Here is a 144,179-nt window from a genome sequence, read left to right on the forward strand (position 1 = left end):
GTGTAATAATAAAGTACAATCATGACAACATGTACGTACGTACAAGTTCCTTTATCGAAAAGGGAACGCACCTCAGCTGATTCAAATGAATTAGATTCTGAACGTACTTCTGCTGCCACGTCAAAGTGAATTTGGTTTTGGCTATAGGTATTGAAATACAGCATACAGAAGAATTGTTAGTAAACTAGAAACAACAATGTACTGTACGTGTAAGACACAAGTCATCAGCAACAAACCTCTCGTTAAAATCAGATTTTCCTCATCTTTCATCCACTTCTTAATTACTTCTCCATCATATGGAACTACGATTGAAACTTAATTGTTACAATTATTTTTGCGGATGTGTCATATGTACAGTATATACACCTTGTACCAAACAAATCAAATTTTTAGCTACTACACCGGATAACGCAGAGAACAGTTCTTCCAATTGCAACAATGCGTTTTGAAGAAGTACTGGACATTTCTTTAGCTTGTTCGCAAGTTGAAATCCTATTAGAGAGGTTAATAGTTTAAGCATAACGTATACTGTACATAATAAGCATAATGTAATATATAAACAGCAGATACTGCAGTACCACATGTACGAAGCTGGCGTGAGGAATAATGCAGCAAAGCATCGGTCAACATATCTGTACGTCGCCCGGGGCTCATTTCCTTGGTCATTGAAGAGAAACCTCTTAAATATGACCACAACCTTTCGATTCCTTCACCATCAGTTAAACCATAGCCTTGTAGTCGCCTTGGGCTGAACTGTATCTAGCATGGGTATGGAGTTTGTCAGAAAGAATAAATATTGTATACCAAACTAATTAGAAGTCTGAATTCATAGCATTATCATAATAAAACCATTCAGTATTTTACAGGGGATATCAGACATAGAAGCTTTATTTTTCTCAAAGTAATTACATGGTTCATAATAATGGAATGTCTATACATTACCTGGCAAGATGACTTGTGTCCATAGCAGTGGAAAATTGGTATGGCTAAATCAACTTTGTCAAGAATGTCTTCCCTCTCATTTTTCTACAACACAGTACAGCGTGCATTAGCTATTACCATATACCTGGTGTTAAACTAGTGATGTGGCTGGAGAAATCAATTTTTTACTGTTAACAGTACAGTACCTTCAAATGGGCTTCCAATGTACATGCAATATCATATGTAATCTTTACATCAACACTTGTCCCATCATAATTGTCTAATAGACGCTGTAGTTCGTACACGGAATAAGCTATCCTATAAAGAATAAAAATAGTTTTTTTACAATAGTTTTTTATTTTTAAGACATTTGTCCTGCGTGATTCATGGTTAAAGTGTTGTACCACGATCAGTATATGAAAATGACATATGGGAAGACAAGTTGGAGAAAATAAATGAATATACTGCAGTACACTATTGGTTTTTTGTAAAGTGTTGTTCTGACAGCCATTCATTATCAGTGCAAACTTACTCAAATACCAACTTAATCATATACCTTTCTCCATGTTTAATGTTGAGGAAGCCTTTTGGGAAATCGTGTCTGCAAACACGTCCAAAAACACCCTTTTCATCATAGAGTTTGTTTCTCCCTTTTGACCTGAGCATGTCAGTTACTTCTCCAGCTTTAAATTCATTGCATTCCTGATAAGGTTTATACAGTTTACAATTAACCTGTCCAATAATTAATACACACATCTGTGCATATTATATGCCCCATGTATTGTGTAAAAGCTTGGAGTGACCTACAGTATAGTATAGAAATTTATAAGAGTGATGTAATAGCACCTGAAGAGCTTTATATAGCGAAAATGTTCGTGCAATAAATGTTACAAAATATACAGAGTATCCTTCTATTATTTACATGAGCTTCAACTTGTCAAATGAATCGTTCTTTATAACTATTACTTGCGTATTATTATTATTATATATATTATGTATATACATCAGACCTGAAGAGCTTTCACAAGCGAAAACGTTTGTCTGTAAATAAAAATGTTTTATACCTACAAGTGGTTACAATTCCTCCTGTTGTCAAACTTTTTATATATTATATATATATATATATATATATATATATATATATATATATATATATATATATATATATATGTATATATATTAATTATATTATCATAGCATAGACTGTATACCCTTGTACTCACAACATTTGATTCTTTGGCATTTGCTGTGTAACTTTGAACAAAATTGTCAACATCATTTTGATCAGCAAACATGGTTGTTTTGTGTCTGGATGGGTAAATATCAGTGCCTGCAGATTTCTTCCGCACAAGCCCAAAACAGCCATCCATACACTCCACAATGCTTCCTGATTTACCATCCTAAAAAAGATATCACAACATCTACATGCATATTAAGGAAATTAATATGGCTTAGATAGTACATGCAAGTACAGTTCAAGAGAAAAAATAGGCCCATGATAGTATACAATGGGCATTTGAGGATGAAGTTGCACATGCACATATTAGGTGAAACACAGTAATAATGTAAACCGAAACTTACCTTAGGACAAAGAGGGCAGATACTTCTAGAAATTTCTGGGGTTTTTTGCCAATATGGTGAACCATCTCTCATCATATACTGGTGATATCTACACAAATACAGTGACAGTATGACTTAGTATGAAAATGTTTAAGGAATATATACATGCATTCTGTAGTTATATTATTCTATTAGGGTATTACCCAATCTAACAGTACACAAAATGCAGTTACCAGTACCTAAATTCATCAAAGGAATCGCTGTTGAGACCAGAGTAAACATTTTTCACCTACAGTATTGAATACAGAAAATATGAGATGAATTTCCCTTTCATGTATCCTATCTGCAGTGGTAAGTTTAGTCATTGTGGTATATCATCACAGTAATGACAACTGTATAAGTTGTCATCACTGTTGTCACAGGAACATCAAACACAAATTGACAATTGTAATCTTACAGTCCATAGTAAGTAGTAAGAACATTTATAGTAAATTAACAAAATTTACCCATTTTGGGAAAAGAGTTGATTTATTGAGGACAGTCAACATGTCACAGAACTTTTGCAGAGAAACTTGACATTCCAAAACAAGTGCTTCTGCCAACTCCATCAGCTTTATGTGATAAGCTACAATAGGGCGTTTTGCAGAGTTAGGCCATAAATGCATCTTCCATAGGGTCACGACATCACTTTCACATTCACAAAAAAGGATTTGCTTCTGATGCTGTCGCCCTGGGTAAAATTAACATACAGAATTGCTCACTTGAGAATCATTCTGTAACTGATAAAGTAGGTCAGCTCACTAGCTGTTGATGTATGCAAACTTGGCAAAAATGCCAAATGGTTTGAATTTAAGTATTGTCCTTCATTCCCCACATGGTCTTTCATATTCAAATTATTTCACAAGTTTCCATATGTCAATAGGCTGGCTGAAAGTGTACCATGTCATTGTCAATATCATACACTCTATGTACATAAATCTATGACACTCAGAGTTTCTCTGTTGGTGAATCAAATATGTAAGGCATTATTATACCTGGTCCAACTGTAGATCTACTGTACAGTATGCTTTTGGGCATCTTAATGTATATCTTTAGTGGCCTAGGGTTGATATTTTACTATTTACTAAAATATCAATAGACATGTTATATTACCATTTTGGTACTTGGTGGCTTACCGTGTTGATCAATGCATGCAACAATTCTGGCACAAGATGTAGGACAATTCCTTTGATGCCATAAGCTCAATGGTTTCTGGTCAACAAAGAATGGTAGAAAACAGCCATCCTACAGATTGAAAGATACAAATTATTATTAAAACCTCAGTGATCATACACATCTGTTCAGAATACCTAGCAGAAGCTATTATGCAAGCTATCTACCTACAAAATTACCAACAAGGTAATTACACTTTCTATCTACAAGTTAATTTATCTGAGCATGGCATCCCACCACTAACTTGCTTTGTAAATTTTTAGGTAATGGTAACCACTCCACCAAAGCAAAAACAGTGTGTGGTGTGGAATGACACAATTTAACAAAACACACAAAATCCAGATCAGCCATTAAAAAATTGAAGTGACATTACTGCTACCATGTTGGTGGACAACATCAAAATTTCAATGGTTAGACAGTAAAATAATGAAATGCATATTGATTCATGCAAGCAAGCAAGCAATTGAATGGAACTAGAAGGAGACTTTGGGAGACTCTGACTCAGCTTGCAATTTGCAAACGTATTAATAAATTCATGTACCTTAAATATTTCTAAAACATGGAAGTGATTCCTTGTGTTGTGACTGTTAATTGCACAGTTTCTGCAATAATAAATATCGTGACCACAGTCGAGGCAACGAGTTTCGGCGAATGCTGTGCAATCACAGCACTGTACATCGTTGGCTGTGAAAGCATTTCGTTCGTAGCGAGATTTAACAAGCTTCTCCCTGACTTCTTCCCATTGTCTGTATTGCCGTAATCGTCTTGACTGATGTTGTGATAAGTCAGAAGTACTACGGTCACCAAGAATATCGCCATTATCATCACGATCATCGCCATGATCATCATGATCGGTATCCATCGAGAGCGAGGGCAAATTGCTGGTAGATATCTCATCACCATGAGCACTTGAAACATTGTCTGATGATGTTTTCAGAAAGATGCTACCGGCACGTTTGCTTCCACTTGTGGAAACTGAAAGCACGCGCAGTTTAACGGGTTTAAAACGTTTTGGTTTATTCACACTACCACTTCGAGTTCGCTTGGGCGCCATGTTGATGTTGTCTTCGCGGGCAAATGCCCGTTGTGGGTTGCTCAGGTTGCAACTCAGTGACGCTATCGAGCGCTGTTCTAAATTTTAGAATATACGCTCTATAGCGTTTTAGAATAGGTGAAACGGGTGGATTATAACATGAAGGTCAACGTTCGGCATGATAATCCCTGCATAATGTTTCTTCATAAGGGGGTGGCCATCGAAAAGCGTAAATAAGGTAATCAAGCCCCTTCAAGTATGTCAGCTCGTAACTTTTGATATTTTACAGTCCATGCAGACAATTAGTTTCCCCTTTCAATAGATTCTATCCAGATCTGCCAACCAACCAGAGGGATAAGGGAGCACTGGGCCTGGTGCCCCACCATTCAGTTTCGAAATCAAATCAAGATAAAGATATGCTGTCAAGAAAGGCTTGTTTCGCTGAGAAGGGCGCATTTAATGATCCAAAGAAGGGCACATCTGCTGAGTTTCCGAAAGGGCATATCTTGATTTGATTTGAAAAAATGGCGGGGCATCAGGCCAGTGCTCCCTCATCCCTCTGGATGGTTGGCAGATCTGCATGGACTGGAAAGGGGAGACTATTTGAAATCTTGTAAACAGGTTGAACTTGCCTATATGTTTATATGAAAGCATTTCATCCCGCTTCATATCACATTATCACGGTGGTTTATGTGCGATTTTCTTCCTTTGAATAATATGAACGCGTTAATTAGTTACGCATGTTTAAATAGGAGCAATTACACATCTGAGAATTCGTAACTAATCACTAGTTCACATCACACAAAAGAAGAAATCGCACATAAAATCGAAATGATAATCGCCAGTGTCAATTGGCGTTTACATGCCTTCAATTTTATACTTTATCCCTGGTCATCTGATACAGCATCGAAAACGGCAACGGCATTTGTAGTTATATATAATACACGTATATTGTTGTAGCTACGTTCGCGCACTTTACCACACAACACAAAATAACCAATAGCAAATTAAACTAAAATATTAACCATTTAATACACAACACTGTTGTGATAAAAATACATGATATCGTTAGAATTAATTGCCATTGATTTTGCCAAATGGAATGTTAACTAGCACTTCTAGGTGATATTTAGCTAATCTACTTTTGTCATAGATTTAAACATTCCTTGTCCACGCTGTCACGCAGCAATTATATTCCTATATTACAATTATATTATACACTATTATATGTACATAACATGAGCAGCAACGCAAAATGTATACTTGCTCATAATATTGATAATAATACTCTTGTGGGGTTATACATGCACCGTACTGTAAGCAGCGACGGCGGAAGAAACTATAGTTTACAAAACAAATATATGAATGTTTCATTTTATAACGCTCTAATTTTCAGTTAGTTTAAAATGTTAATATGCCCATGCCTGAGCTGTTTTAATTAATTTCGACCAACGAAAAATCTGTCACTATATTTTTTACCAACCCAGACAATACGCGCTTGCATTGCTAATGGCCAATCAACAAAATCCGCAAATTCCACATCCATCCACAACAGACGGTTTAAAACAAATTAAGCCAATTGAGAATTCATATGGAAAAGGAAATTCGAAACATAAAAGCCTTCGGATTCTTTTGCTATATATAATGTAAAAATGGTTTTATGTACAAATTAATTTCCCTTCATACAACTAAATTATTATTGTTGGTTAAGTGTTGTTCATCCTATTACAACGAGTGCTTATATGGCACAATCCAACTAAACGCACAGCGGAAACCAGTTCAACTGAGGAAAAATCATTTTTAATAATGGTAAAGCAACTTAGTATTATGTCGTCGATGTCGTTTCCTATACGTATTCGGAAAATGCGCGTGATTCGATGAAAATAGTTATGCATGAAAGTTATAGAAACAGCGAAGAGAATCAAAGGAATTTTGGAAATCTGCTTTGCTTTGCTTTGCTTTGCTTTGTTTTGTTTTGTTTTGCTTTGCTTTGCTTTGCTTTGCTTTGCTTTGCTTTGCTTTGCTTTGCCTTGCTTTGCTTTGCTTTGCTTTGCTTTGCTTTGCTTTTGCTTTGCTTTGCTTTGCTTTGCTTTGCTTTGCTTTGCTTTGCTTTGCTTTGCTTTGCTTTGCTTTGTTTCGTGTGTTAATAATAATAATAATATCATCATGCTGATTGTTTATTTTCGAAAGGCATGCACCGTCATTTTTTATCATTATTCAATAATCCGATTACTATTACTATTACTGAGGCTATTCAGGTATTATCAAAAGTTTGACTTTCAATCTGGGCAAAATATTTCTACGCCAGCCATATGTCACTTCCCGAATATGCTCAAGGTTAATTACGTTATTTTGACATTATTTTGCTCAAGGAGAATAAGATAATAAGCGTCACGTTTCTTGCGGAGTCAAGAGGGGCAGGTTTCCCATAAAGCGAATAAAATATTTTATAATTTATACAAGGCTATTTATACTATACATTCGTTTGTTATATCATAGCGCTGCGAAAGAAAAGCAGCGCGTCTTTCCAAGGCAGCACACGACGTCCTTTCGACGTCGAAATATAGTTGAAATGTGGTCGCGACGTTGATCAACCTAATATGTTTGACGTCATTTAGCCGACCTTAAATCGACGTCGATATCCGACGTCAATATGACGTTGTTTCGACGTTGAATAGATAAAGCGCATATCAAATTTTAAAAATTTCTCACAGAAATATATTATCGACGCGATTTCAACCTAATTTCGAATAACGTTTAGTGTGCGGGCATATGGAGGTGCGTTATTGAGCGTGATTTTCTGTATTATTCACGGAATTTCATGACCAATATGTTTTTGGCAAATAATTTCCGTTTTTTGCTTACTTTCCTTGTTCGAATAAAACCATAATATGCATCATTGTGTATCAAACTGTGCGGCGGGTGTCAAGGCGTAGCGTTGTATAATTTGACGAATAATTTTGCGTTTAACATTATATATGCTATCGAGCCAGCGTGAGGAGGCGGGATAGAAAACCGGGGGAACATCTGGCAAAAACTTAAGAAATAAGAATCGTCGGAATTGATATTTTATATGCCATACGGCATACCTATAGTAACGCCAAAGCCATTGTTGCCAGGTGTTACTAAGGAGATCAGTTTCTGGCCAATCAGATGCCACAACGCTTGGCTAGACGTAGGCATCATGCAAATATTTTTGACAGCGCCAAATGCAAAATTCAAATACAAGCTTACAGAATAGCGGAACTCAAATTTTTCCTCAGTTGAACTAACAAATACAACATATTCGTCTCACGCGATCCATACACTTAGCAACAATAATAATTTAGTTTAATAAAGGAGAATTAATTTGTAAATAAAACCCGGTTTACATTATCGATACCGAAAGATTCCGAAGGCTTTTTATGTTTCCTTTTCCATACGAATTCGCAATTGGCTCAATCCGAAGTAAAACATATTTTGAGAGGATCGATATCGATTTTACGGATTTTGTACATTTTGTAGATTTTGTTGATTGGCCATTAGCATGCATGCGAGTATTATTGGGTTGGTAATTAACATAGTGGTAATTAACATTTCGTTGGTCAAAATTAATTATAACAGTTCAAACATGGGCATGTTAACATTTTAATCAAACTGAAAATTCAAGCCTTTGTTGTGGAATGTTTAAATCTAAGACAAAAAAAGAGTAGCTAAATATAATCTAGATGGGCTAGCCAACATACCATTATTCAAAATCAATATAGCACTTCTAACGATGTCATTTTATTTTGAACATGTTGAATTTTTTATTACAACCTGCGATTCAGTTGAATAACACAGAGTTTAATTTGCAATTTGTTATTTTGTGTTGTTTTGTCTAACTTAAGGGGAACATTCTCATATAATTTATCGAAATTTACCAAATATACTAATTCCCATGCATGCACACGAGAAGACAGTGAGAGTAAAGTTTCATTTACTATTTATTTTACACCACTCGCAAATCTGCTTTGCTAGATTACTGTCTCATATATTTTCGGTTTAAAGAGAATATAAGGTACAGGAGGGCCCGAGATCTCGCCATGAATAAAACTCCTAAAAACTTTTGTGGGTTTATATGGGCAAGCGGGCTGACTCAAAAGAGGCGAGATGAAATTGTTAGGATATAAACACTATAAGCGGGCTGGCCAAAATTTTTGGATTTTTTTATGTTTATCAGCGTTTCTTATATAGTTTTAAACACTTCATGGCTAAAAACGAACAAATGTTGGCAACGTACTTTAGTGTATGTTGAAACTAATGTGATATGAACTCTTAGCGCAAAGCCAGCTATAATTAAAGGCGTCGTAATAATCCCTATCACGGCAAGCGGGTTGAAATGCTCTCATTATAAACATGTCCAAGTTTAACCCGTTTCACCGGGCTGTTTCGCTGACCTAGCCGAAGGGAACATTTATTGACTCAAAGGCGTTGTTTCATGGAGCGAATTATCCCAGCTAGGCGAGGTAAAAACCGCATCACATCAAAGGTGTAACCTGACTACTCTTTCATTATATGCAGTTTTCACCTCGCCTAGCCGGGATAATTCGCCCTAAATAAACAGGCCCAAAGAAAAGCATTTCTGCCGAAGATTGAAAGGGAAATTTCTTGATTTGATTTTGAGTATAATGGCCGGGCATCAGACCCAGTGGTCTGTCTGTAGTAACTGCATGGACTGCAAAATATCAAAACTAACGAACTGACATCTTCGAGGTGGCTTGATTACCTTAATTACGCTTTTCGAGTACCACTCACGTATGAAAAAACATTATGCAGGGATTATTATGCCAATAGTTGACCTTCATGTTATAATCTGTCAAAACGCATGAAGTGTTGAGAAAGATTCATTAATGCGACCCAAGTGAGCCTTATTAATAAAACATTCCAATGCTTTAATTGAAGCTATAAAAGGGCCGTGTAATAGCTGGCAAGTTCAAAAATACAAGGATTCGCTGGATCAAGATAGTTGAAATATTATCCATACAGGTACATTTACATGTTTTTATGTTCCATAAAAGTTCATTTAAGTTCCATACAGGTATATTTCGATGCTAAAGTCGTTGTCTCTGATCATATATTTACACATCACATGCGGGCCTATACATAAAAGTAGTATAAACCTATCTCCCGTTTGGTTGGAATATCTGTGTCAGAGAAGTGATTATTGTTTTTAAATGACCAAACATTCATTTATAGGCATTACTTTTGGGCGCCAGAAACAATGTTAGAAATGTGATTATACCAAATTTGTCGTGTTTGCTTTGCAATTTATGTGCATTTAATTTATTCGTTTTAGAGAGAAAATTAGTATTTACAGAAATAGGGCTATATCTTAGTGAGATTAGATGTTATTGAGACAAAATACCACCATTTGAACCCTCGGTATCAAGTAAAATCTACGTATTTAAGTAATTCATATTCTCACCGGTTGAAGTGAGCTGGTTGGCTACTATACTTAGGCTTAGATAAATAAACTGGAGGCTACTTTATAGGCTCTAAATTTTTCATTTTTTCATTGATTCATTTCATGTTTATTTTAAAATCCGCATTGCAATCCAACTGATTTTTAAACTTTTAGAGGAAACGTCTAAGAATTCTTTTGTGTGCCAGAAATTGTTGGAATATTTTTATGGAGATAAATTGAACTTTTCTAAACTCTAATGCATTTATCAACAATTTATGTGCAGAAATTGCAATTTTAGCTAAGTCATATTTGATCTATAGCATTGCTCATTTGGCATTCCTGACTATAGATGCACCTTGATACAGTGTAATACCTGTGATTTGTCCATTATGACAAAGTTTGGAACATATTGAGAATTGTATTTCAGAAATTATAGCTGATATGTTACCAACTGTTGCAGGTTTATAGTGAAAAAACTTTAAAACTACACAGCAAAGAACACAAAAAAAATTAATAGAGGTAAGCTAACATACCTTTACTAAACTACTAGCCATTTTTTTGTTTAAAAGGACACTGTAAGTATTGAAAAATCTGCATATTTTTTACATATTTGTCGTTGAATTTTTCGCTGTGACTATGCCGGATGCAAGTTGCCTGATACCGGCTTTTGGTTTGAGTCACAATTGCATCATTTCATTGCATTTCAGTGGCTAGTAGTTTAGTAAAGGTATCTTAGTTAATTACCTCTATGCATTTTTTTGTGTTCTTCGCTGTGTAGTTTCAAAGTTTTTCCATATTTCTCTCAAGGTACGTGTTGGCTTGGAAATTAAGTTGCCAACCTTATCAATATATAATCAGTGATTAGTACAGACAGTAGAAACTGACCGCGCTAGTAAACAATGCAGTCGGAGACTGAGTATGAACAGATTTCTGGGCTACCTATGCTTGTACCATTTAATTCAATCCTGTATCCTTCAGTATGTGTATCAAGCTGAAATTTTTAGCTGAGCTTTAATAATTTTGGTTAAGGCCATAACAAAGTGATATGAACTAGTATTCTGCATATATAGGATTTCTTTTTATTTTTTAAATAGCTCTGTTTTTGGCTAAGATCAGGAATTTTTATTTTCATTCTTCATTCTTCAATGGAAGAATGGCTGCATGGTTTATAATTATAATGTCAATTGTGGGAAAATAGAAACCAGACATGGCAGAGTTTGCCAACTTTTCCCACTTGTGGTAAAACTATACACTATACAAAGTATTACAAACTGACTTTAAAAACAGAATCATTTCAAAAACAGTAGCTGTTGGTCCCAAGAATACTCCACAACCAGACAATATAATGGAGCAGAAAGAAAATCTTAGTGACTAAATAATCTTGCAAACTCAGGATTCAAGCTATTAAAACACACAAGATTCTAGTGATCCTTGTCCTTGGGTAGGCAAGTGTCGAACATTGACTCTGGTCAGTTTTAATGCAAAAATAATGTCATAACATGTCAATTAATTCGGCTCTCAGTTTATCTAATGGGTAACCTAGCTTGTAAGGGTAATTGTGCAAGTAAAAACTCAGCAATTTTCCTAAAAAGTAGTACAATGAGATTATAAAATTTGGTTCTTCAACGTGCTTTTGAGTTTTTGTAAATATATAGTTCATACTTCATAATTTATGTTTTCATATTTTCAAAGATTTGGCTGGTCTCACTTATTTATTAATGAAATGTGGGTTTCATGGTTGCCAGACTGACAAGTGAAGAACTGGCAAAGGCTAAAATAAATAAAACAGACAATAGGGTACATACTGCTGTTTTTCAATCAGGCAATCTTGAGTTCACATTTGAGCTAAATCTTCAAGTGAGAACAGATGATTCAGGATCAGCTAGCTGCCTTGGCAGCATGGCACTCATGCTGATATTTCTGTACAGATATACAGATTGTACTCATGTCATAAAGAGTGACTATATATTACTATTCAAACGAACAATTAAAGCATACCCGATCCTAAATAATTCTCCGTTTTCATGAAAATTCTTTTAAACTTCATGTTCAAATTCTTTCAGCTTCGCGATTTTCATTTCGACCATGATTTCAAATGTTATCCTAATTAATTAATACCGAAATTTTTGCGGTTTTAGTAATCGTGTTTAATATTTAAAGCACGCGAATTACGTGTAAATCTAACAACTTTTGGAATTTTGCGTCATTAGCAAATGAGATAATTATAGGTCTTTACATTTGGAGTGATTGAGGACCATACCATTTTCTGTGCACCACTCATCGATTTCGTCGATATTGACTGCATTTTACTTTGACCACATTGCTCAGTTGATTCAGAGAGACTAGTATCGTCAAAAGTTCTTAACCATGGTGAGGAAGAGGAGGGGTCCTAGGACTGTACCTTGTGGGACTCTTCCATTGACTGAGGACCAATCGGATAGTTTAGTGCCCAGTTTCACCCTTTGCCTTCTTTGTGTTATGATATCGATGACCCAGTTTAATAATTAAAGGATTATCGACATTAAACAGCTGGGTCTTTTCAATTAGGATTTTATGGTTGATTCTATCGAAGGCTTTACTGTAGTCCAGGAGAAAGACACGAACGGCCTTGCCATTACCATCTGTTTTTGAGTACTAGGAGTGGAGCATGCTAATCAGAGCGTCAGTTGTCGAACTACCTTTCAACGAACCAAATTGCCTTGGGTTCAATTTAGAATAAATGTAATTTATAATCCATTGATATATAAAGGATTCAGAAATCTTGAACAGAGTTGCTGTCAATGATATAGGTCGAAGGTGGGCGTTTAGGTCAGTGACCGGAGATTACGTCGGAACGGGGATCACATTTGCATCCTTCAACTGTTTAGGGACTTGTGCTTGTCTAATGGAAGCGTTAAAGATTGTTGTAACTGGCTCCGCCAACTCAATTGAAAACTATTGAGGATCAAATTTGGAAGTGAGTCATGGCCTGAGGCTTTGTTGGTTTTAACTGCTTTTAAACGAGTTTCAAATTCAACACTGGAGACACAGTATGGAACAGTAGGATCTTCGCTAGGTAATTTATCACTCGATGAAAGTGGTGGTAACGATTTGATAGCCTCAGTATTGATAGCAACTGCTAAATCCTTTCCCTCCAAAAATTTCCCTGCAACCCCAACAGAATAGAAAGAAGGCTTTCGAGAATAACCAGCGAAGTTTTTAATAGCGTTCCACCATATCTTAGGTCTTGAATTGATCAATTGGTTTAGCTGGGATTCAAAAAAATTTGTTTGGCTTGCTTCACAGTGTAAATACTTTGTTTCGTAATATATTGTATTCAGCTTTATTTCCCAAGGCAAAAGCCTTTTCTCTTTGGGAAATGAGGGATTTAATCTCTGGGGTAAGCCACGCTTTGTTTCTACAGTGCTTCTTCACAGCTTCTCTGGGAAATATAGTGTCTAAACCCTTAAGGATGATGTCGTAAAATGATCACACATCTCCTGGCATGAAGGTAAATGGGAAAGAACGTTCCAATTAAGGTCCAGGAGAAATAAGCCGAACACTTGCATATTGGATGGTTTCCGCTTTCTGTTCCAAGATTTCGTAATAGTATTATGTTATAATTAGACGGACTTAAAAAAATTGACATACGGTCCGACTGACCAATAGCAGGGATTATTTCAGTATGCTGGTACCAAGTTTTCATGTGCGTAAATATCAAATCTAGGGTTGCATATGCACGTGTAGGTTCCTTCACAATTTGTTTAAGTGATGTGGTCCTGCAAAAACGGCTAGAGTCGAGCTGGTTAAGGTCACCCATAAGAAATACACCTGCTGTAGGCTAGGTCGTTAAAATATTATCTAATGAGGATATAAGATAGTCATTTAGGCTATCATTATCAGCTTGAGGTGGGTGATATATGACACCGACAATGATGCAGGTAAATTCACGTTGTAGTCAATACTGCCTAAGTTTTAGTCACAGGCATTAATGCTGTGGGCATTCTAAGTCTGGAAGAATAACAAACGGGATTGCAGACTTTACGAAGGCGCAAATTCTTCCTCCTCTTCGGCCTTGACGATCTTTTCTAAACAGGTTGAATCCAGCAATATTTATAAAACTATCTGGCACGTTCGGGGTCAGCCAGGTCTCGGTTATTCCCACAAATTCTATCCCGTTCATTTGAACAACCAAAGTAAGGTCATCAACCTTATTGGATGTCGATCTCACATTGAAAAGGAAAAATTTTAAAATGTTAGACCGAGAACTTCTTACTAAATTTTAACCCTTGTATAGTTCCCTTCACCAAGCGTTTTAATTGTAATATGTAGCGGGATTAAGTTATTAAAAGTCATGACGGTTTTTCTGATCTCAGATTATTGCGGCGAGTAATTCTAACAGGAATCTCCTGTAACGCACAGGACGAGCACCTAAACCAAAGTCTCTAAAGATTGATAATCGGATGATCTATTCTATTCGTTCTGGTTCATATAGCTAGTTCTAACTGAGCTTCGGCATGTTGAAACTCATCAAAAGTAGTAATGTTTGCTGGGGCTTAAATTTTAGATTTTGTGTTACTTAATTGAAGATTCTTAAATTCTGGTGTAAGAAACGACCCGTTATAACATAGGTTATAACATATACCAACTTACAATTATTACAAACTGGACAGGAAAATTTGTAGACTAAATAGCTTGAATGTATTTTAGGAGTTTTATCTTTGCATGAAATAAAAACATTGCTATAAAATTCTCCAGTTAATAATAAATTGGCGTCTTAGGAGCTGTTTACATGAGTCCTAAAAAAAGTGCTGGGCTGTTTTTCTCCTGTCGTTTAAATGAGAAATACCCCCCCTGCGGGTAGGGGTGCATGGCTAGCTTTCGAAAACATAATTGAATGGCTTCATGCATGCGAGTCGCTCATTCATTATCTGTCCGAAATCATATTTAGTCATATTGTCGAATACCAATCAACAAGTGACTGGTTCACAATTGTGCATTTCTGTGTCGCTATCAAAGAGAAAACTTCTATTGAATAACTTTAAAAAGTTCAAAAAGTTCAAAAGTTTTCGAAAACGGCATTGAATTGCTTCTTGCATGTTAACGCTAATTCAATATCGGTCCGAAATCATATTTAGTCAGATAAATTGTAGAGCACGAACCAACAGACGATTGGATGCACAGGGTATTCGGATATATGTGTACAGTATATTTGTAAAGCTGAATTTGAATAACTGTTTGATACCGAGACGACTGTTTTCACTTAGTCCTGCTATGAGGGCCAGCCGTCTTACTGAAAAGCGCTGGATGAATGATAAAATATAGGGAGTATGCATGTATTAGGTGACCTATGAATATATACTGTGAATCTCGGTGTCCTGATTTATCGTTCTTTTCTTTGAAACGCGTTATTAAATGTGTGGTAAAAGCTTTACGATTCATTTTTAAAGGTATAACTGATTACTACTTGCTGCTTCTAAATCAAAATAAACGCCAATCATGCAAACATGTGCGTATATTTGTCCGCTTTCTATTTGAACGCTTTTTGTTATATCACATGCAGTGTTGCAAGTTTAGGCCCCGTAGAAGTCCGAATAAAAATCTTCATTCACGTCTTCAGTTTGAATAGTTTCATTAAATGTTATAAATGTGATATCTCATGAGGCCCCGTCCACACTAATGCGTTTTGGCCTTCCATCCACACTAAAACGACCAAAAAGGAGGAGCGTTTTAATCAAAAACGCATCATTGATTTGAAAACGCTGTTGAAATTGGAGCCAAATGAAAACGCATACGCATCGTTTTAGTGTGGACGGTCAAAAACGCTACGAAAACGGAGTCATAAAAACGATACGTAATATTTCCCCAAAAATCAAACATGGCGGATCTAAACATGCCATTGCTTGGCAACTTAGTTGCATGTTTGGAGCTAAATCTCTTATTAATTAACCATCTCATGTGAACCCATTCACGACGAATGAGTTTATAAGGCATTTCTCCACTTTTCTCCAACAAGTGTTGGGTTTCGGCGCCGTACACCAAAAAGGAGAAGGCCGCGAAGATTTTGGGTTCGGCCAGGACGAACCAGCGCCTGGTAGGATAACTTTGAGTCCAACTCAATGCTACAAGAAGAATGGAAAGAGAATTTCCGGATGTCTCGGTCTTCCTTAGTAAAGCTCAGTGAGGAACTCAGACCGTATATTCAAGGCAAATCCACGCGAATGAGACAGTCTGTAGGCGTGATGAAGAAAGTAGCATGTACCTTGTACTATTTGAGCGACGAAGGTCGAATGAGAAAAACTGCCAATGCATTCGGTCTCTCAAGACAAGTTGTGTCGGAGATTGTTAGAGAGGTTTCTACTGTAATTACTAAGTATTTGGGATCCGTCTATATAAAGCCTTCTTTCACTGAAGCAGAAGTGACTGAGTTAGTCACAGAATTTCAGAAGGCCCACGTTATTCCACAGTACCTTTGGGCAATTCATGGCACCCATATTGACATCAAACAACCGTCAATAAACTCAACTGAATTCATAAACAGAAAACAAAGGTACAGTTTAAATGTTCAAGCCGTCTGCAACTACAAATACGATTTTTTTTATGTCAACATCAAATGGCCAGGCAGCGTACACGATGCCAGGGTTTTTGCAAATTCGTCTATAAACTCACACTTGAAAAATAGAACAATTCCTGCAATGCCAAGAGAAATTGGAAGGGGAAGAATCTATTCCAGTTTTTCTTATTGGTGATCCTGCCTACCCATTGCTACCTTATGTAATGAAGGAATATTCTTCAGGTAGGACAACTGCACAGGAACAATACACTGGGCTGTCATTATGCAGAGCAAGGATGGTGATTGAATGCTCATTTGGTCACCTGAAAGCAAGATTTGGTATATTGCGAAGACCTATGGACATAAACTTAGAAGAGGTCCCCAATGTTATCTATGCCTGTTTTGTTTTGCACAACTACTGTGAATGTAACAATGGAATGATTCTGTATCTTTCTTTTTTTAATAAATTGAATCTTGAATTTGTATAAGATTATATTATTATGAGTTTGTTTTACACTATACCTCATGAAATTGTCCGCTAGTAAAGGATGCATGTAGGCAAGTAGATAAATATTAAGTAATATAGCTAGACAGTATGGTATGTACATCACATAAAAATCTGGTAAACAAGTATATAATAAAAGCTTTTATGTGAAGTCTCTAAAAAGAATATAACTAACAATGAAACCACAGTGCTTATTCAACAATCAAAATAATATCAAGAAACAGTAGAAAAAACATCATCAATATCAAGAAATAACATTAACCTTCCTTTGACTCATAAAGTTACTCAAAGGTAATCTAACAAGTTCAACGTTGCCAATGGCCATTATCTATGAACTCAAACTGTGTATAGTTTGTATTGCTTTGACTTCATGTGTTCATCAGGTGGGGGGTGTTAGAGTATCCAATTGGAATTTGTTGATGGTGATGGTACTGTGGGTTTATGGGAGACATGTATGGCTGTTGGTCTCCAGAAAAACCATGGCCACTCTTGTACCCAGAAGAAAAATCAGAAATAGAATTAGTGAGTTTCTCAACATTAGAAAAGAGTGACTTTATGTTTTCAGAGTAACCCTTCTCCATATGGTCCATCTTGTCTAATACTTGCTTTTTGAATTGCAAGTCTTCTTGAGCACATTTTAGAAACTTGCTATCAAGTGAAAGTTTCCTTTTTAATTTTTCTTGCTTGTCATTTTTGCAATTTCTCATTAAGCAATGCTCTTCTTTCTAGTAGTATTCTATTTGTGTTGCTACTTTTTTTTTGGTTGGTGTGGTAGTTTCACTTTCATTGCTATCATCTCCTGCTTGGCTGTCTGTGTTGAATAATTCACCATCCATAGGGTCATCAGTGTTGTTAGTTTCTGAATCTGCATCAACTGATGTAGACGAACTGTCTAAAGACGAAACAACTGATGATTCAATTCCTGAAGGCATAGATGTTGTCGCTGGTGATCCGCCCCACATAGATGCGCACATGTCGAAATAAAGCCACACCACACGGCCATGCCTACTCCTTTTCTCGCTATCTACTGACTGACGATACTTGGCTCTGATTGCCTTATGTTTTGTCGATAAGATAATCTTTGTAATGTCACTAGGCTTGTGAGGAAAGTCCTTATATATATATATATATTGTCTTCAGGTAACTCTATGGTAAATTTAATAGCATCACTAAGACTATTAGATATTTCTAATAGTTTATCCACATTCATTTTGTCCGATGTTAAAACTACGAAAATATCATCGATGTACCGTTTAAGTGATACAGCTCCTCCTGATTTCTGAATGATCTGTTCATCTATTTCATTCATATAAATAATGGCTAAGGTAGGTGCCAAGTTATTCCCCATGGCAAGACCACATTTTTGATTATAACCTTTACCATGAATGAGTATAGTATCAGTAAGCAGACATAACCTTACGAGACTCTCAAAATCATCACTATTCAACCCAGATAATCGGCAGTCCGACTTATATTTATCAAAGAAACGTTTGGTAACTGTAAATACTCCTGGGGTTTTGTCGTTAATGTCTTCTAGTGGAATGGAACCATATAAATTCTTAACATCTAAGCTACAGAAGCCATAGGTGTCCTGGCCAAAATTACATAAAAAATTAATAAAATCCTCGGTATTAATCAGATGTGCTTTGACATGGTTAAGGAGTGGTTTTAAAACTTCGACTAAATATTTCGATAACTCGGTCGATGGAGTGTCAGTAGCTGAATGGATAGGTCTTCCTTTCAGATCACCATCTTTATGATCTTTGGGTAAACAATGTACAGGAGTGGGGAGTGGTTCAGTGCAAATATGTGCTTTTAAATCTTTATATAGCGCAGGATCCCTATTTCGATATTTTTTGGCTATATCGTTCAATTGGCCATTAAATCGGATTTGTTCTGTTCTAGGTAAGTTAATACGTTTCTTCTCTTCATAATTGCCACTCTCAATTGTACTATTCCAAACCATATCTTTATACTGGGTGGTGTTTAAGGCAATTAAGCGTTTAGTTTTATCCGTACGTGTGATAATAACTTCCTGAGGTGGGCATTTATAATGTAACCTTTTTGATCTAAGTATACTAGGTCCTAATTGTTCGCATTCATTTATAACTCGTGCTATTCCTCCTTTGAATTCATTAAGTGTACATTCAGATACCTGCCGATCTTGCAATTTATCTGCCACTCTTTGTAGACTCGCTCTTGCTTCAAGGCATTGTCTAGGTAATTGTCTTGGTTCAGCATTTACAAAAGATGGAAAGACAAGGAAGACCTATCCATTCAGCTACTGACACTCCATCGACCGAGTTATCGAAATATTTAGTCGAAGTTTTAAAACCACTCCTTAACCATGTCAAAGCACATCTGATTAATACCGAGGATTTTATTAATTTTTTATGTAATTTTGACCAGGACACCTATGGCTTCTGTAGCTTAGATGTTAAGAATTTATATGGTTCCATTCCACTAGAAGACATTAACGACAAAACCCCAGGAGTATTTACAGTTACCAAACGTTTCTTTGATAAATATAAGTCGGACTGCCGATTATCTGGGTTGAATAGTGATGATTTTGAGAGTCTCGTAAGGTTATGTCTGCTTACTGATACTATACTCATTCATGGTAAAGGTTATAATCAAAAATGTGGTCTTGCCATGGGGAATAACTTGGCACCTACCTTAGCCATTATTTATATGAATGAAATAGATGAACAGATCATTCAGAAATCAGGAGGAGCTGTATCACTTAAACGGTACATCGATGATATTTTCGTAGTTTTAACATCGGACAAAATGAATGTGGATAAACTATTAGAAATATCTAATAGTCTTAGTGATGCTATTAAATTTACCATAGAGTTACCTGAAGACAGTAAATTACCTTTCCTAGATACATTAGTATCGCTTGATCATAACAACAAGTTTTCAACCGAGTTATATGTTAAACCCATACATAGTAAGTCCATAACACCGTGGGATAGTCATGGATCTGTCTCGTCTAAAAGAGGCATAGTCGTAGGAGAAATTAAAAGAGCTATGATATGCTCTACTGATAAAAATCGGAAAGACGTTCGATACGAAAGATCATGAAGTTTTTAGAAGTAATGGCTATCCTAAACGATTTTTAACATCGGTTGTAAGACGTATTACAAGAGAGGAACATAATAGCAAGGAAAAGAATACGGATACCATTTATCTGAAATTACCATTTGTTAATGAGCAACTTAAGCGCAGGGCGCTATCAGGGATTCGCAATACCGGAATTAGCAACATCAAAGTCTCGTTTGTTGGTGGTTTGCCATTGGCCAGGGTTTTTGCACCGCCCAGGGAAAGTCTAAATTGTAAGCAGAATTGCGAGACATGTAGGATGGCATTGAAAGAAAATCAGTGTCTTAGGAAAAATGTTGTATATCGGATTTTCTGTGGCCATTGTGATCTTAAGTACATAGGAGAAACGGGTCGTACAGTGGGATCTAGAATAAAGGAACATTTAAAGATGAACAAACAAACAGTATATTTACATTTAAAATCACATGATGTTAACCCTCAGGAGGGCGTTCATATTACATGGGAAATTATGCATAATAACGTTAGGCATTATAATGAACGTAAGATAATATAATTGAAATTCAAAAATGCTCCCAGCATCTGATGAACGGTTGTATAGGTAGGATTATCAGTATTTAGTTATCAATGGATTTTGTAATTGGCTTCACTTGTATAAATAGAGGACGATAGTGATAAAATCTTTTAATCCACTGATGAAGCTGTAAATAGCGAAACGTCTGGTAGCTAGTTTTTAACAACCTTTCAATAAATGGTTTTAAAAGTATGTCCGTTGAAGTTTTATCTCTTAATCCTTATATTATTACCGGACATGGAATTTTCATCAAATAGATCATATATATATATATATATTTATATATATATATTTATTATATTATATATATATTAATATATATATATATTATATATATATATATTATTAATATATTTATTTATATATATATATATATATTATATATATATATTAGAAGAATCGCCCAACGTATATATATATATATATATATATTTATATATATATATATATATATATATATATTTATATATACTGTCGTTGTCAAAAAGGTTGTCCTGAGCAAGTATATGTATATATCGATCACGTGACATTATTATGCATCAACACGCGTGGGATTGTACAAGCGTGTTAATTGCGAGTTCGAGTATAGCAAGGTGAACGATTAGAAAATGCCAAGACCATATTCGGATGATTTAAGGTAGACAGTGGTTTATCAACGACTGTTCTACGAAAGAATCATCGACGAAATTGCAGTACATCTATTTGTTTGTTCAAAAACCGTCTATCGTACTCTCAGCACCTTTTGGAACACGGGTGATGTGAAGCCTTGCCGTATGGGTCGCCCAACAGCGAGCGTATCTTTATTCCCACACGAAGAATATATTATCATGGACTGCTTACGCCGCAAATACAGTTGAATGAGATAGCAAGCTATATGTAAACCTTTTCAATAGGATTCATATCAGGTCTGTCGTACACTCGTTCTACAACTTCTTGTACATGATGTGTTGGGTGGTTATCTGTTAAAAAATATGCATATTACTAGTTTTAACAGTTGCATCTTTGTGCATCAACAAGTTTTGTTTAAACAGATATTAATAGATCAAAACATGATCACAAATTCAGTCATCCCTTGAGACATATGTTGGAACAGCGAATTTGCATTAATTATATTCAAATCTCACCCATAACGAGAACGGATCGCGGGTTTTCCCCATCAAATCGATTCATAGCTGGCAAAAGCTGTTCATCAAGAAAATTGATAAAGGAGCGTGTTTCAAATCTTTCTTCGGGATTCTTCAACAAACAGTTCGCAAGAAGTCCATCACACGATATTGTCGAAATAATGGAAAAGCGCGGTGTCCACCGTGCATAGCTATAGTCGCTCTTAACAGGCGGTATCCCACAAGCACTATATCCATATTGCCGAGCAATTCGTTTATCCTTAAAGCGTAGAACCAAATAAATAAGAGATCTACTAGTTTGTGCAATCCAGTTACAGTAAGGTATTATTTTAATTAGTACATACAATGCCTGTTTCATCGAGGAAAACGAGCAGGTTTGGGTCAAAAAGGCGGATTTCGGCCATGAATTGTAGCCTAATATCGTTTCTTCGCTGAAGGGCAATTCCCTGCATCTGAAAAAGAAAATCTGGCTTGAAGAGTTGATAAAGAACAACTAGAATCTTGTAATAAATTGGAAAAAGGTGGAATGGCGTGCGTCTTATAAATATAGTTATATGATTTCCAGCGTGCGGTATATTAAGTATATATTCCAACTTAAATAATGTCATAATGTTCGTACCTTTTTGCGTGTTATTCCAAGCCTATAGAGAGCTCGGCACAGTGTCTCCTGGCCAAATGCAGAGCCAGTAGCATTAATGATATAGCTTGCTATCTGACTATCTCATTCAACTGTATTTGCGGCGTTCGCAGTAAACAGTTCATGATAATATATTCTTCGTGTGGGAATAAAGATACGTTCGCTGTTGGGCGACCCATACGGCAAGGCTTCACATCACCCGTGTTCCAAAAGGTGCTGAGAGTACGATAGATAGGTTTTTGAACAAACAAATAGATGTACTGCAATTTCGTCGATGATTCTTTCGTACAACAGTCGTTGATAAACCATTCTCCACCTTAAATCATCCGAATATGGTCTTGGCATTTTCTAATCGTTCACCTTGCTATACTCGAACTCGCAATTAACACGCTTGTACAATCCCACGCGTGTTGATGCATAATAATGTCACGTGATCGATATATACATATACTTGCTCAGGACAACCTTTTTGACAACGACAGTATATAACGTATATATATATATATATATATATATATATTATATTATATATATAATATATTAATATATATATATATATATAATATAGAAGATATGAATATAGGTATAATAAAGCAGACAACTTCTCACTGCTCCATTTATTAATTTAAGACGTTTCGGACTTCGTCCTTCTTCAGTAAAATTATAGGAGTGACAACTATATCTACAAGAGAGGCCACTATTTATAAATAGGAATCCTAATAAATTTAAATTATAACAATCATGCATAATTACTTATTATATCTAATCCGCCGTTTAGAGCGGTATTCACACCTTTTATTAAGTCCATTAGGTATCAAAGTGCAAAGCTGAGCGGCCCAATAGGCCTCCCTAATTAAAAGCGTATGCTCATTACTGTTCCTAACTTGTTCAATAATAATAAATTCGAAATCACTTAAGTTATGAGGTGCATTGTTAAAATGTATGGCAACCTCGCACGTGTTTTTGCCGGTTTTCATGGCTGACTTGTGATTCCGAAATCTAACTTTAAATTCCGTTGAAGTGGAACCTACGTACTGAAGTTGGCATTTCTTGCAAGAAGCTAGATAGATAACATTAGTAGAGGTACAACTCAGGGCTTGCTTAATTTTATAGAATCGCCCTGCGGCAAAGCTGCGAAATCTATCTCCTTCTGCAAGAAAATTAGCACAAAGATCACACCTCCTGTTACATTTATAGCAGCCTACGTTATTATGCAAGGCCTCAGCAGCATTAGAACCACCTTTAAGTCTTAGATGGAGCTAGCATATCCTTCAAATTCTTCGTTCTCTTAAATGCTGGAAGAATTGAGCCCTCAGGAAATAGATCTTTAACTTTATCAGACGAGTAAATAAGATGTGAATGAGTCCGAATAATATTGCCAACGTTGGGCAACCTGGGGTTATTTCCAGCACCAAAGGGAACGTTTTCTTCCTAACTTTACATTTGGTCGGCTTAAGAACTTCCAATCTATCTCTCTTCATGGCTTTATCAAATTGCTCGTCAACCAGCTTAGGATTATATTTTTGTTGTTTAAGGTAAGTTTTATATTGCGAGCATGCCTTCTCTGTGAATTCCTTAGTGGAACAATTACGTTTCACCCTCAACGCAACCCCATAAGGTATAGCTTTTTTGCAATGATATGGGTGCGAGCTGTTAAAAGGTAAATATCTATGACTATCGGTAGGTTTGGAATAAATGTCAGTGACAATATACCCATTTTGGAGGTGTAGCGTAAGATCCAAAACATTAAGAAATTCCTTAGAATAAACTAATTCAAATTTAATGGTAGGATATAGAGAATTTATATATTCCGTAAATTCAAGAAGCCTGGCCTCTCCCTGAGTCCATAAATCAAAAACATCATCACGGTAACGCCACCACAACTTAGGTTTAATAGCACCCCCAAATTTGGCCTTCTCGTCAATAACACCCATTGCTAAATCCGCATAACTACAAGCGTTTTTTGGGCCCGTTTTGTTTGGTGCCTATATACTTTTCCTATATATATATATATATATATATATATATATTAATATATATATGTAAGGTGTATTTGTTCTTCTACACAAGCATGACCAACTGCGCAAGCAGAAAACTCTACTTGACCGCGGTGGGAATCGAACCCGCGACCTTCGCATTTCTAGAACGATGCTCTACCGTCTGAGCTACATGGCTCAATTAAGAGCAAAAAAGCACAAATATATATATATATATATATATATATATATATATATATATATATATATATATATATATTAGAAGAATCGCCCAACGTGTCACCTGTTTTGGGCTAGTCTTGCTGGAATCGTTGTAGTATGTCGACGTATTTATTTTGATTAGACTCGCAATCAACCCTTTCAAACGATTTTGCGACATTATAGACATTCGTAACTCTGATTAACAATTCAACCTCGGTGTCTGTCAAGATGACGGGTTCCTGTTGCTTGGCAGTTGAAGACTTTTTCCTGCTTTTTGACGAAGAAGACTTAGACGTGCTTTTTGTCGAAGAGGTAGATGCAGCCTGTGAGGCAGCCATGTTCTACCATCTTAATTGCGGGAGGGCGGGAAAATAAAACATCACTGGCGCGTTTTGTCAAACAGAAGACTTCATGTAACCCTCATCGCAAGATGAGCGAAACAGTGCGTGTTATATCGTTTTCATACGTTTTAGTGTGGACGGGTAACGACGCTACGAAAACGCTAGTGCGGACGCAAAGCAATCGATGCGTTTTTGAACAAGCGAAAAACGAGACATATCAAAACGCATTAGTGTGGACAAGATGCAGTCAGCACTTATACAGGAAACGTCACTAACTTTTAGCTTTGTCGTTGGTAATCATGATTATTTTTTATTCCTAGGTCTGTGTTTTCTTGCAGCACTAACCACAGTTTATTTTCTGTCGAGTTCTGTGGGCGCGTATCACGGTAAGCTTTTTCTGCACTACATATTTTTGAACTAAGATTTGTACCTTATTCAAAGCCTTTATAATTAGCTATTATGCAAGGACCAACCGACTAAGAACTCAACCATGCAGCCAGTCTCTTCTAATAACTTCGCATCAAATGTGGGACACTAAGAAGTAAGAACACAGCTGAAATTGTTGTTTATGATGTCTCAACCCGAAAATCTAATCAGTGGTTCACAATTATGAATTTCTGCATCGCAGTCAAAGAGAAAACTAATGAATAACTTTAAAAAATTCATTTTTTTGGAAAATTCGTTTACAGACGACTCGTTTTTGTCCCAGTACGAGCAAGCTTTAAATCTTTTGTGCAGCACATATTTTGCTATTTTGTATTTAAAAAGCTTTTCTATCACCCAGTTTGAAGCCTGGGTATTGAAAATTAAGTCCTACTATAACTTCCGCCGTCACGATTTTCACTGCTTATAATGCGTCACCAGTTATTATATCGACCATATATTGACTCTCTTACCTAATGTCGAAATGACGAGAAGTGCCCTTGCTATATTGTTAGGCATTTGTTAAACCACATTAAATTATAGCTACAAACTGTATTAACTTGCATTATTTTATAAAATCGATATGCATTATATCCCAAACTTCGCTTGACCGCTTAATCTCCCTCCTTAGAAAGTAAGCCAAAGACGTGTGTCGTTCCTTGTCCCAAAATACTGCTTCCTGCAGTATGTGGATCAGATAGCAATACATATCCCAATTATTGCATATTGGAAGAGACTGCTTGTCAATTCAAACAGACTATCACGGTTGCAGGCAAAGGACCTTGCAGTAAGTCAAATATATCACCAATAAAGTTTTTTTTACTGTAGTTTTTACCGCTAAAAAAGATTTGGTAAACTTTTTTCACTTTCTTCAGTATTTAATTATCACTTAAATGGCAAGTACGTCAAAAAAAATAGGAATTAAGATAATTTGAATCAAACAAGTGGTACATTAGCTGGAAAATAATCCTTCGAGAACTTCCTATCGCTAAGTTTGTTGAATTGTAAATCTATTTCCCGTAGAACCAAAGTGCCAAACTGCATGCACAAAAGAATACAATCCTCAATGTGGTACGGATGGTAAAACATGTGGTAACCCGTGTGAACTGAAAGCCGCCTTGTGTGAGAGTGATGGAGAAGTGAGACTGGATCATCATGGAGTGTGTGGTATGTATATTACCCCTCAAATTCTAATTTCTCCTATATATTCAGTTATCCCAAGGGGTATTCCAAACAATCCTCTGGACTGTGTTATGTTATGTAATATGCATTATATCCCAAGATTCGTTTCATCGCTTAATCTTCCTCCTTAGAAACTAAGCCAAAGACGTGTGTCGTTGCTTGCCCCAAAATACTGCTTCCTTCAGTATGTGGATCGGATGGCAATACATATCCCAATTACTGCATATTGGAAGAGACTGCTTGTGAATTCAAACAGACTATCACCGTTGCAGGCGAAGGACCTTGCAGTAAGTCAAATGTATCACCGATAAAGTTTTTTTACTAAAGTTTTTACGGCTACAAAGGACTTGGTGAAATTATTTCACTTTTCTCAGTATGTAACTATCACCCAAATGGCAAGTACGCCAAAGAAATAGGAATTAAGATAATTTGAATCAAACATTGCTTTCTTCGTATGTACTGTCTACGGGTGGTTCATTGGCTGGAAAAAAATCCTTCGAGAACTTCCTATCGCAAAGTTTGTTGAATTGTAAATGTATTTACTCTAGAACCAAAGTGCCAAACTGCATGCACAAAAGAATACAATCCTCAATGTGGTACGGATGGTAAAACATATGGTAACCCGTGTCTACTGAAAGCCGCCTTGTGTGAGAGTGATGGAGAAGTGAGACTGAATCATCATGGAGTGTGTGGTATGTACACTACCCCTCATATTCTAATTTCTCCTATATATTAAGTTATCCCAAGCGGTATTCCAAACAATCCTCTGGACTGTATTATGTTATGTAATATGCATTATATCCCAAGATTCGTTTCATCGCTTAATCTTCCACCTTAGAAACTAAGCCAAAGACGTGTGTCGTTGCTTGTCCCAAAATACTGCTTCCTTCAGTATGTGGATCAGATGGCAATACATATCCCAATTACTGCATCTTGGAAGAAATTGCTTGTGAATTCAAACAGACTATCACGGTTGCAGGCGAAGGACCTTGCAGTAAGTCAAATGTATCACCAATAAAGTTTTTTTACTATAGTTTTTACGGCTACAAAGGACTTGGTGAAATTATTTCACTTTTTTCAGTATGTAATTATCACCTAAATGGCAAGTACGCCAAAGAAATAGGAATTAAGATAATTTGAATCAAACATTGATTCTCTTCGTATACTGACTACGGGTGGTTCATTGGCTGGAAAAAAATCCTTCGAGAACTTCCTATCGCAAAGTTTTTTGAACTGTAGATCTATTTCCCGTAGAACCAAAGTGTCAAACTGCATGCACAAAAGAATACAATCCTCAATGTGGTACAGATGGTAAAACATATGGTAACCCTTGTGAACTGAAAGCCGCCTTGTGTGAGAGTGATGGAGAAGTGAGACTGGATCATCATGGATGTGTGGTATGTATATCACCCCTCAAATTCTAATTTCTCCTATACATTCAGTTATCCCAAGGGTATTCCAAACAATCCTCTGGACTGTATTATGTTATGTAATATGCATTATATTCCAAGATTCGTTTCATCGCTTAATTTCCCACCTTAGAAACTAAGCTAAAGTCAATATTTGCCAATAGCAGTTATGCAGCCATGTACTCTCGCTTTCAGTTTTGGTACAATAAAATATTTATCACTTTTATCTTATTCACTATTTCACATAGGGCTATAAAGGTATAAAGAACGAAGGAATGCTGATGAGTTTTTATTAATGTCTAGTTTCGTACAGTGTGTCTTATTTTAATTATCATTGTTCCGAGATTTTTCATGATGCTTTAAATGCTTTTTATTGTGTTAGCTGTTCAACTGTAGCCCGTATTAAAAACAGTTTTATGTCTTAATTTTTGCAAATAAATGTTCCTGTCTTTAGCATTTGCCGTTCATCATTTAGATCTTTCGCAGGGTATTCAAATAAATACAAACTTAGTCAATTATAAACAATATTCTAACATCATTTATCAGAATTTAAGAATCGTGGATCCGTTGTATTATTTTCTTCGTATGACAAATGTGATCCAATATATGAGTCAAATCTCTTTGACGTGGTATCCTCTGATAGAATAGAAAGCTGACGATTCTTAGGCAAGAATTCAGTGGCGAATAAAAAAAAAGCTATAAGCTTTTAAACTTTTAAAATTTTAAATTCAAAGTACGTTATTAACAACATTATTGGAATAATATGGATGTCCAAAGAATATTTTTATAATAAAAATCGACCAACAAACAAGGAAAATCGTCTGCGCACGCGCTCAACTATGAAACTATACATATGACGCAAAATCTGAATATGAGATTTGAAACAAAACTTACCCATTAATTGAAGAAATATAAGTTAAAAAGCAAACGCGAAAATATATAGGCAGTATGAAATAAACCAAACAATCATTAAAAAGCGTCCTAGCACTAAAGTATCCAACGAATTTAAATACGTGTAAATTTCTTTTATTTTAAGGTGGTCCACTGCAAAAAATCAAGATTTATTCTGTTTTAAAAATTTCAAGGATGCAAACTTAAAATTGATACCTGAACGACCCTGAATGTTTTTTCTCCCAAAATTGATATCCAAACAACGCGAGAATTAAACAAATTCAATCATCGAAGGTTTTTAATGAATCTATTGTTGTTCACGCGATCGACACCCGTAAGAAGCATGACGTTTAAAACAGGCAAGACCACAACGCGATATTTTTTTATGCAACAAAATTTTTCTCTCGATTTTCTTTTAATCGTGAGAATTCGACCGTAGCGGAATCCCTTCACCGGTCACAATTGGAGAGATTGCCTTAACCTAAGGCCTTTAGGTAGTTTTCTTTTAGACAAAAGCAGCCTCGTACCCAGACGCTTTAATAGTAAAAAAATGTTGCATTCAGTTATTGTATAGAGGTCAGTTGAAAAAAACGCGAGCGCGCGGGGGTGCTTGGGGTGGTTTTGGCAAAGGAAACGCCTGACAGAACAATTTCTTTCAACATGTAAACAATCAAATGAATTATACAATATAATACAATACAATATAATTATATAGTAAAATTATTTGAATTAGATTCGGGTTTTTAAATACACACAGGTTTTTAAAAATGTTATAGGTTGATTAATATTGAACATTTCATGTTACAAATCATATCCGATAAGTATCAAGTAGGGAATCAATGTACTTTAAAGTTAAAGTTGTTGCCATATCGCGTTGAATTCAACATCGGATTATTAAACCCGTAAACAAAAGAATATGAATTTATGTTTTATGCCATCAACCTCTTATATGGTGTACATGCGCTCGCTTTCCCGAATAGTAAATTAATATGTAAATACGGTAGGCGATTATTCGAGCACTCTACGATGACCGTCACTCCGACGGAAAATATTTAGATAAAATTACTTTCAGATGATTTTTCGCCAAAGGAAACGTTCATCATACTTGGCTAGCCAATCGACAGTCGATTCAAGTAAAAAATTATAAATAATGAAAAAAAAATGCAAAATACAAACCTTTTTCAGAAATCGGTCACGATTTGTCAGAAATCGGTCATTTTCTGCCAGGCACTTCCTTGCTAAACAAAACCACTCCAAGCACCCTTGCGCGCTTGCTTTTTTCAGCTGACCTCTATACAATACCTGAATGCAACGTTATAATAATTATATTTTACCATTAAAGCGGTCTGTGTACGAGGCTGAGGCAAAATGACTTATTACATATTCATAGCTAGGCGATGAGAACAGGGATTAAGTTGTTTAATGAAATGAATGCGCAACGAAGTAAGGATTTGCTGTTTAGAGTTCCAACTAAAATAATATTTGCACGGCTCAGAAGGAAGCATGGGTTCTAGTAGCAACTAGGGATCCAAGGATAGTGAAAAGTTTTCATGCCCTGTAATACCTAAGCAACCAGACGTTTTCCCAACATAAACATTTTGACTTATGCCAGTAAAAATATAATGAACTAGGTTAAACATTAATCAAAGGGAAATTACTCAAAGTACTCAAGTTACGTTAGCCGCGGATACTGTCACTAATAAATTATAATTTTAGTTGCTCATGTAAACCGGGCCTGATTTTCTCAGTTTAGTCTCTTTTCTTCGTCAAACATGCAACTGTGACTACATTTACTACATTTGTATGATGGCAACAATTTATCCGTCATGTAAATAATGTAAATAAACCGCGGTGCATATGTCTATGATGTGGATACTTCGACGCGTAAATCGATACAAAACAATATACTTATAATCAATGCTGTATACCACCAAAATTATTTGATTACTGCACAAAATGTCCGTTTTGCATAGTATCATTTATGTACTGTATGCAGAATATCAGGTATCGACTTGCCATCGACATAATATATATTCGTGTAAGAGATCTATCAATAAGTAAACAACACAGCGTCGTTTCTTCCTAACCTGAACCTCTTAGGTCTATTTATGGAATAAACCTTCTAAATGATATTTGTGTTGAATTGAATGCTCGTAATTCATAACATAAGTTGATAAATTGCCTAGATTCTCAAAGAATTGCTCGATTTTTACGCCCGGAATGTTTTTAAGCAATGCTCGTCGCTCCTCGTTCTTTACATCGTGAATAATTTCCAAGTCTCGACCGGCACATGCGCAATTGCGACGTATAAGAAAAAATCGGGTGTTCCGGGGGGCTAATCTGCGCAAATCCCTTTGAAACAAAACCCAAACCGCGGAAAAGCAATGCTTCAAAATTTACAGTAACGGTCAAAATTCCTCAATATTTTGTTGAACTTAGCAAAAGGGATGTAGAGCATTAATAAATAAAGCAAGTTAAACTGATTTAAAAATATTAAATTACTGATCATATACAAAAAGATACTATACGCATATATCAACCTACCCCCCGTAAAGTTTACACTATGACTGACTGGCTGAATGTATGACTCGTTTGAATTTTCGCCACTCATCACAATACTGAAGGAATTTCGAGCTCGAGATCCTCAAAGCGTGGAAAGGTAGGATTGAGGCTAGGATTATGGCTAGGATTACGGCGTTAACTCCGGCGTGCCGTGCACGTGCCAGTCTTCAATATAAAGCTTCGGAACATAAACTGACAATACAGCTAATACTCATTTAGATGCCTTGCAAACCTAAATGTTGTTCGATCGCGAAATTCAGAAGCACATCCTACTTTAAAAAGTATAGAAGTTGATATGGTTAAAAAATGTAAATAAACCGCATGATACATTCACTTTGTCTTACACTTGCCTTTGGAATTCGCGCTTATATAGTTCTTCAATTTGTAAATCTTCAATCCTGTGCAAACTGCGACGTGTCAACGCGCCCATACACGGCCACATCTTGTCGAACGGTGAAATAGCAGCGATATTTTTAAAATAGAACCAGAATCTACATGTATTGAGTCTATTCTTACACTAATTAAATCTAAACTTAATCGAACACCATCAAAAGAACGGTTTATTTGTTCCTCTTGGATGAATTTCCGTATCATGCATCATCGGAAAATTAGCCAAAGCTGCGCACCACAACTCTTGGGAGATAAAACTTTGACGTAGATAAATACGGTCACATACACATTTCAAATACTGGTATACAGGGTGTCTCAAAAAAACGAAAACTATTGAAATCACTCATTGTTAAAATTTGAATGCAATGTTCACGAATTTTAGCCCGCGGGGATTTAATGCAACAAATAAAATGCTAAATACGAAAAATTTGAAATTGTGAATTTAAATTAGCCTTGTTATTGCTTCGAAAGAAAATGGTACAGCTAACCGCGGAACAACAGTGTTTATTGTGATAACTACTTCTATCCAGTACTAATTCCGCCGACGACGCCAGAGTGGACATAGCTGCAGGGGCGCCGGAATATCAATAATAACGGGGGCAGATATTCATATATTCGTGTTCTGCATTATTAACTCCTCTTGAAATCGATTGTTTTTACGATCTGCGAACACGAATATATGTATATCTGCCCCCGTTATTATCGATATTCCGGCGCCCCTACATAGCTGCGAGAGGTTTCTGGCAGAGATGTGAAAAAACATTTTTTGATGTCAGGGTGTTTAATCCTTACGCTTCGACACATCGACGCCAGACTCTTACCAGCTCGTTTAACACCAACGAAGGTGAGAAGAAACGTCATTATAATCAAAGAATTGTTGAAGTTGAACATGTCTCCTTCACCCCAGTCGTTTTTAGTGCCTATGGTTGATGTGGGAGGGAGACTTCTCACTTCCTTTCGTTCCTAGCTGGCAAACTGGCTGAGAAAAAGAACTTTAGTACCTCCATCGTTCTCAACTGGTTACGTAAGAAGATAGCTTTCGCTCTTCTTCGCGCTAGGGTTGTGTGTGTTCGTGGTAGTCGTTCCTGGAGAACTTTAAACATTCCTTCAACTACAGATATCTCGTTGTCGGAATGGAACTCTAATATTAGATAAAGCAGTTTACTCTAGTTTATATTTAAACTTTAAATTTTAAATTTTATAGTTTATATTTAAACCAAGACGAACATATTTGGTCACTTACAGTAGAGCGGATTTGAAGAAATTTCCTTCAAGGGAATCTTTTGCTAAAGTTGTAGTCGCGGCCTTTACATCGAACCGCAGCAAAGTCGTTCCACAACATTGGGCATGTTGCTTAGAAAAGCACTTAGATGGTGGTCTTCATTACCACGTAGCCTTGAAGCTTAGTGGTCCCAAAAGATGGCTGGAAGCCAAAAAAAGTCTTGAAGCGCAACACGGTATAATTGTCAATTTCTCTGACCACGATGGATACTACAGCGCGTATCAGTATGTAAACAAATGCGATGATACGGTTTATCACAGCACAGGCTTTGTACTATATACACTTTATAAGAAGTCTAAAATATACATGTTACGCCATGTTACACTACATGTTACACTAAAATTACTATATTTTACTATAGTTTTTAACATGTTACAACATGTTACACCTAGTCTTTAAATAACTATAGTTTCTTTAAAAAGTAGGTGTAACATGTTGTAACATGTCAAAAACTATAGTAAAATATAGTAATTTTGGTCTAACACGTTGTGTAACACATAGTGTAACATGATATAACATGCGATAATTTTAGTCTAAGCCTTGTATGCTTAGAGTGTTGCTAGAACTAATATTAGTTTTTACATAGAAAAGTTTATAAAAAGCAAATGTTTCTGCATAATAGTTATACATGAGTTAAAATTAGCATTAAAGCATGTATAATGTGCAATTTGCTGAGTTATTTACACTGGTAAAAGTTCGACACTCTTGTCAAAGACTACAAAGGATAAATGACATTTTAAACTATCCACTCAGTACCTGGTTCTTTGACCCTTTTCTCTTATAACCGCCGTAATCCTTCTATCCATGCTGTCAATGATTTTATCAATTTCCTCAGACTGAAATTCAGCATGGTTGTTTTGACCCGATTAGACAGTTCTTTAATGTTTTCGTTTACGATTTGTTTTTCAACAGCATCATGATTTAAACGAACAGTAAGCGAATGAAAAAAATTTTCAATTGGATTAAGATCAGGGCTTCTGGGAGGAATTTTAAACACTAAACCACCGACTTTTTTGATAGCTTGCTTTGCCATCTTGGAATTTTGCCTTGGGCATCCATCAATGAGGAACCGTTTTCCTTTTGGGTTTGAAGATTTTTTAAATGTTTCGGGAAAAGATGACTTAACAATTTCGGCAAACTTATTCCCAGTAATCGTTCCATCATATTGCTCACACAAGACAACGCCTTTGCCGTAAGATATAGCAACCATGAAATTGACATTAATACGTACCACCTTCCTTTTTTCCCTTGGCTGTGCAATTGAATTTTAAACCTTCTCCCCGTTTCGTCCATTCTCGAGCACCTGGTGCACGTGCTTGGTCGTAAGGATTACGTTTGTACTGAAATCCTTTCCCATCTAAATAGAAGGATATACCAGTTCCCAAAATTCGACACCCAAGTGTTGCCTTCTTATCTTTCTGCAAAAACTGGCTCTAGATTTCAGATCCTTGGCATGAAGACGACCTTTTTTTCTTGTTTGTAAATACCAGTAGCCTTCTGCATTTAAACGATTCCGTACCGTACGGCTGGTTACATGCTTTAAACCACTGTCCAACTGAATACGCTTGGACGTAAACGAACCTTCATTCTTTCGGAGATTTTTTAACGAGCGTACTACACTCCTTTTGTCTTGATGGGATAACTTTGTTGGTCTTTCTTTATTTTGTCTTCTTTTATCAAAAACAGGCTCACCATTTAAAGATTTCTTGGCATGTTTATATATAGCAGCTTTAGAGTACTGAGGAAACATTTTTAAAAGCCTCGACCCGCGGACTTTTGAAAGCTGACATGCCGCCCTAATTTGAGCAGAATGCCCCAAAGACACTTTTTTGGCAGTTTTTTTAACCATCTAAAGTACAAAATACATAAAAATAATAAATTGCAATAATTTTTTTTTTAAATATTGCCAATTCGCGACCTTTTATGCTATTAAAATCAAAACGTATGCAAAATGCTCATTTTAGAAAATATCATTTATGTACAAAATTGAACGCAAATTAACCGTCAGCCCCCCCCCCCCCGATTTTCCTCCATCATCCCCAAAATGCCTACTGCAACGGAGAAGTAGTTGCCACGATTATATGACTGCAAAATGGTGGAATTATAGTTTAAAATTTTTTCTAATTAACATTACAAACTTTTAGCTATTTCCCATTTTTCAGACAATCCTGGAAAAAAATTCGTAGACTTTCCTAATTTTGACATTCCCCCCCCCCCCCCCGCATTACAATGTTGAACTAGTGTTGTATCTCTTCCAAATTGTCATTAAACTGAACAACATTGTAATTGGGGGAGGGGGGGGGGATTTATGGCAACTTGCCTTTTGGTTGAGAGAATTGGTACATTTGCTGTACATAACTGGAAATCCGGTTAGACTTCGAAAAAAGTCTCCCAATATTTTTTCCAAGATTGTGGATTACCATCAGGTGAAATTTTGAAGCTAATGAATGACAGCGGTGTTTTTTAATGTCTGAACCCTGAATAAATATACCAAATCTATGAAATTAATAAGCATTTACTAATAATCGTTGCTTCATAACGGCAAACGAAAATGTCGTGATGAGTGGATCCGGTACCGTGTGACGCAGCTTAAGTGGAAGACAGCCTTAAGAAGCCAGGCAAAAAAAAAATTATTGGAAGCGAACCACATTTTTTCCAATTGTTTCGACATTGTTGGAATTGCTGCATGGGAGAAATTACCACAATAGGAAAATTCAAATCTGTCGGAGCCACTGTTGAAGTTTTAAAACATTTCTTGCAATTCGTTGCGGAACAGAAAAACTGAGGAAAACTTTCAAAACAAAACTATCCACTCTCTCCCTCTATCTCCCTCTTTCTAGCCGCTTCTCCAAAAACAATGTTCTTGATGATAGTTTTTCATGTTATTGTTCACTAAATCCATTATGAAATATCCTGACTGAAAAATCAATTCCAAAACATCTGTCGTTCATAACAAAGTCTTTATCAACTAAGTCTTCTCCTATTGTTTTTCGTCCTCGTGTGAACGAGTTCACTTCAGTTTTTTTTAAAAACAAAGATATTCGCATTTAATTGGTATAAACCACTTGTGGGGAAACCAAACATCTAAGAAAATATACAGTTTTGTGTAGATTTTCTTAAAAGCAGTCTAAACCTTTTTCCGCAAGACGACTTTGTTCCGGTTAAAGAAAGGATTGACTACTGCACCTCGCTTACGATCGTCCAACGAAGGAACTGCACTTCGCTTGATATCGTCCAACAAAGGATTTGGTGGAATAGACAGTCGAAGAAACACCATATCACCTTTGTTGTCAGGAAAAGCAAGCACGTCCTCTTTTAGGGAAAGTTGAATTCTTTGGCTTGGCAAAAAAGTCTCAAAGTATGGTTGATAGAAAGTGTTGAGAATAGCGCCAGAGTCCATGTCAAAAAATGCTATCAGGTGATTAGATACAGTTAGTACAATTCTACACTTGTGAAAACAAAATGACCTCGAATAAAGAACGGACTGGAATGCATGAGTTATATTTTGAGAATCACCAGTGCCCAGATCAATTATCTGACTCCCATCAGTGTTGTCCTTGTGGTGAAGGACTACTGCGACTTTGGAATCATTGCTGAAAATTACGACATCAGGCAATCTGTCAGACCCTCCAGCGTCACGGCGATAAAAGACTTCATACGAAGTTGGGTTTTCGGTATTTCTTTTCCAAATATAACATTTATTCTTATTACAACCAGAGATAAAGGCACCACCAGGCGAGATTTCCACTTTCATCTTACGCTCAATTCCAGGCAAATTGATCATTACAGGACCATCAACATCTCTGACATCGAGAACTTTCACGGGTTCATTCCTTTCGAGAGCCAAACTGAAAAAGCCTTCAGAAAAACCAATCAGCTCAGAATGACTGAAATAAGACAAGACGTCTAGCGCTACGTCCTGACTGTCAGTAAACAAGATATTTAGATTGTTATCTACCGGGTATCGCGTTAATTTGGCATTCCTGTTAAATTCACTAATCACAAACAAGAAATTTTCCGACCACCAGCATGAAAACATTGACCCACATTGACTGCTTTTGAAACGTTGTTCAACTTGGCTGGTATAGACATTCCATACGTTGATATATCCATCTGAGTTGCAGGATGCAAGTCGAGAGCCGTCAGGAGAAAACGAACTGGAATAAACGACCGTTGGCTGTGACAGACAGGATTGCTCTTGTTTAGGAGCCAATGTCTTAAAGACAATTAGTTTTTCTTCATCTGAATAGAGCCACAGATTATCTCTTAAAAGTGTCATTTTGCGTCGATGAAAAAAATATTTTCGAGGAGCTATAGCAAGATAGTTCCAAGCAACAATCACAGTCAAAGGAATACTTTCTGTGACATTCGAATAACAATGTTCATTCGGAGAAATAATACACTCCACACATTCGCAGATCCACGAACACGATATCCTATTATATAGAGTCCTTATTTCTAAGTGTTTAAAATTTGGTAGCTCAAATCCCCGCTGAAAACATCGTTCACATTTCCTACTCTTTAACACATCTGGTTTCTCCCTTTCCCCGTGAGATAAATTTCGCTTATCACTTCTTTGCAATGTGATGGCGTTTCAAACACAAAACGAATAACGCGGATAAGATGAAAATTCTGAATTTCCAATAATAAATGACCCTGTGGCGCTAAAATAACAAAAATAAACACGAAATCCAGCACAAAGAGACGACAGCATTTTTTGTTTAGCAACGTCCCATAGTTTAATGGTGTTTGAACGGTTGCTAGTCACCAGTCTTTTTCCGTTAGGAGAAAATCCACAGGTCTCGAATGTCTCTGCATTTCCAAGGAAAAATGGAACTTCCTTTCTTTCAGCAATGTTAAACGCCGTTTCCAGTTTACCAAATAATATGAGCGAATCGTCTGGAGAAAATGTACAGCATGAAATGTTTACCAATTTTGTTGAATAACTCATAATTTCAACTAAAGTTGGTAGGGATATCACACGGATAATATTCTCTGTTACAACTGCTACACTTTTCTCATCGTTAGATAAAGCAACAGCTTTAATATTACCCAAGTCACTGTGAATCCAGACTGCTCGCGGTAAAACCGAAACTTCGTAAGAATTCGACTCGACAAAAGGTGTAACGTTTGAGAGTAGCGTCTCCGCGATTTTCTTCTCATCATCGCTAAAATAACCTTCTGGAGGATATGTAAGAACCGCTTGTAAATAACATTGTGAATATACTGTCGAAAAAACTTGTTTTGAATGTCTGTGATGCAGCCCCGCGGGAATCAGGGCAAGATCAAAAGAGCCAAATTCAATGACATGGTACGAAATACGGGCACGTAAATCTTCGTTTTTAATCCAAGAACTTTGGAGTAATTTGCGCCAGAAACGCCGCAATTCATATGAATGGATTACAGTTAACATATAACATACGATAATAACATCAACTGACCAAAACACACCTTCCTCCATTTCACACTTTTCTAGATGATTTAAACCATGTTTCAGAGCGTATTCCACGTCATTAGTAAGCTTCAGCTCAAGTCCCGAGCGAACACCTTTATCTTTAATTTCTTTAAAAACCTTCTTGCATAAAAGCCAAAGCGATCTATGTCCATCATCGACCTTGACAGTATACTGGTGATCTTTGTAGCCCTTTGCTAAAAGCCAATCAATAAAGGATTTATGAAAAACGGTTAACCTGTCATCTGAAACGTACAACAAGCACGATACGGTTTCATTAATTTTTTTGATGATGTCTTTCGTTTCGCGACAATCTGGAGCTAAACCAAAAGCCTGAGCGACGAAAGTGAGGGGAAGATCTTCTTCGGAAGCAACCAGCATTGCCAAAATATTCAAGACATCGAACTTTTCGTGTTTTATGGCGTTAAGCTCGTCTTCAAGGCGTTTAAAATATCGTTCGTAAACAGAATGCAGACCTTCTGGGAGAAACTCTATGACATCATTATTTGTTATCTTCTCAAGATCATAGCGAGCCCTTAGCCCAGATTGAAAGTGATATGCATAGAGAAATGAGCCTTGGCATTTGGCAACAAAAATGGAAAGTAAACTAATAGTTTTATTTTGCCAAAAGCGGTGATGAGATGATAGATATGGATGATCCTTATAGAAATCTTGGCTCATCTCCCTTTTATCCACTTCCCTGCCAACTAAACTTGGAAAACATTTTTCAAAATAAAGTTCCAGATCTGAGTTATTGTTGTCATGAACATTGGCAATGTCCGTCTTTTGATCATCTCTTAGTCTTAGATCAGCAACGGAAATCTCTGGCCTGCTCGTCACCAAGATTTTTATGTACTCGGGAAGATCAGGAAAATATTCAGCAATCAAATGCGTAATTTCATTCTTATTATCTGCTGCACTTTCATCCAAGCCATCGATCACGACTAAACGTGGCTCTTTTATTTCCAATTCATCTAAGGGATTTTGCAAATATATTTGGAAGGCATCTTTGAGGTTTTGGACTTGATGAGGTCGCTTTAACTGATCAAGAAGCATCTCTTTAAAACCAGGGACATTCTCACACATCTGACTTGCGAGAGACTGTAGCATCATCATAGGAACTCTTAAGTTTGAATCACTGAAATCACAAAAGTGACAAGCAGACAGTTTTCCATTCTTCTTAAAATCTTCACAGATTTTAGCAGCAAAAACGCTTTTACCAAATCCTGGTCCAGCTGTTATTAACTTTACTCTCGAATCATTCTCACACATTTGAAACCACTCGTTAACTTCCCTTAACAACCACTCTCTTGTTCCAGGAAGGAAAAAATTCACTTTTTTTTTAATTTTACTCTTAAAATTATGCTTAGCAAGTTTTCGCAATAAATCTTCATCACTTTCCATGCGAGATTTTTTTTCAGGAATGGTGTCCCTGGGTATTGATAGCGCACGCTTGGCCAATGACTGGCGCATTTCATTTACTGCATCGCGCATCTCTTCAGCGACTTGTGTTACATTATTTACACGAACTTCAATTACTTTAAGCAATTTAATACACTCATCTTCGTGCAGTTTCCAATCTTTAAGCTTTTGCACATACACTTCTTCTCCAGGCCCAACAGGACATTTTTTTAAATCGTCGACATCACTCTGTAAAACGCCCAATTCTACTATCGCCTGGGAGATTTTCTTCCATAAAGACTCAAATCTTGAATTGTCAACTCGAGTTGTTGTTACATGTGCAATAACTTCATTTCTGTAACACTTGATTCTTGCGATATTCGCTTGCTGTGACCTATCTGTATCCGGAGGCATTACACACCATCCTGTTGATGGAAAACCACAAATGTTCCGGAATAGAACTGTAAGCAACGTGACATCAAAGGTTTTCGAATCTGGTGGGTTGCCAGACGGAGGAAACAGTAAATCCCACTGGGAATTATTAATAACTCGAGGTTTTAACTTTTGAAGAGATGTTTTGTTTGTAGCCAGTACTCCAGGTAGACTAACAGATGGATGGATGGTATCAAATGTATTTCTCAAAGCCTCAGTTCCTTTGTCAACTAAAAGTCTACTGAGTCTTGTAAAATTTGCTTTTTCTCGCAGTTCGTCAGAAGCCATGGCGTAGGGCAGCGAAAATTACTGTAACAAAATGGTCATATTAATTATATAGGGTACACCGAGAAAAAGAATGGGATGGAGTAGATTTTCACATATTTTATGAGATTCTGTCATAAAAGAAAGTCGCAAGGATCGTGTTATATGAAGCGATTTCTTGTTAAAATGATTTTGTGAAGAGATATTTGTTTCGGGAGTAACCTTTCTCACTTGCTACCACCCATATGACAAACTCACATGAGCTTAATTTTAGAATTTCCATAAACATTCCGGTGTATTATTTGTGTGTGGAAATGAGATTTTTATTGATATTATAAATTTTGAAAGAATGTTCTCATTTATAGACATGGTATGATCTGAATGTATTTTGATGTCAAATGATTTATGAAAATATCTCGTGTATTTAAGATCTATTGCTACCCGACTCATTTCCGATTGTAAACTATCGTTCTTTAGTCTTTTACAAGTTTTTTATAAATTCCATTCAGTTCAAACGAAAATTTTTAAAAGCTGTTTCAGCCGACTCTCGATAATTTGTTTTTACAAATAATACTTCATCCCATAAAACACCTGTCTTTTCAGAATAATGCCTGTGCCTCCTCAGCATGTAACCAGCATTACCAGAAATTTGCGACATGATAATTTGCATGTATACTAATTTGCATTTAACTTTCAGCATAATGGCCTTCAACATTTACTATAAAATATATATAGTAAATATACAAAACTTAAAAATGCCGTTGACCTAGACCTTGCCTACTGTTTGCCGACCTCTAGATCGGTAGAGCAGCTGTTTAGAGACGTTTTGGTGGCCGAATTTTTTTGCTTGAGCATTTCTGTAATCTGCCAAATTTAAAAATATATTGCTCAAAGTTTTGTCCGTGTTCTGTCAACGAACTTATAAAATCGCTCACATTGATTCGAATATTTCGATTCAGGTAGTTGATGAATTGACGTGTAATATACCAAAAAAAGTTGTTAAAGATATTGTCTTTCGTATTTGTGTATAAACTTTTCTGTACGGCTCGAATTTTCACTGCAATCATTTTAAAAAATATTATCAGTTTTATCAGGAACTTGAACAATACGAAGGCTATATACACATTTGTTCACAATCAGTTGGCCGAACGTAGAAATACCTAAGGTAAGTAATTCGATCATTAAAACGTTGGGAAACGGCTGTTCTATTGACCCAGAGGTCGGCAAACAGTGGGCAAGGTCTAGGGCAACGACATTTTAAGGTTTTGTATATTTACTATATGTATTTAATAGTAAAAGTTGAAGGCCATTATGCTGAAAGTTAAATGCAAATTAGTATAAATGCAAATTATCATGTCGCAAATTTCTGGTAATGGTGAAGTTGGATTATATATTTTCGCAAGTCTATACAGGACTCTTACGCGCTCAGAGAGTTTATTAAAATAAAACTGTATTGATCGATCCTTAGTCTCGGAAAAACTAATGTGCCTTATTTGCTGTTTAGTGTTTCATCATTGTCAGGAATGTATTTGTGATGTTGCTACTCTGAGTCACCAACCGGGCAAGCTTAAAATATTAGCTTGACCACGGTGGGAAGCTTGCAGCTTGTCCGGTTGGTGACTCAGAGTAGCAACATCACATATACATTTAATATACACACCTGAGTCTTTGCATTATCACTATTGTCAGGAAATTTTAATTCTCATATTTTAGCCCCGAGCCTCGCAATCGTGTTATGAATTATTTCTATATTGGTTACCGGTTCATTTAACATGACGTCAAAGCTCTGTACTATGCCACTTAATAGAATACAATAGACACTCATACTGTTAATATTCGAAGAACGTAATGACGTCACAGCTCTGTACAGTGCCACTCAATAGAATACAATAGACACTCATACTGTTAATATTCGAAGAACGTAATGACGTCACAGCTCTGTACTGTGCCACCTAATAGAATACAATAGACACTCATATTGTTAATATTCGAAGAACGTAACCAACACTGACACAAACGTACCTTCTCAAATCTTCAAATAATGATTCCACTACATGGTCAAAATTCTCAGGAAGGATAACGGACAGATGGACTGAAATGTAGATTTAAAACCTAGAAAGAACAAATTCTCATCGTAACTTTAACCCACCCAATTAATCAGCAGCTAGAATGTCATGTGAGTGTCACGTGGGATGCGTATTTATAATGGTAATTGCACTGAGTGGAGTGCTCATGCGTCATTACCAAAAATCGCACGACCACGAAGCGGAGACCGTATTTATATTTCAGATCTTATACAAACCCTCAATTTTGTTTAATAGAATTAATATTATTATCACTGTTTATTAAAACAAATCACTTCGCAGCCCTAAAGTTGAAATACACATGATTTTCGCAAATAAAAAAAAAATAGGTATGATTAAAACAATGTATCTATAATATATAGCAAACATTTTAATAACTAGTTTCACTGCATGTGGTTATATAAAAACTATACATTCGGTTCGGTCATAGAATAAAAAACCATCAAAATCTAGCAAATTTTGATAATTCTTAATTCTAAGATTTGATATAATATAAGTTTTCTTAAATCTGTTGCCGTTGCATCTTGGAATCATGAAACAGTTTTGATTTTTAAGGTTGTAAGTTTGTGGATGTTTCGCAGATAAATAATATAACGTGGAAAACCCGCTCATCTCATTATTTCTCGTTCTCACAAACTCCTGCGCGTGTTTCTATAACTGTATACATCACACAAACATCACAGAACTTTACTCCCGTATATATAACCAACATCATCTGTTTCAGCCTCGTATCGTGGCCATTTAAGAAGACAAAACTAAATAAATACCGACATTTTATAATAAGAATAATAAATTCTTATTAACCGAGCGCGAGGTCTTTACCGAGAAATATCGGACCGAGGTCCTTTTGAACAGACCGAGCTCGAAGAGCGAAGTTTGTACAAAAAGATCGAGGTCCGATAATTCTCGGTAAAGACCGAGCAAGCAAGGTTAATAAAAAGTTTATTATATGGCATAAGGCATGTATTTTCACTTGAAACAAACAAGAAATACATGAATTCGTATTAGTATAGCCTGGTAGGCATTTGATAAATATTAAAAAAATTCTATTATTTAATTATTTAATTTACCTAAACTGTCTGGAGACGTCTTAATCATTTCAAAAGGAATTATATTTTCTATTGACGCAAAATTTTCCCCTCTTCGCTCTCTTCGTGCTGGAAGCCATGCTTGTTGAATTCAAAGTGCTTTGTAACTCATAACGCAGTGTTTTTATAGGGCAAGATTGTACCGATTGCGTGCGAGTGCAGGTTTGAATTTTGTGACGTGAGGGAAATGCGGTAGCTAAGCCTAGATGCACTGTGTCACTGTGTCTGTCGCGCAAAGAAAGCACGCAATTCTAGCTGATGTTTTCTAAGTAGAGGTGAGAAAAATACTAATCAAATTCCGGTTTATTTTAAGTGCAAAAACACGCAATATGAGCATCACGAGTGATTGTGAGTGAACGCAAATTATATAATAAGTATATCGCGTTTGAAGCAGTTACAAATTACATAACATTAATTATGGTATACCATGCACGCTTATGCAGTGTAATGTCAATATGATATGATGTCAGTAATATAGATAGATAGCCTACATATTCAGTCCTAATGTAGATATTTCGTATTAATTTTAGGAATGCAATTTTCTAGTATTAGTTACTACTCTACATTGGTTACAATAGTTGATATCATATTTTTACATAATATGCGGTATGTATGCGGTACGTCTGAAACCTCAAGATGCGGTATATAGTCTCTCGCGGCATAAAAAGTGCATTTCTGGCTGCTACGATTTTTCATGTTGTAATTATATTCCGTCTATAAATTAAAATTCGTGACTACAAAAAGCGGATTCGTCAAAACCGCTCCGGAATCCTAATTCTACATAGACGCAGCTATATAACATCGTAGTAATACTAATACATATCAAAAGATCGAGCTGTGTCACACTGCCTACGTCATTGGCCGCGCGATGGAATGTTAGGAATTTCGCCAGTAAAGAGTCTAAAAATCGAACTTTAATCGTAAATTTCACAAACTTCTGGTCCGAATTTTTTCGACAAGGTCGCTATATTTATGATCGGAAAACACGAATTTTTTAGAAAATGCAAAAAACCCGAGGAATGTTTTTCCAGTATCAGTATCACACAAGACCACAACGCGACGAAGCGCTGTGCAGTGCCAGGCATTTAATAATGCAAGTTTATTCAATACGACGCCACAGCGCTGTTCTGCACCTACATGCACATACAACCAACCATGCCTACTTTACCGTGTTGCTGATAAATCATTTATAATAACAAACGTACTACTTCAAAATTTAGAATGTGATAATCTACATGGGCAAAACCATATGTAGACGAATATGTCGAACATAAACAAAATCACGCCTTACTTATAAGTGCATCGAAAATGGGAAAATATCCTGGGAAATATTTATGTGGCAAAAAGCGCGTGTACAAGAGCTGTTTTCTGGTTAATACCCTGTATTTATAATAACAGACGGATGATGCGTCTCTATAGTCACACGAGGGTCTTAAACTGCAGTCTGAAAATTTGTTGCTGCAGGATATGACTGCAATGGCATATAGGAAGGTCGGTAACATCATATTATTCTGGCGATGAGTTAACAATTTCGGAATTGTATTCCTTATGTTTAAAGAAGCGAGAAATGTGCAATGTATTTCAAGTATCACTATCACACGAGTATACTGACAACGCCACCATTTCGGCATTATGCAGACCAATATTTGGCCATCATGCAGATAGACTAGCAACTACGTTTACGAATTTAACATTATGCGCGGAAATTTAAACGCATGTCTCTTTTTATCGCAATGTGGAATCATAAATCAACGAATCATAAATCACATCTCAAACGCCTGAAACCTCACTTTAAGAACATTGAAAGGAAGAAAAAAAACGAAATTTGCAATTTTATTTCATCGCGCCACAGACAAAGCGCTGTGTTGCCCAAGACCTGATACGACTGTGACGACTTCACTGTGTTGATGACATAAAATCATTTATACTCTTCAAAAAACACGACTAACATTGACATAAACGAACCTTTTCAAATCATGAAAGCGATTATCTCAATACATGGCTAAAAAATGTACCAAAATTCGTAGAAGATATTCACGATGTAGATACATTTAAACGAAGACGGAAATTGATTGTAATTTAAAACCTCACAAGCACTCAGTCTCAGTAGAGATTTCATCACACGCATTGTTGACAGAACGTCATGAATCATACTTTAAATTAAAATATTATCTTGTGCAGGGATCAGCCATGGCGGTGTCAGGGAAGCTGAAATTTTTTTATAAACGCACAATGGCTCATCTAACTTGGCTGAGAATTTATGTTGTGTTAATACGTAAATGAAAATATAAACAAACTTAGGTTTATAAGAAATACAATTACTGTTATGAAGACCACCCAACCACCCTAGAGACGACACCTCAGTATTTACTTACAACATTTCACTTGTAATCTGTAATTCTGGTCTAATAATGTTTCTGTGACAAATGTTACATGAAATGTCATTATGTAAAATACTCAACTAAGCCATAGAGAACTCTGTCAAACATTAGCTGGGATTGCATTAGGGCTGATTAAGTTCCAACCTCATGAATGAAAATATTTGCAACTAAAGTATTGCTGAACTGACAGATAATTTATTTCAGTGATTGACAGATATTGTTGTACTAGATGGACTGATCAATGACTGACCAGTGTATTTGTTAAAATACTTTTGGTTGAAACAGATGGTGGAGTCTAAATACATAGTTAACATGATAGCCACAGGATGACTTTTTATCAATTAGCTGTATGCAAGCTGGTATTATACATGAGAAAGAAACCATAACAATAAATGCATATAGTGTAAAATGTGTTGGCATGTGGATGTAAGATTAATAGAACTGGAAAACCCAAATTATGATTTATAAATTTAGTAAAATATATCTCAGTCTTTTAGTCATGTTATATTTGCATTCATATGACATATATTGTTTGATCATGATCAGGTGGGTTTTAGCTATAAAACTTAATACCATTTGAAGTTGCATGAAGAATATATTAGAACATATTATCCAGTTCCAGGATGGTTTCAACCAAATCTGTTACCGAACAATTTTCCTAACACTGGGTCGAATAAAATGTTTAAACTAAATGAATAAAATTTTTAAGATGAATAAAATGTTTTAGACATGTAAGAAATTAATGAAATGATTATATTCTCCCTAAAAGATATTTCTGGACTTTGGTCTAAATAAATTAGTCAATAGATTTCCCGTGTTATTAATAAAACTAGGGTAGCACTATGTATATAAATTGAAAATTAGATGTGTTTAATACGACCATTTTATAGCAGAACTGATGAAACAAAACTATAGCGCTGACTGGTGTATTATTTTGCATACGATATTAACAACAAAACGTTGAAAAATAAATTCCTCACGTACCCAGCAAAATCAGATTGTGAATATTTTTGTCGACTAAGCAATATATAATTATATATTAAACCAACAATGAGCAATATACTCAAGAAAAGACAATATAAATCAAACCATCCGTTCAAAATATTGTAATTTAAAGCAAAATAGACAAGGACGCGCACGTATATCGCAATATGAGAGAAATCTCACAAGGAATCTAGCACATACCTTCGACAATCTGGTCTTGTCTAGTCTGTATTTACCACGACCAGTGCAAAGCCGTATGTCTTTGTTTTTGTACTTGTATGCGTCGATAAACCCTGTTAAAACAACTTCAGCTTTCTCAATCAATACGTTGGTCACCCAAGACGAATCAGGATCACTTTGGGAGCTTTTAGTCCAAGAATACGATCATTTTGACAAAAAACGAACACAGACTTTGAAGAAATACAAAGACTCAAAGAGAACAGGAACTGGGTGAGGTTTTGGGTGTAGCCACTGAGCTATATGGCTCAGCGAACTGAAGTTACAAAACTGGAACGATATATCTAAATCATATATTTTTAGAGAATGGCAATAACCGCTTAAATACCGCCTTTAAAAACACTGGGGAGAACATAGAGAAGTGAGAAATTCAGTTAAGATCGAGGATTTAGGGAAAAATTCCAAATCTAACAAGTAAAGTCCAAGTCTAACAAATCTCTGATAATTTACCTTTTTTTCTATTCTATTGAGGCTGTCTCCCACGCACGCGTTTTTCATACGCACGTACACACACGGATGTCTAAATCATTATACATGTTATTTTTGAAAAAGTGAATAAATCGAAAGTATTAGTTTTCTACCAATTTTGGTATATAATAAAAATGTTAAAGCATTCTTCCGTGGTGTACCTGCGTATGAAAAACACTTAAAGCCCCGTTTACAAGGTACCGGATTACTATCGGACCAGATCGAATTTTGAAGTTAATTAATGAAAGACATCGGTGTCCTCAATAAATATACCAAATTTATGAAATTAATAATCGTTTACTAATAATCGTTGCTTCATAACGGCAAACGAAGATGTCGTGATGAGTGGATCCGGTACCGTGTGACGCAGCTTAAGTGGAAGACAGCCTTAAGAAGCCAGGCAATAAAAAAGTGATTGGAAGCGAACCACATTTTTCCAATTGTTTCGACATTGCTGGAATTCCAGCATGGGAGAAATTACCACAATAGGAAAATTCAAATCTATCGGAGCCACTGTTGCAGTCTTAAAGACAACTTAGGGGATGTTGAGAGAACTTAGGGGATGTTGAGACAACTTAGGGGATGTTGAGACAACTTAGGGGATGTTAGCAAACACCGAAATAAGAAATTTCAACAACAAAGTGAAAGCATAAAATGGTTTACAAAAATACAAATCTTTACAAAGTACAAATTTACAATATATGCTGTCAGTAGGCTACCATTTAAACATTAAGCAATATTCTTGTCATGTGTTCTTGTGTGGACCAGGCACGTTCGAAGTCATAAAATCCTAATTTACCACTTGATGTTAGTTTGCTTACAAATAAGCTACCTATAGTGTTAAATAAAAATCTAAGCTTGAGTATATTAAATTATGATACACGACCATCTGTAGGGTTTCTAAATTCACAATGTCGAACGCATTAAAAATAAAAACGACGTTTGAAACACGCCTAAAGCTCGTTCCTCACTAGGCGAATTTGTTCGCGCAAACAGATAAAAAGTAGGAATTGATCTTTTTTTTTTGGAGCGAATTTTTTTGCAAGCCAATCATACCACTGGATTTCGGATATCGCTTCGCGTCGCGCGAATAAATTCGCCTAGTGGAAAACGGGCCCTTCTTTGTTTCGTGACCTTCTTTTTTATGAACATCAGATATCTTGAACATATTATTATTTAAATTTCACGCACGTTTTTACAATTTTCCAGTTCCCGCTCCAGACTATAAATATCTTCCTCTCCAGCTAAAAAAATGTCCCTGTAATGTACATAGTTCTTGCAGTTCCATCAGGGGTGTATATAATTTATTCAGTTCTACCCCACGTATTTCTATTCTAAGCTATTGCATGCACTCTCAAAAGAAACCCGTCGGGCAGAACTGAATATATGAATATTCATGCAATTCCCCCAATTATCGTTCCAGTGCATGACGCCACTGAGTTCCGTCATCCTTCTTTTTCATCAGCATCAAACTTCGTGAACAAAATACAGCTAATATAGTTACTACAATTTCTACCATTATTTTCATAACCAGCGCAATTACCATCAGCACCATCGTATAGACCAGCACCATCACCACTATCATAGATGAGAATTATCACCAGCAACATGACTGTAACTACCATAATGAACATCTTAAACAACACCATCAAACGACTGGCATTGGTTACAGTTATTTAGGACATGTTTCTTTTTTTTTTGTTTTCAGATGTATTCAAGATGTCATCTTTGTTTTGTTTAAGAGAAGATATTTTTCTATGTCGCGTTATAAATGCTCAGTTTATAATATATCTTCAAGCAACAGCACTAAAATTTTCAACATTGATCATGTTTTGCGAACCTAAAAAGCATCTACAAAGTTTGTTTGCAGTAAAATCTCAAAATATTGTGAAAATTAAAAGATTTCTCGGGATACGCCGAGAAGAAAAGGACACTTAATTCGAAGCTACATACTTTTGTATTCATTTCAGTGATAATGGCGTTGACATTTATATTTATATAGCCGCATTATATTTTGAAATAACTCTTATATCGTTTGGTGTTTTGCAATCACAAAATACAGTTCAAAACTTAGTTCTCAACATAATCTAAAGAATAAAAGTAAAATAAATGAGTGGTACGCCGAAAAGATTTGAACGTTTTCCCGCCAAAATACACGACATAAAAACAAATCTCCTCTTAACAAACTGTAACCCCAGTTAGGGAGGCAAGGGAGTGCTATCACTTGCCCAAGATGAACTCCCAGACAAACGGAGGGAAGGAGGTGTCTTACTTCTCCATTCTTTTTTTCTGGAAATTTCCACTTCCATCTGAGGCTGAATTCCGGGTAAATTGATCATTAAAGGACCTTTAACATCTCTGACATCGAGAACTTTCACAGGTTCGTTCCATCCAAGAGCAAAGCTGACAAAGCCTTCAGAAAAACCAATCGGCTTTGAATGACTGATATCAGACAAGTCGTCTAGCGCCACGTACTGACCGTGAGTAGACGAGATCTCTAATTTGTCATCTACCGGGTATCGCGTTAATTTGAGAATGTCGTTAAATTCACTAATCACAAACAAGAAATCTTCCGACCACCAGCATAAAAACATTGACCCACATTGACTGCTGATGAAACGTTGTTGAACTTGGCTGGTATAGACATTCCATACGTTGATATATCCATCTGAGTTGCAGGATGCAAGTTGAGAGCCGTCAGGAGAAAACGAACTCGAATTAACGAACATTGGCTGTGACAGACAGGATTGCTCTTGTTTAGGAGCTAATGTCTTAAAGACAATTAGTTTTTTATCTTCTGAATAGAGCCACAGATTATCCCCTAAACGTGACATTTGATTGAGTTGATTAAAAAAAATCTGTCGATTAGCTGAAGCAAGATAGTTCCAAGCAACAATCACAGTCAAAGGAATACTTTCTGTGTCACTCGAATAACGATATTCATTCGGAGAAATAATACACTCCTCAAATTTGCAGATCCACGGACACGAAATCATATAATTCCTATTAATTTCAGTCCTTATTTCCAAGTGTTTAAAATTTGGTTGCTCAAATCCTCGCTGAAAACATCGTTCACATTTCCTTCTCTTTAACACAACTGATTTCTCCCTTTCCCCGTGAGATAATTTTCGCTTATCACTTCTTTGCAATGTGATGGCGTTCCAAACACAAAACCAATAACCCAGATAAGATGAAGTTTTTGATTTTGCAATAATAAATAACCCTGTGACGCTAAAAAAACACCAACCAACAGGAAATCCAGCACAAAGCGACGACAGCATTTTTTGTTTAGCAACGTCCCATAGTTTAATGGTATTTGAACCGTCGCTAGTCACCAGTCTTTTGCCGTTAGGGGAAAATGCACAGGTTTCGAACGTCTCTTCATTTCCAGGGAAAAATGGGGCTTCCTTCCTTTTAGCAATGTTAAACGCCGTTTCAAGTTTACCAAATAATATGAGCGAATCGTCTGGAGAAAATGTACAGCAAGAAATGCTTTCCAATTTTGTTGAACAACTCATAATTTCAACTAAATTTGGTAGGGATATCACATGGATAAAATTATCTATTACAACTGCTACACTTTTTTCATCATTAGATAAAGCAACAGCTGTAATATTACCAAAGTCACTGGGTTTCCAGACTGCTCGCGGCAAAACTGAAACTTCGTAAGAATTCGACTCGACAAAAGGTGAAAAGTTTGATAGTAGCGTCTCCGCGATTTTCTTCTCATCATCGCTGAAATAACCTTCTGGAGAACGGGTAAGAACTGCTTGTAAATACCATTGTGAGCATATGTTCGAAACAACGTGTTTTGAATGCATGAAATACAGCTTCATGTCTTTCAGGGCATGATGAAAAGAGTCAAATTCAATTAGATGGTACGAAATACGGGCACGTAAATCTTCGTTTTTGATCCAGGAGCTTTGGAGTGATTTGAACCAGAAACGCTGCAATACATCTGAATCGATTTCAGTTATCATATAACATACGATAATAACATCAACTGACCAAAACACAGCTTCCTCCATTCCACATTTTTCTAGATGTTTTAAACCATGTTTTAGAGCGTATTTCACGTCATGAGTAAACTTCACCTCAACTCCTGAGCGAAAACTTTCCACGATTTCTTTAAAAACCTTTTCGCATAAAGGCCAAAGCGATCTATGTCCATCATTGACCTTGACAGTATACTGGTGATCTTTGTAGCCCTTTGCTAGAAGCCAATCAATAAAGGATTTGTGAAAAACGGTTAACATGTCATCTGAAACGTACAACAAGCACGATACGGTTTCATTAATTTTGTTAATGATGTCTTTCGTTTCGCGACAATCTGGAGCTAAACCAAAAGCCTGAGCGACGAAAGTGAGGGGAAGAGGTCCTTCTGAAGCAGCCAGGATTTCGAAAATTTTCAACACCTCAAACTTTTCATGTTTTATGTCGCTAAGCTCGTCTTTAAGGCGTTTAAAATATCTTTCGTAAACAGAATGCAGTCCTTCTGGGAGAAATTCCATGACGTCATTATCTGTTATCTTCTCAAGATCATATCGAGCTCTTAGCCCAGATTGAAAGTGATATGCATAGAGAAATGAGCCCTGGCATTTGGCAACAAAAATGGAAAGTAAACTAGTTATAGTTTTTTTTTGCCAAAGAGGGTAACGATATGGATGATCCTCATAGAAATCATCGCTCATCTCAATTCGTATCACAAACCTGCCGACTAAACTTGGAAAATATTCTTTAAAATAAAGTTTAAGATCGGAGTTATTGTTGTCATCAACATTGGAAATGTCTGTCTTTTGATCGTCTCTTAGTCTTAGATCAGCAACGGAAATCTCTGGCCTGCTCGTGACCAGGATTTTGATGTACTCTGGAAGATCAAGAAAATATTCAGCAATCAGATGGGTAATTTCATTCTTATTATGAGCAGCACTTTCATCCAAGCCATCGATCACGACTAAACGTGCCTCTTTTATTTCCAATTCGTCTAGGGGATTTTGCAAATATATTTGAAAGGCATCTTTGAGGTTTTTGATTTGATGACGTCGTCCTAACTGATCAAGGAGCTCCTCTTTAAAACCAGAGACGCTCTTGCACATCTGACTTGCGAGAGACTCCAACATCGCCATAGGATCTCTTAAATTTGAATCACTGAAATCACAAAAATGACAAGCAGCCAGCTTTCCATTCTTCTCAAAATCTTCACAGATTTTAGCGGCAAACACGCTTTTACCAAATCCTGGTCCAGCTGTTATTAACTTTATTCTTGACTCACTATCACTGCTACAAAACCATTCGTCAACTTCCCTTAACAACCACTCTCTTGTTCCTGGTAGGAAAAATTTCACTTTTCTTCGAATTTTATTCTTGAAATTATGTTTGGCAAGTTTACGTAATACATCTTCACCACGCCATCTTGCATAATTTTTTTCAGCATTGGTATCCTCGGGTATTGATAACGTACGCTTGAGAGACGTTTCAAGGGTTTCATTCTCACTTTTCTTCAACAAAGACTGGCATAATATATTTACTCCATCGCGGGTTTCTTCAACGATTTGTGTCATTGTTGCAAGCATTTTAATACACTCATCTTCGTGCAGTTTCCAATCTTTAAGCTTTTGCACATACACTTCTTCTTCAGGCCCAAGAGGACATTTTTTTAAATCGGCGACATCACTCTGTAAAACGCCCAATTCTACCAATGCCTGCGCAATTTTCTTCACTAAAGACTCAAATTTTGAATTGTCAACTTGAGTTCTTGTTACATGTGCAATAACTTCATTTCTGTAACACTTGATTCTTGTGATATTCGCCTGCGTTGACCTATCAGTATCCGGAGGCATTACACCCCATCCTGTTGATGGAAAACCACAAATGTTCCGGAATAGAACTGTAAGTAATGTGACATCAAAGTTTTTGGAATCTTGTGGGTTGCCAGACGGAGGAAACAGTAAATCCCACTGGGAATTGTTAATAACTCGAGGTTTTAACGCTTGAAGAGATGTTTTTTTTGCAGCCAGTACTCTGGGTAGACTAACAGGTGGATGGATGGTATCAAATGTATTTCTCAAAGCCTCAGTTCCTTTGTCAACTAGAAGTCTACTGAGTCTTGTAAAATTTGCCTTTTCTTGCAGATTGACAGAAGCCATGACATTGCACAAGTTTTACTGCAACAAATGGGTGTTAATGCTCAATGGGTTTCGTTTAAAAAACCCCAGGTAGGGCTACATATATCTAATGCTATTGTGGGTAAATGGTATTCAGTCATACCACGTGGACCGAATGTATTATGAGGGCAATATCTCGGGAAATACAATGACAAACGATGACGTATTATGATGAACTAAACAGGTGAGAATGCATTCCCTGGCATGGAGAAATAGAAAAATAAACAAATTGGAATCTTTACAGAAGCTAAACAACGTATCCACTGGAAGGTGATATTGGTTTGTCATTATTGAAGCATGAAATGCAGTATTAAGCCTGGCGCACACTTGTCAACATTGCACACTTATCACTCGTGGTAATTTCCTAGTCTGTGGGAGCTAAATTGACATATTTTGTTGTTCGTGCTCAATTTTACGACACAAACACACAAATGGCAGAATATCTTAATTTTGTCCCCGCAAAATGTGCAGGTGAAAATTGTTATGTGTGAGTGTTAAGTGCAGCAGTGTGCGCCAGGCTTAAAGACAAAGACAAACAATATATAGCATAAAAGAAGCATTGTGCACGTTTCCGTAATTTCCCCGTGCATGACGCTGCGATTAAATAAATAACTTTTAAGGTATAGGGCGAAGAACAATTAATCAAGAAATGAAATTGATTTGTCTTGTAATTATGTATTTGCATGTGTAGAATTATTTCTTCCCTTGTTCGTTGTGTAACCGTATGAATGTAAATAGGGATGAACCCCAAAGAAAACACAGCATAATTATGGCATGGCTATTCAATTTATTTGTAAAAGGTCGAGCCAAGCAAAAATTGCATGATTAAACATGTGAATAATTACAGAGAAATTCATTGAGTAAAATATCGCTACCCGTAAACGTATAAACCGAAACCCTAAGTCCTAACATCAAATGTGTAATGGTTGAACGTCATTTCGACATTATTTGGATTATCCAAAAATTAAGATATTTGTAATTATGTATTTATGTATGTGTACAAGCAGTTTGGTACAAATGTGTTTTGTTTTATATTTACATAACACTTATTAACATAACTGCATTGTCGTTCGTTCTCGTTGAATTGTGCATGTTCACTATTAAGACGAATGAAGGATATTATGAACGAAATTTACGACTGATTTTATTCGAGGTTTTGCTGAACGTTATAATAGGGAACTACGAGTACGAGATTCGTCATTCTCACGCGTTGTTTGCTTACGCCATCGGCCAAAACTCGTAGTCACCGGGATTTTGCATGAGTACGAGTTTTTTTGGCAAATTTCGTACTCAAAAGCTTGGCGACTACGAGTTTTGGCTGATCGCGTAGTCGTACTCGTATACGTAGTCCGCTGCTAAAGCTTCCTAATATTACGCCACTGCGCTGTGCCGGGCCTAGCATACTTCCGCTGTTGAAGATATAAAATTATTTACATCTTAAAGAGAGAGACAAAAACGTACCTATGACTACGAAATGTGATCACTCACGACGTAGAAATAATTCCACAGATTTACGCCACAAATAAATTGATCAACGCAAAAAAATGTTCACAAATCCAGCAGACAAGAATAAACCAAACACTTTGATGGTATGGCAACTCAATGTTGCAAAATGCCCGTGGTGTTTTTCGGCCTAATGCGCGTAATTACTTCGTATTACTGATTTCATCTTGTGTCGAGATCTCTGATATATATTTTGAAACCTGGTAAAACCACAACTAACGTTGACTTCAAACATTGAGTAAACACCAAGTACTTTAAATATAAACTATCGATATTTTACTGAAAAAGCCAATTCAAAACTAATGAAACATTGTCAAAATAATATCAATGCGTCCACACAAACATATTAACACATGCATTTCTAAGAGGAACGTTGACACTCGAAAATCTCACATGAATGATAATACTTGCTGATGATCCCAACACTTTCTAGTGCTCGATGATCAAATAATTTCATGTGAAATACTTTTCATTCAATATTTATCAGTAGTTTTTTAGATATTTCAGTTTCAACTTAAATTATATGTTAATATTCGGTTATTGCTGCTCCAATATAAATATCAGCTGAAATGAACTTCTGAAGACAACAATGAGCTGGTGATAAATTTATGCAAGGAATTAAAACATAAAAATGATTCGAAGGCGCTGTCTTCTGCTCATAATTGATTGTCGCAGTCGTCGAAGAATTAGCGAAAGCTAATGGAGTCAATTTGACAGTGGAATAAACAATTTGAAACTGGTGACATATAAACAGGACGATGGTTGAAATGGTCCTCAGATAAAACAAATATAAATTTGCCAATTACTACCATAAATGACGCGCTAAGTCCTATGACCTAATATCTGAGCCCTAGCAACAATTAATTCACTTTTACTATACAGTTATAAAAGACAAATTTGCTGAAGCCAATCGGTTCATTATTGACAACCAACATGATATGCTATAGTAAGACGAATAAAGTATATTTCGGAGCTAGATTTTGGATTTTATTCAAGGTTTTACTAAACGTTTTAACATGACGCGAGACGGCTATGTCGTGTCTAGCATACTTCGCTGTTGACGAAGTAAAATGATTTATAATCTTCAAGAAAGAGACAAGAACGTACCTTTATCAATTATTGGAACCGATAATCCAACTACGTCGCCATAATCCAGCGAGATTTAAGTCAGAACCAAACTAAATAGACGCTAAGAAATGTTCACAAACCTAGCGAACAAGAATACACCAAACACTCTGATGGTATCCTGTTAGTTATTAAATGAACTCAAGTCATGCATTCAAAATTGTCGTTGTGTGGGTGTCATACAGGGTGTGTCAAAAACACTATAATTACCATAAGTTGATATTGCAGAGAACATTTCAATATCCGTGCGACAAATTATGCTTCTGATATTTGACGTATTTGACATTAGAATAACCACACAAAGTTCAATTACGGATCAATTAGTGATAAATTACGCCAGTTGCAGTTTTCTAAAACACTCTACAGAACCAGTCTAATTGTGTTATTGTCTAATTTTCTTTGTTAATATTCCTTATCACTGATTTTGTCTTGTGCCGGCGAGATCTTCCTCTTTGAAAGCTAGGATCATCCTCGTATGGAAGTGACCAGAGATTTTCTACCGTGCAGACCTACACAAAATGTGTTGTTCCAAAGCTATTTGTGTCGTCCCAGAAACATAAATGCACAACTACCAATTAAATACAAGATTAGTCAAAAAAGCCTTTATTTGAAATTTAATCAATATCAGAATATCAGTAGCGGACCAAAGCAATAAATAACCCATGCAGAGAAACTCCATTTACTTAGCCTCGTTTATAGAACAAACATTTTTGGTACGATACGCTTAGTTTTTTCAGGGCAGGCCAAAAGAAATTGGCGCCGTAACTAAGCCTGTTTACGCGTTATTTTTCTTTTTAGGCCTGAATACCACAGAATTTTAGAAAGCACCCAATAGAATATTTTTGGCGCCCATAACCACACCACAGTTGCTATATAAGTCAGCAGGTTAACAAAGCTGAGATGCATCATCTGGTAATCATGCCATAAAGGTCTTCTAAATAATTTATCCTTCGAACAAAAAACGAATCTTTTTATTCGTGTGATAGTGTCGGTATTTTTGCATTTTATAACTTGTTGAATGACTTCAGCACCCTAGGCTTCTATTAAAACATTTGTTTTCGTATCCAACCAGAGCTTTCCCTGCTGTTCTTTCCCGCCATTTTGCAGTAATTATTTAATCTGCGCTTGATCAACAATAAAAAAGTGCTGATGAATTCAAAGAACATTCGAGGCCGACCCTCGCTCAAATCCGATTCAAAATTGCTGATGCAACTCAATATTTTTGGCACGGTCTCCATGCTTTGACAGGTCAAAAACATCTTTTAAAGCGGTCTCGGCACGGATAAAATTACTGGTCTGCGGACTTATATTATGTCGGTTTAAAGGACAAAATTTAAAAGTGCCGTGCCATTTTCTGCCCGCTTGCAAAAACTAAAGCGTGCCTGGCCAAAAATGCTTGTCGTGTAAACGAAGCTTTAGTCGCTGCATGGTCATGGCCACCAATAAAGATATATGGCGGACTATTGGTGACATACGAGAACCAGTGAACTAGGCTTGAAGCCTGGTTTTCATATGTAACCGACAATTGGCGAAGGCTATTGCCAGAGATCATTGGAGAATAATGTTCTGTGTTATTTTCCATAAATTTTCTTGGTCATTGGTTATCAACAATACATCACCAACTGTCGGTGGTTAATAAGAACGCCAGGGTTATAAGCCAGGTCGATGGTTATTGTTGGTGAATGGAGGAGTATAAAGGGCTTTCTTTTTTTAAACAAATTTCGTCACCGGCCACCACCTATCATCGCTGACTGTCGGTGACATATGAAAACGAGGCTTATGAAGCGACAGATGAAACTACACGTTGTGTCTTTCAGAAAACAAATTTAACTTGGGTTATAAGAAAATGGTAATCCTTCCATTGAGATAAATTCAGCGGTTAATAATAATAATAATGAAGTGACGATATTCAATAAGAGATAAACGCATTGTTACTCCGGCGTGAGCGACGAAGTTGAAGATTCGCCTTGGTTTGGTTTTTTGTTTTTTTTTTCATTTTTCGTTTTTTTGGCGCGAAATTTTCTAGTATTTAAAATGTGTATGTGACCGAATTTATCTATACGTCACAGTTTTGTCTCCCAAGAGTTGTGGTGCACAGCTTTGGCTAATTTTCCGATGCGCGATTCGATTTCGCTCGCATGATACGGCAATTCCTCCAAGAGGAACAAATAAACCGTTCTTTTGATGCTGTTCGATTAAGTTTAGATATGTAAATTCTGGTCCTATTTTAATAATATCGCTGCTATTTCGCCGTTTAACAAGATGTGATCGTGTATGGGCGCGTTGACACATCGCAGTTTGCACAAGATTGAAGATTTAATATAGCTATACTGTATAAGCGCGAATTCCAAAAGCTAAGTGTAAGACAAAGTGAACGTATCATGCGGTTTATTTACATTTTTGAACAATTGAACTTCTATACTTTTTAAAGTACGATGTGCTTCTGAACATCGCGATCGAACAACATTTAGGTTCGCAAGGTATCTAAATGAATATGAACTGTATTGTTCATGTTCATGTTCAGAAGCTTTATATTGAAGACTGGCACGTGCGCGGCACGCCGGAGTTAACGCCAGAACAGGCGTCTTGTTCAGGGGAAGGAAATTACATTCTGTGACAAACCTCCCTTGCCGCAAAGAATTCGTCAGCGAGTGACCCCCAAAATGCAGGAAATCAAGTCATAGAGACTGAAAATACAAAAAAATTTCTGGGGAATTTTGGTGCTCCAAACCCACACACCACTCCCGCACCTGTAAATTAATTTCTAGTTAGTTGGGACTGTTTGGTTCAGCCCCCCCCCCTCCCACGCACAACACACAATCCACCTAACGACTTCCTAGAAAAGACCTTACTGTTATGAATATCTCTTAATTGATCTTTTTGTTTTCAGCTGTTGTTTCCTTTATTTTCTCGAAGGTAATAATGATTCAGCTAATTTATTCAGCCAATCTGGCAACCCTGGTTCTCGGCGTAATTACATGGATCCAAGGGGATATTTCGCCAAGGTGATATCACACCAGACAACTTTTACACTCATTCACTGCTCGTAATATAAGAACATTAACAACCACAGATATAGAAATGTAGAAAATTCAACAACTGAGTGAAATATGTAATAAAATTGTAAACGGTTTACAAATGACTACAAATCTATACAAATTACAATAAATGCTGGCAATAGCCTATGATTAAATATCAAGCAGATATGTACTTGTGTGTACCAGACACTTTCTAAGTCATAATATCCTATTTTAACACTTGATATTAGTTTGCTTACAGATCAATATAGTTGTGTGTTCGTTTATTAAAGACACCACGCTTTATTAGTTAACAAAGCAAAGCTCTCCCATTCGTATGTCTTATACAAATATTTCATTTTCATAGAAAATATTCACATCAGCTGGGTCTCCACTCGGGGAATTTTTTCGCGCCACGCGAACCGGAATCTAAAAACCTGTGATGTGATTGGTCCGCGAAGAAATTCCCCGCGAAAATGTAGCATCCTTCCTGAATCTTTATCAGTTTGCGCGAATAAATTCTGCAAGTGGAGAACGGGACTTAATGGAATTTAGCGCTTAGGAATTAAAAAGTTTGCGTATTATTTTCTATAAAAATTACTACCAAAATTTTTTTACGAATAATCAGGTCTTACAAATTTCTTAAAATTTTTCTTCTGGGTAAGTTAAGGCTTGTTTCTAACGTCGTTCTTCTTTCAAGTGACGAACGCATTAACACGACGCTTGAAACACGCCTATAAGACATAATTGTTGTGTTGTTTCGTGACCTTCTTTTTTATGAACATCATATGTCTTGATCATAATATTATTCACATTTCAGTCAAGTTTTTACGATTTTCCAGCTCCGCTTCAGACTATAAATCGTTCCCAGCTAAAAAACGAACGTTCCCTAACTACCATAATGAACATCTTAAAACAACACCATCATACGACTGGCATTGGTCACAGTTTTTTAGGACTTGTTTCTTGCAGATGTATTCAAGATATCATCTTTGTTTTGTTTAACAAACTGTAACCCCAGTTAGGGAGGCAAGGGAGTGCTATCACTTGCCCAAGGTGAACTCCCAGACAAACGGAGGGAAGGAGGTGTCTTACTTCTCCATTCTAGACCAGCTCCAAGCAAAGTCTAGCCGCTGCCCAAAAACAATGTTCTTGATGATAGTTTTTCATGTTATTGTTCACTAAATCCATTATGAAATATCCTAACTGAAAAATCAGCTCCAAAACATCTGTCGTTCATAACAAAGTCTTTATCAACTAAGTCTTCTCCTATTGGTTTTCGTCCTCGTGTGAACGAGTTCATTTCAGTAATTTTTAAGAATAAAGACATTCTCATTTAATGGGTATAAACAACCTGCGAGGAAACAAACATTTAAGAAAATATACAGCTTTGTGTAAATCTTCCTAAAAACCTTTTCCGCGAGACAAATTTATTCGAGTTAAAGAAAAAATTAACTACTGCATCTCGCTAAATATCGTCGAACAAAGGAATTTTCTGGAATAGACAGTCGAAGAAACACCATATCACCTTTGTAGTCAGGAAAAGCTAGCACGTCCTCTTTTGGGGAAAGTTTAATTTCTTTGCTTGAATCATCAACCTTCAAGTATCGTTGATAGGAATGGTCGAGAATCGCGCAAGAGTCCATGTCAAAAAATATTACCAGGTTATCATATAAAGTTAATACAATTCCTGTCTTGTGAATACAAAATGACCTAAACGATTGACGAAAATTTAATTCAGACGTTATATCTTGAGATTCACCTGTGTCCAGATCAATTATCTGACTCTTATCAAACAGAAAATCCATGATTACTGCGACTTTGGAATCATTACTGAAACTTACTGCGACTCTGGAGTTATGGAATAATTCATCGCTTAATTCAAATTCATGGTGATAAAAGACTTCATAATCGGTATTTCTTTTCCAAATATAAAATTCATTCAAATCCCAACCAGAGATAAAGGCACCACCAGGCGAGATTTCCACTTCCATCTCAGGCTTAATTCCAGGCAAATTGATCATTCTGTAATGACCATCAACATCTCTGACATCGAGAACTTTCACGGGTTCATTGAATTCGAGATCCAAGCTGACAAAGCCTTCAGAAAAACCAGCCAAAGAATATGGGTGATCTGACAAGTTCTCCTGACTATGAGTAAACAGGATCTTTAAATTATCATCTACCGGGTATCGCGTTAATTTGGGAAGCCAGTGAAATTGACTAATCACAAAGAAAAAATCTTCCGACCACCAGCATAAAAACATTGACCTGCATTGACTGCTTTTAAAACGTTGTTGAACTTGGCTGGTATAGACATTCCATACGTTGATATATCCATCTGAGTTGCAGGATGCAAGTCGAGAGCCGTCAGGAGAAAACGAACTCGAATAAACGGCCGTTGGCTGTAACAGACATGATTGCTCTTGTTTAGGAGCTAATGTCTTAAAGACAATGAGTTTTTTATTATCTGAATAGAGCCACACATCTTGTAAAGCTATCATTTTGATTAACTGAAGGAAAGGGAAGCAACGAGGTCGTTCCAAGCAACAATCGCAGTCAAAGGAATACTTTCATTGTCACTCGAATAACAAAATTCTTCCGAAGAAAAATACACTCCACACCTTGCAGATCCACGGACGCGACATTGTAAAGTTTTTTCTATTATAATAATGCTGACATTCCCTTATTTCTAACTGTTTAGGATTTCGTTTCTCAAATCCCCGCTGAAAACATCGCTCACATTTTCTACTCTTTAACACAACTGGTTTCTCCCTTTCCCCGTGACATAATTTTCGCTTATCAATTCTTTGCAATGTGATGGCGTTCCAAACACAAAACGAATAACCCGGACAAGATTGAGATTTTGAATTTGCAATAATAAATAACCCTGTGACGCTAAAAGAACACCAATCAACACGAAATTCAGCACAAAGCCACGACAACAATTTTTGTTTAGCAACGTCCCATAGTTTAATGGTGTTTGAACCGTCGCTAGTCACCAGTCTTTTGCCGTTAGGGGAAAATGCACAGGTCTTGAACGTCTCTTGATTTCCAGGGAAAAATGGGACTTCCTTTCTTCCAGCAATGTTAAACGCCGTTTCCAGTTTACCAAATAATATGAGCGAATTGTCTGGAGAAAATGTGCAACATGGAATTTTTTCCAATTTTGTTGAATAATTCATAATTTCAACTAAAGTTGGTAGGGATAGCACATGGACAAAATTCCTTCTTACAACTGCGACACTTTTCTCATCGTTAGATAAAGCAAAATCTGTAATATGAGGAAAGTCACTGTGTTTCCAGACTGCTCGCGGCAAAACCGAAACTTCGTAAGAATTCGACTCGACAAAAGGTGAAAGGTTTGATAGTAGCGTCTCCGCGATTTTCTTCTCATCATCGCTGAAATAACCTTCTGGAGAATGTGTAAGAACCGCTTGTAAATACGATTGTAAAAATACTGGCGAATAAACTCGTCCTAGATAATTGTAATATTCATGCAGATTCGCCAGGGCATGTTCCAAAGACTCAAATTCAATGACATGGTAGGAAATGCGGGCGCGTAAATCTTCGTTTTCAATCCAGGAACATTGCAGTAATGTGAGCCAGAAACGTCGCAATACATCTGAAACGTTTACAGTTAACATATAATTTACGATAACAACATCAACTGACCAAAACACACCTTCCTCCATTTCACATTTTTTTAGATGTTTTAAACCATGTTTCAGAGCGTATTTCACGTCATTACTATACTTCAGCTCAAGTCCTGAGCGAACACCTTCCACAATTTCTTTAAAAACCTTTTCGCATAAAAGCCAAAGCGATCTATGTCCATCATCGACCTTGACAGCATACTGGTGATCTTTGTATCCCTTTGCTAAAAGCCAATCAATAACGGATTTATGAAAAACGGTTAACCTGTCATCTGAAACGTAAAACAAGCACGATACGGTTTCATTAATTTTGTTGATGATGACTTTCGTTTCGCGACAATCTGGAGCTAAACCAAAAGTCTTAGCGACGAAAGTGAGGGGAAGAGGTCCTTCGGAAGCAGGCAGCATTTCCAAAATTTTCATCACATCGAACTTTTCATATTTTAAAGTGCATATGTCAAAATTACCATTTTTTCCTCAAAAATCGGCCGTGTCGAGACAATTCGAATGATATATACCTTTTTTAAAACGGATAAATACTTCCAGATTTATTTTACCTCAAACATGTCAAAAAATAGGGTTTTTTGAAACCGGGCCGGGAGAAAAGAGTCTGAGTACGAACAGCAGGCGATGACGTCAAATCGGGAACCGCATAAACTCATATTTCATACAACACGCTGTTTTGCTATATCAAACTGTAGTAATCGCCGGCAAAATGCCTTCTCGCTGCGTTGTATATGGTTGTTCGAATATTCCGGATCCTGCAAATGGTATTATACTTCACAAAATACCTTACGATGGAGATTTAAGGTCAGAAGCTATTAAGAGACGAAAGGTCTGGGTAGATTTCGTGAAGCGCAAACGCGCAAAATGGGAGCCTAGCAGTTCAAGCTGTGTATGCTCTAAGCATTTTAAGGCAGGCGATTTTCAAAGAATATTGAATCTAGCTGGACAACAGGAGACGTATAGACCAGTGCTTAAAAGAGATGACATAGGGATTACATCATTTCCATCGGTATATACTACAAATGAGACCGAAAAACAGCTTTCAGACAGGGCAGCCAGAGCAATCAAACGCAAGGTGAGAAACAATGAAACCTTTGTTTACTCGCAGTACGCACTTCAATACTAACTTATTCTCGCATTTTTTTCAGTTTAGTACAGCTGAGAATGAACCAAGTACCTCGGAAGAACTACAACCAGGTTGTTCATCTGACTTTGTCGAGCCTGAAGCAGAAATGGACCTAGACATGCCAAGTGTCGAATGTCATGTAAGTATAAATTTGCATTTGTTTGCGTCGAAGTCAATTTGAAAGCGTTGAGGCTCTATTAAATTATGTAATAAATGGAATACTTTCACAAGGTAGTTCTGGGGGGATTGGTATTTTTATATCTTTATTAAATGTTGAATTTTTTATAGGACATCCAGCAGTCGGAAACAACAAACGAAAAGTTCACTCAAACAGTGCTTAGTGCGGAAGTGTGCAAATGCTGTCTTGAATTAGAAGAGAGGAACCGACTTCTTCGGAACCAAGTAATAGACGGGAAACAGAAATTAGCAAAAGAAAGGTCTATCGTAATGGATTTAAAATCCAGTAAGTGGTTTCGTATTACTCGTTTTTAGGGCTAATTACATTAGACATTAAAAATTGATAAATACATACAGTCATACACATACAAGCATATATCGTGTTACATGAGCAATTTGTCTTCCAGGCTCAAATGCAAATACAGACTATTAACTTATTAAATACATATAAATACTAGCAGGGTAATCAATATTGCAAGAATTTACGTTATTTTCTTTGTATAAACAGCTGTAATAGTTTAGTTTAGCTACAGTGTTAGCCAAAGCCCAAAGGAAATGGCTTTATTTTCAATAATTAATTTATATATACCCAGTTGAGATTCCACATATTAGTACATACGAAAATGAATATGAATTTATTTTTATGGCTCATCTGAGTGAGTAATACAATTGTATTTGGTACTTGACAGATTTGCAAATTCCAGTGGAGAATGTACCACAATCTAGTGACACTGAAGTAGCTCCAACAGAAGATATCAGTAGTGAGACTAGTGAAGAGTTATTACCAACTGACCCAAATACTGCATCAGATGATACTGATACAACTCAGTGGGATAATTTGACTGAGACAGAGACAGAGGACTCTGATGAAAGTGATGATTATGAACCAAAAAGGTAATAGTTTGTCAAATGAGACACCAAATCTACTACAAAGAACCGTTTACAACTACATAGCCTGGCATCCTATTTATATGTAAGGTTTTAACCATTTATGTATAAAACTATTTCTGAACTTTTAGAGAATATACTAAAGATGACAATCTAAGGACAGAGCCGAAGTTTATCGTATTCTTGTCGCAGCTGATGCTACTTTTTCAGTTCTGCCCATCCTGTAAAAGTGGCAATCCTCTTGTCGAGACCAGTAAGCATGGGACAAAGGTTGTTGTCCACACTTACTGTGGAAATCCCAACTGTAAGCAGAGGAATTCTGTGTGGCACAGTCAACCTAATATGGAGGGAACCAAAATTGCAGCTGGAAATTTTCTTTTAAGTTTTGCGATTTTAGTGGCTGGTGCATCAATCAGTAAAGTTCAGCGTGTCTTTACTCACATGGGTATGGCGTGCATTTCACTGAGCACTTTCTTTAGGCACCAGAAGGTGAGTTCCAAGAACTAACTGGATTCACTATCTAGTTCAATTCTGAACAGTTGACCCTATGTGATATATAAGTGAATAAAATTTTGAACAGACTTGATGAATTAATTTATCTATGAGTGTCAACAAATTAATACAATGTCAAACAACATCTAATAGATTTCAGCAATATTATTTTTTTAAATCAGCCAATATTGCTTTTATTACGCACAATATTACTTTTCTCTTGCATTTTTTGTTGATTTCCATTGTTTTATTTGTAGACACACTTAAGATAAATCCTCATTCCTAATGAATCAATAACAATAATGTCTTGTATGTTTTGTAAACATTTCTAGAATAAACTATTTCCAGCCATTTCATTGCACTGGAAGAAGTACCAAGGGCAGCTGATCAACAAACTGCAAGAAAACAAAGACCCACTGACTATAGCAGGAGATGGAAGGCATGATAGCATGGGACACAGTGCAAAGTATTGTGCTTATACAATATTCTGCTGTACATCCCCATGTATATTGCACTTCTCATTAGTTCAGGTTTGAAAAATATTTATTGATTTCATGCTTTATTTCATAACCTAGTTTACTTTTTTACATCTCAACATTTAATAGAGGAATGAAGCAGGAAGTAGTCAGGCAATGGAGTACCTTGCATTCCAGCATTGTATGGAATATGTGAACAGTTGTGGAATATCATACGACACACTTGTTACTGACCGCCATACATCCATAGCCAAACATATGAGGGAAAAGCTGAAAGAAGTGAAGCATTACTTTGATCTTTGGCACTTGAGGAAAAGTATGTTTTTATATGAATACATCTATTTTCATGTATGTATTAGTATGTGTATGAATGTCCAAAGGGTGGATATACATTACTCAAATATTGTTGTAACAATAAAAAATCTGTGATGTCTTTATTTAAATTTTTAGAAATTGGAAAAGTGCTATCAAAAATTGCAAAGGAGACCGACAGTGAAGAAGTTCAACCCTGGATACGTCCTTGTCAAAACCATCTGTCCTGGAGTGCTACTTCTACTTCGTCTGGTGACGGGAGGGTTATTTTGGCCAAATTCATGTCATTTCTTGGTCATATTGTAAACAAACATGAAAACCTTGATGACCCTATCTTTGACAAGTGCGCTCATGGTGACATTCAAAATCGAGAGTGGCTTAATGAAAGTATGTAATTTTCGTTGGTTTTCCCCTTGATGTTCACCACAGATGTCTTAGCATTGTGAGAACAAAGACCACATGGAATTTGATGTGACCAGATTAAATTCAAAGTAATTAAATGTGATCTTTCTTCATACATATTAGATTCTGTTGTATATGAGAAGGTGCGTAAAGCATTGTCAAACAAGAGGTTAAAGAAAGGAATCCAGAAAGCATCTCCCTTGTCTCAAACAAGCTGCCTTGAGGGGTTCCACTCGGTGCTAAACCAGTTTGCTCCTAAAATGATTGCTTATACCTATCCTGGCATGTATATTAGGTACTAATTAAATCATATAATGCAATACAACTAAATCTTTCTGAGTACCTACATATATAGCAAGTGTACTTTCTAATTAATAAACATGGAAACTTTTTTTATTTAGGCACATAATTGCAGCAATTCACTTTAACTATAACCTTAACAGAAAGGTTGTAAAGAATTCAGATGGTTCAGAACAGCATGTGGTGGTGTACCCAAAATTCAAAAATGGGGAAGCTACTGTCAGAGATGTTAAAGTTGCTGCAAACTTTTGTAAGTCTGTGGGCCTTGTGGTCATATGTCATTAGGCATTTATGACGGTATTCATGATGTAATTAGTTTGCTACTCCTTGAAAATCATTGGTATTGTGAACAACAGTATATCTGGTACTTCACAAGCTTTGTAACAGTTTGTTAGGGCTTTGGATGTATAGATTTCAGATAATTTTATATTAATAATAAACAGATAAATTGGATTCAATGAAAGGGTAAATAATTGTATTCTTATCATTGTTTTAGGCTATGTTCAAGAGATCTATGAAACCTTCCTGGAAGCACAAAGAGAAGGCAACCTCAAGAAAGAACATGATAAATTAAAGAAGATGACCCCTGAACCAATGAATGTCATGCTGAATAAGCAACCACGAGATGAGGCCATCAAGAAGCGAAGTGATAGGAGAGCTATGGTTGTGAAAGAAGTCCCTCCAACAGCAGCAGGTGTGATAAATCAACATATGTATTGTATCATTAGTAAACAAAATTATATTTTTTATTCTAATTTAATGTGTCTCTCAATTATTTAGTATCGCAAGTTGATGAGGCAACCACAACAAGACCAACTCAAAGGGCAAAACCTCATTGCAGTTTGTGCCACCAGCCCATGAAAGGTCATAAAAATGTTTTAGATTGCCCAAGGAACAAACAGACCTCAAACTAATCATTTTAAATAAATATTACAAACTTCAAACATATTGCAGTATCTGTCCACTTTTGTCTCTTTGGGGCCATGCATTACTTACCCCAAGGTGGTCATGACATTCTTGATCATATAACAAAATGTCAAGCCACCTCCACCCCATTCTCCCCTCCCAAACAGAGTCATGCAAAAGCAAGAAATAACTCCATAGTAAAAAATTTAATAAAAAATGAACTTTAATTCATGATAATTGTTTATTAGTCTGATATATCTTCATCAAATCCAGTAAATGCTTCATCATGTGTTAGAAATTTTGTGCGAATTGCATTATATGCACAAGCTGGTAAGGGTATTCGCAGTCGACCCAGTATTCCATAAACAAGCTGAGAAAATTCTCTGTATGCTATTGACCGCAAGTATCTATATCAAAATAACAATAATTATATTAGCATACTAGAATAGATTTTATACAATAGTTCAAAAGTTGCATTTTTGAAATTAAATGTGTGTACTGTAAACTCAAAGACAAACATAACTTTGCCATGCCACATAATACTCATATATATGTGCAAATATAAAAAAAACAAATATAATTTCTCGCAGAATTAAAGTGTAGCTACATGATTTTAGTTAGCCATATTGAGCTGACTGCATGATGAGGAGGGCTTTCAACTGAAAGTAAACAAATTAAACTCACGTTTCTTCTGATCCTTGTTGGCGATATCTTCTACGACTTTTAGTTTTGTATTTTGGTGCAGCCATTCTTAAGGACCATTTCTCCAGGCAATTAATTCGAAATCCTGGGTGATGTAACACACAAGTAGGTGGTGTTTCGACATCTTGGAGCACTTCATCTGAACACAGTGCCTTGGTGCATCTGTCTATTTCCTGGCAACATTGAGCCTCGTACACATTCTGCAGCAAACTTGTGTCACAGTTGTTACACTTGCACCTAAATGAATATTTAAAACAAAATAAAAATACTTAATTTACGTAATTAATCCTGTCGACGTGTGTAGCAAAATTACATATCGAATTGTAAAATTAGGCTTACCAGTCACTTGTTGGAATTGTCCCGTCTAAACGTTCCTCGAGGGTTTCAAATCGAATCCTATCAGTCTCTCTTTCTTCTTCGTACTTCTCGACCCAATCATCATCCGCTATAGGCTCATCCTCGTATGGAACAGCCACTGCCCCAACGCTATTGATAGTGTTGTCTGGCATGTCTGCTTGGCCTTGAGTTGACGGCGAGGTTGACGGCCCTTCGTCTTGCTCTGAAGGCGAGTCAAATTCTTCCACTTCGAGCTCATAGTCCTCAACTACATCCGAATCTGAGTCATATGATGTCGAATTGTCGTCTGAGTAAGATTCAGAAGCAGACATATCCAAAAACAACAGAATTTACAGATTTGTTGTAGCCTTCCTCGTTCGGCGTAGTTCAAAAACAAGCGGAACAACATGTGTGTGAAATATGAGGTTCCCGATTTGACGTCATCGCCTGCTGTTCGTACTCAGACTCTTTTCTCCCGGCCCGGTTTCAAAAAACCCTATTTTTTGACATGTTTGAGGTAAAATAAATCTGGAAGTATTTATCCGTTTTAAAAAAGGTATATATCATTCGAATTGTCTCGACACGGCCGATTTTTGAGGAAAAAATGGTAATTTTGACATATGCACTTTAAGTCGCTAAGCTCGTCTTCAAGGCGTTTAAAATATCGTTCGTAAACAGAATCCAGTCCTTCTGGGAGAAACTCCATAACGTCATTATTTGTTATCTTCTCAAGATCATAGCGAGCCCTTAGCCCAGATTGAAAATGATGTGCATAGAGAAATGAGCCCTGGCATTTGGCAACAAAAATGGAAAGTAAACTAATAGATTTATCCCATCTTAAGCAGCGAAGATATGGATACTCATACAAATCACGGCTCACTTCACTTTGATTTACTTCCCTGCCAACTAAACTTGGAAGACATTTATTAAAATAAAGTTCAAGATCTATGTTATTGTTGGCGTTAACATTCGCAATGTTCGTCTTTTGATCGTCTCTTAGTCTTAGATCAGCCACGGAAATCTCTGGCCTGCTCGTCACCAAGATTTTGATGTACTCTGGAAGATCAGGAAAATATTCAGCAATTAAATGAGTAATTTCATTCTTATTATCAGCAGCACTTTCATCCAAGCCATCGATCACGACTAAACGTGGCTCTTTTATTTCCAATTCAGCTAAGGGATTTTGTAAATATATTTGGAAGGCATCTTTGAGGTTTTGGACTTGATGCGGTCGCTGTAACTGATCAAGAAGCTCATTTTTAAAGCCAGGGACGCTCTTGCACATCTGACTTGCGAGAGACTGCAGCATCACCATAGGATCTTTTAGGTTTGAGTCACTGAAATCACAAAAGTGACAAGCAGCCAGCTTTTCATTCTTCTCAAAATCTTCACAGATTTTAGCGGCAAAAACGCTTTTACCAAATCCTGGTCCAGCTGTTATTAACTTTATTCTTGACTCACTCACACTGTTACAAAACCACTCGTCAACTTTCCTTAACAACCACTCTCTCGTTCCAGGGAGGAAAAATTTTAATTTTCTTTGAATTTTATTCTGAAATTATGTTTGGCAAGTTTTCTCAATACATCTTTACTACTCTCCTTGCAGAATTTTTTTCAGGATTGCCATCCTCGGGTATGATAGCGTACGCTTGAGGGATGTCTGCGGGATCTCATTGTCACTTTTCTTCAACAAAGACTGGCATAGTAGATTTACTCCATCGCGGGTTTCTTCAACGATTTGTGTCATTGTTACAAGCATTTTAATACACTCATCTTCGTGCAGTTTCCAATCTTTAAGCTTTTGCACAGACACTTCTTCTTCAGGCCCAAGAGGACAATTTTTTAAATCGTCGATTTCAATCTGTGAAACGCCCAATTCTACTATCGCCTGGGAAATTTTCTTCCATAAAGAATGAAATGTTGAATTATCAACTCTGGTTGTTGTTACATGTGCAATAACTTCATTTCTGTAACACTTGATTCTTGTGATATCAGGGTTGGTAGATTTTATGAATAAATAAGCCAAATATATTAACATAACATTTGTTTTCTTTGTTTGAAACAAAGGAATCAAAGGGCCGCCAATAACAATGTTTGGCTTATTTATTCAGTAACTTACCAACCCTGTGTGATATTCGCTTGCCCTGATCTATCAGTATCCGGAGGCATTACACTCCATCCTGTTGATGGAAAACCACAAATGTTCCGGAATAGAACTGTAAGTAATGTGACATCAAGGGTTTTGGAATCTTGTGGGTTGCCAGACGGAGGAAACAGTAAATCCCACTGGGATTTATTAATAACTCGAGGTTTTAACTTTTGAAGAGATGTTTTGTTTGCAGCCAATACTCTGGGTAGACTAACAGGTGGATGGATGGTATCAAATGTATTTCTGAAAGCCTCAGTTCCTTTGTCAACTAAAAGTCTACTAAGTCTTGTATAATTTGCTTTTTCTTGTAGTTCGTTAGATGCCATGGCATTAGACACGGTTAGTTACTGTAACGAAATGGTCATATTAATTATATAGGCTACACCAAGAAAAAGAATGGGATAGAGTAGATTTTCACATATTTTATGACATTCTGTCATAAAAGAAAGTCGCAAGGATCTTATTATTAGACGAAGAGATTTCTTATTAAAATAATTTTGTGAAGAGATATTTCTTAGCTTAATTTTAGAATTTCCATAAACATTCCGTTTGTATTATTTGTGTGTGGAAATGAGATTTTTCTTGACATTATAAATTTTGAAAGCCGGTTCTCATTGATAGACATTGTTAGTTTTGAAACACCTACTTGTAGGCAAGTTTAGTCCTAACACCTTGACGCCAAGCTATCTAACGCTTAATATCAAACAGCATGCTCGTAAAATTAAATGCCTGCGGGCAGTAGATTAGAGTAAAATTGCGTGACTCAAGGAAAATCAAGGCACTATTCAACGTGTTACTCCTAGTAAGAGGACATCAAAATTTATGTCGGTGGATTTAGTATAATTTAGAATTTCTATCCACGTTCGTTTGTGTACTTGTCTCGGTTTCACGTTCTACACAAAAGCAATAAAGTCAACGTCGGTGCGCGTGGAAACCAAAGTAAGTACATATTGATCTTTCTTCAGTACTAGTACAATTGATTGTTAGTTAGGTTACTCGTAGTGTGCGTTTTAATTTGGTATTCATAACTGGTCAAATGATTTACCACGTACAGATTTAGACTTAATTCATAGTGTATTCGATAGATTTACTTCTATTCATATAGTCGCATGTTTCTTATGATACTGCGCGAACAATTAGTTATTGTGTTACTATTAAGTACTAGATATTTTTGCATTGTCAAGTTATTTAGTTCGAACCGATTCCCGCGATTAACGATTGCCACAATTCTGTGTCAATTCACGTGCATCAAACCCACGAACGTTTGGATTAAAGTTATAATATTTTACTTGTTCGATTCCCAAATTCTGTCGAGTTCGATTTGTCTGCGCACCGTTCAACCCAAGTGTTATCTCATTGGATATTGCTAAGTTAATCGTTTCGTTCTACTATTGGGATTAACAGACATGGTATGATCTGAATGTATTTTGATGTCAAATAATTTATGAAAATATCTCGTGTATTTAAGATCTACTGCTACTCGACTTTTTCATTTCCGATTGTAAACTGTCGTTCAAGTCTTTTATATAGTCCATTTAGTTTAAACGAAAATTTTGAAAAGCTGTTTCAGCCGACTCTCCATAATTTATTTTTACAAAATAATACTTCATCCCATAAAACACCTGTCTTTTCAGACTAATGGCTGAGCCTCCTCAGCATGTAACCAGTGAAGCTGGATTGTATATTTTCGATTATAGCTGGATTATATTATATCTATACAGGACTCTTAGGCGCTCAGGGAGTCTATTACAATAAAACTGTATTGATCGATCCTTAGTCTCAAAAAAACTAATCTGCCTTATTTGCTGTTTAGTGTTTGATTATTGTCAGGTTTTAGCCCCTGAGCCTCGCAATCGTAATATGAATTATTTCTATATTGGTTACCGGTTCATTTAACATGACGTCACAGCTCTGTATTGTGCCACTCAATAGAATACAATAGACACTCATTATGTTAATATTCGAAGAACGTAACGACGTCACAGTTCTGTACTGTGCCACTCAATAGAATACAATAGACAATCATATTGTTAATATTCGAAGAACGTAATGACGTCACAGCTCTGTACTATGCCACTCAATAGAATACAATAGACACTCATACTGTTAATATTCGAAGAACGTAATGACGTCACAGCTGTGTACTGTGCCAGTCAATAGAATACAATAGACACTCATATTGTTAATATTCGAAGAACGTAATGACGTCACAGCTCTGTACTGTGCCACTCAATAGAATACAATAGACACTCATACTGTTAATATTCGAAGAAAGTAATGACGTCACAGCTCTGTACTATGCCACTCAATAGAATACAATAGAAACTCATATTGTTAATATTCGAAGAACGTAATGACGTCATAGCTCTGTACTATGCCACTCAATAGAATACAATAGACACTCATACTGTTAATATTCGAAGAACGTAATGACGTCACAGCTCTGTACTATGCCACTCAATAGAATACAATAGACACTCATACTGTTAATATTCAAAGAACGTAATGACGTCACAGCTCTGTACTATGCCACTCATTAGAATACAATAGACACTCATACTGTTAATATTCAAAGAACGTAATGACGTCACAGCTCTGTACTATGCCACTCAATAGAATACAATAGACACTCATACTGTTAATATTCGAAGAACGTAATGACCTCACAGCTCTGTACTATGCCACTCATTAGAATACAATAGACACAAACGTACCTTCTCAAATTTTCAAAGCGGTGATTGCACTACATGGTAAAAATTTTCAGGAAGGATAACGGACAGATGGACTGAAATGTAGATTTAAAACCTAGAAAGAACAAATTTTGATTGTAACTTTACCCACCCAATCAGCGGCTAGAATGTCATGTGAGTGTCACGTGGGATGCGTATTTATAATGGTAATTGCAGTAAGTGGAGTGCTGATGCGTCATTACAAAAATCGCACGACCACGAAACCCTCAATTTTGTTTGATAGAATGAATATTATTATTACTATTTACTAAAACAAATCACTTGGCAGCCCTAAAGCTTAAATACCCATGATTTTGCAAATAAATAAAAAGTAGGTATGATTATTAAGAATGTATTCATAATTTATAGCAAACATTTTAAAAACTAGTTTAACTGTGGTTATATAAAAACTAACTATACATTCGGTTCGGTCATAGAATAAAAAACATTTAGAATTAAGAATGATCAAAATTTAGCGAATTTTGATCATTCTTAATTCTAAGATTTGTTATAATATAGTTTTCTTAAATCTGTTGCCGTTGCATCTTGGAATCGTGAAACAGTTTTGATTTTTAAGGTTTTAAGTTTGTGGATGTTTCGGAGATAAATAATATAAAGTGGAAAACCCACTCATCTCTTTATTTTTCGTTCTCCCAAACTCCCACGCGTGTTTCTATAATTGTATACATCACAGAACTTTACTCCCGTATATATATATAACCAACATCATCTGTTTCAGCCTCGTATCATGGCCATTTAAGGAGACAAAACTAAATGAATACCGACATTTTATAATAAGAATAATAACTTCTTATTAATCGAGCGCGAGGTCTTTACCGAGAAATATTGGACCGAGGTCTTTTTGAACAGACCGAGCTCGAATTAAGAGCGAAGTTTGTACAAAAAGATGGAGGTCCGATAATTCTCGGTAAAGACCGAGCAAGCAAGGTTAATAAAAAGCTTATTATAGGGCATAAAGGCATGTATTTGCACTTGAAACAAACAAGAAATACATGAATTCGTATTAGTAGCCTGGTACGCATTTGATAAAAAAACAAAACAAAATATTTCTATTATTGAATTATTTAGTTAACCTAAACGGACAAATGCAGAAACATTTGCAAAACATTATAATAAACCAATCGTCTCCAATTTTGGAAACAGCATACTTAATCAGTTTAATAGCGAGGACAACAATGATCGCGAATGACTTATATATCTTGTATAGATCTGATAATAAACTATTAAGACGGTGTATCAAACACTGAGATGGTTGGGGTTCACTTTCATCTTGCAACTCGCTGACCTTCACATCTTTCAATTCTCATGCTACTCCGTTGTGACGTAGACTGATGACGTATATAATTTGAAAATTAAACGAGACTTAGCTACCTGTAAGTTGAAGTTTGATTTGAATTATATAACGTCATCAGTCCTAAGGAGTAACATCTCCTCCCTTCATTGTGGAGAGTTGTCCCTCCTGATACTTCTTCGTTCCGTGTGAGAATCAGCGAGTTGGTTGTCTTTAAAATATGGCTAAGAAAGCGAGCGCGTGCTTCTCATGTTACTCTTTCGTTCAGGACTGATGACGTTATATAATTCAAATCACACTTGAACTTACAGGTAAGTCTCGTTTAATTTTCAAATTAAATTTTCTCTTGAGCATTTCGATTCCTGCCGGAGGATCGATAGTTGACTCATTTTTCTATCAACTGTTCCTGGCTTGAATTTGAACTGTGTATAATTCCACTCGAAATTAAGACCCTTTAAACCTCTAGAATTTACCTGCATCGAGCGAAGTGACAAAAATCATAATTACTCCGGCGTCAGCGACGGAGTTGAAAATTCGCCTCGGTTTTGTTTTGTTATTGTTTTTTTATTATTTTTCGTCGTCGCAAGTGTGTAATAGCGCGAAATATACTAGTATTTGAAATGGGTATGTGACCCACTGAGATATGACTGTATTTATCTACGTCCCAGTCTTGTCTCCCAAGAGTTGTGGTGCAGCTTTGGCTAATTTGGCGCTGTGTTGCGACAAAACCTTATACGTCTGTGACGACTTCACTGTGCTGATGACATAAAATCATTTATACTCTTCAAAAAACACGACTAACGCTGACATAAACGTACCTTTTCAAATCATAAAAGCTATTATTTCAATACATGGCTAAAATTTCACACAAATATACCAAAATTCGCAGAAGACACTCACGATGTAGATATATTAAAACCAACACGGAAACTGATTGTAATTTAAAACCTCACAAGTCTCAGTAGAGATTTCATTACACGTATTGTTGACAGAACGTCATGAATCAGAATCATACTTTTAAGTGCATCGAAAATGGGAAAATATCCTGGAAAATATCTATGTGGCAAAAAGCGCGTGTACAAGAGCTGTTTTCTGGTTAATACCCTGTATTTACAATAACAGACGGATGATGCGTCTCTATAGTCACACGAGGGTCTTAAACTGTAGTCGTAGTTGTTGCTGCAGGATATGACTCCAATGGCATAGGAGGTCGGTAACATCATATTATTCTGGCGATGAGTTAACAATTTCGGAATGGTATTCCTTATGTTTAAAGAAGCGAGAAATGTGCAATGTATTTCAAGTATCACTATCACACGAGTATACTGACAACGCCACCATTTCAGCATTATGCAGACCAATATTTTGCCATCATGCAGATAGACTAGCAACTACGTTTACGAATTTAAAATCATGTGCGAAAATTTAAAAGCATGTCTCTTTTTATCGCAATGTGGAATCATAAATCAACGAATCATAAATCACATCTCAAACGCCTGAAACCTCACTTTAAGAACATTGAAAGGAAGAAAAAAACGAAATTTGCAATTTTATTTCACCGCGCCACAGACAAAGCGCTGTGTTGTGGCAAGACCTTATACGACTGTGACGACTTCACTGTGTTGATGACATAAAATCATTTATACTCTTCAAAAAACACGACTAACACTGACATAAACGTACCTTTTCAAATCATGAAAGCGATTATCTCAATACATGGGTAAAATTTCACACAAATGTACCAGAATTCACAGAAGATACTCACGATGTAGATATATTAAAACCAAAACGGAAACTGATTGTAATTTAAAACCTCACAAGCACTCAGTCTCAGTAGAGATTTCATCACACGCATTGTTGACAGAACGTCATGAATCATAATTTAAATAAAAATATTATCTTGTGCAGGGATCAGCCGTGACGGTGTTAGGGAAGCTGGAAATTTCTTTATAAACGCGCAATGGCTCGTCTAACTTGGCTGAGAATTTATGTTGTGTTAATACGTAAATGACTGTTCTAATAATTTGTGGTTTGCAGAGAAAATGCCTCTGGTTAATCACACTGAATAAACCAAACTGACCATGGTCATAAATGCAGGGCCAGTCTGTGAAAATATAAACAAATTTAAGTTTATAAGAAATATAATTACTGTCATGAAGACCACCCAACCACCCTAGAGACGACACCTCAGTATTTACTTGCAACATTTCACTTGCAATCTGTAATTCAGGTCTAATAATGTTTCTGTGAAAATTATTGATTTCCAAGGTTACATGAAATGTCATTATGTAAAATACTCAACTAAGCCATAGAGAACTCTGTCATACATTAGCTGGGATTGCATTGGGTCTGATTAAGTTCCAACCTCATGAATGAAAATATTTGCAACTAAAGTATTGCTGAACTGACAGATAATTTATTTCAGTGATTGACAGATATTGTTGTACCAGATGGACTAATCAATGACTGACCAGTGTATTTGTTAAAATACTTTTGGTTGGAACAGATGGTGTAGTCTAAATACATAGTTAACATGATAGCCAGAGGATGACTTTTTATCAATTAGCTGTATACAAGCTGGTATTATACATGAGAAAGAAACCATAACAATAAATGCACATAGTGTAAAATGTGATCGCATGTGGATGTAAGATTAATAGAAGTAGAATACTGTACTCAAAATAAGATTTATAAATTTAGTAAAATATATCTCAGTCTTTTAGTCATGTGATATTGGCGTTGATATAACATATATTGTTTGACCATGATCATGGTGGGTTTTAGCTATAAAACTTAATACCATTCAAAGTTGCATGAAGAGTATATATATGTTATTTACCAGATTGGAGGTCCATATAGGGAAATATTTCCCAAGGTCTCAAAAACAGCCCGAGGCCGAGGGAAATATTTCCCTATATGGACTGACTAAACTGGTAAATAATAGGGTTTTTTGCAGTCGGAATTCATATTTTAGCATTAGCTCTGTGCTTTTAAATCCCTCGCAGTCCATACGGCCTCATACGGACCGCTCGCCGTAGCCAATCAGATTGCAGGAAAGGCTAAAATATGAATTTGGACCGCAAGAAAAAAAAAATTGAATATATTATCCAGTTCCAGGATAGTTTCAAGCAAATCTGTTGCCGAACAATTTTCCTAAGACTAGGTCGAATAAAATGTTTATTTAAAATGGACATGCAAGAAATGAATGAAATGATTTTATTCCCCATGAAAGAGATTTCTGGACTCTGGTCTAAATAAATTAGTGAATGTTTTAAAATTGAATGCCTGTGTTATAAAAACTAGGGGAGAATTATATTGTGAATATTTTTGTTGACTAAGCAATATATATATAAGCAACAATGTGCAATATACTGCGTGAAACACCAATATAAACCAAACCATCCCGTCAAAACATTGTAATTTAAAGCAAAATAGACAAGGCCGCATACGTATATCGCAATATGAGAGAAATCTCACAAGGAATCTAGCACATACCTTCGACAATCTGGTCTTGTCTAGTCTGTATTACCACGACTAGTGCAAAGCCGTAAGTCTTTGTTTTTGTACTTGTCTGCGTCGATAAACCTTGTTAAAATAACTTCAGCTTTCTCAATGAATAAGTTGATCACCCACGACGAATCAGGATCACTTTGAGAGCTTCTAGTCCAAGAATACGATCATTTTGACAAATAACGAACACAGACTTTGAAGAAATACAAAGACTCAAAGAGAAACAGGAACTGGGTGAGGTTTTGGGTGTGGCCACTGAGCTATATGGCCCTGCGAACTGAAGTTACAAAACTGAAACGATATCTCTATCATTTTTTATGTCCCATTATTAAATGATTTGTATATTTTTTAAATTGCTGATAATTGCGGGTAATTGTTCAAAAAATACCGCCTTTAAAAATATTGGGGAGAGCATCGAGAAATTCAGTTAAGATCGAGGCCTTTGGGAATAATTTAAGAAATTACACTTTTTCGGTTAAACCTGCAGTTCTAACTTCTCTTGATAGTGGCGAAAATTAAGTCCGAATGTGAAAAAATTCTTATAATTTACCTTTTTTACTATTTTAAAGACTGCTTTCCACGTACGCGTTTTTTTTCATACGCACGTTACACACGGAAGTCTAAATCATTATACATGTTATCTCTGAAAATATAAATAAATTGAAAGAGTTTTCTGCCAATTTTAACAAATAATAAAAAAATTTTAAAGCATTTTTACGTGGGTTTACGTGCGTATGAAAAACGCTTAAAGCCCCGTTCACACGGTACCGGATTACCATCAGATCAAATTTTGAAGCTAATGAAAGACAGCGGTGTTTTTTAATGTCTGAGGTCTGAATAAATATACCAAATCTATCAAATTAATAATCATTTACTAATAATCGTTGCTTCATAACGGCAAACGAAGATGTCGTGATGAGTGGATCTGGTATCGTGTGACGCAGCTTAAGTGGAAGACAGCCTTAAGAAGCCAGGCAATAAAAAAGTAATTGGAAGCGAACCACATTTTTTCCAATTATTTCGACATTGCTGGAATTCCTTCATGGGAGAAATTACCACAACAGGAAAATTCAAATCTGTCAGAGCCACTGTTGCAGTCTTAAAACATTCCTTGCAATTCGGTGCGGAACAGAAAAACTCAGGAAAACTTTCAAAACATAAAACTATCCACTTCTTCTCTCCCTCTCTCCCTCCGCAATCCCTGGACGATTTTGAATATCTCACGCGTGTGATTTGAGAACGCATTCGCTAAATTCATTACGAAATATCCTAACTGAAAAATTAACTCCAAAACATCTGTCGTTCATAACAAAGTCTTTATCAACTAAGTCTTCTCCTATTGGTTTTTGTCCTCGTGTGAACGTGTTCATATCAGTTATTTTTAAGAACAAAGATATTCGCATTTAATGGGTATAAACAACCTGCGGGGAAACCCAACATATAACAATTAAAATATACAGTTTTGCGTAGATTTTCCTAAAAGCAGTTTAAACCTTTTTCCGCAAGCCAACTTTATTCCGTTTAAAGAAAGGATTGACTACTGCACCTCCCTTAATATCGTCCCACAAAGCAACTGCACTTCGCTTAATATCGTCCAACAAAGGATTTGGTGGAATAGACAGTCGAAGAAACACCATATCACCTTTGTTGTCAGGAAAAGCCAGCACGTCCTCTTTTGGGGAAAGATTAATTGTTTGGCTTGACCTAAAAGTAAGCTCCAAGTATGGTTGATAGGAAGTGTTGAGAATCGCGCAAGAGTCCATGTCATGAAATGCTATCACGTGATCATATAAAGTTAATACAATTCTACTTTTGAGAATACAAAATGACCTCAAATAACTAGCGGACTGGATTGGAATAGTTCTATTTTGAGAATCACCAGTGTCCAGATCAATAATCTGACTCTCATAAAAACTTCTGTACACGAGTATTGCGACTTTGGAATCATTACTAAAAATTACGACATAAGGCAATATATCAGCCCCTCCAGCGTCATGGTGATAAAAGACTTCATACGAAGTTGGTTTTTCGGTATATCTTTTCCAAATATAACATTTATTCTCATTAAAACCAGAGATAAAGGCACCACCGGGCGAGACTTCCACTTTCATCTTAGGCTCAATTCCAGGCAAATTGATCATTACAGGGCCATCAACATCTCTGACATCGAGAACTTTCACGGGTTCATTGTATCCCAGAGCCAAGTTGACAAAGCCTTCAGAAAAAACAACCTTAGAGTCCTCGAAATCTGACCAGGTAGCTAAATTACACAGCGAAACGTCCTGACTGTGAGTAAACGCGATCTCTAATTTGTCATTTACCGGGTATCGCGTTAATTTGAGAATCCTGTTAAACTCACTAATCACAAACAAGAAATCTTCCGACCACCAGCATAAAAACCTTGACCCGTGTTTACTAATTTTGAAACGTTGTTCAACTTGGCTGGTATAGACATTCCATATGTTGATATATTTATATGAGTTGCAGGATGCAAGTCGAGAGCCGTCAGGAGAAAACGAACTCGAATAAACTTTCGTTACCTGTGACAGACAGGATTGCTCTTGTTTAGGAGCTAATGTCTTAAAGACAATTAGTTTTTCATGATCCGAATAGAGCCACACATTATCTCTTAAAAGTGTCATTTTGAGTTCATCAGCAAATTTCTGTCGAGGATCTGTAGCAAGATAGTTCCAAGCAACAATCGCAGTCAAAGGAATACTTTCTGTGACACTCGAATAACAATATTCCGAAGAAAAAATATACTCCACACCGTTGCAGATCCACGGACACCAAATCGTTTTCTTAGTCCAACTTTTCCTTATTTCTAAGTGTTTAGAATTTGGTTCCTCAAATCCCAGCTGAAAACATCGTTCACATTTCCTTCTCTTTAACACATCTGGTTTCTCCCTCTCCCCGTGAGATAACTTTCGCATATCACTTCTTTGCAATGTGATGGCGTTCCAAACACAAAACGAATAACTCAGATCAAATAGAGAATGTGAATTTCCAATAATAAATGACCCAGTGACGCTATAAGAACACCATTCAAGACCACACGACATCCAGCACAAAGCGACGACAGGAATTTTTGTTTAGCAACGTCCCATAGTTTAATGGTGTTTGAACCGTCGCTAGTCACCAGTCTTTTGCCGTTAGGGGAAAATGCACAGGACAGGAACGTCTCTTCATTTCCAGGGAAAAATGGAACTTCCTTTCTTCCAGCAATGTTAAACGCCGTTTCCAGTTTACCAAATAATATGAGCGAATCGTCTCGAGAAAATGTACAGCATGAAATTCTTTTCAATGTTGTTGAATAACTCATAATTTCAACTAAAGTTGGTACGGATAGCACATGGATAAAATTCTTTATTGCAACTGCTACACTTTTCTCATTGTTAGATAAACCAACAGCTGTAATATGATCAAAGTCACTGCGTTCCCAGACTGCTCGCGGCAAAACAGAAACTTCGTAAGAATTCGACTCGACAAAAGGTGAAAAGTTTGATAGTAGCGTCTGCGTGATTTTCTTCTCATCATCGCTGAAATAACCTTTTGGAGAATGTGCAAGAACCGCTTGTAAATACGATTGTGAAAATACTGCCGAATAAACTTGTTTTGAATAGTTGTAATATTCCCTCAGGGGTTCCGGGGCAGGTCCCAAAAACTCAAATTGAATGACATGGTACGAAATGCGGGCGCGTAACTCTTCGTTTTTAATCCAGGAACATGTGAGCCAGAAACGCTGCAAATCATGTAAATTGATTACACAGTTATCATATAAAATACAATAATAACATCAACTGACCAAAACACACCTTCCTCCATCTCACACTTTTCTAGATGTTTTAAACCATGTTTGAGAGCGTATTCCACGTCATTAGTAAACTTCACCTCAAGTCGTGAGCGAACACTTTCCACAATTTCTTTAAAAACCTTTTCACATAAAAGCCAAAGCGATCTATGTCCATCATCGACCTTGACAGTATACTGGTGATCTTTTGACCCTTTGCTAGAAGCCAATCAATAAAGGATTTATGAAAAACGGTTAACATGTCATCTGAGACATACAACAAGCACGATATGGTTTCATTAATTTTGTTGATGATGTCTTTCGTTTCGCGACAATCTGGAGCTAAACCAAAAGCCTGAGCGACGAAAGTGAGGGGAAGAGGTCCTTCGGAAGCAACCAGCATTTCCAAAATTTTCAACACGTCAAACTTTTCATGTTTTAAGTCGCTAAGCTCGTCTTCAAGACGTTTAAAATATCGTTCGTAAACAGAATTCAGTCCTTCTGGGAGAAACTCCATGACGTCATTATTTGTTATCTTTTCAAGATCATAGCGAGCCCTTAGCCCAGATTGAAAGTGATATGCATAGAGAAATGAGCCCTGGCATTTGGCAACAAAAATGGAAAGTAAATGTAATGGACGATCCTCAGAGAATTCATCGCTCATCTCACTTTGTGCCACTTCCCTGGCGACTAAACTTGGTAAAAATTCTTTAAAATAAAGTTCAAGATCTGAGTTATTGTTGTCATCAACATTGGCAATGTCTGTCTTTTGCTCGTCTCTCTCTGATCAGTAACGGAAATCTCTGGCCTGCTCGTCACCAAGATTTTGATGTACTCAGGAAGATCAGGAAAATATACAGCAACCAAATGCATAATTTCATTCTTATTATCAGCAGCACTTTCATCCAAGCCATCAATGACGATTAAACGTGGCTCTTTTATTTGCAATTCATCTAAGGGATTTTCCAAATATATTTGGAAGGCATCTTTGAGGTTTTAGACTTGATGAGGTTGCTTTAACTGATCAAGAAGCTTCTCTTTAAAACCAGGGACATTCTCACACATCTGACTTGCGAGAGACTGCAGCATTACCATAGGATCTCTTAGGTTTGGATCACTGAAATCACAAAAGTGACAGGCAGCGAGCTTTCCTTTCTTCTCAAAATCTTCACATATTTTAGCGGCAAAAACGCTTTTACCAAATCCTGGTCCAGCTGTTATTAACTTCATTCTCGAATCGCTGTCACACTTTTGAAACCACTCGTTAATTTCCTCTAACAACCACTCTCTGGTTCCAGGAAGGAAAAAATTCACTTTTCTTCTAATTTTACCCCTAAAATTATGCTTAGCAAGTTTTCGCAATAAATCTTCATCACTTTCCATGCGGGATTTTTTTTGAGAATTGCTGTCCCCGGGTATTGACAGCGGACGCATTTGATTTACTGAATCGCGCGTTTCATTTACTCCATCGCGGGTTTCATTTACTGCATCGCGCGTTTCATTTACTGCATCGCGCGTCTCTTCAGTGACTTGTGTTACATTATTTACACCAGCTTCAATTACTTTAAGCAATTTAATACACTCATCTTCGTGCAGTTTCCAATCTTTAAGCTTTTGCACATACACTTCTTCTTCAGGCCCAAGAGGACATTTTTTTAAATCGTCCACATCACTCTGTGAAACGCCCAATTCTACTATCACCTGGGAGATTTTCTTCCATAAAAATTGAAATGTTGAATTGTCAACTCGAGTTGTTGTTACATGTGCAATAACTTCATTTCTGTAACACTTGATTCTTGTGATATTCGCTTGCTCTGATCTATCAGTATCCGGAGGCATTACACTCCATCCTGTTGATGGAAAACCACAAATGTTCCGGAATAGAACTGTAAGTAACGTGACATCAAAGGTTTTGGAGTCTGGTGGGTTGCCAGACGAAGGAAACAGTAAATCCCACTGGGAATTATTAATAACTCGAGGTTTTAACTTTTGAAGAGATGTTTTGTTTGCAGCCAGTAGTCTGGGTAGACTAACAAGTGGATGGATTTTATCAAATTTATTTCTTAAGGCCTGAGTTCCTTTGTCAACTAGAAGTCTACTGAGTCTTGTAAAATTTGCTTTTTCTTGCAGATCGACAGAAGCCATGGCATTAGAGAGGGTTATTTACTGTAAAAAAATGGTTATATTAATTATATAAGCTACACCAAGAAAAAGAATGGGATGGAGTAGATTTTGCATATTTTATGACATTCTGTCATAAAAGAAAGTCGCAAGGATCTTGTTAAACGAAGGGATTTCTTGTTAAAATAATTTTGTGAAAAGATATTTGTTTCAGGAGTAACCTTTCTGACTTGCTACCACCCATATGACAAACTCACATGAGCTTAATTTTAGAATTCCGTTTGTATTATTTGTGTGTGGAAATGGTTTTTTTCTTGATATTATAAATTTTGAAAGCATGTTCTCATTTATAGACATGGTATGATCTGAATGTATTTTGATGTCAAATAATTTATGAAAATATCTCGTGTATTTAAGATCTATTGCTACTCGACTTTTTCATTTCCGATTGTAAACTATCGTTCTTTAGTCTTTCATAAATTCCATTTAGTTCAAGCGATAATTTTGAAATATAAGGATCGAGTCTACTAAAATAAAACTGTATTGATCGATCCTTAGTCTAAGAAAAACTAATGTGCCTTATTTGCTGTTTAGTGTTTGATTATTTGCAGGCAATTTTAATTCTCAGATCTAAGCCCCGAGCCTCGCAATGAGCCTCGTGTTATGAATTATTTCTATATTGTTTACCAGTTCATTTAACATGACGTCACAGCTGTGTACTGTGCCACTCAATAGAATACAATAGACACTCATACTGTTAATATTCGAAGAACGTAATGACGTCACAGTTCTGTACTGTGCCACTCAATAGAATACAATAGACACTCATACTGTTAATATTCGAAGAACGTAATGATGTCACAGCTCTGTACTATGCCACTCAATAGAATACAATAGACACTCATACTGTTAATATTCGAAGAACGTAATGACGTCACAGCTCTGTACTGTAGCACTCAATAGAATACAATAGACACTCATACTGTTAATATTCGAAGAATGTAATGACGTCACAGCTCTGTACTATGCCACTCAATAGAATACAATACAATAGACACTCATACTGTTAACATTCCAAGAACGTAATGACGTCACAACTATGTACTATGCCACTCAATAGAATACAATAGACACTCATACTGTTAATATTCGAAGAACGTAATGACGTCACAGCTCTGTACTGTGCCACTCAATAGAATACAATAGACACTCATACTGTTAATATTCGAAGAACGTAATGACGTCACAACTATGTACTATGCCACTCAATAGAATACAATAGACACTCATACTGTTAATATTCGAAGAACGTAATGACGTCACAACTATGTACTATGCCACTCAATAGAATACAATAGACACTCATACTGTTAATATTCAAAGAACGTAATGACGTCACAGCTCTGTACTATGCCACTCAATAGAATACAATAGACACTCATACTGTTAATATTCGAAGAACGTAATGACGTCACAACTATGTACTATGCCACTCAATAGAATACAATAGACACTCATACTCTTAATATTCGAAGAACGTAATGACGTCACAGCTCTGTACTATGCCACTCAATAGAATACAGTAGACACTCTAACTGTTAATATTCGAAGAACGTAATGACGTCACAGCTCTGTACTGTGTCACTCAATAGACTACAATAGACACTCATACTGTTATTATTCGAAGAACGTAATGACGTCACAGCTCTGTACTATGCCACTCAATAGAATACAATAGACACTCATACTGTTATTATTCGAAGAACGTAATGACGTCACAGCTCTGTACTATGCCACTCAATAGAATACAATAGACACTCATACTGTTAATATTCGAAGAACGTAATGACGTCACAGCTCTGTACTGTGCCACTCAATAGAAAACAAAAGACACTCATACTGTTAATATTCGAAGAACGTAATGACGTCACAGCTCTGTACTATGCCACTCAATAGAATACAATAGACACTCATGCTGTTAATATTCGAAGAACGTAATGACGTCACAGCTCTGTACTATGCCACTCAATAGAATACAATAGACACTCATACTGTTAATATTCGAAGAACGTAATGACGTCACAGCTCTGTACTGTGCCACTCAATAGAATACAATAGACACTCGTACTGTTAATATTCAAAGAACGTAATGACTTCACAACTCTGTATTGTGCCACTCAATAGAATACAATAGACACTCGATCATACTGTTAATATTCGAAGAACGTAACCAACACTGACACAAACGTACCTTCTCAAATCTTCAAAGCAATGATTCCACTACATGGTCAAAATTCTCAGGAAGGATAAAGGACAGATGGACTGAAATGTAGATTTAAAACCTAGAAACAACGAATTATGATTGTAACTTTAACCCACCCAATCAGCGGCTAGAATATCATGTGAGTGTCACGTGGGATGCGTATTTATAATGGTAATTGCACTAAGTGGAGTGCTGATGCGTCATTACAAAAATCGCACGACTACGAAGCGGGAGACGATATTTATATGGCTATCTTTAAAACCAGGAACGGGGAATCGAGGAAGGGAACGAGGAAGGGAACGGGGAATGATAAAACCAGGAATGCGAAAAGCCGGAATCTTTAAAACCAGGAATGCGAAAAGCCGGAATCTTTAAAACAAGGAATGGGAAAAGCCGGAATCTTTAAAACCAGGAATAGGAAAAGCCGGAATCTTTAAACAAGGAATGCGAAAAGCCGGAATCTTTAAAACAAGGAATGAGAAAAGCCGGAATCTTTAAAACAAGGAATGCGAAAAGCCGGAATCTTTAAAACAAGGAATGCGAAAAGCCGGAATCTTTAAAACAAGGAATGGGAAAAGCCGGAATCTTTAAAACCAGGAATAGGAAAAGCCGGAATCTTTAAAACAAGGAATGCGAAAAGCCGGAATCTTTAAAACAAGGAATGAGAAAAGCCGGAATCTTTAAAACCAGGAATGCGAAAAGCCGGAATCTTTAAAACAAGGAATGCGAAAAGCTGGAATCTTTAAAAACAGGAATGAGAAAAGCCGGAATCTTTAAAACCAGGAATGGGAAAAGCCGGAATCTTTAAAAACAGGAATGAGAAAAGCCGGAATCTTTAAAACCAGGAATGAGAAAAGCCGGAATCTTACGGCCGGAAGTTTGTAACTAAATTAGTTACAATTTCCGCGCGTAATACAAATATGCTAATTTGACATGGCTATATTTTCCGTATTTTACCAAATTTCGCAGCCAAACTTAGCATTTCCACTAATTCAAGTACGCTCAATTCTTTTATCTGTTATGGAACATAAACTGCATTCTTTTGTGGGAGAAGGAATGGATAATACATATATAATTACACAAACGATGAAACGAACACAAGGACTGACAAGGTTAGTTGTAAACAGTTAAATTTGTTGATTTGGTCTCATTCATAAACCTACAAAGTGGAGCTTTGCGCGTTGCTATCTACCGTTTAATATCTACATTGCTATTGAAATTGAATAATGTTTGGTTGGAAATGAAACTTTTGGATCCAAATTTGAATTTCCAGATTTTCATATGAATTGCATACTGCATGATATAAAATATGCAAGAAACTTCACTAAATACACAATATATTTTACCTTTTCTATATTCAGTACATTGTATTTACAGCTACTTAATATATCAGTATAAATCTATGCGAACAACAATTTTGCTCCATTTAATATATACATACTAAGCTTATTTTGCAATATATATTTGTCATAGTTCATGGTAACAGCTTTTCATTATTGAATCAGATTACCCCTGAACAATGCACTACACTTTTGTTCCCAAATATAACATGATTTTGCTTGTAAGTAAAGTTGTATAGAAAATAAAAATATTTTAGTGCATTTGTACCTTAATTAACTCAGATTATAATTAAACAGTTACCATTCTCACCCATGGTTTTAATGACTGGAGGCAGATTAAAAATATACAATAATCTGTAAGTAACTAATTGCAATCAATTAAATCTTTGGCTCTTTGAGAACAACTTTATGTTGGGATGGAATTTTGGAATATACCCTAGGTCTTGTTTAGAAGAGTATAATTTCCAACCAGCATTTACTTTTACAAATAATTTATTCAAATAAAAATGCTTTAGAAATTGTGTAGGGAAAACATAGCTGTGGTTTTCTAGGCTAGCATGATTCAATATGAAAAGCTTTTACTATGAACTATGACTATACAGGGTGTCTCAAAAAAAAACGCAACCAGTTAAATATGCAATAATATTGTTCGGGTTTGCACCATAGTTCAGCTAAAATGACGTTTAGCATTTTTTTAGCATTTTAAATGAAGGATTAAGAGCCATTTTCAATTCCCAGAGGTGCACTTTAGAGCTGTATTAATGTTCTTGCATATTTAAGCGGTTGTGTTTTTTTTGAGACACCCGGTATAGTGCAAAATAATGTATTAAGTGCAGCAAAATTAATTGTTGTTTGCATATATAATTATACATGTATTATATATTCCTCCAATCCTTCCTCCACAAAATAATTCAGTTTATGTTCCATATAACAGATAAAGAATTGAGATATGTCGTTTAATTTTGGAATATTACCAGTACATTGTATTTGCTGCTACTTAATATAAATCTACTCTACATGAAAACAACAATAGGATATATACCAAAATTCCATCCCAACACAAAGTTGCTCTCAAATAGCCAAGATTTTAATTGATTGCAACTGTTAGTTACTTACAGATTATTATTGTATATTTTTAATCTGCCTCCAGTCATTAAAACCTTGGGTGAGAATAGTAACTGTTTAATTATAATCTGAGTCAATTAAGGTACCAAATGCACTAAAATATTTTTATTTTCTATACAATTTTACTTACAAGCAAAATCATGTTATATTTGGGACAACAAAAGTGTAGTGCATTGTTCAAAAAGTGTAGTGCATTGTTCAGGGGTAATCTGATCCAATAATGAAAAGCTGTTACCATGAACTATGACAAATATATATTGCAAAATAAGCTTAGTATGTATATATTAAATGGAGCAAAATTGTTGTTCGCATAGATTTATACTGATATATTAAGTAGCTGTAAATACAATGTACTGAATATAGAAAAGGTAAAATATATTGTGTATTTAGTGAAGTTGTTCATGCATATTTTATATCATGCAGTATGCAATTCATATGAAAATCTGGAAATTCAAATTTGGATCCAAAAAGTTTTCATTTCCAACCAAACATTATTCAATTCCAATTGCAATGTAGATATAAACGGTAGATAGCAACGCGCAAAGCTCCACTTTGTAGGTTTATGAATGAGACCAAATCAACAAATTTAACTGTTTACAAACTAACCTTGTCAGTCCTTGTGTTCGTTTCATCGTTTGTGTAATTATATATGTATCATCCATTCCTTCCCACAAAAGAATGCAGTTTATGTTCCATATAACAGATAAAAGAATTGAGCGTACTTGAATTAGTGGAAATGCTAAGTTTGGCTGCGAAATTTGGTAAAATACGGAAAATATAGCCATGTCAAATTAGCATATTTTGTATTACGCGCGGAAATTGTTACTAATTTAGTTACAAACTTCCGGCCGTAAGATTCCGGCTTTTCCCATTCCTGGTTTTAAAGATTCCGGCTTTTCTCATTCCTGTTTTTAAAGATTCCGGCTTTTCTCATTCCTTGTTTTAAAGATTCCGGCTTTTCCCATTCCTGGTTTTAAAGATTCCGGCTTTTCTCATTCCTGGTTTTAAAGATTCCGGCTTTTCCCATTCCTGGTTTTAAAGATTCCGGCTTTTCGCATTCCTTGTTTTAAAGATTCCGGCTTTTCGCATTCCTTGTTTTAAAGATTCCGGCTTTTCCCATTCCTTGTTTTAAAGATTCCGGCTTTTCCCATTCCTTGTTTTAAAGATTCCGGCTTTTCCCATTCCTTGTTTTAAAGATTCCGGCTTTTCCCATTCCTTGTTTTAAAGATTCCGGCTTTTCGCATTCCTGGTTTTAAAGATTCCGGCTTTTCCCATTCCTGGTTTTATCATTCCCCGTTCCCTTCCCCGTTCCCTTCCTTGATTCCCCGTTCCTGGTTTTAAAAGATAGCCTATTTATATTTCCGATCGTATACAGACCCTCAATTTTGTTTCATAGAATGAATATTATTATTACTGTTCACTAAAACAAATCACTTCGCAACCCTAAAGCTGAAATACACATGATTTTCGCAAATGAATAAAAAGTAGGTATCATTAAGAATGTATCTATAATTTATAACAAACATTTTAATAACTAGTTTAACTGTGGTTATATAAAAACTAACTATAGATTCGGTTCGGTCATAGAATAAAAAACATTAAAATTTAGCAAATTTTGATCATTCTTAATTCTAAGATTTGATATAATATAAGTTTTTTTAAATCTGTTGCCGTTGCATCTTGGAATCATGAAAGTTTTGATTTTTAAAATTGTAAGTTTGTGGATGTTTCGGAGATATTAAACATAACGTGGAAAACCCACTCATCTCATTTATCATTCTCCCAAATCCCCCCCACGCATGTTTCTATAACTGTAATGAATACCGAAATACTGTTCCTGGCTTGAATTTGAAGTGTGTATAATTCCACTCGAAATTAAGACCCTTTAAAACCTCTAGAATTTACCTGCATCGAGTGAAGTGCCAAAAATCATGATTAATTTAAAACTGCCATGCACCTTAGAATGTCATGTGAGTGTCATGTAGTTATGAAATTTGTATATTTAGGGGGTCATTTTCATTAGCAGAAAGTTCATATTATTCATTTCATTGTAATAAATGGTCGATTATAGTATATAAAATAAATATTTTGTTTCTGGGAATGTTGATTTAGTTAATCCTGTTCAAGTATAAATCCCTTTAAACTTTTCAATTGCAAACGAGTATATACAGAACATATACAGATACAGATTCAGGGTCTTTGGTATAAATAAAATGAGTTGCAATAACCTGAAATATCTTAGAATAGTAGGTTCAAAGAAATGAGGAATGTTTGTTCTGCACCTACACGCACTGACGCACATACAACCAACCATGTCTGCTTGACCATGTTGTTGATAAATCATTTATAATCACATGGCTGAAATTTCAAAATTATCAAAATTTGCTATTTAAAACCTCACAAGCACTCAGTAGAGATTTCATCACAGGCATTGTTGACAGAACATCATTCTTAATTAGGATTAGGTCACGGTTAATTAGGATTGCTGGTCTTGGGATTCTTAATGCAGGTTATCATCATGTAAGCCATAGAGAACTCTGTCAAACATTAGCTGGGATTGCATTAGGGCTGATTAAGTTCCAACCTCATGAATGAAAATATTTGCAACTAAAATATTGCTGAACTGACAGATAATTCATTTCAGTGAATGACAGATAATGTTGTACTAGATGGACTGATCAATGACTGACCAGTGTATTTGTTAAAATACTTTTGGTTGGAACAGAAGGTGTAGTCTAAATACATAGTTAATATGATAGCCAGAGGATGACCTTTTATCAATTAGCTGTATACAAGCTGGTATTATACATGAGAAAGAAACCATAGCAATAAATGCACATAGTGTAAATGTGATGGCATGTGGATGTAAGATTAATAGAACTAGAATACTCAAATTATGATTTTAAAATTTAGTAAAATATATCTCAGTCTTTTAGTTATGTGGAATTTGCGTTGATATAACATATAATATTATTTTTGAACAAGTGAATATGACAAATCCTACATTCTGATTGGTCAAATTTGACATATTCTGTTATATTATAACTTATATTCACATTCAGGTGAATATTACAAAACCGAAATTGCAAAATGGTCAATGGTGGCTAGCTGTTTTGTGGACATTTTGTACAAAGAAATAAGCAAACAATTGCAGTTCTTGTGTCAATTCTCTTGTGCAAAAATACTAAAATAATTATTCGCCTTAGGCTTCGTGATTATATCTTCCCGAGGGGGTAATATTTCGTCGAATTCCCCGAGCGGAAGGTCTATAAATTATATATTATATCGAAACAACGTGTAGGCAGCGCAAAAGCTGGGTGAAATGGCTTCTTTTGCCTCCATTTTGAAATTGTTGACAACCTCGAGTCGTGTGCGAGGCATCCACGCGTGGTACACGCAAAATCGAATACCCCGCTGCAGCGGGGCATTCGAAGTCGAATACCCCGCTGCAGCGGGGTATTCAACTTTTATAGCATAATGTGAAAAAATTCGATGGAACTCCATGATTACTTTACTGATCACGTGGTACAAATCCAGCTTTCTGATTGGATGATTTACAGTTGAGATATAATATTCCCCCATAATCACCTCGCCTTTGGCAAATAATTGTTAAATATTATCCAGTTCCACAATGGTTTCAAACAAATGTGTTTCCAAACAATTTTCCTAACAATGGGTGATTTCATTTGAAGTTGAACTTACGGAAGAATTAATTAGTAAAAACTTTAATAATTTCATCTCAGCAGGTGGAATAAAATGTTTAAAATGGACATGTAAGAGATGAATGAATAATAATATTTCCCCTGAAAGATATTTATGGATCCTGGGTCTAAATAAATTAGCGAATGTTTCAAAATTGATTTCCTGTATTAAAACTAGGGGAGGAGTATGTATATAAATTGAAAATTAGATGTGTTTTAATACGACCATTTTATAGCAGAATTCATGAAACAAAACTATAGCGCTGACTGGTGTATTATTTTGCACATCATATTAACCACAAAGCATTGAAAAATAAATTCCTTCAGTACCCAGCAAAATCAGATTGTGAATATTTTTGTTTACTATTAAACTACTAAGCAATGTATATATAAGCAACAATGTGCAATATACTACGTGAAACAGCAATATAAACCAAACTATCCCGTCAAAATATTGTAATTTAAACCAAAATAGACAAGGACGCATACGTATATCGCAATATGAGAGAAATCTCACAAGGAATCTAGCACATACCTTCGACAATCTGGTCTTGTCTAGTCTGTATTTAATACCACGACTAGCCCAGACTAGCCCAAAGCCGTATGTCTTTGTTTTTGTACTTGTCTGCGTCGATAAACCTGTCAAAACAACTTCAGCCTCCTCAATGAATAAGTTGATCACCCACGACGAATCAGGATCACTTTGAGAGCTTCTAGTCTAAGAATACGATCATTTTGACAAATAACGAACACAGACTTTGAAGACTCAAAGAGAAACAGGAACTGGGTGAAGTTTGGCTCTTGTACTTTTGGGTGTGGCCACTGAGCTATATGGCTCTGCGAACTGAAGTTACAAAACTGGAACGATATCTCTATCATTTTTTATATCCTAATTATTAAATAATTTGTATATTTTTTAAATTGCTGATAATTACAGGTAACTGTTCAAAAAACACCGCCTTTAAAAATATTGGGGAGAGCATCGAGAAATTAAATTAAGATCGAGATCTTGGGGAATAATTTTAAAAATCACACTTTTTTACACCTGCAGTTCTAACTTCTCTTGATAGTGGCAAAAATTAAGTCCGAATGTGAAAAATTTGTTATAATTTACCTTTTTTACTATTCTAAAGACTGCTTTCCACGTTCGCGTTTTTCTTTTCATACGCACGTTACACACGGAAGTCTAAATCATTATACATGTTATCTCTGGAAATATAAATAAATTGAAAAAGTTTTCTGCAAATTTTAACAAATAATAAAAAAATTTTTAAGGCATTTTTACGTGGGTTTACGTGCGTATGAAAAACGCTTAAAGCCTCGTTCACACGGTACCGGATTACCATCAGGTCAAATTTTAAAGCTAATGAAAAACAGTGTTTTTTAATATCTGAGCCTTGAATAAATATTATACCAAATCTATCAAATTAATAATCATTCACTAATTATCGTTGCTTCATAACGGCAAACGAAGATGTCGTGATGAGTGGATCCGGTACCGTGTGACGCAGCTTAAGTGGAAGACAGCCTTAAGAAGCCAGGCAATAAAAAAGTGATTGGAAGCGAACCACATTTTTTCCAATTGTTTCGACATTGCTGGAATTCCTGCATGGGAGAAATTACCACAATAGGAAAATTCAAATCTGTCGGAGCCACTGTTGAAGTTTTAAAACATTCCTTGCAATTCGGTGCGGAACAGAAAAACTTAGAAAAACTTTCAAAACATAACACTACCCCTTCCCTCTCTTTCCCTCCGCGATCTATGGACGACTTTGAATATCTCACGGGTGTAATTTGTGAACGCAAAATGCATCTTGCCTGAAAAGGAAACTCCTCTTATAATCTCTTTAATAAACTAGCTCAAAAAATACATTTATAAAGGTAACTGATCTACGGTCCGATGCTGGCAGAAAGCCAAAATAATTTTGTCTTCAATGTGTAGAAATTTTCATAAACGCTCACAAAAAAGAAACAAATATCAAGTTTACTCATGCAGACCATGTTTTGATCCAGTCTCCAGATGAATATTGTTCATAGCAGGGTTGGATAAATAACGTAACGTTAATTAATAACGTTAGTTTTTAACAATCCTGGTTTTTGGTATAAATATTGATATCACACAAAACAACTTTAGGGATATAAGACAAACACCGAAATAAGAATTTCAACAACAGTCAACAAAGTGAAATCATGAAATTGTATACAAAATTACAAATCTATACAAATTACATGCTGGCAGTAGGCAAATATTTAAATATTCAGCAACATTCTTGTCATGTGTTCTTGTGTGGACCAGGCACGTTCGAAGTCATAAAATCCTAATTTCTCACTTGATGTTAGTTTGCTTGCAAATAAGCTATTTATAGTGTTAAAAAAATCTAAGCTTGAGTATATGAAATTATAATACTGACCATCTGTAGGATTTCTAAATTCACAATGTCGAACGCATTAAAGATTAAAGCACGACCTGGGCCGTAACTAGAACGATAATTGGGGGGGGGGGTGTTTATTCATATATTCAGTTCTGCCCGACGGATTTCTTTTGTAAGTGCAATAGCTCACAATGGAAATCCGTCGGGCAGAACGGAATATATGAATAATCACCCACCCCCTCCACTTATCGTTCTAGTTACGACCCTGAACACAACGTTTGAAACACGATATTCAGTTGTGTTGTTTCGTGACCTTCTTTTTCATGAACATCAGATGTCTTGAGCTTAATATTATTCAAATTACACGCAAGTTTTTGCAATTTTCCAGTTCCCCCTTCAGACTTTAAATATCTTCCTTTCCATGCAGCTAATAAAATGTCCCTGTGATGTACATAGTTCTTGTACTTCCGATATCTTTTTTTTTCATCAGCATCAGACGTTCTTACCATAACATAGTTACTAGTAATTAAAATAATTACTACCATTATTTCACAACCAGCGCAATTACCATCAGCACCATCGTAGAGACCAGCACCATCACCAACATCATGGATGAAACTATCACCACCAACATGAGTGCAATCACCCCTACTATAATGAACATCTCAAACAACACCATTGGCTTCAGTGACAATGTTTAAAGACTTGTTTCTTACAGATGTATTGAAGATATCATCTTTGTTTTGTTTAACAAACTGTAACCCAAGTTAGGGAGGCAAAGGAGTGCTATCACTTGCCCAAGGTGAACTCCCAGACAAACGGAGGGAAGGAGGTGTCTTACTTCTCCATTCTAGACCAGCTCCAAGCAAAGTCTAGCCGCTGCCCCAAAACAATGTTCTTGATGATAGTTTTTCATGTTATTGTTCACAAAATCCATTATGAAATATCCTAACTAAAAAATCAATTCCAAAATATCTGTCGTTCATAACAAAGACTTTATCAACTAAGTCTTCTACTATTGGTTTTCGTCCTCGTGTGAACGTGTTCACTTCAGTTATTTTTAAGAACAAAGATATTCGCATTTAATTGGTATAAACAACTTGCGGGGAAAGCCAACATGTAAGAAAATATACACCTTTGTGTAGATTTCACGAAAAACAGTCTTAAGCCTATTTGCGCAGGGGGACTTTATTTAGGTTAAAGAAAGGATTGACTTCTGCACCTCGCTCAATATCGTCCCTGAAAGCAACTGCCTGTCGCTTAATATTGTCCAACATAGGATTTGGTGGAATAGACAGTCGAAGAAACACCATATCACCTTTGTTGTCAGGAAAAGCCAGCACGTCTTCTTTTGGGGAAAGATTAATTGTTTGCTCATCCTCCAAAATCTCCAAGTATGGTTGATAGGAAGTGTCGAGAATCGCGCCAGAGTCCATGTCATGAAATGCTATCAGGTCATCAGATAAAGTTAATACAATTCTACTCTTGTGAATACAAAATGACCTCAAATAAATAATGGACCGGAATGCAGGAGTTATAGTTTGAGAATCCCCAGTGTCCAGATCAATTATCTCACTCTCATCAGTGTTGTCCACGACTACTGCAACTTTGGAATCATTACTGAAAATGGCGACATAAGGCAATCTGTTAGTCCTTCCAGCGTCACGGTGATAAAGGACTTCATACGAAGTTGGGTTTTCGGTATTTCTTTTCCAAATATAACATTTATTCTTATTACAACCAGAGATAAAGGCACCACCGGGCGAGATTTTTACTCTCATATCAGGCTCAATTCCAGGAAAATTGATAATTACAGGACCATCAACATCTCTGACATCGAGAACTTTCGCGCGTTCATTCCTTCCGAGAGCCAAGTTGACAAAGCCTTCAGAAAAACCAACCAAAAAATTTGGGTAATCTGAAAAGTTCTCTAAATGAAACAGCGCCACGTCCTGACTGTGAGTAAATGCGATCTTTAAATTGTCATCTACCGGGTATCGCGTTAATTTAGGAATCCTGTTAAATTCACTAATCACAAACAAGAAATCTTCCGACCACCAGCATAAAAACCTTGACCTGCATTGACTGCTTTTGAAACGTTGTTGAACTTGGCTGGTATAGACATTCCATACGTTGATATATCCATCTGAGTTGCAGGATGCAAGTCGAGAGCCGTCAGGAGAAAACGAACTCCAATAAACTTTCGTTGGATGTGAGCGACAGGAATGCTGTTTTGTAGGAGCTAATGTCTTAAAGATAAATAGTTTTACCCCAACTAAACAGAGCCACAGATTACCTTCTAAAGCTGGTATTTTGATTGCATGAAGGCAGCGAGCGAAACAAAGATAGTTCCAAGCGACAATCGCAGTCAAAGGAATACTTTCTGTGTCACTCGAATAACAAAATTCTTCCGAATAAAAAATACACTTCACACCTTTGCAGATCCACGGACACGAAATTATACAACTCTTTTCATCATCTTCGTCATTTGACCTTATTTCTAAGTTTTTAGAATTTGGTTCCTCAAACCCCCGCTGAAAACATCGTTCACATTTCCTACTCTTTAACACAGTCTTCTCCCTTTCCCCGTGAGATAATTTTCGCTTATCACTTCTTTGCAATGTGATGGCGTTCCAAACACACAACGAATTACCCGTATAAAATCGATATTCTAAGCTTCCAATAATGAATAACCCTGTGACGCTAAAATAACACCGACGAACAGGAAATCCAGCGCAAAGCGACGACAGCAGTTTTTCTTTAGCAACGTCCCATAGTTTAATGGTGTTTGAACAGTCGCTAGTCACCAGTCTTTTGCCGTTAGGGGAAAATGCACAAGACAGGAACGTCTCTTCATTTCCAGGGAAAAATGGGACTTCCTTCCTTCCAGCAATGTTAAACGCCGTCTCCAGTTCACCAAATAATATGAGCGAATCGTCTGGAGAAAATGTGCAGCATCGAGTTCGAAATGTTTCCAATTCATATTTCATAATTTCAACTAAAGTTGGTAGGGAAAACACACGGATAATATCGTCATTTACAACTGCTACACTTTTCTCATCGTTAGATAAAGCAACATCTGATATCTCATCAAAGACAAAACTGGGTTCACAAACAGCTCGCGGCAAAACCGAAACTTCGTAAGAATTCGACTCGACAAAAGGTGAAGCGTTTGATAGTAGCGTCTCCGCGATTTTCTTCTCATCATCGCTGAAATAACCTTCTGGAGAACGGGTAAGAACCGCTTGTAAATACCATTGTGAAACTATTGTCTTTATAATTGAATATTTGTAAAACTGTTGAAAGTAATCCTCGATGGTATAGTCCAAATAGTCAAATTCAATGACATGGTAAGAAATTCGGGCGCGTAAATCTTCGTTTTTAAGCCAGGAACATTGCAGTAATGTGAGCCAGAAAATTACCAAATCGCTTGAATCGTTTACAGCTAACATATAACATACAATAATAACATCAACTGACCAAAACACAACTTCTTCTATTTCATACTTTTCAAGATGTTTTAAACCATGTTTTAAACCATGTTTCAGAGCGTATTCCACGTCATTAGTAAAATTCACATCAAGTCCTGAGCGAACATTTTCTACAATTTCTTTAAAAACCTTTTCGCATAAAAGCCAAAGAGATCTATGTCCATCATCGACCTTGACAGTATACTGGTGATCTTTGTAGCCATTTGCTAGAAGCCAATCAATAACGGATTTGTGAAAAACGGTTAACCTGTCATCTGAAACGTACAACAAGCACGATACGGTTTCATTAATTTTGTTGATGATGTCTTTCGTTTCGCGACAATCTGGAGTTAAACCAAAAGCCTGAGCTACGAAAGTGAGGGGAAGGTATTCTTTGGAAACAGCCAGGATTGCCAAAATATTCAACACATCAAACTTTTCGTGTTTTATGGCGTTAAGCTCGTATTCAAGGCGTTTGAAATATCCTTGGTAAATAGAATTCAGTCCTTCTGGGAGAAACTCCATGATGTCATTATTTGTTATCTTCTCAAGATCATAGCAAGTCCTTAGCCCAGATTGAAAAAGATATGCATAAAGAAATGAGCCCTGGCATTTAGCAACAAAAATGGAAAGTAAAGTTTTATTTTGCCTAAAACGGTGAAGATATGGATGATCCTCATAGAAATCATCTCTCATCTCACTTCGTTTCACTTACCTGCCGACTAAACTTGGAAAACATTTTTTAAAATAAAGTTCAAGATCTAAATTATTGTTGTCATGAACATTGGAAATGTCTGTCTTTTGATCGTCTCTTAGTCTTAGATCAGCAACGGAAATCTCTGGCCTGCTCGTCACCAAGATTTTGATGTACTCGGGAAGATCAGGAAAATATTCAGCAATCAAATGCGTAATTTCATTCTTATTATCAGCAGCACTTTCATCCAAGCCGTCGATCACGACTAAACGTGGCTCTTTTATTTCCAATTCATCTAGGGGATTTTGCAAATATATTAGAAATGCATCTCTCAGGTTTTGAACTTGATGACGTCGTCCTAACTGATCAAGGAGCTCCTTTTTAAAACCAGGGACGCTCTTGCACATCTGACTTGCGAGAGACTGCAACATCGCCATAGGATCTCTTAGGTTTGAATTACTGAAATCACAAAAGTGACAGGCAGCCAGCTTTCCATCCTCCTCGAAATCTTCACAGATTTTAGCGGCAAACACGCTTTTACCAAATCCTGGTCCAGCTGTTATTAACTTTATTCTTGAGTCACTATCACTGCTATAAAACCATTCGTAAACTTCCAATAACAACCACTCTCTTGTTCCAGGTAGGAAAAACTTCACTTTTCTATGAATTTTACTCTTGAAATTATGTTTGGCAAGTTTTCTTAATACATCTTCACCACTCTCCTTGCAGAATTTTTTTTCAGGATTGTCATCCTCGGGTATTGATAGCGTACGCTTGAGGGAAGTTTCCGGGGTTTCATTCTCACTTTTCTTCAACAAAGACTGGCACAGTAGATTTACTCCATCGCGGGTTTCTTCAACGATTTGTGTCATTGCTTTAGGCAGCCCAAGAGGACATTTTTCTAAATTGTCGACATCACTCTGTGAAACGCCCAATTCTACTAACGCCTGGGAGATTTTCTTCCATAAAGACTCAAATGTTGAATTGTCAACGCGAGTTGTTGTTACATGTGCGACTTCGTTTCTGTAACACTTGATTCTTGTGATATTCGCTTGCGTTGACCTATCAGTATCCGGAGGCATTACACTCCATCCTGTTGATGGAAAACCACAAATGTTCCGGAATAGAACTGTGAGTAATGTGAGATCAAACGTTTTGGAATCTGGTGGGTTGCCAGACGGAGGAAATAGTAAATCCCACTGGGAATTATAAATAACTCGAGGTTTTAACTTTTGAAGAGATGTTTTATTTGCAGCCAGTACTCCAGGTAAACTAACAGGTGGATGGATGGTATCAAATTTATTTCTCAAAGTCTCAGTTCCTTTGTCAACTAAAAGTCTACTGAGTCTTGTAAAATTTTCTTTTTCTTGCAGTTCGTCAGAATCCATGGCGTAGGACAGAGTAAATTACTGTAACAAAATGGTTGTACTATTTAGAATGGGTTAGAATCCTTTTCCAGTTGATCGTTTTAGTAAATATAGATATAAAATTATTCTGAAAACAGTCTGCATAATTTCACATTTGTCTTTTCTTGCAGATCGAGAGAAGCCATGACATTGCACGAAGTTTTACTGCAACAAATGGGTGTTAATACTGGATGGGTTTCGTTAAAAAATCCCAGGTAGGGCTACGTATATATATCTAATTAATGCCATTTTGTGTAAATGGTATTCAGTGATACCACGTGGAGCGAATGTGTTATGAGGGCAATATCTCGACAAATAAATTAACAAACGATGAAGCATTATGATAAACTAAACAGCTGAGAATGCATTCCCTGGCGTGGAGAAATAAAATATAAAAAAATTGAAATCTTTACAAAGGCTAAACAACGTATCTGTAATGTTTATAAATTGGTATTTAATGCTTCGGAACTTCTTATACTATAAAAGTGTTGTTAGATAAATCGCTACCATAAGTTCGATGTTTTTCTACCTCGTGTTCGTAACTAAGTAACTAAGGTTGTTCTTGACCCCCCGTGACAACTAGTCACGTGAGCATAACTATAAATAATGACAACATTGCATCCCTCCTATGCTTTACATACGAACTCTACTAATTATAACAAAATCTTAACATAATGTTTAAACTGTATCTTATCTGTCTTCGCCAGTAAGTGAACAGAATCGCAACGAATAGACTTTATTACTCAACAGAGCTTACAAAATGGCGGACAACAAAACAAGACTAAAACAGTCCGGTGTTGCTCGTAAGAGCGCGCGTAAAACTAGTGTTAACAACCGCAGGACAGTGGGGCCTGCTGGCGCAACTTCTTCTTCTCTTTCTTAATCTTCTTAACACAGATAGTAAACTGAACAGGAACGGAGTGTAGTTTATATGCCATAGAGGCCCACTAAAGAGCGTTAGTAAAGTACATAGTCCTTTAGATAAAAGGGTTGTCTGCGAGAGCGCTGAGGCCTCGAAGGTGTCTCGGAGAAAGTAGTGCCTTCAGTGGTAAGTGGAGACTCTTCTAAATGTGGATTGAACGGGACTTCACAAACGGGTAGGCTTAATGTAACTTCATCAACATCAGGAGGTAACGTCGGTGTATATGGGAGATTCAGTTCTGCAGGGGGCTGTGGTAGATGTGGTTCTGATTGGGGCGGTGTGTCCTGATCAGAGCCTTGATCTTCTTCACGCTAAGGGTGTGGGAGGCTGTTGGAGACCGATGATGGTACTACGTAGCACTCACTAAGCTTAACTTTGCAAGATGATGCACGTAATTGTGAACCCGTGAACTTTTTGATGAAACACCAGGGATCGTTGACTTCGGTTACGATGTATCGGTCCCGAGCACGTAGCTTTTTACGATCGGCAATGAGATAGACAAGGTCACCAACATTCACCTCTCGTTGAATTTGTGAGATTGGTTCCTTTGGATATTTAGACTTTTCACTATATGGGTGGTTGAGCAACCTCTGGTTGTGTTTGGCCAGAATGCACTGGCGGTCAGAAATCGGTATTTCGTCACCGGTAAGTTGGCGACGTTTTGTCCACAGTTCGCGGGGGGACAGACCTTGCTGGCGGAGTCTGGAGTTCAGACGAGCCGTTGCTATTGCCAAACCAGTTGAGCTAACGGAGCCACCACCGGGCTCGTATCTTAACAGTTCTTCTTCAAGTTCTTGAACTGCTTTTTCCGCTACTGGGTTTTTGTTTTTGTTCTTAACTCTGCTAACATCAAGGGAAACATTAAGATGTTTTAGGCCATCGCTGTTGCTGATGGAGACGAAAGCAGGAGCAGGATCAACACGTAAAACGCCACGTGGACCTTCAATTGGGTGGAGTGCAACAATGAGTCGTGTGAGAGCGTCCTTTAGTGTTTCGTGCTTCTCATCAGGGATCAAACAAGAGCTTGTGAAGGAAGTAGAACGCTCTCTGAGCACAAGGATGAGTTGGCGTTCTCTTTTGATTACGTCTGCGGCAAAGGAAATCCCCACAACTTCAGGAGGGTCGTCTGTAGACTGAGGGACGAGGGAACTTGGGAATTTGTGAAGGGACGCAGAAGTGTGACAGGAGGAAGACACTTGGGTTAGGGCAGAATTCATGTCAAGGGCATAGAAGTGGCGATGGACGACTGCTTGTAGATGATGGCGAGAAGGGTGGTTCAAGCGAACGTGAAGAGCAGTTAGTAGACCATCCAGGACGGAACGTGGTACCACTATTGCTTCAGTTGTCGCAGAGAATGGTTGATCACGTTTAACAACGAGGAGACCGTCCTTCGAGATGGAAGCAACATTTAAATAGCGCTTGACGTCTTTGATGTTCGTGAGTTTCTTGGAAGGTCTGGTTCCTTGCATTAGGTGAGCGTGTATACTCTTCTGAGGTCGGGGCAGTCGTTTTGAATTTCGCGACAGGCTGAGTGCGTCGTGAAGGGAAGAGGCTTTTTGTTATTCATAATGTCTTGCACGGACAAGCTGCGGACGACGGAGTCCTCTGTCTCGTCAATGAAAGAGCACACAGAGCCTGTACGCAGGGCTTGCTATCAGTCAGGATACGTGTGCGCTGTTTAGATTGTATTATGCAAGGGCTGAAATGCTTCACGGAAGCAGCGATGCTGAGGGCTTCAATTTCACAGGGTAACCAGTTGACTTGGTGTTTCCTGACTTTAGCGCTGAAGAATCCAGCCAGATGAAGATGATTATCTCGGGTAACGTACAGAGTGGCACCAATACCATGTTTAGTTACGGAGCCGTCTGTGACGATCCACATAGTATCTGATGGGCGAGGAAGCGTTATTTCTCTGGTTGACCTAAGAGCTTGCTGAGCGACGTTTAACATGTGGTTAGGTTGTCATCTAAAGTAAGCTTGTCCTGTGACTGCAATCCAGCAATCGCGCACTCGAGTGGGTCGATCTTGGAAGTGCATCCTGGAAGTACTCTACTGAGGAGCCAATGAACGAACGCATACCTTTCACTGTTGTCGGTATCGGGCAAGACGAGAGCACAGCGATGCGATGTGGGCTAGCCCTGGGACCATACCCATACTATTATATTAGTAGTTGACTTTGGGCTGATGACGGTCTTGGTAGGTGACAGGCGGAGATTGCAGTGTTCCAGTTGCTCCAGGACGCGTGATTAAATCTGTAAAAGCTCTTCAGGAGTAGAGGCGCCGCATTATAAGTCGTCAGCTATTTTTGCCACGTGGCCTTCTTGGATGAAATCACCAAAGACGCGACACATCATTTCTTCGAGTGCCGTTTCAGACCCGGGCATACCCATTGCAGATCTGCAGTATACTCGTACACCTCGAAAGGGAGTGGCAACACCGCAATACTTTCTTGAGGATTTCTCTAGTGGGATTTGGTAGAATACTCGGCTGAGGTCGGTTTTGATGATGTACTTCCAGGGGGCAATAGTTCTCAGAGTAGAGTCAACGTCTGGCATGAGTGATGGTTGTGGTTTACTGTATCGCCCTACATCTGCGAATGCGATGACGAGACGGTGGCCACCCGATTGGGTGCGTAGGTTCGGTTGTTTAAATAAAACCGTCAATCAACACGCGTACCTTTTTTCTCCTTGTTTAAGAAGTTTAATAAAATTGAATATGGTTTTTCAAAATCTCTTGTGGGTCAGTGGAACAATGGACACAAATAGCCATGCAGAAAAACGTAAACCAAAAATAAGAATAAACATAAAATTGTTTTGCTTACGCACATTTTATCTATAAATAGCCTACTTGACAGTTTTACTTATTTTCGCCAGCGAACGGCTTTGGAAGCGTCAGCAAATATTGCTTTTCATATCATCTACATCATCTTGTTAAACGGCGAAATAGCAGCGATATTATAGAATAAGACCGGAATCTACATGTATTAAATATATTCTTACCCCAATTCAATCTAAACTTAATCGAACAGCATGAAAAGAACGGTTTATTTGTTCCTCTTGGAGAAATTGCCGTATCATGCGAGCGAAATCGAATCGCGCATTGGAAAATTAGCGAAAGCTGTGCACCACAACTCTTGGGAGATAAGACTGGGACGTAGATAAATACGGTCACATACACATTTCAAATACAAGTATATTTCGCGCCATTACACACTTGCGACGACGAAAAACAAAAAAAAACAAAAAAAAACAAAAAAAAAACCGGGGCGAATTTTTAACTCCGTCGCTGACGCCGGAGTAATTACATTAATTTCCTCTTAATTAACTAAATTCGGCAATTTTTTTGTTTGTTGCCGCCATTTTGATAGTGCAATAAATCCTATAACGGCACTGCCGTGGCGTTGTTTATATATCACATTCACTCACGTGGTACAAATCGACCAATCAGAACGTAAGTTTACAAAAAATTAATAATAGGTATTATTAATTCGTTTATAAGAGATTCGCGTGCAAATATGTTTGATTTCAAGACGAAATTTTATATATTTCTACGGCCAATCCACTTCCATGTTACATGCCGTTTGAAAGCGCACATTACCCTCTTCTAAATACAAAAGTTTAAAGGATTTTTATGTAATCGGGGTGGAAAAATTAGGAAATTGTTCTTTGCAGCGCGAATTACAACTAGGGATCCAAGGATAGTGCAAAGTGTTCATGCCCTGTAATACCTAAGCAACCAGACGTTTGTCCCAACATAGACATTTCGACTTATGCCAGTAAAAATATAACGAACTAGGTTAAACATTAATCAAAAGGAAATTACTCAAATTACGTTAGCCGCGGATACTGTCACTATTAAATTATAGCTAATTTTAGTTGCCCATGTAAACCGGCCAAACCGGGCGCGAATTTCTCAGTGTAGTCTCTTTTCTTCGTCAAACAACTGTGACTACATTCACTACATTTATATGATGGCTACAATTTATCCGTCACTTCATAAGAATAGCCAAAATAGTTGCGTTGTAAATAATGTAAATAAACCGCGGTGCATATTATGTGTATGATGTGGATACTTCGACGCGTAAATCGATACAAAACAGTATACTTATAATCAATACTGTATACCGCCAAAATGATTTGAATACTGCACAAAATGTCCGTTTTGTATAGTATCATCCCCGAGCCGGTGCGGAGCACCGTGTGAGGGTACTAATTCCGCTCGGATATTTACACCCACGATGTGCAAATGCAAAATCAAAGTTGTCCGCCATTATGCAATGGACCTCACGCCATGGACGGTCTTCTACGTTATGCGCATGCGCCAGAGTGAACCACTAAGCTCTTGATTGGTCGAGACAAAAATTTATATTTTCAAACGTCAATAAATAACTGTCATTTTGCAAAATTTTGATGAAATTTATAAATTTTATGTTTTCATAAAATAAAGAATATATGTATTTTTAATTAAATTAGAGGGAAACTCGAATGTGGTCAGGACTTTTCACGGTTTAACAAATAACAAGACCAAATTTTTGACCGAATTCACCGTGTATAATAAAGTCGGAAGATTTTACACTGATAATATTTCATTCCACATAAAGCTAAAAAGTAATTCTTTTGTGGTGAACACAACTTTAATATTCTCAAATGTATTTCACTATAAATCTGAATGTATTATGTGATAAACGACATTATAATTTCATTTATAAACTCCGTTTTCATAATGACAAAAGGAAAGAAAATCAAAACATTCCCGTGCAAAAACCAGTCGAGGCGTAACATAAAACTTCGGAAGTTGTATGAGACGTCTGATGTTATATTTCATGGTAATTAATAATTAAAATAATTTACCATAACACTGACTATAGATGAGTAACTTAACTTCCAGAAAAAGGTAAGAATCTTGTCGTATTTTTGCCATTTTTTCACAAAAATATGAGGGTAAACTTTGTTTCTTTAAAAATATACGGCTGTTGCGAGTTGCTATGACTACAGTGCTTCCACGTGCAGAAAAATATTTCCACACTTTTCTCAATTTCTTTTTCTCACATACGTAATTTTTCTAACAATCATGTTACCATCCCTATGCTTAATTAATAACTAATTTTGTTGAACGGAGGCGAGGGGTTTCTGCATGCATGTATTTCTAGTTTATGTATTGTATGCAGAATATCTGGTATCGACTTGCTATCGACATAATATACATTCGTGTAAGAGTCTATCAATACATAAACAACACAGCGTCGTTTCTTCCTAACCTCTTAGCTCTATTTATGGAATAAACCTTCCAAATTATATTTGTGTTGAATTGAATGCTCGTAATTCATAACATAAGTTGATAAAGTGCGTAGATTCTCAAAGAATTGCTCGATTTTTACGCCCGGAATGTTTTGAAGCAATGCTCGTCGCTCCTCGTTTCTTTACATCGTGAATGATGTTCAAGTCTCGACGGCACATGCGCAGTTGCGACGTGTAAGAAAGAATCGGGTGTTCCGGGGGGTAATCTGCGCAAATCCCTTTAAAATAAACCCAAACCGCGGAAAAACAATGCTTCAAAATTTACAGTAACCGCCAAAATCCCTCAATATTTTGGTGAACTTTGCAAAAGGGTATAGTGCATTAATAAATAAAGCAAGTTAAACTGATTTAAAAACCTTAAATTACTGATCATATACAAAAAGTTACTATACGCATAAATCAACCTACCCCCCGTAAAGTTTACATTATGACTGACTGACTGACTGACTGACTGACTGACTGTCTGACTTACTGACTCGTTTCAATTTTCGCCACTCATCACAATACTGCAAAGTTTCTCAAACTTTGCACTAAAAATGTATATGTATGTAAATTGGTACACAATCTCTTTTTTTGGGCACATTTTAGGTTGATTCTGTCTGTTTTGTTGCAACGTATAAAGTTTAAAATCCAATTGATCGATTTAGGGTATTAATCCTTTTAATAAATGTTTGGAAAGGGTTTTAAACAATATTTGAATTTCGAACGTTTAAATGATAGAAATGAGTCATACGATGTTTTTGAATATCGTGTTGATTATCGTGTTGAATGGTGCGTACTTCACAGCAGTAATTAATTCTCCTCGGTATAAATATAATGAAAAGCAATCACCTGAAATATCTTAGAATTGTAGAATAGAATAGTAGCAATCGTTTAAATAAGGCGAGGAATTTATTTCCAGTATCACACGAGATAGCAACGTGATCATAGCGCTGTGGAATAATGCTAAGCCACTTAGATGATAGTCCTAAATTTTTCGCATATATCTTTTAAACTAATTCATTTAAAGATTGGTGACCAGATGAATAAAGACACAAAGAATCAACGAATATAGTAATTTCAAATCACGAGTGATACGTCTCCCCCTAAGCGAATAAAAAGATCGACGCCACAGCGCTGTTCCGACTTCCCTGTCGAGATGCACAAACAACTTGTGATACAACCGACCGTGTCTATATATTTACTCACTAAGTGTTGATGATATGAAATCATTTATAAGGCGATAGTTCATTTACATGGCCAAAACCCCACAGAGATATACAAACAGCAAATGCGCAGCCAAGCCAACAAACACTTATGACGGGAACTTTAAACGTCGCTCAATCGTTCGATATAGATTAAATACACGTCAGTGGTCATGTGTTTGCCGAGTGTTGCAATTGGTGGAATGCTTTTTGCGGGCTATTACGATTGGATTGGGGCATATTTTAAAATAAATTTTATAATTTAAATCTTACGCAAGGATTGAATTTCCTTGTATATACACGCACGCCAGCTCAGGAAGCTGATCGAGCATTTCGAAGCATGGTTCGTTTCTGCATTTACCAGCATAAATTATGATTAAGACCGGATTTCACTCTGGTTTATATTAGAAAACATAGGAGCAAATTCAAACATGAATTTTAAACAAATGCATTAGTTTTCGCTTTGATGCGGTTGTAATGGCATGTTATCCGTTGAAGCAATGATAATAGCTCTGTGCCGCGCCGCAGAATAAACACGGGTAATCTTAAAAAAGGAAAGAATATGACCAACGCCGTGACAAAAACTTCTCACAAATTTTCAAAGCGATAACTCCTCTAAGGGGCTGTTTACATGAGCCCGGTTACCCGAGATTTAACGAAGCGTGAGATGATTTTGAGGTATTGAAATGAGCAGATAACATGATCCTGCATGGCAGTCGTATAATCACCACAACAATAGCATGTACCTATTTGGTGTCGTAAAGACTTTTTTCAATACTTCAAAGTCCTCTCACGCTTCGTTGAATCTCGGGTCACCGGGCTCATGTAAACAGCCCCTAAATGGCGAAGACTCCCTGGAAATATAACAAACAGATGCGCAGAAATGAAGACTTGAATCCTAGGGGGAAATTTTTTGTAATTCTCAATGCAATTTAAAATTCCCAATGTCATGCGAGTGTCATGTGGTTACGGAATTTGTATAATTGTGGAGTTTATTTTCGCCAGCAAACATTTCATATTATTTATATTTCATTGCAAAAAATGGTCATATAGTAGCTATATCAAGTAAAAAAAGTAACTTGGTTTCTCGCAATGTAGAATATAGTTTATTCCGAAGCTTAAATCTCGCATCTTAAACTCTTTAATTGCAACTGTGCATGTCTATACAGAGTACAGAGGCAGCTAGGTTGTATACGAAGGCTGGATAGCGCTATCCACCGGATAGTGATTTTCAACCGTTCTAAAAATGCTCAAAAAGCGATAATATTTTATCTTTGGAACCAACAATTATTAAAAGGGATCGTCGATTTAATGAAACTAAGATTTAATGAAAGTTATAGCAAACAACGGGCGATTTTAAACCGATTGAAAATCCGGTGGATAGCGCTATCCGGCTTTCATACAACCGGCCCCAGACCGCCAAATTTAATCTCCTTGGTATAAATAAAATGAATAGCGATAATCTGTAATATCTTACAATTGTAGAATAGAATAGTAGCAATCGTTTAAATAAGGCGAGGAATTTATTTTCAGTATCACACGAGATAACAACGCGATCATATAGCGCTGTAAATTTTTCGTATATATCTTTTAAATTCATTTAAAGATTGGTAACCAGTGCCCGCTGTGGAATAAGGGCAAAAAGAATCAAGGAAGATAGTAATTTCAAATCAGGAGTGATACGTCTCCCCCAAAACGAATAAAAAGATAGACGCCAGAGTCGGCTGTTGCGACTTCCGTATCGAGATACATATACAACCGACCGTGCATGTCTATATATCTACACTATAAATGTTGATGATATGAAATCATTTATAATCACAAACGTACCTGTTTAAAACTTACAAGGCGATAGTTCGTTTACATGGCCAAAACCCCACAGAGATAAACATACAGGTATTGCGCAGCCAAGCCAACAAACACTTTTGAGTTTTGACGGGATTTGAAAACCTCGCCCAATCGTTCGATATATAGATTAATGCACGTCAGTGGTCATGTGTTTGCTGCGGCAATGTCGCAATTTGTGTCGCAATTGGTGTCGCAATTTGCCTTTTGCGGGCTATTACGATTGGATTGGGGCATATTTTAAAATAAATTTTATAATTGAAATCTTACGCAAGGATTGAATTTCCTTGTATATACACGCACGCCAGCTCAGGAAGCTGATCGAGCATTTCGAAGCATGGTTCGTTTCTGCATTTACCAGCATAATTATAATATAGACCAGATTTCACTCTGGTTTATATTAGGAAACATAGGAGCAAATTCAAATATGAATTTTAAACAAATGCACTAGTTTTCGCTGTGATGCGGTTGTGATGGCATGTTATCCGTTGAAGCAATGATAATAGCTCTGTGCCGCGCCACAGAATAAACACGGATAATCTTAAAAAAGGAAAGAATATGACCAACGCCGTGACAAAAACTTACCTTCTCAAATTTTGAAAGCGATAATTCCTCTAAATGGCGAAGACTCCCCGGAAATATAACAAACAGATGCGCAGAAATGAAGACTTGAATCCTAGGAGGAGATTTTTCGTAATTCTCAATGAAATTTAAAATTCCCAATGTCATGCAAGTGTCATGTGGTTATGGAATTTGTATATTTGTGGAGTTTATTTTCGCCAGCAAACATTTTTTATTTCATTGTGAAAAATGGTCATATTGTAGTTATATCAAGTAAAAAAAGTAACTTGGTTTCTCGCAATGTAGAATATAGTTTATTCCGAAGCTTAGATCTCGCATCTTAAACTCTTTAATTCCAACTGTGCATGTCTATACAGAGTACAGAGGCAGCTAGGTTGTACGAAGGCTGCATGGATAGCGCTATCCACCAGATAGTGATTTTCAACCGTTCTAAAAATGTTTGAAAAGCGATTAAATTTAATCTTTGGAACCAACAATTATTAAAAGGGATCTTTGATTTAATGAAACTAAGATTTAATGAAAGTTATAGCAAACAACGAGCGATTTTAAAAGCGATTGGTGGATCCTTAGTTGAGTACCCAGTTGAATAAAGGGACAAAGAATCAACGAATATAGTAATTTCAAATCACAAGTGATACGTCTCCGCGAAAACGAATAAAAAGATAGACGCCAGGGTCGGCTTCCATCTCGAGATGCACAAACAACCTGTAATGAAACCGACGGTGTGTATATATTTACTCTGTAAGTGTTGATGATATGAAATCATTTATAATCACAAATGTACCTGTTTAAAACTTAGAAGGGATAGTTCATTTACATGGCCAAAACCCCACAGAGATAAACATACAGCAAATGCGCAACCAAGCCTACAAACACTTATGACGGGAATTTAAAACGTCGCTCAATCGTTCGATACATTAAATACACGTCAGTGGTCATGTGTTTGCCGAGTGTTGCAATTGCTGAATTTGCGGGCTATTACAATTAGATAAGGGGCATATTTTACAATAAATTTTATAATTTAAATCTTACGCAAGGTTTGAATTTCCTTGTATATATATACACGCACACCAGCTCAGGAAGCTGATCGAGCATTTCGAAGCATGGTTCGTTCCTGCATTTACCAGCATAAATTATGATTTAGACGAGATTTCACTCTGGTTTATATCAGGAAACCATAGAAGAAAATTCAAACATGAATTTAAAACGAATGCACTAGTTTTCGCTGCGATTATGATGATAAGTTATCGGTTGAAGCGATGATAATAGCTCTGTCTGCCGTGACAAAAACTCTCAAATTTTCAAAGGGATAATTCCACTACATGGCAAAGATTCCCCGGAAATATAGCAAACAGATGCGCGGAAATGAAGACTGGAATCCTAGGAGGAAAATTTTTGTGATTCTCAAAGTAATTTAAAGAAGTGATGAATGTTTTTCCAGTATCAGTATCACACAAGACCGCAACGCGACGAAGCGCTGTGCAGTGCCAGGCATTTGATAATGCAAGTTTATTCAATACGACGCCACAGCGCTGTTCTGCACCTACATGGACATACAACCAACCATGTCTACTTTACCGTGTTGTTGATAAATCATTTACAATCACAAACGTACTAGTTCAAAATTTAGCAATTAGGGGGATTTCCCCGTTTAATTTCCGGCCCCCTAATTCAGTCTGCGAGCAGGCTAACGAATAATAAACAAAATCACGCCTTACTTAAGTACATCGAAAATGGGAAAATATCCTGGAAAATATTTATGTGGCAAAAAGCGCGTGTACAAGAGCTGTTTTCTATTAAATAAACCTTGTATTTATAATAAAAGACGGATGATGCGTCTCTATAGTCACACGAGGGTCTTAAACTGTAGTCTGAAAATTTGTTGCTGCAGGATACGACTCCAATGGCATAGGAGGGTCGGTAACATAATATTATTCTGGCGATGAGTTAACAATTTCGGAATTGTATTCCTTATGTTTAAAGAAGCAAGAAATGTGCAATGTATTTCAAGTATCACTATCACACGAATATACTGACAACGCCACCATTTCGGCATTATGCAGACCAATATTTGGCCATCATGCAGATAGACTAGCAACTACGTTTACGAATTTAAAATCATGCGCGAAAATTTAAAAGCATGTCTCTTTTTATCGCAATGTGGAATCATAAATCAACGAATCATAAATCACATCTCAAACGCCTGAAACCTCACTTTAAGAACATTGAAAGGAAGAAAAAAACGAAATTTGCAATTTTATTTCACCGTGCCACAGACAAAGCGCTGTGTTGTGGCAAGACCTTATACGACTGTGACGACTTCACTGTGTTGATGACATGAAATAATTTCTACTCTTCAAAAAACACGACTAACACTGACACAAACGTACCTTTTCAAATCATGAAAGCGATTATCTCAATACATGGCTAAAATTTCACACAAATGTACCAAAATTCGCAGAAGATACTCACGATGTAGATATATTAAACGAAGACGGAAACTGATTGTAATTTAAAACCTCACAAGCACTTAGTCTCAGGAGAGGTTTCATCACACGCATTGTTGACAGAATGTCATGAATCATACTTTAAATAAAAATATCATCTTGTGCAGGGATCAGCCGTGACGGTGTTCGGGAAGCTGGAAATTTCTTTATAAACGCGCAATCGCTCGTCTAACTTGGCTGAGAATTTGTGTTGGGTTAATACGTAAATGACTGTTCTAATGATTTCTGGTTTACATAGAAAATGCCTCTGGTTAATCACACTGAATAAACCAAACTGACCATGGTCATAAATGCAGGGTCAGTCTATCAAAATATAAACAAATTGAAGTTTATAAGAAATACAATTACTGTCATGAAGACCACCCAACCACCCTAGAGACGACAACTCAGTATTTACTTGCAACATTTTACTTGCAATCTGTAATTCTGGTCTAATAATGTTTCTGTGACAAATATTGATTTCCAAGGTTACATGAAATGTCATTATGTAAAATACTCAACTAAGCCATAGAGAACTCTGTCAAACATTAGCTGGGATTGCATTGGGTCTGATTAAGCTCCAACCTCATGAATGAAAATATTTGCAACTTAAGTATTGCTGAACAGACAGATAATTTATTTCACGGTGATTGACAGATATTGTTGTACTAGATGGACTAATCAATGACTGACCAGTGTATTTGTTAAGATACTTTTGGTTGGAACAAATGGTGAAGTCTAAATATATAGTTAACATGAGAACCAGAGGATGACTTTTTATCAATTAGCTGTATACAAGCTGGTATTATACATGAGAAAGTAACCATAACAATAAATGCACATAGTGTAAAATGTGATGGCATGTGGATGTAAGATTAAAAAAACTGGAAAACTCAAATTATAATTTATAAATTTAGTGAAATATATCTCAGTCTTTTAGTCATGTGATATTGGCACTGATATAACATATATTGTTTGACCATGATCATAGTGGGTTTTAGCTATAAAACGTAATACCATTCGAGGTTGCATGAAGAATATATTAGAATATATTATCCAGTTCCAGGATGGTTTCAACCAAATATGTTGCCAAACAATTTTCCTAACAATTAATGGATCAAATGAAATGTTTAAAATGGACATGTAAGAGATGAATGAAATGATTATATTCCCCCTAAAAGATATTTCTTGACTATGGTCTCAATAAATTAGTGAATGTTTTAAAATTAATTTCCTGGGTTATAAAAACTAGAGGAGTATTATATAAATTGAGAATTAACGGTGTTTTAATACGACCATTTCATAGCAGAATTCATGAAACAAAACTATAGCACTGACTGGTGTGTTATTTTGCATACGATATTAACTACAAAACGTTGAAAAATGAATTCCTCCCGTACCCAGCAAAATCAGCTTGTGAATATTTTTGTTTACTAAGCATTGTATATTAAACCAACAATGTGCAATATACTACGTGAAACACCAATATAAACCAAACTATCCCGTCAAAACACTGTAATTTAAAGCAAAATATAGACAAGGACACATTCGTGTATCGGAATATGAGAGAAATCTCACCAGGAATCTATGAGGGGTGATTTCCGCCAAAATTGAACTTTACATTATGTTTGGCAATATGTTATTTTGTTATTCTGCTAAGTTTTGCATTTTAACAATATATATTTCATTATGTCATCTTATATTCTCATTATGTTAATTTGTATTTAATTATGCCGTTTCATATTTCATTATGCTTTCTCGTAATCATTATGTCATTCCATATTTCATTATGCCGCATCGTATTTCATTATGCCGTTCCATATTTCATTATGCCATTTGCTATTATGCCTTCTTCGCGCGCAAATGGACCATTGTGCATGACTCTCAGAAACTGTTTTTCAGCCTACAGGAAAATTATATTTTCCATGTGGAAAAACTCCCGCGAATTTTTTTCAACATTCATCATGGCGAACATAAGTCGTGCTATGAATTTACTTCGAGAGGCTGCGGCCGTGCTAAATAATAGGACAGAAGACAGAGATAATACATGCTTAGTCACCGAAAATTCCTTAAATACAGCGGAACACTCGAATATTAACATAAATACGCCGAGTTCATTGACATCGTCTACGCAGCGGGCAAGTGGTAGTGCACCTGTCGATACTACACCACTCTCACCAAGCATAGTCATCGATGAAACTTTTCGTAATTTTCTCGCTGGGCACTCGAGTATCAATACCACAAGCTCATCGAATTTGGTATTAGAATCAAGTACATCTACGCCAGTGACCACACTTCCAAATACCCCACGTACAGAGCTGGCACTTCGCAATTTCCGTACCCTTTTTGCCCCATACTCAACTACAAATACCACTGCAACTCGCGGAGTCTCGCACCGACCTCCTCCAAAAAGATTATGCAAAAGAAAAGAAAGCAAAGGACGGACACGGGAAACATGGACGCACGACATGTTTTGTTTGGCCAACACAGATGAGGAGGCGACACCAACACGTCAAAGGAAATTAACACTTCAACTTGCTGGACTTGGAAGAATCAAAATTAAATTTGATGCCAGCGCGAATGCCCTCGAGTTTAAAAACAAATTGGAAGAAACATTTCCCAAACTCATGTACGGAGGGGGATTTGAACTGTTAAGACGTGCACAGTCTGGAAATGGCTTAGTTTTGATTCGTCAGCCAGCTAGTGGATATTCAGTGAAATATTTGCGGGATGTTTCTGGTATTGGACAAGCATTGCTATACGTTAGGCCTCTGCAGATGGATCTGGACACATCTGCAGAAGAAACAAGTACAACAGAGCTCAATGAGGAGGTAACGGTTTTGCTTCCAGACTCTGTTACAATCGTCACTAAGTTTATATTAATTGTCTCGGAAATATATTGATAGTCAAAATGACACCTGGGGGATTTTGAAGGCAAAATAGGCTATCGCAAGTCATCTTTGTCAAAATCTATTTATATCAGTTGCTATACACATAAAATATATATACATATACTTTAGGTGTTTGAAGATGCCCCAAGAGTCCTTTGTGTTCATTGTAATTTAAATATCCCAGTCACAATGGTCAGGGACCACCAAGCAGAGCGTACTTGGTAAGTGCATTTGTGATTCAACCTATGATTTTCTATAATATGCTTTGTTTGTCATAACTCACAGTAAAAATGACAATTAAAGAGAATCAATTTTATTAATATTACTTATGATTAAATATTACTTCATGATAATTTTTTATTTTGTTTGTTTTAAGTTTTCTAGAAAAAGAATGTGCCTGTTTCTTTTCAGGCCCTTTAAAGGCCTATTATTTGTCATTGTATAAACATATAGTGCATATAAATCACCACAACTTAACAAAATGTGTATTTTAATAATTCCTATGTGTTTTGTTCACAGATAATCAAATATCAGCTAATAATTAATATTCAGATTTAATTGATTTAGTATGCCATCAACTTCAAATGACAGAAGCAATAGTGATAGCAGTTGCAATGAAGTAAGTTCACATTGTTACGGGGCGCTCAGAAGCATGGGGCAGAATTGCCCCTTAAGATTGAACACGGACGCCCCGAACGTTGTGTTATGTTTTCTATTGTTTTGTAAAAAAGCTTGCGCTTTTAGGAACTGGAATTTGACATTAAAATAGAATAAAATAACTTGTGTGTGAGCTTATACTATTTAACATGGTACCAGGAGTGGGGTAAACAGTTACTTATCGCTTAGAAGACTTATCGTGTGAAGCATTCCAGGAGCTTGTGTTAAAATTACGAGTGAAGTATTTCAGAAGATCGTGTCTGATTGAAAATATGACGGACCATGAGCAAGCGACAACCTCAACGGCATCTCAGCCTTCTCAGGAGGTTAAAGTGGTGCAAATTCCGGTGAATTTGCCAATGCCACCTCAGCTGGCCATGACCGGTAACCTGGCAACGAATTGGAAAAGGTTTTATCGTGCTTGGCGCAACTACGAACTTGCCGCACGTCTGCGGGACTCTAGTGACCCTAGTACAAACAAAGAGCTGCGAACAGCGACTTTGTTGACGTGCATTGGAGCTGATGCTCTGGATGTCTTGGACGGTTTGGATTTCGCGAATGAAGAAGAGAGAAAAGACATCGATGTTGTTGTAAGTAAGTTGGAAAAGTATTGTATTGGAGAAACAAATGAGACGTACGAACGGTACTGTTTTAATAAAAGAGATCAAGAGTCACACGAAACGGTCGATGCTTACTTCGCAGTCCTTCGCACATTAGCCAAGACATGTAACTTTGGTAATTTGGAAGACAGCTTGATAAGAGATCGTATTGTTATGGGTATTAAGGACAACGCCACACGAAAGAAATTATTGCAAGTCTCAAAGCTTACCCTGCAACAAAGCATAGATATAGTTCGGTCTTGGGAGAAGACGGCGAAGCAACTCGAGTCGATGAAAGCTGAAGATGAGAAAGTGTTGGCTGTTAGCAAAGAACAGCACAAAGAGCAGAGGAAGCCAGTTGAGAAAAGAGCTGACGAAGGGCTAATAAGGTGTAAATTTTGCAGTAAATCTCATCTCAGAGATAAATTCAAATGCCCAGCTTGGGGCAAAACATGCTCACAGTGTAAAAGAAAGAACCACTTCGCAGTCGTCTGCAATGCTCAGAGAAGACCATTGACCAAAAGAGAGCCAGTATCCGGCATCAATACGGATACAGACTCGTCAGAAGGAGAGTATATAGCTCTGGTGGAGACCAAAGAAAGTGGGTGCTGTTAACTCTGATCAATACACCCACAAACCAAGTGCCTCCTTGATGATTAACAGAACACTTGAAAGTTTCCAGCTTGACAGTGGAGCAACAGTAAACGTACTATCTAAAAGAACACTGGCAGGGTGTTTCCAAAAGCCTATCGAGAAGAAGTTGGTGAAGACAAACACAACTCTGGTAATGTATAATGGGTCAGAAGTGAAGCCTATTGGAAAGACAAGGCTCCAAGTTATCAATCCTAAGAATAACAAGAAGTACAGCATAGAGTTTATGGTTGTGGAAGAGAATTGCAAGTCCATACTTGGGGCTAAAGCCAGTCAGCTCATGAACTTACTTGTTGTTAACAAAGAGAACATTTTTACAACTACGCCGAGCGTCAAAGATGCACCCAAGTTTATCACCAAAAGTATCTCATTAAGGAGTATCCAGAACTGTTCCAAGGTCAAGGAACTTTACCAGGGGAACTGCATCTAGAGATTGATGAAACTATTTCCCCAGTCCAGCTCCCAACACGAAGGATTCCACTGGCTGTAAAAGACAAACTCAAAGCAGAGCTTGACCGACTAGTTGACACGAATGTCATAGCTCCAGTGGATACGCCGACGACCTGGATATCGGCTATTGTTGTTACAGTCAAGAAGAATGGGGACATCCGTTTGTGTATTGACCCCAAACCATTAAATAAAGCCCTCAAGCGTAACCATTACCCTTCACCCACCATTGATGAGATCCTACCGGATTTGGCCCACGCTCGCTGTTTCTCAGTCCTTGATGCCAAGAACGGGTTTTGGCATATCCAGCTGGATGAGGCCAGTTCATATGCAACAACCTTTGGCACTCCATGGGGTCGGTATCGGTGGTTGCGAATGCCCTTCGGCATATCACCCGCACCTGAAGAGTTTCAACGACGTGTGAACGATATCTTGTTGGGTCTACCTGGAGTCAAAGTCATCGCAGATGACCTTCTTGTTTATGGCAGTGGTGCAACAGATGAAGAGGCATATCTCGACCATGACAAGAACCTCAGGGGTTTGATGGAACGGTGTAGAGAGAAGGGTCTCAAGCTGAACCCTGACAAGATTCAACTTCGACTCGAAGAGGTTAGCTACATGGGCCATCGTCTGACATCGAATGGACTGAAGATCGACCCCGAGAAGACGAAGGCCATCAGAGACATGCCTGCCCCCACAGACAAGTTGGGAGTACAGAGATTGCTTGGCATGGTGAACTATGTGCAAAAGTTCGCCCCTAAGTTAGCTGAGATCACTACACCTCTACGTGATCTGATCAAGCACGGACATGAATTCCGGTGGGAGAAGCATGTGCATGGGAAAGCGTTGGAGGAAATCCGACAGATGCTCTCAGAACCACCAGTGCTACGGTTCTTCGACCCTGATGTAATGCCAGTCCTGCAGTGTGATGCATCCATGAATGGTCTTGGGGCCTGCCTGTTACAGAACAACCAACCAGTGGCATATGCGTCAAGGTCGTTAACACCAACCGAAGTACAGTACGCTCAGATAGAGAAGGAGATGCTGGCCATCGTGTATGGGATGGAGAGATTTGAAAGTTATCTGTATGGTCGACACGTAAAAGTAGAATCAGATCATAAACCACTTGAGTCAATCCTAAAAAAAAGCCTACTAAGTGCACCAAAGCGCCTACAACGTATGATGCTACGACTCCAGAAGTTTGAGCTCGAAGTCGTGTACAAGAAGGGACCACTTATGTTTATGGCAGATACGCTAAGTCGAGCAACTTCCCACCAGCCAAATGTCGAAGGACCAGGAGAGACCGAGGAAGTGATGATCATGCAGGACACAAGATCAATAACGGAAAGAGAAGTAGAGCAAATTGACATGCTGCAGAATCTAGCAGTAAGAGAAACTACTCTAGCCCAAATTAAAGAGCACACAGCGGCAGACAGCAACCTGCAGGCACTGGTGAGAATTGTGAAAGAAGGGTGGCCAAACACAGAGAATGAGGTGTCTCCAGCATTACGAGTGTATTACCCGTTTCGCGACGAGTTGACCGTACAAAATGGAGTTATCTTTAAAGGCGAGAGATTGATTGTGCCAGAAGGATTGAGAGCTGAAATGCAAGAGAAACTTCACTACAACCATGGTGGGGTACAGGCTACACTCAGAAGAGCCAGGGAAGTATTCTATTGGCCAGGAATGAACAAAAACATTGAGGATCTCATCGCAAAGTGCAATATTTGTGCGCAGTACCGAACAATAAACCAGAAAGAACCTCTTATGAGTTCTCCAGTCCCAACGCGTCCATGGGAGTCGATTGCAACAGACTTGTTTGAGTTTGGAAACAAAGATTATCTTGTTACAGTAGATTACTACTCTAACTTTATAGAGGTGGATAGACTGTACTCGAAGACCAGCACTGAAGTAATCCACAAATTAAAGGCACACATGGCACGGTACGGGATACCGGAGAGGGTAGTCAGTGACAACGGTCCTCAATACAGTTCCCGCGAGTTTCAGGATTTTGCCACACGATATGAATTCGAGCATGTGACCTCGTCGCCTCGATATCCTCAATCGAATGGGAAAGCGGAAAGTGCTGTGAAGATAGCAAAGCGAATTATGAAGAAAGCGTTGGATGCGAAAGCAGATCCGTACCTGGCAATACTAGAACACCGGAACACGCCGTCGGAAGGTATGACTACCTCGCCCGCCCAACGATTGTTTGGCAGGAGAACAAGATCCCAAATTCTAATCTCGCGCCAACTGCTTGAGCGCACCTGTACGCATTCAACAAAGCAAGAGCTGAAAAAGGCAAGAGCTAAACAAGCCTACTATTACAATAGAGGATCCAAGAAGCTTACACCACTCAAGGTCGGTGATGCGGATCGTATGATGCCCGAGAAAGGAAAGGATAGGTGGAGGAAAGGGACGGTGAAAGCGATTGTTAGTCCAAGGTCGTATATTGTGGCAACTGATGATGGAGGAAACTATAGAAGAAATCGCAGGCATCTCCGGAAAACTGCGGAGCTAGGCGATTCAGAAGCAGATGTAGACGGAGAGTTGCCAGTGCAAGAGCAGGATACACCAGGCCGGCAGCAGGAGCCCGAATCTGAAGAACCAATTCCTCAGCCACCTGTAGAGCACACCACTCCCAGGAGCACAGTGAGAACATCAAATAGACAAACACGTAGACCGGCATATCTTGAAGACTACGTGACTGAAAACTAATATAAGTATGATGAAAAACGTTTATGTTTAACTCAGAAGGAGGGAGATGTTACGGGGCGCTCAGAAGCATAGGGCAGAATTGCCCCTTAAGATTGAACACGGACGCCCCGAACGTTGTGTTATGTTTTCTATTGTTTTGTAAAAAAGCTTGCGCTTTTAGGAACTGGAATTTGACATTAAAATAGATTAAAATAACTTGTGTGTGAGCTTGTACTATTTAACACACATATGCATTCTACTTGGCATTAAACCATCAACCCTCATCAAGACTTTGCTATTTTCTTGCTTGACATCAGAATGTCAATGTATTTGCCCCAGCTAAAGCAAATATTTCCGAATCAAGAAAGCTCTGTGTTACAGTCAGCCTTGCAAAATTCTGATTTTAATTTGCATGGTGCTTCTGAGATAATTTTAGCAAGAGGTAAGTACACTGTATGTCTTATGATATTAAGTCAATATATATGTATATAAATATACATATAAATATATAAATAAATAAGTAATATATATATGGGCTGTTTATAGTTTTTATTTATTAGTGTTCTACAGTACAACTGTACAACTAATGAAATAACTCTACTCCACTTGACTAATCAGCATCCAGTAATTTTAGTATGCTAATAATAAATACTAAAACAATTACTCAATTCTCAACTAAATATGAATAATTGTAATTTCACTGTATAGATACTCTGCATGATGCGAATTCAGATTCAAGTGACACAGAGTTTTTACTCAACCGTCCCCTTGCTTCTCGTGCTCGGCATAGGGCATTAGTAGACATTCCACCTAACGTTTTTGAAGATGACCCTGCTGAAGATGCAATTCATGACGGTGGAGATGACACCACACCACACCACACCAAGCAGTGATACAGTTCAAACAAGACACAATTGACACCAATTAATCTCCTCGTCAGCTGTTCTCTGTGTGTAGAAGTGAGGGTACTGAACAGCTAAAAATGGGCATTTTAAGTGCGTACAAGGATCCCAGAACTAACTTGAGGGCGACGCCGCGAGTTCGTTTTGAGGGTGAAGAAGGGTTGGGGTCAGGCCCTATCAGAGAGTTCTTTTATTTTGCAGTTAAGTTGGTGTCCGAGGGCATTGATTTTCTTTCCAAACCTATATAATCTATTTCGAAGGAGAACGTGAGCACCGAGCTCCTGTTCATAACCAAGCCTTGACGCAAACGGGCTGCTTTAAAGCTATCGGTAGAATCCTGGGTCATTCTTTCTTGCACAGTGGACCGTGTCTTAGCGGGCTGTCTCCAGCAGTAAAGCACTATCTGAGCAAAGCGAGCCTGGTGGATCCCCTACCATTGGATATCAAGGATGTGCCAGATGTGGAGCTTCGAGTACTGGTGGAATCGGTAAGTCTCTCTTGCTGTCTTGAGAATTTAACCACATTATAAAAATGTGTTTTGTAAAAATTTTGTTTATAGTTGTTAAACGTGACTAGCGACGAACCATTGCCATCAGAGTTGCTGGAAAATTTGTCCCCGTACCTAATCGAGGCCGGTATTGATTTAGAACTGTTACACTCATGCAGACACATGGTGGCGCAAAATCTCTTCACATACTTTGTAATTGAGAAGAGAAAATTAGAACTTGACGACATCTGTATCGGTTAGTTTTTTAGAATTATATTAAATGTTGGCGTAAAATCGCATTCTCTTCATTAGGGACTTTAAGCATGTGTGTAGAACGCGAACGCGACGACGACGGCTATCAATACAATGGGTCATTGAAAAGAAATGAATAATTAAAGACCCATGATGGGTTTTAGAAGTCGTTTTCATTATGTTTACAACGGGAAAACGTCGTTTTTATGTCTTGCCTAGAACGGTTGATTTTCAGGACCCAGCGAGCCCTACCTCGAATTAGGCTCTATAGAATTGTCCTTAAACATAAAAACAATGTTTTAACGTCTTATATCTCACTAAATCTGTACAATTAATAATATGCAACAACCACTTTGCCATAGCATTTATTTAAAGGAGAATTTCAGCCACGTCGTCGTCGTGTACATGCTTAAGGTCCCTATTATATCTGCCAATGGGACGTGATTATGATCATGTTTTATGGAGTATGTTTACGTGTTGGTTGGCAAATGTTAAGACAAAATTACAACAATGTAAAGGCGCTGTTACACTATGCAACTTTCCTTGCAATTTGCAATGCAATTATAATTTTAAGGGTCTATAATTAGTAATAAGTGTTGTAAATGCTAAGAAACCTTAGCAGATCGTACGAAATGTTCGTACTCCATTCGACAACTTTAGATGCCTCAGGAGTGGAATTGCATTGTAAGTTGCAAGGAAAGTTGCATAGTGTAACACCGCCTTAAATTTCAGTAGATGCTGATTTGCTATATATAGAAGATATGAATAAGCTTACGACAAGGAACGTTTCTAACACTGGAAAAACACACTTGTATTTGACAGGTTTAGAGGCAGTGGGTTTGAAGTCATTTCTGGAACGTCACCCTCAAATCATTTTTAAACTTTTCCCAACGGATGACGAAATCAAGTTTTCTGGAAATGAATTGAAAGAGAAAATTATTTTCAATGATAATGACCAATTACAAGATGTTACTGAAGCAATTACTAGAACAAAAAACTTCTTCTTAGATTATATAGACTTGATTGAAAGTAGGAATGAAGGTAAGTGAACTGAAATTACTCGAGGCACTACTATGTACGTCGTTATACGACTACAGCGATATATTCTAAATAGTATGAACTAATACAGTGATGGTCAAATAATTTTTTTTTTCGTCCTTTGTAGATAGTGCAAGCCTGTCAGATTTATGTTGTTTTTGGACTGCCACAAATATGTTACCAAATCGGTCAGAGATGCTGAGTGTTTCATTTGACAAAGAAGGTACCAATGTGTTGCCCATGGCAGAATGCTGCTTTCTAAGTTTAGTTTTACCAGTAAGGCATGCCACGTTTGAAGAGTTTACGAAGAACATGGATTTGGCTTTGAAGTATGGCGTGTGTGGCTTTACGTTTAATTAAAAGCAAAAGCCATTAAGCATAGACCATTGAACTCTGCATGTGAACTTGTGAAGACCAGTGAACTCTGTGAACTTGAATGATAACTCGAATGCCGCAAAGTATTATTACCAGTTCATTTCATTACTGCTGTTTGCAAGCTACCATGAGACGTGCTAAATTTTTCATGTTCGTTTTTCATGTTTCATAAACTAACATGAAAAATTTAGCACGTCTCATGGTAGCTTGCAAGCAGCAGTATATGAAGTTGCGCGACGTACGAAGAGTACTGTATAGTACATTGACATTGTCAAATAACATATAGGGATGTATGTACGTATGGTATTTCGAGTTTACTTGCAATCTGGTATGCACAATTTGATATGGAACATTTTAGGTTCAGTTTAATCGAGTGTTTGCGTTCGAAACGATTTTTTTCGTTTGCCAAAAATTTGTTTTGTTCACATAGGGTTATCATTTAGCGATAAGGCTTGTTCTTTTATTTTTATTATACTGTAAGTAAAAACTCTATACATAGCTAAATATTGGTAATATTGTACAGCAGGAACCGGTTGTTCGAAAGGCGTTTAACTTAAACGGTGAATAAGGCAAAGTTTAAAAATACTCTCATATATCTTGTGAATGACTGAACCTGCATTTTATGCACTTAATATGTACTTCCAATGACAATTAAACTATTCAGTTACATCGAAATATTTCAGCGCAGTTGTTCAATAAAATGATCATTTTGTTTTTTTTTTAGCTAAACGCTTTTCGAACGACCGGTCCCAGACATGCAACTAGAAGTTAATAAAGGGATTAAGTTTTGTTTTGGGTGAAAACCACATGTATTTATTATGCGGATATTCCTATCTAATATTTTCTTGATTCTCCTTGGTTTCATCAATGACTTTTTAATCTTGTCTTGTTTATTTTTTTAGCTCCAAGTGTTGATATACTTAATAAACGTAGGAAAACTTCTTATACTAACTGTTAACTTTCAGAAAAATATACGAAGGCATAAATGGTACAATCTGCCGTGGAATAGAGGTGAAATAAGGCTAATTTTGCCCATATTATTATTAACGTGCAAATCTTGTTTTGATCACTTCACAAACCAAAATCTGCTGTAGCTTATAATTTGCCAACTGCAATAACTTAAAAGTAGGGATAAAATTATGTAAATTGGTGTGCATGTTTTGTTAATACCATTTCTGCTTACCAAATGTTTGTACTACTTCTTTACATTCTTTCAGTAATAAATTGAAGAACTTCCATATAGATGTCAACACCATGATAGGCAGATGGGCGAATTGGATCAATGCTGTGCTGAAGCTCAAGCCATGTATCTTCATCAATTGGTACTCTTGTTTCTGGAACTTCTACCTGTGTACATTCTTCGGCTGTTACAACTGGACCTTCCCAATCAATTCCATAGTTGTGTGGGATTATCTATAATATTTATTAGTAATATATATATATATATAATTATATATATATATATATATATATATATACATATATATAACGAAATTTTGTAAAATACGGAAAATATAGCCATGCGAAGTTGGTATATTTTGTATACTTTTGCATTACGTGCGAAAATGTGCAACTAAATCGGTTACAGGTGAGGGTAAATCAATTGATTTTGGCAATCCACTCGATGTAGGTAAATTCTAGAGGTTTAAAGGGTCTTAATGTCAAGTGGAATTATACACACTTCAAATTCAAGCAAGGAACAGTTGATGGAAAATGAGTCAACTATCGGGCCTCCGGCAGGAATCGAACCTACGATTTTGCGATGGTCTTGCCAAAACTTCCTGCCGTAATACAAAAGTATACAAAATTCGTCAACTCGTACGGCTATATTTTCCGTAATTTACAACAACTACCAGCCAAACTTGGCAGTTTTACTAATTTTAGTAAGCTTTTTCAGAAAATGTCCTTTTATTGTCGATGTAAAGCGCAAGTCGTCCATTGATTTACCTCGTTGTTGAACTCGTCAGCAACTCTTCCACCTGAGTTTCTATTTCTCAGCAATCCAGTTATCCACAGCTGCTCTGGACTCTGGTTTCCTTCTGTGCTAATTGGTGCACTGTTGTGCCCATCTTTAAATATGGCCAAACTTTCATTTATTCTCTTCTCGTATACAAATTGCAAAGCGGCTAAATGAAACTCGTTTGAGACATCCAGGATACCCGATTCCTCCATATAGTAAAATAGATGATAGAATAAACTGGTACAACCAGAGAACACATCCCTCCACAACCTTTCGATTCTCTGATTGTGGACGCTACGTCCTGTAATGTGACTTCCCCTGTCAGGCCCTCTTAGTGGATGAGTAAACATAAACCAAGCCACGTCAACATTCTCACCTCCTTTGTCTGACCGGACCCGTGAAGGTAGCCCATACTGAGTAACTGCATGCTCGAAGTGTGACAAAACTGTGGCAGCTTTGTTATTGATGGAACAGGACAAAAAAACAATCATACGCGAAAACCCATCGATTCCTCCATGGATGACAAACCTCCACCTGTAAGTATAATGAAAGTGATACATCAGTCAGAAAGTGCAATTGAAGATACAACAAAAGTTATTACATTTCAGTTAATCCATTTTGAAGGAGAGTGAAGATTTTGTTACACAAAACCAGCAAAATACAGACCCAACGGAGTCGAAATGAGGTCTGTTCACAATTACGTATATAATTTTTTAGCAAATATGAAAATAATTGATTATTAAATAATTAATTATTTTTTGAAATGTAAACTGTGTAGTTTGTATAAGGGATCTAGCGAAGAAATGACATAATCATTTTTTTGAATTTTTGGCATGCAGACAAACTACAGAAAAAATTCCCACTTTACGACCGATAGGGATGAGAATTTGAAATTCGTTTATAGGTTTTTATTTCATTTTATTGGATAAGGTCGGAAATATATAAGGAATAAACCTATTGATAAGGAATATAACTATTCGACAAAAAGTAGGAAGCCTGTTTCGAGTTACGTGAAAAACAATTCGTGAAAACATTCGTCTGCATCCTATAGGCAGCCCAAATTTGCGTGATAATTTTAAATCGAAATGTCGATTTCATGACCTTTTCTACTAGCATTAGATTAGAGAATTTTTTTAAAGGATAATCTTTTCTAGTGATAAAAACGCTGTAGAAAAGCCCCAAAAGGAAAAAAATATATGAAATTTTCACCTGGATGCCGTTTTTACACACAGTAAATTATAACAGCATATCTTTGAATGACCCTTTGTCTGTGTACAAAAAAACTATACCTGATCAATTTATGATTACCATCAATGTGCCAAAGGGCTAGCGGAGATGGCACTGAATAGCTCCTACGATTTATGACATTTAATTCCAAAGCTCGTATAAGAGTTCCATCCGGATCAACACGGCGCATTGATTCCCTGACTTTTTTTGCTGAACTCTGTGACCACGAGCAGCTAGGTAACCCGTCATTCTTTTATAGCCTGTGTATGGCTGAATTCTTAATATTTCTCCGACTGTTGAGTCCAGTTCTTCCATTGTTAGAGTTGAGTATGTTCCTCTTATTGACATACCAAAGTACTGCAATCTTCGTTCAATTGTGCGCTCACCCACACCGATTATGGCTGCGATTTGCCTGACCGTGAATCGTCTCTCCAGAAAAAATTTTAATTGTTCGTAAGGTATATGAAAGCTTGGTCTTCCTCGAATGCCTGTGAAGATAACTTCAGGCTGAACATTGGTATCTTCTGAGGGCGATATTGTGGTTAAATTAATCAAAGCTTCGTGAAGCAGATCAATGACCTGACGATCAATAAAACCACACTGATAGTATCTCGTTACGACACTGAACATCCACTCTAGTCGAAAGATAGTGCTTTCTCGGCATTCTTCACCGCGGACTTCGACTTGATGCACAATGTTTAAAATGCAACATCTGATTCGGTTTCTAATAAACTGGCAAAAATCTCGCCTTCCTGGAGTTCCTTCTAAATCCTCCTCCATCACAGCCACAAGAAACAAAAAAAATTCGCGGGAGTTTTTCCACATGGAAAATATAATTTTCCTGTAGGCTGAAAAACAGTTTCTGAGAGTCATGCACAATGGTCCATTTGCGCGCGAAGAAGGCATAATAGCAAATGGCATAATGAAATATGGAACGGCATAATGAAATACGATGCGGCATAATGAAATATGGAATGACATAATGATTACGAGAAAACATAATGAAATATGAAACGGCATAATTAAATACAAATTAACATAATGAGAATATAAGATGACATAATGAAATATATATTGTTAAAATGCAAAACTTAGCAGAATAACAAAATAACATATTGCCAAACATAATGTAAAGTTCAATTTTGGCGGAAATCACCCCTCATAGGAATCTAGCACATACTGTACCTTCGACAATCTGGTCTTGTCTAGTCTGTATTTAATACCACGACTAGCCCAAAGCCGTATGTCTTTGTTTTTGTACTTGTCTGCGTCGATAAACCCTGTTAAAACAACTTCAGCTTTCTCAATTGATACATTTGTTCACATTCACACGTTTCCACAATAGATTACAAATATATTTACAATAGTTATAAGTTGAAATAAAACTAAGGAGAAGTTAATATATAAAGGTGTTAATCGTGCGCAGTGGCCAAAGTAGCTACATGCTTTCGAGTTGGTCACTGCCTACATTTAATTACTATTTAAAGTTTGGACGGTAGGTAATTGAATAGATAATTAAATCTCCACATAAGTAGAAATTACTATTTAATCTATTTACACTTGTGTTTGTGAAATAAGCAAAGATTGACTATATGCTTTCTTAAATAAAGAAATTGATTTGGATTGTTTAATCCTATTATCGATGGACTCCCAGAGTTTAGACCCAGTAAATAGAAATGTTTGTGTTCCATAATTAGTTCGCGCATTTGGTCTGGAAAAGTTACATTGTGAAGCAAATCTGGTATTATATGAGTGCCGGGATGATGCAAGAGTAATAGTGTCAGAAAATATTATAGGTAGTTTAGCTTGTTCGTTTAAAACTTTATAAGTGAATAGAGCTAATTTGAGTTTGAAAACACTATCTAATTTTAGAATACTTAATAGGCTGTAATACGGTGAAGCATCCTCTCTTTTGCCTGCAAAGAATATGCTTCTAATGCATTTATTTTGACATGTTCTCAATTTCTTCAGTTTTGAGGTATAAGCATTTCCCCAACTCATCAAGCCATAATTAATATAGGGATAGATGAGAGTAAAATAAAGTTGCTTTAGCATCTTTAAATCAATATAATATCTAAGTTTATTAATTTCAGTATTCTTGGCAATTTTATTATTCACATGGCTAATCTGTTGATCCCATGTTAAATTTTTATCAATATATATACCTAAATATTTAATATGGTTTTTTTGTTTAATGTTTCTGATAAGTTGTATTTTGCGTTCACGTCTCTTACTAGAAGTTATTACCATGAAATTAGTTTTATTTATATTAACTGATAATTTATTAGCATCGCAGTATTGAAATATATGATTTAGTTCTTCATTCATCACTTTTTCAACATCATCAATGCTCGTGCTTGAGTAAAATACATTGGAATCATCGGCAAATATTCGAAATGTAAGTTTACTTGAACAATTTGGCATATCATTTATATATAGTATAAAAAGGAGTGGTCCAAGAGTTGATCCCTGAGGAACGCCACAGGTCATGGTTAAGTTATCAGATTCAGTGTTTCCTATTTTGACATAATGTTGTCTATTATTTAAATAATTACTGAACCATGTCAAGGGAGTACCACGTATGCCATATTTATATAGTTTCGCCAAAAGAATTTTGTAATCAACCGTATCAAATGCTTTAGAAAAGTCTAAAACAAACCACAGGTTATTTTCTTATTATCAATTGCTAGCTTTAGTCTATCTGTAATTTCCAGAATGGCTTGCTCTGTGGAGTAGCCTTTTCTAAATCCAAATTGATAGTCAAAAATTAGTTTGTTTTTAGTAAGAAAACCTTCTAGCTGTTCATATATTAAACGTTCTAGCACCTTTGCAAATGGTGATAGTATCGATATTGGTCGATAATTGTTTGGGTCAGTTTCTATGCCGTTCTTGTAAATTGGTGTGATACGCGAGATTTTTAGAACATTTGGGACAACACCAGTATTTATTGATTCATTATAAATAGAAGTGAAAATTGGAGCTATAATAGATGATGAGATTTTAATAATGGTATTACGGATGCTGATGGAAGACTTATTTCCATCGAGTGAGAGAAACAATTGTCTTACTTGTGATTCAGTCACAGATGACATGACAAAACTTGATACAGGCGAATTATGTATGTATGCTGTTGGGCTGGTAAGAGGTATATTTAATTTGTTTGCCAAATTAGCGCCAACATTAGCAAAGTGTTGATTAAATTGATTAGCTATTTCATATTTATCAGTGTATATATTTCCATTTCTTATTAATCGCGTAGGAGACAGCTGCCCTACCGGCTGACGTCTGATTAGATTGCCAATGAGCTTCCATGTTGCTTTCAAGTTGGTTTTATATTTTTCAAACTGGTTATTATAATATTTAGTTTTACTTATAACTTTAATTTATTCAATCTATTGGCATATTGTTATACTGCATAACTTTCCTCGCATCGTTACTAAAAAAATGTGAGCGATACATTCGCTGCTTAATTTTAATTGATTTTAGAATACCGTTACTTATCCACGGTTTATCAAATTGTTTAGTCTTACTACGGGGAACTTCCTTTATCGGTGCATGCTTTTGTGTTACTTCTTCCAATGTATCAATTACATTCTTTGTGGTCTGGTGTAGATTATTGCCTAACTCTCGAAGTTTTTCATTCCAGTCAATCTGTGATAAATCACTAATATATTCATCTTTGTTAAAAGACTTGTAGTCACGATAGTACCGCTTTTCATGTAGTCTCTTGCAAGGTACATTGATAATACTAAATACAGGTAGGTGATCTGATATATCGAGTACGGCAATTCCAGATTTAACTTGAGATATAGACTTGTTAATATAAATATGATCGATTAATGTTTTAGTGTGATCAGTTATTCTAGTAGGCTTAGTAATAATAGGAATAAAGTTATTTGTGTATAACATATCTAAATAATTTTCCGTGGCTTGATGGGTAACATAACGTAGAAAATCAATATTTATATCGCCTAATATTATAACTTGATGTTTGAGCTGATTAAGATGCCTTAGTAATTCATCAAGACGTTCAATGTAAGCCTGAGTATTTGATCGAGGATGCCTGTAAATACAGCCTATAATAATATTCTTGTTAATACTACAAGTATTGTTGGATTCAATCTGAATCCAACAAGATTCCACACCATCTAAAGACAATTTGATATCCGGTCTAGCAATAGATTTTAGGTTTTGTTTAACATATATTCCTGCACCTCCCGCATTAGTTGGCGAGTCAACATGGTAAAAACTGTAGCCAAGGATATCAACATTAGTTACAGTGTTTTCATTCAATTTTGTCTCGGTGACTGCTAAAATATCCGGTTTGGAAGAAATAGAGTATATCAAGTCATGTAATAAAGTAAGATTTTTTGGGAGACTTCTTGTATTGCAGTGGAAAACTGAAAGTGCCTTAGGACCTACTGTATTCAGTATATCATTGATTTTATCAAGCGAGTAATAATCTGAAACTAGATTTGTCAACATGTTATCGGGGTCATTTTCATCCAATTTATCTGGATTTGGAAGTATATTAAACAAATCCATATCTGCGTCCAATTCTCTAGTTGAACAATTAAACAAAGAGTTAAATTCCCTGTCACTCAGATTAACAAAGGGTAGTTGTTGTTGTAGGTAATTACAATCGAGTTCATTCATGGAGGACATTTGATCATATTACGATATGCGCGCATTCACGCGTGCAGTCACAAGATATGTTATTATGCACTATTCGAACTGTCGCAAGAAATTTTCAAACTGATCTATGCTATTAAACTCATAGGCCTTAGTGTTTTCAGATTCTCTTAAATAAATCTTTCCGGTCATCGTCCAAACGTATTTCCATTTATTCCTGCGCTTAAATTCGTTTACTTTACCAAGAAGTCTTTTTCTATTGAAAGTCAGGGACTCGTTGATATATATATTATTGACTTCATGAACAGATTTGCCATACTCACTTGCAATTATAGGCACATCTTTTGACTTTTTTCCGATTAACTTACTGCGATTTTTATAATAGGCTTCCCTCATGTCTCGGTGTACAAACTTTACGATAATGCGGTCCTTTATTTTTCGAGTTGATGGGAGGCGGTGAGCAGTTGATATGTGGTTTTCAGATACTGGGATTCCGAGCATTTGACCAACTTGCAATGCGATTTCCTTCGGGTCATCCTTTGGAGTTGTTGGTATTCCCGTAATCTCGATACAGTCACGGCGCAAGTACTGCTGAAGATTGTCCAGCGTTTCTCTCGTTTCTTGTAGATCTCGATCACTGATCCCAACTCTGTCATTTAATGACTTTAAGGTTTTTGAAACTTCAGATATGTCTTTCTTCGTCTCTTGTAGTGAGCCTTTAAGGCTATCGTATTCACTGGAGAGGAACTTCTGTGAATTTTCAATATCGTTGCATTTCGCGGTAAGCGATTTTATTTCACGCTTCATACCGTCAATCTCTGCTTTTATTTCTTCTCTAATGCTGGGCAGGAATTCCTTTTCCCATAATGTTCTTATGGAAGCGATCGTTAGGCTTTCGGAATCCTGATTTCGTAGTTTTGGAAGCATAGTTTCAAGAGCTAACGAAGACACGTCCGCTCGCCACGGTGGGTGGTTATCATGCCAACATGGTCACCCACGACGAATCAGGATCACTTTGGGAGCTTGTAGTCCAAGAATACGATCATTTTGAGAAATAACGAACACAGACTTTCAATAAATGCAAAGACTCAAAGAGAAACAGGAACTGGCTGAGGTTTTGGGTGTGGCCACTGAGCTTTATATATGGATCTGCGAACTGAAGTTACAAAACTGGAACGATATCTCTAAAATCTCTATCATTTTTTATGTCCCATTATTGAATGATTTGTATATTTTTTAAATTGCTGATAATTGCGGGTAATTGTTCAAAAAATACCGCCTTTAAAAATATTGGGGAGAGCATCGAGAAATTCAGTTAAGATCGAGGCCTTTGGGAATAATTTTAAAAATCACACTTTTTCAAACCTGCGGTTCTAACTTCTCTTGATAGTGGCGAAAATTAAGTCCGAATGTGAAAAATTTGTTATAATTTACCTTTTTTACTATTTTAAAGACTACTTTCCAGGTACGCGTTTTTTTTCATACGCACGTTACACACGGAAGTCTAAATCATTATACATGTTATCTCTGAAAATATAAATAAATTGAAAGAGTTTTCTGCCAATTTCAACAAATAATAAAACATTTTAAGGCATTTTTACGTGGGTTTACGTGCGTATGAAAAACGCTTAAAGCCCCGTTTACACGGTACCGGATTACCATCAGGTGAAATTTTGAAGCTACAATTCAATACACTCATCTTCGTGCAGTTTCCAATCTTTAAGCTTTTGCCCATACACTTCTTCTTTAGGCCCAAGAGGACATTTTTCTAAATCGTCGACATCATTCTGTAAAACACCCAACTCTGCTATCGCCTGGGAAATTTTCTTCCATGAAGACTCGAATGTTGAATTGTCAACTCTGGTTGTTTGCTCTGATCTATCAGTATCCGGAGGCATTACACTCCATCCTGTTGATGGAAAACCACAAATGTTCCGGAATAGAACTGTAATGTGACATCAAAGGTTTTGGAATCTGGTGGGTTGCCAGACTGAGGAAACAGTAAATCCCACTGGGAATTATTAATAACTCGAGGTTTTAACTTTTGAAGAGATGTTTTGTTTGTAGCCAGTACTCTTTGTAGACTAACAGGTGGATGGATGGTATCAAATGTTTTTCTCAAAGCCTCAGTTCCTTTGTCAACTAAAAGTCTACTAAGTCTTGTAAAATTTGCTTTTTCTTGCAGTTCGCCAGAAGCCATGGCACAGGACAGGGTTAATTACTGTAACAAAATGGTTGTACTAATTATATAGGTTACACCGAGAAAAAGAATGGGATGAGGTAGAGTTTATAATATTTTATGACATTCTGTATGATATAATGTTGTCATATTATATGGACTATACCCTTATTAAAAGATGAATTAAAATTGGATTAATCCAAGAATTCTGTTCAAAATATAATGTGAAAATATGTAAAAGTAATTATTTTTATTATCAATACACAAATTATATTGGATTATGTCGAGGTTTCGTGCTTTATAGTGTGATAACCATTGCTTAAATTATAGTTAAACACTTATAATCGCATTTAGATTTGCTAAAGCCTGGTCATATTACCTTGCTACTGCTAAGATGCCAGGGTCACACAATCAGTTCTATTTGTAAAACGTACGAACATGAAACTTTCTCCTTTTCTCTGGCAAATCTTCTAGTGAAATGAATTTCTTACTTACGGCACTCCTCGTTTAATTTCTGCTTTTTCACTCTTTATTGTAGGCGATGAAATACATATTCGTTTACAGAATTGATCACGATTTTTGTAATCTTTAGTCTGACGTATTTTTCTAATTTGATAATACTTTTCAAATACAACCACATTATCTGATCATCTGCATAGAAAATCAGAAGGAATTGTTGTTAAAACGGATTTCTCCTGAATGATTTTGTGAAAAGGAGTTACATTACTGACTTGCAACCACCCATGTTATACACTCACATGAACTTAATTGCTAAACGTCCTAACAGAATGATGCAGCACTGTGCCGGAACAACAATTTATAACCTTTAAAAGTGACCGAAACGTAATTTTTAAATTTTGAAGCAACAATTCAACTGCAGCGTCCATACTCTACATAATTTAGTCACAAATAGTACAAAAACATTGCGGATAAAAAACACCAATCACTTTATTCTATCCTGCTGGTTATTTATCGAGCTTGCAATGGGTATGTGTTTAGTAGTTTTATTAATTTCAGACAGGGAAGACGGATGCGAGTTGCGTTGTCTACTGCTCTTTGTAAATACATCTCGTGTTGGACTAGCGTTATATGAAATATTGTATAAATTATTTCATCTTGCATATTATACATCATCTCTTTAAATATCAACAGTTTTTAACATTTCCTACCTTCGACTTCGTTAAACGAACCACCATAAACGATCATTAAAGATGACAACTTGAATAAGTTCTTTTACTTCACAAGATAAAAGTTCTTATTTCTAAAAGAAACCACATCATGATGTAATTCCACACAACTTAAGATAAAGTTACTTCACAGCTTATTTGTTAAACACGATGGCCTAGTTAGTAATTGTCCAGCAAGTTAATACGTGGCTTTAGAAACCAACAATTCATGAGATGAGGAAAATTATAGTATCTTTTATATCTTTATCTTTAATCTATAATATCTTTAATCTCTTTAAATATCAACAGTCTTTAATACTTCCTACCTTCGACTTGGTTAAACGAACCACCATAAACGATCATTAAATATGGCAACTTAATTGAATAAGTTCTTTTATTTCACATGATAAAAGTTCTTATTTCTAAAAGAAACCACATCATGATGTAATTCCACACAACTTAAGATAAAATTACTCCACAGCTTATTTGTTAAACACGATGGCCTGGTTAGTAATTGTCCAGCAAGTTAATACGTGGCTTTAGAAACCAACAATGCGTGAGATGAGAAAACTTAAGATATCAAACAAAGCCGGTTTGAAGCTTTTAATACGACGCCAGAGCGCTGAGCCGTGGTTATTTAATTTGTCGACCTAAAGCATACTTCGTGTGATAGTTGTCAATTGAGTCGTTTTATTGTTTCAAATTTGCAGGATTTCTTTGCAAAACCTATTCATTTCAAACCAGATATATACTTTTAGCTTTTTTAGGCTTTTCAAAGACTTGTGCTATTGTGGTATAAACAGACTATAATTTCTTGGTTGAACGCCTCTGCAGAAGAAAAGGAACAATTTGATAGTAGAATAAGCTGAGACTTGTACAGGTAACTAGTTGGTCAGCATGAAAATAAAGGATAATAGGGCACACGAAGTTACAATCAAAGAAAGCGCCAGTTTTCCACACATGAAACAAAATTAACAAAAGAAAGATAAATGTGTCTTATATAATGGAAAAGTCGCCCCATGACGTAATTCCACCGCCATCATATGTCAATATTATTAATTTATTACAATTGTTAGCATATTATTGTCAGTATTAAAACGAGTAAAGGATATTAGGAACGAAATTGACGATTTTATATATTGAAGGTTTCGCTAAACGTTTTAACATGACGTCACAGCGCTGTGCCTGGCCCAGAATACTTCGCTGTTGACGAAGTGAAATGATTTACAATCTTCAAGAGACAAAAACGTAGCTATGAAATTCACAACGTAAACATAATTCCACAGATTTAGGCCACAAATAAAATAATAGACGCTAAGAAATGTTCAGAAATCCAGCAGACAAGAATAAAACAAACAAACACTCTGATTGTATCCTGCTGTTTCTTTGTTCAACTCAATGTTGTAAAATATCCGCGTTGCGTTAAATACATTTTTGACGGTCTAATGCGCTTAATTACTTCGTATTACTCATTTCATCTTGTGTAGAGAACTTTGAGATATATATTGAGAGCTGGAAAACTAAACTAACGCTTGGGTTAAAGATTAATGCCTCGTCAAAGCACTTTAACATTTTCAGTCATTTTTTAACCGTTGCTAGCGAAGTATTTACATATTGTCTTTTCAATTTTAGCACAATAAAGAAATTAGTTCAACTTGACTGTTCTTATTTCAAAAGAAAATATGCAAATATTTCGCTAGCGTAAGCAACCACCTTTCTGCATGTGGAAATCAAGCCTTATTAACGCCGTGAAGTTACCTTACGCTTTTATAAAACTTTATAAATTTATTTTTTAAGTGTGATCTCGATTTAATTGTTAGTAACTGACTAACAATCTATCACATTGTTTTGAAGACCAACAATGCATAAGATGACATGAATGGTAATATCAATAGAGATTGCTTTGTTCTTGTGATATAAAAAGACTATAAATTCTTGGTTGAAAGCCTCTGAGGAAGGAGTCAATATGACGGTGGAATAAACAGATTTGAAACTAGTGGGTTATAAAACAGGGCAATGGTTGAGACATGAAATTCCACTTGATATGCTAGTTTACGACAGATAAAACAAATATAAATGTGTCAATTTCAACCATAAAAGTCACGCTATGACCTAATCTCACAGCCTTAACTTTATAATTCACTTTTACTACAGTTATATAAAAGACAAAATTGTTGAAGCCAATCGGTTAATTATTGACAATCAACATGATATGCTATAGCAAAACGAAGAAAGTATATTCAGGAGCAAGATTTTGGATTTTATTGAAGGATTTGCTAAACGTTTTAACATGACGCCACAGCGCTGTGCCGTGTCTAGCATACCTCGCTGTTGACGAAGTAAAATAATTTATAATCTTCAAGAAAGAGACAAGGACGTACCTTTATCAATTATTGGAACCGATAATCCAACTACGTCGCCATAATTCAGCGAGATTTAAGTCAGAAAAAAACCAAATAGACGCTAAGAAATGTACAGAAACCTAGCGAACAAGAATACACCAAACACTCTGATGGTATCCTGCTGGTTATTTAATGAACTCAAGTTATGCATTCAAAATTGTCGTTGTGTGGGTGTCATACAGGATATGTCAAAAACACTATAATTTGCATAAGTTGTTATTTGACATACTTTACATTAGAATTAAAAACACAAGTTTAATCACGAAATACGATTGTGTTCACGCACCCTTTGGATCAATTAGTGATAAATTACGCCAGTTGGAGTTTTCTAAACCACTCTGCAAAACCAGTGTAATTGTGTTAAGGCCATGTTACACGCTGCAATTTTTCTTGCAACTTGCAATGCAATCCTAATTTCAATATATGTGAGTTAGTACAGAGTACTCAAAATGTAAGTGTAAGAAACGTACATGGAATGTAATAAACATAAAAGTTTCGTAGTTGCCAAATTTACATCTCTCAAAAGTAAAATTGCCTTGCAAGTCGGAAGAAAAATTGCAACGTGTAACAGGGCCTTTATAGTCTAATTTTCTTTCTTAATATTCCTTAATACTGATTTTGTCTTGTGTCGGCGAGATGTTCCTCATTGAAAGCTAGGATCCTTTTCGTATGGAAGTTACCAGAGATTTTCTATCGTGCAGATGTACACATGTACAAAATGTGCTGTTCCAAAGCTATTTGTGAAGCCTCAGAAACATAAATGTGGAGTTACCAATTAAAAACAGGATTTGTCAAAAAAGCCTTCATGTGAATTTTAATCAATAACAGAATATCATTAGCGGACCAAGGCAAGAACCCATGCAGAGAAACTCCATTTACTTATAAACTCCAGTTATAGAACAAATATTTTTGGTACGGCACGATTACTTTTTCAAGGCAGGCCAAAAGAAATTGGCTCCGTAACTAAGCCTGTTTTCGCGATATTTTTTTTTTTAGGCCTGAATACCACTGAATTTTAGAAAGCGCCCAATAGAAAGTTTTTGATGCCCATAACCACACCGCAGTTGCTATATAAGTCAGCAGATTAACAAAGCAGAGATGCATCAATTGAAGCAAATGAACATGGTTTAGTTGACAAAATAAAGGAAATAAAGACAACTTGTTAGATCATCTAGTAATCATGCCATAAAGGCCTTCTAAAAAATTTATCCTTCGAACAAAAAACGAATCTTTTTATTCGTGTCATAGTGTCGGTATTTTTGCATTTTATAACTTGTTGAATGACTTCAGCACCCTAGGCTTCTATTAAACCATTTGTTTTCGTATTCAACCAGAGTTTTTCCTGCTGTTCTTTCCCGCCATTTTGCAGTAATTATCTAATCCGCGTATGATCAACAATAAAAAATTGCTGATGAATTGAAAGAACATTCGAGGCCGACCTTCGCTCAAATCCGATTCAAAATTGCTGATGCAACTCAATATTTTCGGCACGGTCTCCATGCTTTGACAGGTCGAGAACATCTTTTGAACGGTCTCCGCACCGATAAAATTACTAGTCTGTGGACTTATATTATGTCTGTTTAAGACAAAATTTATGTGCCGTGCCATTTTCTGGCAGCGTGCAAAAAATTAAGCGTGCCTGGCCAAAAATGGTTGTCGTGTAAACGAGGCTTTAGTCACTGCATGATCATGATCACCAATAATATATGGCGGACTATTGGTGACATACGAGAACCAGTGAACTAGGCTTGAAGCCTGGTTTTCATAAGTCATCGACAAATGGCGAAGGATATTGTCAGAGATCACTGGAGAATAAAGTGCTGTGTTATTTTCCATAAATTTTCTTGATCATTGGTTATCAACAATACATCGCCGACTGTCGGTGGTTAATAAGAACGCCAGGGTTATAAGCCAGGTCGATGGTTATTGTTGGTGAATGGAGTAGAATAAAGGGCTTTCTTATTTTTAATAAATTTCGTCACTGGCCACCACCTATCATCGCTGACTGTCGGTGACATATGAAAACCAGGCTTATCGAAGGGAAAGAAGAAACTACACGTTCTGTCTTTCAGAAAACAAATTTACCCTGTGTTATAAGACAATGGTAATCCATTCATGGAGATAAATTCAGCGGTTAATAATAATGAAGTGACGATATTCAATAAGATTCAACAAAGAATTTTTCTGGGGAAGGTGTACCAAACCCCCCACAACTCCGGCATCTATAAATGATCAATTTCTATAGTTGGAACTATTTGGTTCCGCTCCCACATAAAACCTCACTTAGCAATTTCCTAGAAAGACCTCGCGGTCACGAAATATTACTTAATTGGTTTCTGTTGTTTCCTCTGTTTTCTTGAGGGTAATAATGATTCAGGTAATTTATTCAGCCAAACTGGTAACCTGGTCTTGGTGTAATTACCTCCAAGGTGATATTTCGCCCCTTCGCCCCCAGAAAACTTTTACACTCATTGACTGCGCGTTACATAAGAACGTTAACAACCACAGATATAGAAAATTAGAAAATTCAACAACTGAGTGAAATATGTAATAAAATGGTTAACGGTTTACAAATGATTACAAATCTATACAAATTACAATAAATGCTGACAGATATGTACTTGTGTGTACCAGACACTTTCTAAATCATAATATCCTATTTCAACACTTGATATTAGTTTGCTTACAGATCAATATAGTTGCGTGTTCGTTTATTAAAGACATCACGTTTTATTAGTGAACAAAACAAAGGTCTCCCATTCGTATGTCTTATACAGATATTTCATTCTCATAGAAAATATTCACATCAGCTCGGTCTCCACTCGGGGAATTTATTCGCGCGACGCGAACCGGAGTTTAAAAACCTGTGATGTGATTGGTCCGCGAAGAAATTCCCGGCGAAAATGTAGGATCACTTCCTAATTCTTTATCAGTTCGCGAGAATAAATTCCGCAAGTGAAGAACGGGATTTAATGGAACTTAGCGCTTGGGAATTAAAAAGTTTGCGTATTATTTTCTTCAAAAAAATACCACAAAAACCTTTCTAGGAATAATCAGGTCTTAAAATTATTTTTTTGGGTCAGTTAAGGCTTTTTCAAACGTCGTTCTTCTTTCAAGTGTCGAACGCATTAAAAACCAAAACACGACGTTTGAAACACGCACGCAGGTCCAACTTAGCTAAATTTCTCCCACTCGTGCAGGCTCATATTGTCAGCGGACAACTTACACAAAATTGAGAGCAAGGCGTAAAACGAAAAGCTTTTAATTTTTTATGCGAAGACCGCAGGAAAACTGAGCCCTCTTTACCGGGAGAACGTCTAAGATATTCATTGTTGTGTTGTTTCGTGACCTTCTTTTTGATAAACATCAAAATTATTGATCATAATATTGTTTACATTTCAGTCAAATTTTTACAATTTTCCAGCTCCGCTTCAGACTATAAATATCTTCCTTCCCAGCTAAGAAACGAACGTTCTCTGTAATGTACATAGTTCTTGTAGTTCCATTAGGAGCCGGACTAGAACGATAATTGAGGTGATTTTTATTCCTATATTCAGTTCTACCCGACGGATTTCTATTCTAAGCTATTGCACTTACAAAAGAAATCAGTCGGGCAGAATTGAAGATATGAAAATTCAACCCCCCCCCACCCCCCCCCCCGAATTATCGTTCAAGTGCACGACGCCACTGAGTTCCGTCATCTTTCTTTTTCATCAGCATCAAACTTCGGGAACAAAATACAGCTAATATATTCACTAACAATGGACCTTTTGTATAATAGACCAACTTTTGATTTAGGCAACAAAAAGGAAATTTCCGAAAAGTTCATACTAAATTTAGTAAAATTACCAAGTTGGGCTGATATTGTAAAGTTCGGAAAGTATAGCCGTGTGAAGTTTACTACGGCCGGAAGTGTGTAACTAATATTTAGTTAAACGCTTCCGGCCGTAGTAAAAAAGTATACAAAATTGGCTACTTTGCATGGCCATATTTTCCGTACCCCTTGACATTTTGCAACCAAACGTGGCAATTATACTAATTTCGGTATGCTCTTTTTAGCTGTGGTGATTTGTTCCCTTCTTGTTGCCTAGATCATATGTTGGTCCATTATGCAAAAGGTCCATTTCTACCATCATTTTCATAACCAGCACAATTACCATCAGCACCATCGTAGAAACCACCACCATCACCACCATCATAGATTAGAATTATCACCACCAACATGACTGTAACTACCATAATAAACATCTTAAACAACACCATCATACGACTGGCATTGGTCACAGTTTTTTAGGACTTGTTTCTTGCAGATGTATTCAAGATATCATCTTTGCTTTGTTTAACAAACTGTAACCCCAGTTAGGCAGGCAAGGGAGTGCTATCACTTGCCCAAGGTGAACTCCCAGACAAACGAAGGGAAGGAGGTGTCTTACTTCTCCATTCTAGACCAGCTCCAAGCAAAGTCTAGCCGCAGCCCAGAAACAATGTTCTTGATGATAGTTTTTCATGTTATTGTTCACTAAATCCATTATAAAATATCCTATAACTGAAAAATCAACTCCAATAATCTGTCGTTCATAACAAAGTCTTAATCAACTAAGTCTTCTCCTATTGGTTTTCGTCCTCGTGTGAACGAGTTCATTTCAGTTATTTTTAAGAACGAAGATATTCGCTTTTAATTGGTATAAACAACTTGCGGGGCAACGCAACATGTAAGAAAATATACAGTTTTGTGTAGATTTTCCTCAAAGCAGTCTAAACCTTTTTTCGCAAGCCGACTTTATTCCGGTTAAAGAGAAGATTCACTACTCGCTCAATATCGTTTCTGAAACTCGCTCAAAATCATAATATTCTCGAATGTTTGCAATTGTTTACTTATCGCTCAAAATCGTCCAACGAAGCTACTGCACTTCGCTTAATATCGTCCAACTAAGGATTTGGTGGAATAGACAGTCGAAGAAACACCATATCACCTTTGTTGTCAGGAAAAGCCAGCACGTCCTCTTTTGGGGAAAGTTGAATTGTTTGGCTTGGACTTAAAGTCTCCATGTATCGTTGATAGGAAGTGCTGAGAATCGCGCCAGAGTCCATGTCATGAAATGCTATCAGGTAATCAGATAAAGTTAACACAATTCTACTCTTGTGAATACAAAATGACCGGCTCAAATGAGGAATGGGCTGAAATGCAGGAGTTATATTTTGAGAATCACCAGTGTCCAGATCAATTATCTGACTCTCATTAGAACTCAAATGCATAACTATTGCGACTTTGGAATCATTACTGAAAATTACGACATAAGAAAATCTGGTAGACCTTCCAGCGTCACGGTGATAAAAGACTTCATATGAATTTGGTTTCTCAGTATTCCTTTTCCAAATATAACATTTATTCTTATTACAACCAGAAATAAAGGCACCACCAGGCGGGATTTCCACTTCCATCTCAGGCTCAATTCCAGGTAAATTGATCATTACAAGACCGTCAACATCTCTGACATCAAGAACTTTCACGGGTTCATTCCTTTCGAGACCCAAGCTGACAAATCCTTCAGAAAAACCAACCCCAGAAACTGGGCGGTCACACTTCGAAACCAAACGACAAAGCGCCATGTGCTGACCGTGAGTAGATAGGATCCTTAATTTCTCATCTACCGGGTATCGCGTGGAAAAGAGAAA

The 144,179-nt window shown here is 36.6% G+C and overlaps 9 protein-coding genes across 9 annotated transcripts in view; 2 read left to right on the forward strand and 7 right to left on the reverse strand.

The window, feature by feature from the left end:
- Positions 1–4,868, reverse strand: part of LOC114540599 — a 6,645-nt gene extending 1,777 nt beyond the window's left edge. The window contains exons 1-13 of the mRNA XM_028560721.1: positions 4,235–4,868; positions 3,657–3,765; positions 2,988–3,211; positions 2,721–2,770; positions 2,503–2,590; positions 2,145–2,321; positions 1,478–1,623; positions 1,128–1,239; positions 943–1,026; positions 579–759; positions 403–492; positions 237–302; positions 72–141 (exon numbers count right to left, since the gene is read on the reverse strand). Of these exons, the coding sequence (XP_028416522.1) occupies positions 72–141; positions 237–302; positions 403–492; positions 579–759; positions 943–1,026; positions 1,128–1,239; positions 1,478–1,623; positions 2,145–2,321; positions 2,503–2,590; positions 2,721–2,770; positions 2,988–3,211; positions 3,657–3,765; positions 4,235–4,747 (1,910 nt within the window). The 5' untranslated portion in view covers positions 4,748–4,868. The remainder of the gene's footprint in view (positions 1–71; positions 142–236; positions 303–402; positions 493–578; positions 760–942; positions 1,027–1,127; positions 1,240–1,477; positions 1,624–2,144; positions 2,322–2,502; positions 2,591–2,720; positions 2,771–2,987; positions 3,212–3,656; positions 3,766–4,234) is intronic.
- Positions 4,869–37,832: 32,964 nt separating this feature from the next.
- Positions 37,833–42,865, reverse strand: LOC114540601. Its single transcript, XM_028560724.1, has 3 exons — positions 42,836–42,865; positions 38,033–40,858; positions 37,833–37,928 (listed from the first exon to the last, which is right to left on the reverse strand). The coding sequence occupies exons 2-3, from the start codon at positions 40,835–40,837 to the stop codon at positions 37,833–37,835; spliced, it is 2,901 nt and encodes a 966-aa protein (XP_028416525.1). The 5' UTR covers positions 40,838–40,858; positions 42,836–42,865.
- Positions 42,866–51,922: 9,057 nt separating this feature from the next.
- On the reverse strand, positions 51,923–53,895 carry LOC114540589. The gene is made up of 2 exons (XM_028560712.1): positions 52,766–53,895; positions 51,923–52,013 (listed from the first exon to the last, which is right to left on the reverse strand). The coding sequence occupies exons 1-2, from the start codon at positions 53,893–53,895 to the stop codon at positions 51,923–51,925; spliced, it is 1,221 nt and encodes a 406-aa protein (XP_028416513.1).
- A 10,306-nt stretch (positions 53,896–64,201) lies between these two features.
- Positions 64,202–68,631, forward strand: LOC114540595. The gene is made up of 12 exons (XM_028560719.1): positions 64,202–64,601; positions 64,675–64,791; positions 64,941–65,115; positions 65,519–65,723; positions 65,849–66,206; positions 66,542–66,739; positions 66,815–67,001; positions 67,136–67,384; positions 67,523–67,694; positions 67,801–67,949; positions 68,196–68,393; positions 68,480–68,631. Exons 1-12 carry the CDS (start codon positions 64,236–64,238, stop codon positions 68,611–68,613), a joined length of 2,508 nt encoding a protein of 835 aa, XP_028416520.1. The 5' UTR covers positions 64,202–64,235; the 3' UTR covers positions 68,614–68,631.
- Positions 68,632–68,780: 149 nt separating this feature from the next.
- LOC114540596 lies at positions 68,781–70,090 on the reverse strand. Its single transcript, XM_028560720.1, has 3 exons — positions 69,647–70,090; positions 69,290–69,544; positions 68,781–69,012 (listed from the first exon to the last, which is right to left on the reverse strand). Exons 1-3 carry the CDS (start codon positions 69,973–69,975, stop codon positions 68,850–68,852), a joined length of 747 nt encoding a protein of 248 aa, XP_028416521.1. The 5' UTR covers positions 69,976–70,090; the 3' UTR covers positions 68,781–68,849.
- Positions 70,091–71,234: 1,144 nt separating this feature from the next.
- Positions 71,235–74,533, reverse strand: LOC114540590 (E3 ubiquitin-protein ligase DZIP3-like). Its single transcript, XM_028560713.1, has 3 exons — positions 74,507–74,533; positions 71,787–72,139; positions 71,235–71,625 (listed from the first exon to the last, which is right to left on the reverse strand). Exons 2-3 carry the CDS (start codon positions 72,116–72,118, stop codon positions 71,235–71,237), a joined length of 723 nt encoding a protein of 240 aa, XP_028416514.1. The 5' UTR covers positions 72,119–72,139; positions 74,507–74,533.
- A 9,596-nt stretch (positions 74,534–84,129) lies between these two features.
- LOC114540591 (E3 ubiquitin-protein ligase DZIP3-like) lies at positions 84,130–85,278 on the reverse strand. Its single transcript, XM_028560714.1, has one exon. It carries the CDS (start codon positions 85,276–85,278, stop codon positions 84,130–84,132), a length of 1,149 nt encoding a protein of 382 aa, XP_028416515.1.
- A 34,283-nt stretch (positions 85,279–119,561) lies between these two features.
- LOC114540592 (uncharacterized protein K02A2.6-like) lies at positions 119,562–121,904 on the forward strand. Its single transcript, XM_028560715.1, has one exon. The coding sequence runs from the start codon at positions 119,562–119,564 to the stop codon at positions 121,902–121,904; it is 2,343 nt and encodes a 780-aa protein (XP_028416516.1).
- A 20,706-nt stretch (positions 121,905–142,610) lies between these two features.
- The window catches only part of LOC114540593, a 4,425-nt gene continuing 2,856 nt past the window's right edge, over positions 142,611–144,179 (reverse strand). Inside the window, exons 2-3 of the mRNA XM_028560717.1 lie at positions 143,477–144,073; positions 142,611–142,735 (exon numbers count right to left, since the gene is read on the reverse strand). Coding sequence (XP_028416518.1) covers positions 142,611–142,735; positions 143,477–144,073 — 722 coding nt within the window. The remainder of the gene's footprint in view (positions 142,736–143,476; positions 144,074–144,179) is intronic.

The sequence above is a fragment of the Dendronephthya gigantea genome, unplaced genomic scaffold (assembly GCF_004324835.1).
Source record: "Dendronephthya gigantea isolate DGI-Jeju-01 unplaced genomic scaffold, DenGig_1.0 000242F, whole genome shotgun sequence".
NCBI classification, from domain to species: domain Eukaryota; kingdom Metazoa; phylum Cnidaria; class Anthozoa; order Malacalcyonacea; family Nephtheidae; genus Dendronephthya; species Dendronephthya gigantea.

Excerpts from the sequence above, each read along its gene's own strand:
- LOC114540601 (XM_028560724.1), bottom strand. The coding sequence starts at position 40,837 with ATGGCTTCTGACGAACTGCGAGAAAAAGCAAATTTTACAAGACTCAGT. Across the intron at positions 37,929-38,032 it reads CTCCTAACGGAAAAAGACTG|CGCCACAGGGTCATTTATTA; the intron begins GTGACTAGCAAC and ends TTGTTATTTTAG.
- LOC114540589 (XM_028560712.1), bottom strand. The coding sequence starts at position 53,895 with ATGCCTCCGGATACTGATAGGTCAACGCAGGCGAATATCACAAGAATC. Across the intron at positions 52,014-52,765 it reads TTTCCAAGTTTAGTCGGCAG|ATGTATTGCAGCGTTTCTGG; the intron begins GTTTGTGATACG and ends AAATCGATTCAG.
- LOC114540595 (XM_028560719.1), top strand. The coding sequence starts at position 64,236 with ATGCCTTCTCGCTGCGTTGTATATGGTTGTTCGAATATTCCGGATCCT. Across the intron at positions 66,740-66,814 it reads TGCACTTCTCATTAGTTCAG|AGGAATGAAGCAGGAAGTAG; the intron begins GTTTGAAAAATA and ends AACATTTAATAG. Across the intron at positions 67,695-67,800 it reads TATCCTGGCATGTATATTAG|GCACATAATTGCAGCAATTC; the intron begins GTACTAATTAAA and ends TTTTTTATTTAG.
- LOC114540596 (XM_028560720.1), bottom strand. The coding sequence starts at position 69,975 with ATGTCTGCTTCTGAATCTTACTCAGACGACAATTCGACATCATATGAC. Across the intron at positions 69,545-69,646 it reads ACAATTCCAACAAGTGACTG|GTGCAAGTGTAACAACTGTG; the intron begins GTAAGCCTAATT and ends ATATTCATTTAG. Across the intron at positions 69,013-69,289 it reads CAACAAGGATCAGAAGAAAC|ATACTTGCGGTCAATAGCAT; the intron begins GTGAGTTTAATT and ends ATTTTGATATAG.
- LOC114540590 (XM_028560713.1), bottom strand. The coding sequence starts at position 72,118 with ATGGCATCTAACGAACTACAAGAAAAAGCAAATTATACAAGACTTAGT. Across the intron at positions 71,626-71,786 it reads CCGGATACTGATAGATCAGG|AATCAAGTGTTACAGAAATG; the intron begins GCAAGCGAATAT and ends TGATATCACAAG.
- LOC114540591 (XM_028560714.1), bottom strand. The coding sequence starts at position 85,278 with ATGGCTTCTGTCGATCTGCAAGAAAAAGCAAATTTTACAAGACTCAGT.
- LOC114540592 (XM_028560715.1), top strand. The coding sequence starts at position 119,562 with ATGCCCTTCGGCATATCACCCGCACCTGAAGAGTTTCAACGACGTGTG.